Source organism: Amblyraja radiata, chromosome 1 (assembly GCF_010909765.2).
Source record: "Amblyraja radiata isolate CabotCenter1 chromosome 1, sAmbRad1.1.pri, whole genome shotgun sequence".
In the NCBI taxonomy this organism is placed as follows: Eukaryota; Metazoa; Chordata; class Chondrichthyes; order Rajiformes; family Rajidae; genus Amblyraja; species Amblyraja radiata.
The window spans coordinates 164,080,503-164,214,574 of NC_045956.1; the positions used below are offsets into that span (position 1 = coordinate 164,080,503).

Consider the following 134,072-nt stretch of genomic DNA (forward strand, 5'->3'; position numbering starts at 1 on the left):
TTCCATGGGGATGATTGGCACTTAGCAAGCATAGTAATGTGTATCTTTAATACGATGAAAAGAAAATGCCAAGTGATTAACATGAATGAAAGAGAAACTCGTACTAAGCATTTTACTATTTTAAATATATATTTTCGCCGAAGCAATTCTGGAAAAATATTTTCCATTTATAAACTTTGAACGACTATTATAAATAAGATTCAATATTTTGCAGCTCGATAAATTGTGTTTTTTCATTGAAAAAATATTATTTCTATTGCAGAGTATGTTTTGGCCTATATATAAAGCACATTATATTATTTTGGAAAGCAAACATTCCCCATTTGATTGAAAGTATCATAAAAATAATTTCCAGGGAGCATAAAATTAACGTGACACTTTTTTTTCAGGCAAATACACCAGAGTTGTAATTTATGTCGGGAAAAAAAAAAAAAATACATGCAATATTTTATGGATGTTGTTCAGACTACTCTACCACAGCGCCTCTTGCAAGCGGAAATCCACAGGTATAAAGGGGGGGATAATAAAGCACCAATTCTTTGCATTATCTCTGCTTTGTTGGTCCAAGTTATTGACCTGCAACAGCAGCAGCTCCCACGAGGTTCCATTGTTTATAATCTGGGGCTGGGACCAGGACTGCTCCATTCCTCGAAAGGGTGAGATGCAGAGTAGGGGCCTGGATGGATTCCCTCAGTTGTGATTTGTAAACTGCACAAGAGAAAATATTTCCATTTGAATCGAAGACAGTAAAGAGTGTGACGAAGCGAAGCTATTGAGCCGATGGTGTGTTGTGGAGTGGGCATCTTTTCCTGTTTCCTCCCCCCCCGGGCTGCTGGTCCGGTGGTGTTTCCCGAGGTTATAAAGCGGGCGTCGCGGCGCTGGTGGCTCACTCAGTTCTCCCGGCGCTTGGGAGGAGGACGGAGCTGTGAATGGGATCCCTGGGTCAGCTCGTACGTAGCTTACCTTTCTCATACCGATCAGAGTGTGTGCGTGCTAAATGTCACTGGCAAAAGGCAAACGCGGCACGGAATTGTGCTTTATTTTGTTTTGGGAAGAAAAGATGTGTGTGAGATTTTTGTATTTGACAACAATGTGGTGCGTTGGAGAAGGTGTTAGGGTTAAGGAGCAGCAGGTGACTATTCTTGGTGGGTCGGGTTGTTTTAATGTGGTGTTTGGGGAGGGGGGGGGGTGTGAGGGCCGGGGGGGGGGGCGCTGGGGGTTGTGGGAGTTGTAGTTTCACGGCTACTCGGCTCAACCCCGCCCGGCGATGCGAGGGGCTGAGAAAAACAACAACTCCCAGCGGCCCGTCACTCCGCCCACCTGCGCACCGTCGCCGGCCGGTCACCAGTTGCTCGCCCGACAAGGTGGTCTAGGGGCACGGGCTGGGTGGGTGTAACACTGACACAGGGCGAGAGAGGGTGGGTCAACAATGTACCTCGGTGACTGCCAATCACCCCCCCCCGGACACTCCTCCCACAGGACAAACACTATGACTGTATGCATGTAAATAGATTTATTTATTGAAATCATATTCTATGTCGCTCTTCCAGGGAGATGCTAACTGTATTTCGTTGTCTCTGTACTGTACACTGACAATGACAATTAAAGTTGAATCTGAATCTGAATCTGAGGGAAGTACACAGACCCAATCTAATCAGGACGTGCTGGGGGAAACAGCAGTTGGAAGTTGTGCTGACTTTGCTCCACGGTCCAGTCCATTCAGAAGGGTGCACAGTGTTGGAATTTTTTTAATTTAAGAAGGAACTGCAGATGCTGGTCCACACCGCAAGTAGACACAAAATGCTGGAATAACACAGCGGGGCATGTCTGAAGAAGGGCCTCGACCCGAAACCTCACCCATTCCTTCTCTCCACAGATGCTGCCTGTCCCGCTGAGTTACTCCAGCATTTTGTGTCCGCCTTCGTTGGAGGTTTATTATTATGAAGCCCTGAGACAGTTCAGCCTCAATACAATGTAATGCACAGCAAACAGCTCCAACTATGCAATACTCTCCTCCTCCCAGCGCCATACTTTAAAGACTCCAGAAAATACAGAGCGATTTATTTATTTCCCTTTACCTAGCTCTAAGTCTGAAGAAGGGTCTCGACCCTGAAGCATCCTTTTTTGCAGATATGCTGCCCAAACCGCTGAGTTACTCCAGCTTGTTGTGTCTATCTTCGGTTTAAACCAGCATCTGCAATTCCTTCGTACACATTTATTAGTGATTCCAGAGATGAGGGACATTGTCTAGACTGGCCTGTGTGGTTTGCTCTCCTTGCAAAGGGATCTTGTAAGAAGTAGTCAATTTCAAGAAGGGTATAGATGTCAGCATTGGCAGAGGGTCAAGAACCAAAGGACATGGAATGGAACTGATTAGCAGGAGAACCAAAAGTACCGTGAAAACTTTGGCCAGTGGGTGATAACTGAAATGTACTGCCGGCTGTAGTAATGAATGCAGATTCAATTGCAGTGTTCAATAACGAACTGGCTGGAAAGAAAGGATTTAAAGAGTTATGAGAGGAGAGGAGAATGAGGCAGCTGCATAGCTTTCACATAGTGCCATATAGATTTTGATGGGTTGAATCACTTCTTTTCATGTTGAAGCCAGTCTCTGATTCTGTGGATTGCAGAATTTTGGAAATAATGAATATACTATGTGGGGTGTGGGGGGGGGGGGGGCGATGGGTTGATAAGGAAATTGCCATGGAAGGAATGGAGGTTTAGATTTAATTTGATTGTTTTTTTCATGAAATAAAACACATTTATTTTATATCCTTCAATGAGTTGCTTGAGTAATTGGCTACTTTAAAATGCCCGGGGTGAGTAGATGAGTGGTGATGGCTGTCAATTTGTATGTGAAGAGAAGAAAAAGGATCAGCGAATGGTTTGTGTGACGAATTTTCTTGATGGTCGAAGTGGATTTAGTGAGTCTAAGACCCTTTCTATGCTGTGGAGCAGGCCTTTTCCACAGCATAGAAAAGGCTTTGCTTCCTGCTTCCCAAAGAGATTATCTCCAGTTCATCTGTTCTTTCCTCACAGCTACAAGGTTTGGGAAAACGTTTATAATTTGTCTTTGCTCCTATCCAGTGTAAACACGTCTTTCCCTTATTCCAGAATTGTATACAGAACCCAAGTTGTGGCCTAACTTGTGTTGAACATAGTTCTGCAGTCACATTCCCACAACTATATTCTGTACATTGGCTATTGGGGAAAAGCAACCTTTTGGCTTTTCTAATCAATTTGTTGACATGTTGACATAGGCAACGTGTCGGTCCTACTCCCTTTTAATACTATTAATATGTATTCCAAAAACTCCTCCATATAATCCAATATCCTTTAATGTACTTGGCTTTTACTCAATAAATATTGCATTTTAATTAACAATTTCCTTTGTTTAAGATAGTACAGGGTGGCCAAATGCATCTAGATTAATGTTCATTAATGTATACTTATTCGAACTAATTTAAAATGTTTTATTGCCTTTTATCTTTGCATGTTACATTTTCTATTTGTTAATAGGGGCTGAATTGTTGCTTTGCAGTTTAAAAAAAAAAAACATACATTTTCATCTGTATCTAGGTTTTTTGGATTTGGTTCCAAGATAAAATCTTCTACGATGCATGACGTGGCGAGAATGCAGTCACATACAGCCAACAGCATTAAACCCGTCTTGTTACTGAATAGTTTTAATTAAGGATATGCCGGGAGGTTGTAGTTAAGTCGTGCTGCATCCACCCATATGCAAAGTAGGTGTCAATCCGAAAAGAGAGCAATTGTGATTTATGACTTATTTGCATTCCATGATGTGCAATTTTGAGCTTGGGGAACTTTTAAAGCTTCAATTCTACTTGATAGCATTATGTGTAAGAGTTTTCAAAATATTTTTTAAGATCTATAACATTACTTGAATCTTTAACTTTGTGGTAAGGAGAAATTGAAGTGAGGAAGTTCTTCGGATCAGTCATTTTATCCTTTGCATAGATAAGAATCAGTTCTGTTGAGAGAACACTGCACTAACTCAATGTTTTTTGCAATGGAAATTCTGCTTGTTTAAATCAGTATCATTGCTTTGGGTAGTAAAATACAGGTGAAAAGTTGGGTGAAGCATTGACCAATGGAATTTAATTCCGAGTGTGAGGTGATGTATTTTAGGCAGTCAAATAGAGACTCTATGGCATATACAGTAAATGGCTGGGCTGTAGGGAGTGTTCATAAAGAAAACCTTGGGCTTCAAGTACATAGCCCTCTAATAGTGACATCACAACTTTTCTACATCGGCGATCGCTTAGCCCAACACCTCTGCTCAGTTCGCACTAACCAACCTGATCTCCCGGTGGCTCAGTACTTCAACTCCCCCTCCCATTCCGAATCCGACCTTTCTGTCCTGGGGCTCCTCCATTGCCAGAGTGAGGTCCTGCCCAAATTGGAGGAACATAGAAACATAGAAAATAGGTGCAGTAGTAGGCCATTCGGTCCTTCGAGCCTGCACCGCCATTCAATATGATCATGGCTGATCATCCAACTCAGTAACAGCACCTGATATTTCGCTTGGGTCGTGTACACCCCAGTGGTATGAACATTGACCACTAATTTCAGGTAGTCCTTACTTTCTCCCTCCTTCCCTTCCCACTTCCCAGCTCTCCCAAGCCTACTGTTTCCACCTCTTCCTTTCTTTCCCCCCCGACATCAGTCTGAAGAAGGGTCTCGACCCAAAACGTCGCCTATTCCTTCTCTCCATAGATGCTGCCTCACCTGCTGAGTTCCTCCAGCATTTTTGTCTCCGCACAGTTAGAGAGGGTGGGTGAAGAAGGTTTATGGCCTGCTTGTCCTGGTAGGTTGAGATATAGAATATAGTTAGAATATGTTGCCTCTTTATAAAACACTAATTAGTCAGCACTGGGAGTTTTATGCAAAGTTCTGATTGCCACAGTATATAGAAGGATGTGGCTGTGGCAGAATGCATCAGAGATTCACTGGGATGTTTAAGAAGGAACTGCAGATGCTGGAAAATCGAAGCTAGGCAAAAATGCTTGAGAAACTCAGCGGGTGAGGCAGCATCTATGGAGCGAAGGAAATAGGCAACGTTTCGGTTTGAAACCCTTCTTCAAACTAGGATGTTGCCTTTATTGGTGAACTTCAGTTTATGGGAGAGATAGCGTGCGCTATATTTGTTTTCCCAGGAGTGAAGAAGGCTGACAGATGTCCCGATAATGGTATATAGAATGATAAAAGATGGAGTCAGACTTTTGTACTCATGGTAGGGGCATCTGTAGATTGGTTATTTCCTATTAACCAATTGTAGTGCTTGTTAGTAGTTGTTCCGCATAATATGTGATTTATATTACCAAGATCTTGCTTACGTAATTCAGTCTGAGTAGCTGCTAGTTACTGTAATGTCCTGCAGACCAATGCTATAAGTGGACTTTAATAAATATGTTGTATCTTGACGTGTGTACGACTCGATCATTACATGGTGTCAGAAGTGGGATACGAACCCATGCCTCCATTTGGAGACCAGAAACACTATCTGGTTCTTGTCAACTCTTATTCAGGCTGGTTTGACATTGATCTACTCCAAACGCTATTTCTCCATCCATGGTTCCCCTGCATGCCTTCTATCCGACAACGGCAGTCAGTTCACCAGCTAGCTTTTCAAAAACTTTGCACAACGATGGGACTTTCGACATATCACCAGCAGCACTGAGTTTCCGCAGTCTAACGGACTCGCCGAACGAGCTGTCCGAAGCGTAAAACATCTAATGGAGTGTTCATACCTTGCTAAATCTGACATCTACCTGGACCTGCTCAATTTAAAGAACATTGCCAGGGATCCCATACTGGGTTGCCCAGCCCAACGACTGATGTCTCGTCAAACACGTGCTGCCCTGCCTGTACCCCAGCAGCTTCTGCAGCCACAGGTCCATTCTCCGCCCGCAGTCCAGAAACAACTACATTCAAGCGCGATGCACAAAGTTTTTTCGACAAGTTCAGTAAGCCATTTCAACCTCTCCAGTGGACAGGTTGTTTGCCTCCAGACCAACAAGGGCTATGGCCGTCTGGGTCACATCCACAGCCCTGCCAAAGAACCGCGCTCCTACCTGGTTAGCACCGACGGGGCCATTTACAGACGCAACCATCAACATCTTCCTGTGAAGGAACTGCGTCCTGCGACTGTATCCAGAGGTCTCGCGTTTTGTATACCCTCCCACTACCGGGCCGGCTGTTCCACTGCCAGAGACTGTGTCCCCTGCGGCCTCTCCACGGCGTTCAGCGCCCAGCTCGCTTACTTCACCTCCTCTACCTGACGGATCTCTGGTGCCGTCCCCGGTCACATCCCGTCACCTCCCCAGTCACTTTACCGGCGAAAGGAGGAGATGCGGGTTCGTACCGCACACGTGCCAGACGGGTCAGCAGGCCGCCCATTAGATACGGCGATTTTGTGTAACCATTTATACTTCCCCATATGCGTTATTAACGTTTCGGCTGCTGCCACCATGTTTCTACTTATCTATGTTTTATTTTGTTTCTACAAGGAAAGATGTAGATTGGTTATTTCCTGCTAACCAATTGTGGTGCTTGTTAGTAGTTGCTCCACCTAATATGTGATTTATATTACCAAGATCTTGCTTACGTGATTCAGTCTGAGTAGCTGCTAGTTACTGTAATGTCCTGCAGACTAATGCTATAAGTGGACCTTAATAAATATGTGTTGTATCTTGACGTGTGTATGACACAACTTGACTCATTAGTGGACTTCAGTTTATGGGAGAGATTGCGTATGCTATATTTGTTTTCCCAGGAGTGAAAAAGGCTGACGGGTGTCCCAATAATGGTATATAGAATGATAAAAGATGGAAATAGTCAGACTTTTTTACTCATAGTAGGGGCATCAAAAGAAAAGTGCATGGATTTAAGCTGAGAGGAAGGTACTTTAAAGGGGATTTGAGGGAAATACACATTGGTTGATATCTGGAACTTACTGCCAAAAATTGTTACTGAGTCAGTTACAACTACTTTTAAAAGTAATTGTAACTGCTTCAATTAAATAGATATGGCAGAGAAGGAACTGAGTCTAAAAAAGGTAAAAGTGCTTATGTGACACATCTCTGTAGCCATGTGGTAAGTATTTTTCTCCTGAGGAGATTGCACAAAATAATCAGATTTGATTAGTTTATTGTCATTTATATAAGGGTGCAAAGAAATTCCTTGTTTGTTGATTTAAGAAATCATGTTATAAGCAAATATGAGATAATGTCGTGAGCTCTATTAACGCAAAAAATATTTAGTTGGGACAAATGTTGGAAATATTGGGATGTTTAACATTGTTATCTTTGAGTACTGTTTTTACAGACCTCATTGTTTCATTGTTTTGTTTTCATGGACATAAAACAATTAAATGTTCTTCACTTGAAATGGGCTGATTCCCATTCTGAAATGAAAAGACATTTCATTTCATGAACACATAGTATTCTAAAATCTGTTTCCAGTGGTTCTGAAATTATCCCATTAAATTCATGTTTTGCCCTGCAAATCTTGGACTCTCCACAAAAAAATGATTGTTTCATTTACTCAGTAGAATACAAGTGGGCAGTAGCGGATATAATAGGAATTTACAGCATGAATACGAGCTGAAAAATGGATTTTCCTTGATATATCTATTATGGTGAAGTATGGGGGTATAAGAATAGAAAAATAAGAATGGGCATATGAATATAGGGGCATGTACACTGTGGGTGGCTTGATTGTAATCAATTGTCTTTCTGCTGACTGGTTAGCACGCAACAAAAGCTTTTCACTGTCCCTCGGTACATGTGACAAACTAAACTAAAGAAAAAGTAACTACGCAGCTGGTAGATTTGTATTGTAGTGACACTTATCACTGAACTGTATGCAAAAAAGAATGTCACTGTACTGAAGTAGAGGTGACAATAAATCACCATTGAACCATTGAAAGTATAATGTTACTGCACCTGAAATGAACATGCCTGATGTAAATTTGGTATCTAGATCCAGCAGGAAATTAAAAGTTTATTAATTTTACACAAAGCTGTCTTTTTTGTTTTGTAGTAGATGTTTAATTGAGGTGAAGTTTACCTAATTTTGCAGGTCATTTTAGGGGTTTACACCCATACCCTTGCATAGGAAATATCCTTCCCATTGAGATTAATGAAGAAAAATGTGTCACACTTCTAAATTCCTTGATCCATCCATTAATAGATGCACGGACTATAAATGCAATGCTGAATAAGTATTGGTTAGGATCTGCTGGCCTTTGGTTTTTGATTAGTTAGGGACTCAAAGGTTACGCGGGGAAGGTAGGAGAATGGGGTTGAGAGGGAAATAAATCAACCATGATTGAATACAGAGCAGACTTGAGGCGAATAGCCTAATTCTGCTCCTATATCTTATGGTTTAAGAAGTCAGTTTGGTCATTGCATGCGGCACATATGATCATTGTAAGTTATTAGTTTGAGCCTGGGAATGTTATATTCCTTTGCTAATATTTGAAGCAAGTTCTGGCAGGATCAGCAACTCCTAATCTTTTAAAATAAAATGTGTTTGCGGGTGTGTGCCTCGATCACCTAGCAACTAAAACTAATTAGAATCAATTTCAGTGGTTTGAGCCCATGGTTTAGGTCAAACCAAATCATTGAATGTTAAACTTTCATCATTCCCAAATGGATAATATTTGTAATAACATTTAGCACATTTCTCCGTCAGTGGCATTGTTAGAATGGTAAGTTGGATAGTTAACAGCTATGTAATTAAGATTGCTGTTGATTTTTAAAGGTGAGAACATTATAATATTAATAGCAAACTAATTCTATACAGTGGCCAAGGATGTGGTTTTTAGGCAATAAATATAGTTTTACTGTAAAGTCTTAGGCTGTTAATAGTCAACGAAAAATGTTACTGACATTTTTGAGCTCCATTAAAGAACTACAGTCAAGCACGAAGAATATCCTATTTAGGCTCCCATTAGACTGCATTTGAATCTTAAAAGCCTTCAGTCCAAATCCCTTCATGGCCTACCTTTGTAATCTACTTAAGTTTACAAGCCTTTAACATTTCTGTGGGGCTCCAAATTCTGGCCTTTTGTAGATTCCCATTTTTTAATCCCTACTTCCTGTGCAGGTCATACCTTAAATTCTGAAATTACCATCTTAATCCTAGAAGTTGCTAAATAACTACCTCAAGTTTCTGGCTATGTTTTAAGGCAGATATAGATTCTTGATTAGTACAGGTGTCAGGGGTTACGGGGAGAAGGCAGGAGAATGGGGTTATGAGGGAGAGATAGATCAGTCATGATTGAATGGCGGAATAGACTTGATGGGCTGAATGGCCAAATTCTGCTCCTATCACTTATGACCTGATGATATCTATGTGGCTTGGTGTTAACGTTGTTGACACCTAGGGATATTTTACTTAAAGGTATGTGTGAGTAATAGCTCATTACAACGGTGCTATAGACAATGGCCTGTTAGAGCTTTGAGCTTAACAATTCAAATGATTTGCTGAATATGAGGTATGTTGCTCTGGGACTGACTATCCATATTCTGGGGTATTTCTCATCGAGGCAAAAGTTATTTTTCTTGTTTTGTGGGCATTGGGCTCCAGTTTTCCCCTGGCTTTCTTTTGATGTTCTATTTCAGCAATCTGTTGCCAATCACTCTTGCCATTTACCCCAAATCATTTAGCATCAGCAGCTGAGATGTGTACAATTAGTTGATACTTAAACTGGCTGCAGTCTTTACGGGACCCGTTTAAGTGGCTTGCAGAGGTTCAATCTGTTGGTTGTACACATCCACCACAGATTTTCCAGCAACTAGTGGCGTGGTCCCTCAAATCCGGGCAAAATCCTCAACGGAAGTCCCCCTGAAATTGTGGCACCTAGGCCGGGTGAGGCAGACGATCTTGACCTCATCGGGACTTCCATGCAATCAGCGAGTCGAACATGCCCTCTGCGGCCGGATACGGCAGATTTGTTCCCCTAGTCGACTTCAACCCAGTGGGTTGAATTTGCTGCCTGCGCCCAGGGCTCTGGAACTCCAGTCTGACTCTAGTTAGCAGATCCGTTTCCAAAACTGTGACCACTGTTGGTCCAGCAAAACAGATAATCCAGAAAGGCTCTGGAACCAAGGGTACTGGAAAATTAGTGGTGGACCTCTATTTTGTTTCTGTGCATGTAGAATATTAAAAGCTTATTGCAAAAAAATGTTTAAATGGATGTGTAGGAAAGAACTGCAGATGCTGGTTTAAGTCGAAGATAGACACAAAATGCTGGAGTAACTCAGCGGGGACAGGCAGCATCTCTGGAGAGAAGGAATGGGTGACGTTTTGGGTCGAGACCCTTCTTCAGACTGATCATTTAAATGGATGTGGTTAGGTCAGTTTTTTAAAAATCTGACCTACAAAGTACTTTATCCATATGGTATGGATGCTAATCAAACCTACAAATTGCTGAAAATGATACAGAAGTGGCACGCATTTGGAGATCATTTTATGTGACAAAGGCGGAATTTTGCTAAATTAGTCTTTTCCTATCATTGAGGAAACTAGTGGAGAGTTGCATAGCTTTTCAGAGAACTGGTGATCTTGATAGAATCGAACGAGTATATCATGTGACAGATGTATTGATAAAAAATACGAGAGAGTAGGAGGCGGCAATAAGGCCTGTAGAGCCTGTTATGCCATTCAGTTCGATAGTGGCTGATATGATCTTGACCTTGATGCTTTCCAGCCCAATCTGTCTGATGCTCAACTTATTTATAGCTCCAAAATCTCTCTGTCAGCCTCAAATATACTTAATGATTCAAGCTCTTGACCTTACTATAGTTGAGAATTCCAAAGATTTGCATTCCTCAGAAGCAATTCCCCAACAATTTCCTGCCCAATCCATATAATGCTTAACTGAATTCCCCTTCACTTCTGTCTTAAGTAAGCAACTCCTCATCCTAAAACAGTCCCTTTGTTCTGGTTTATATTTCATCTCAGCATTTATCTCGTCAATTCCCCTCAGAAGCTTGTATGTTTCTGTAAGATCTACTCTAATAAACTCCAATAACTATTACCGTGGCTTGATAAAGGACAGCTCCTTTATTCCAGCTTTCATGAGTTGAACCTTCTAATGCAAGAATACCCTGTAAGATTGTTTGCATTGTGTCCTTACCAATGTTTTGTACAGCTCAGGCAAGACCAGACAGCACAGTGGCGTAATGGTAGAGTTGCTGCCTAACAGTGCCACAGACCCGGGTTTTATCCTGACTTCGGATGCTGTCTGTATGGAGTTTGTATGTTTTCCCTGTGACAGACCGTGTGGGTTTTCCCTGGATGCTTCCCACATTCCAAAGATGTGCAGGTTTGCAGGCTAATTGGCTTCTGTAAATTGCCTCCCGCATGTAGGATAGAAATAGTGTATGGCTGATTGTTGGTTGGTGCAAACTCATTTGGTTGAAGTGGTGAGAACTTCTTTAAAGTAGGCATACTTTGAGATTTCGCAGTGGAGAAGGGTCTCGACCCGAAACTTTGCCTATTTCCTTCGCTCCATAGATGCTGCCTCACTCGCTGAGTTTCTCCAGCATCTTTGTCTACCCTTGGGTTGAAGCATAGCTGCCAAGTAGTATGGATTTTACGTATGTTGTACGGAAATGCGATATGAATACGGAAATACGAATTAGCGTTGTTAAATAAGGATTAAAAAAAAAAGCGACCATGGATAATCGTTACAAGTCACCGCTGCACCGGCCATGAGACTAAAATGATTTGTTAACTACCACTGTTCGCACTTGTTAACCAGTAGTTAACACGTAGTTATACAATGTGTCACCAATACATCGATCCACATCCCTCAGTAAATGTAATTGTGTTTTGACCAAGTATTTATGATGTCGCGTTCCTTCGAATAAAATTCACGGGAGAATTTCTTAAAACTCAGTCATTGAGTGCTCCGGACCGCGAGCATGGGCTTCCTGGTGTGCAGGTAAAGTCATTCGCCCACGTTATTTTTAAAAGGAACTGCAGATGCTGGACCGATCAAAGGTAGACAAAAATGATGGAGAAACTCAATGGGTGAGGCAAAAATGCTGGAGAAACTCAGCGGGTGAGGCAAAAATGCTGGAGAAACTCAGCGGGTGAGACAATCTCACAAAATCTCATGGCAGCATTTAACCCGCTGAGTTTCTCCAGCATTTTTGCCTCTCTCCCCATCTCGTCTCTCTCTCACCCTCTTGCCTCGGCATGTTGAGGGGGAGCCCTGGCCCGGGGCGGCTCCTGGTCCGTTCCCTCCGCGGGTGCCGCCTGGCCCGCTAAGTTCCTTCAGCACTCTGTTTTTTGTTTGACTTTGGAGTTGAAGGTGGACATGGGAGGCTGGGGTGGCTCAGCGGGACAGGCGGCGGCTCCGGGTAGTGGGTGGCGTTCCGGGTCGAGACAGTCACAAGTACTCTCACCGATGTGAGTTCAGTTCAGTCTGAAGAAGGGTCTTCTCTCCAGAGTTGCTGCCTGTCCTGCTGAGTTACTCCAGCTTTTTGTCTATCTTCAATTTCAGTGTAATAAAAAAAAAAACAGAGTGCTGGAGGAACTCAGCGAACTAGACGGCATCTGTGGAGGGAATGAATAAGGAGTTGTTTCGGGCCAGGGTTCTTCTTCAATAGGAAGGAACTGCAGATCAGACATGATATTCTTCTGATATAAATCAGAATTTTTTTTTTTTTTCTTTCCTTTCCTATTTGTCAATTTTATGTGCCCGATTATTTGGTGGCCAATCAACCGCTGTCTCTCCGGGGGTTGTGTCCAATCACCGACCAGCTTCCCTTAAAATTCTCATCCAATCAACAAATCGATCTCCTCCCATCCAATCAGCCGTTGTCTCCAAGGGCATTGTGTCCAATCACATAATGCACTGGTCACTCGGCGGCCAATCAGACGCAGAGGGGAGTTGTGACCAATCACCGACCTGCTTCCTTCACTGAAGCAGACGATGGCTCAAGCCAACACACAGAGAGAGAGAGAGAGAGATGCAAGAAAGTAGCTATGACATATAAAACACAATAATCTGTATTACAAATACACAATAAACAAGTTATGCATTCTTGTTCATGGGTATGACCGCACATTGAAAAACCATTTCAGCAAAAAGGCGCTGCGTAAAAATACAGATTTCCTCAGCAAAATACTGATTTTCAGGTACCAGAATACTGAAATGCTCTGACAAAACTTGGCAGCTCTATTGAAGGGCTTATTTCTGCGTTGCCTCTAAACTAAACATCCTTTTGTACTCCTGCTTTGTCATAAAGGCCCATGCTCATTTGTGTTCCCAATTGTTGACTACATCTACATGCGATCTTGGTGTTTCCTACAGTACTTTGTTAACCTGCGTGGATGCTGCTAAAGTATTTTCTAAAGCTACATTTGCTGCAGCCACAAATCTTACAAAAAATTGTCAACAAATGTCGAAGCTATTTCTTTTACAAATAAACCGTGTAGCCAGTTGCAATTTTTTTCTGACTCAATTTATTCCCCTCAAATTTGAATCTTCACAAAAGGGTATTTAATCTACTACATTATGCCTGCATATCTCAGCAATTATTAATTTGATAATTACTACTTTCTATACTTATCTACTTTTTAAAATAGATAGATAGCCTTTATTGTCATTCAGACCGAAGTCTGAACGAAATTTCAGCAGTCATACATACAATACAATAAAAACAACAATAAACACATATTAACATCCACCACAGTGAGTGAGTCCACCCAGCATCTCCTCACTGTGATGGAGGCAAAAGTCTTAGGTCTGCAGTTTCTTTCCTCCTCTTCTCCCTCTGCGCTGAGGCGATACCCCCCGGGCGATGTTACAAATCAGTCCCGCGGCTCAAAACAGCGGCCCGGGGTGGTCGAAGCTGCCGCCCACCAGTCCTGCAGACGCAGCCGTTGGCCCGCGGCCGGACTCAGGCCACCACCGCCAGAACACCGTCCCAGCCACCCTCGCGTGAGTACCGTATCGTCTTCAGCCTCGGGTTGGGCCACCCCGACATGGGCGCCGAACCTCCCTCTGGCCGGGCCGCCCCGACTTGGGCGTCGCTTCTCCCTCTGGCCGGGCTGCCCCGACGGGCGTTGCTTCTCCCTCTGGCCGGGCCGCCCTCACGGGAGCGAGCTCAGGGCGAGTCCTGACGGGCTCTGCCTCCGGAGCCTTGAGGTCGCCAGCTCCATTAGGCCTCAGCGCAGACGGAGGCAGAGAAGGGGAATACGACAAAAAAGTCGTATTCCCCCGCAGGGAGAGACTGCAAACCCCGTTTCAACCCCCCCCCCCCAAAACACAAAACTAAGAACCAAAAACTAGACTAACCAAAACGAAATAAACAACACAAAAAACACAAACAAACGGGACTGCCGGTAAGCCGCTGCTGCCAGGGCAGCGCCGCCACTCCGAAATGATATGCATTGGAGAAATAAAGGCAACTGTGAGCGTCAACAACATTGCAAATGCTATTTTTATTCAGGGCTATGCTTTCACAAGAACAGGGCGAGTGGGCGTATTTTGTTAAACACTGAACAGAATGAGCTTGAGGGCAGTGGTACAACACTCAACACATTTAACGCCATGTGCACACATGAAACTGAAATTTCCTTTATATTTCCCTCTAAGCCAAGAGCAGGAGCATAAATTCTGCTTTGGTAACTTTTTTTAGTTTTCAATGGAAAATGTTAATTATCGTGGTGGGATGCTGCTGATCTGATGAAATTTGATAAGATTTTAATATGTACCATGTTTCTGGATCATCTGAATGGGACAGTTATTAAATATGGCCATGCAAGTCAAAAGAATAGAATGGCTGTCTCTTATAATAACTGCACTGAGTAAGTTGTTCCCCCTTTGCATTTAGCCAATTCCATGAGGACTACATCTCAGCAATTACTTGATAGTGATTACAGTCATAGTCATACAGCATGGAAACAGGCTCTTTGGCCCAACTCGTCCATAATAACCAAGATGGCTCAACTAAGCTGGTCCCATTTGCCTGCGTTAGGTCAATATCCCATTAAATCTGTCCAGTCCCGGTACTTCATTGTTTGGGATGATAACTGGTGTATGCTGGTAGGCTACCTGAAGAAAATGTACATGGTGCTGTTGTTCGACCAAGGGCCTTTGTGAAGGAAAATGTGTCACATTGCAAAGATGGACCCTGTAGCTTTTGTGTAATGGTACTGGACCATTAATACATTGCGTGTTCCAATTCAAGGATAGGGGTGGCATTGTATTCTGTAAATCTTCAGTGACTGGTTTATATGCGTGGGGATGAAAACCTGCTACTCCTATCTGACAAGATGTGTGTTATTTGATTTTAATTCCTTCATGGCACTTAAAGATATGCAATAAATGGGGCTGCTTCAAAGGAAGAACAAATGTTTGCATACTTTTTTTTGTCTGAGTTCTATGAATAAGACTTCCTGGACTGCAATGGACGTGCAATTGAATTAAAAAGTTCATTGGTATGCCATGGAAAGAAAATTATGTACCCTTGTGGCCAAGTAGTAGAGACTAGAAGATAACAGTCCTGTTAATTATTATTTGATTTAAAAAATACTATCTGTTTTGTGTTTTAAAACATTGCATAACATGTGCCAATTGTTGCTTCCCGCATGAAAATGTCAGGTACAGATGTTAAAACTGAAATATTTTGAAATAATTTTGTGCAATTTGCACAGGTATTGCTGCATAATATACTGAGGAAACTTAAATTCAAAGTTATTGTGAAAGTAGTTTTAAAGACTTTGGGGGAGCACCATGGCGCAGCAGTGGAGTTGCCTTACAGCAATAGAGATCTGGGTTTGATCCTGAGTACTGGTGCTGTCTGTATGGAGTTTGTATGTTCTCTCTGTGACCGTGTGGGCTTTCTCTGTGAGCTCGAAAGACGCACAGTTTTCTATGTTAATTGGTTTTGTTAAATTGTAAATTGTCTCGTGTGTAGGATGGGGACCTGTATACGAGGATCACTGGCCTTGTTTCTGCGCTGTATCTCTCTAAACTTTCTAAATACACAAATGACACAAAGCTGGGCGGCAGTGTGAACTGTGAAGAGGATGTTAGGAGGTTGCAGGGTGACCTGGACGGGTTGAGTGAGTGGGCAGATGCGTGGCAGATGCAGTATAATATAGATTAATATGAGGTTATCCACTTTGGTGGCAAAAACAAGGGGGCAGATTATTATCTCAATGGGGTTAGGTTAGGTAAGGGGGAGGTGCAGCGAGACCTGGGCGTCCTTGTACACCGATCACTGAAAGTTGTCTTACAGGTACAGCAGGCAGTGAAGAAAGCTAATGGAATGTTGGCCTTCATAACAAGAGGATTTCAGTATAGGAGTGGAGAGGTTCTTCTGCAGTTGTATAGGGCTCTGATGAGACCACATCTGGAGTATTGTGTACAGTTTTGGTCTCCTAATTTGAGGAAGGACATCCTTGTGATTGAAGCAGTGCAGCGTAGGTTCACGAGATTGATCCCTGGGATGGCGGGACTGTCGTATGAGGAAAGATTGAAAAGACTAGGCTTGTATTCATTGGAGTTTAGAAGGATGAGGGGGTATCTTATAGAAACATATAAAATTATAAAAGGACTGGACAAGCTAGATGTGGGAAAAATGTTCCCAATGTGGGGCGAGTCCAGAACCAGGGGCCACAGTCTTAGAATAAAGGGGAGGTCATTTAAGACTGAGGTGAGAAAAAAAGTTTTCACGCAGAGTTGTGAATTTATGGAATTCCCTGCCACAGAGGACAGTGGAGGCCAAGTCACTGGATGGATTTAAGAGAGTTAGATAGAGCTCTAGGGGCTAGTGAAGCCAATGGATATGGGGAGAAGGCAGGCACGGGTTATTGATAGGGGACGATCAGCCATGATCACAATGAATGGCAGTGCTGGCTCGAAGGGCCGAATGGCCTCCTGCACCTATTTTCTATAAATACTGTAGGGAAGCAGACTAATTCGGTAGTTCTGTCTCGCAGCTGCACGGACCCAGGTTTGATCCAGACCTTCGGTTCTGCCTTTGTTGAGTTTGAACGTTCATCCTATGACCATGAGTGAGGATAAGTTGCAGGGACACAGAGAAGTAAAGGAGAGTGAGAATGGAAATAGAGGGTTCTCTTGGAAACCCACATGAAGCCAATGAGCTGAATAGTCTGCAAGCCTCATGATATATATTTTTTCTTTCTAACTTTCTATTAAGAAATAGTGGCTTGGGAGCTTTATATTTATTTGAAAGGGTAGATAGGGATTCGGTCTAATGTCTAATCCATCAGAGTGATGACTTTTGCTCTCAAGTGGGGCTTGAAGTGACCGGTAACCCACTGGTTCAGGAATGACAGTGGTAGCATAAATCCATTGTTTTCTTAGCTGCACAGATGCAAATGGCTGCATTCATATTATCCTTCATGTAATTTAGTTCTTACTTGCTTAGACAGTTGCATCTTCCTGCTTGCATGTATGCCACTGTTTCCTGAACATACACTCTGGCCTCTGTTATTGGCTGTGACCAGTTAAACTTCCCTACTCTCCTCTCGTTTGTGCTCTCTGGAGTCATGTTTTTATTCCATTCTTCTCATTTTTCTTTTACTCCAGTTCATTGTCATCAGGCACAGAGTTTGTCAGTGGGTAATTGGCTGAATGTGTATGTTATCTACAATCTGCAGAATACTTTTAAAAACAGTGTTGATTAGCATTCCCAGCTTCAAATTCTCACTTCTGATACTCCACATCTCTCCCTTTCCATCCCTTTTCCTGAACCCTTCTCCTCCCGCACGGGATTACCAGTGACTTGATTGTATGGATTCAGAACTGGTTTACGGAGGGTTGTGGTGGAAAGATAAGAGATGAGTGGAGTGCCACGGGGATCTGTGCTGGGACCTCTGCTGATTGAGATATGAATTGGATGTAACTGGCTGGTTTGTTAGTAAGTTTGCAGATGACATCAAGATTGCTGGGGTGGTGGACTGTCAGGAAGGCTGTCAAACTATACAGCAGGATATCAGCTACAGAAATGGGTGGAGAAATGGCAGGTGAATTTTAATCTGAGCAAGTGTGAGGGTTGTCCTTTGTGAGGTCAAATGTAAGGGGGAAAATATACAATTAATGGCTTGATTCATGACAACATTAATGTACAGAGGGATCTTGGGGTCCAAGTCTAAAACTCCCTGGAAGTGGCAACGCAAGCAGATAGTGGTAAAGTAGGCATATGGTATATTTTCATATGTTGGGGCATTGAATATAAGAGTCAGGAAGTTATGATGCAGCTTTATATGTCTTTGTATGGGCTGCATTTGGAGTCATGCTTGCAGTTCTGGTTGCCCAATTACAGCAAGGATGTGGAGGATCTGCGAAGGTTGCAGAGGAGATTTCCCAGAATGATGCCTGGATGAGGGGGTATTAGCCACAGGGAGTGTTTGGACAAACTTGGTTTGTTTTCTCTGGAATGATGGAGGTTGAGGGGAGACGTGATAGAAGTACATACAATAATGAGAGGCATTGATAGGATAAACAGTCAGAATCTTTATCCCAGGTGGAAAAATCAAATACTAGAGGGCATAGCTTTAAGTTGAGAGGGGCAAAGTTTAAAGATGTTTGGGGCAAGTTATTTTACACAGACGGCGGTGAGTGCCTGGAATGCGCTGCCGGGAGTGGTGGTTGAGGCAGATATGATGGTGGCATTTAAGGGACTTTTGGATAGGTAAATGGATATGGAGGGATATGGATTCTGTGTAGGCAGAGAAGAGTTGGTCTTGGTATCATGCTTGGCACAGACATTGTGGGCCGATGGGCTTGTTCTTGTGCTGTACGGTTCTATATTCTTTAAATGATTGATGTTTTATTTGTATAGTTACTGGTATAGAAATTGCATTTTAACAATCTGAAGGTTATTGATCTCAAATTTTCACTGACTAAAATTTCTGTTCCCCAATGTTTGCTTAAATATTGAAGCATTAACAAAGACTGAAAGTGTTTAAGTTGTGACTGAGATGTGATCTGGGGAATAGTTTCCTTTTAAAACTGTTTGCGCTTGTCTTAGATGGTGGGTTGGAAAGTGTGGGTTCGAGCTCCACTTGAGTACACCATCCAAGCTGACAATCTGGTGTAGGAGTGGTGTTGATCCTCTCATAGAAAATTGAACAGTACAGCACAGGAAATGGCCCATCGGCCCACAATGTTCATGCTGAACATGATGTTGTTAAACTATTCTTATCTGCCTTGACTTAATCCATATCTGTTGCACTTCCAAAAGCTTCTTAAAAACCACTATTGCATTTCATTCCACTACCTCTGGCAATGCATCTCAAAAGCCCACCATACTGTGTAAAATAAAAAAAATTTGAAATAAAACCCTGCCTGGTACATCTCCATTACAATTTCTTCCTCCCACCTTACAGCTATGCCCTCTGCTGTTGAACATTGCCACCCGGGGGGGGGGAAAAGTTTTAACTGTCTGTATTGTCTGTGCCTTGTAGACGTCTATGAAAGAACAATATAAAATTATGAGAGGCATAGATAGTGCAGACACTTTCAAAATAGACTCTGAATTATGGCCCAGTTTTCCTGTTTGGTGAATAAGAAAGATGGAAGATTCTTTTAAAAATAAGAGTTATTGTACCCCAACATTCATGCGTCAATTAATCTAGAAATTGGAGATGCATTGATGATCATTTTCCAATGTTCTATAGATTCAGGATCAGTTCCTGTGGATTGGATGGTAGCTAATGTTATCCCACTTTTTAAGAAAGGCGGGAGCGAGAAAGCGGGGATTATAGACCAGTTAGTCTGACATCGGTGGTGGGGAAGATGCTGGAGTCAATTAAAAAGATGAAATAGCCGTACATTTGGATAGCAGTAACAGGATCGGTCTGCCTCAGCATGGATTTACGAAGGGGAGATCATGCTCGACTAATCTTCTGGAATTTTTTGAGGGTGTAACTAGGAAACTGGACAAGGGAGAGCCAGTGGATGTAGTGTACCTGGACTTTCAGAAAGTCAGAAAGGGTCCAACATAGGAGATTAGTGGGCAAAATTAGAGCACATGGTATTGGGGGTATGGTGCTGCCATGGATAGAAAATTGGTTGGCAGACAGGAAACAAAGAGTAGGGATTAATGGGTCCCTTACCGAATGGCAGGCAGTGACTAGTAGGGTACTGCAAGGCTGGGTGCTGGGACTGCAGCTATTTGCAATATACATTAATGATTTAGATGAAGGGATTAAAAGTTACATTAGTACATTTGCAGATGACAAAGCTGGGTGGCAGTGTGAACTGTGAAGAGGATGCCATAAGGGTGCAGGGTGGGTGAGTGGGATGATGCATGGCAGATGCAGTTTAATGTGGATAGATGTGAGATTATCCACTTTGATGGCACACGCAGGAAGGCAGATTATTATTTAAATGGAGTCAAGTTTGGAAAAGGGGAAGTACATTGGGATCTGTGGGTCCTTGTTCATCAGTCAATGAAAGTAAGCATGCAGGTACAGCAGGCAGTGAAGAAAGCAAATGGTATGTTGGCCTTCATAACAAGAGATAGACAGCGCTCTTAAAGCGGATTCAAGGGATATGGGGAGAAGGCAAGAACAGGATACTGATTGGTCATGATCACATTGAATGGCGGTGCTGCCTTGAGGGGCTGAATGGCCTACTTGTGCACCTATTGTCGATTGTTGCCAAATTTGTGAATTAGTCGAGTACATGTCAGTTTTCAATGCACATGCTTAAAAATAATTACGCGCAATTCTTGTACCATTTTGGGCATCCCAGAGGATTGGAAATATGATTGTAAAGGGATGCACTCTCGTAGCTGTTGACATATCTGGATAAATGCACAAGCTTGTTTGACTGAATAAAATAGTATCGGTAGTTGTATTACCAAGCAGAGCAAAGTGCACATTTTACTAAGGTGTTTGCCATCTGTGGCCATTAGGCAGCCTTGAATTACATTGTGTACATCAATAAGCTGCTTACAGTTCGTGCCTAGAGTAATATAAGAATGAGTACTCTAATGCAAGATTCTGGAGGTTAACCTCTGCCTGGAAACAATTTCCAAAAGAGAAACGCTAATCAGAAGGAAAAAAAATGTGCATGTAGTCAGCAAAAGCAGGAATGTGTTGAAATTGTAAATCTATCATAGTTTTGGATCATTTTTTAACTATCTAAATTCCATCCATTTGATTGAAGTTATTGGCAACATCATTCATTAAATGTAATGTAATTATATTTAATGTTTCCTGTTTAAATACTCAAGTTTGCACAAAGATGAAAAGTTTACTTGTAACATTAAAGTTAATTTTAATTTTAAGTAGACTACGCGGTACCCGTTGGGTCCCGTCCACTTAATGCGTGGTTGCTGTGTGTGGTGGGGGGGGGGGGGGTCCTGCGGCGTTTTAGCATCTTCAGTGAATCGTAAAATAGTTTTTATACAAACTTTTTTTGAGTGGTTTCAATTTTCATAATTGCATAGAGGTTGTCCGGCGAAAATATTTTGCTATTTGGGTTTTTTTCATTTGGGTATATTGTCCAAGATGGCGCCACGTGCGGCAGCCCCGCCAGCAGCTTGTGTGTTTCTTTCCACTTTTTGTTATTTTTAGTGTCCTAATGTATGTATTAGTGTCTCTCGGTATGTCTTATGCCGGGGGTGCTGGCGGGGGAATGGGGGAAACCGTTTCCAGTCACCTACCTCGGCGGCTTTTCTCCGTGTCGCATTTTTGTCCCCCCCCCTTGCGGCCTATCAACTGGATTGGTGTGGCCTTTCCGACTGGAGACCAGCCCCGAGCCTAGAGCTTCAACAGCAGGCGCAGCGTGGACTTCAATATCGCAGAGCTCCAGTGTTGGAGCTCCGACCACGCGGGCCTGCTCTAACATCATGGAGCTCGGACTGTGGAGCTTCTAGTCGTGGGTGCGGCATGGACGTCACCATCGTGAAGCTGCCTGCGACCTTCGCCGAGGATCACCTGACGAGGTGCCCCGACCGCTCGGGCAGTCCGTAGCAACGACTGCGGTGGTTTCAGGGACCCGACCACGAGTCCACAGGACGAGGAAGACTGAATGAACCCTTGTGCCTTCCATCACAGCGGGAAGTGCTGACCCCACTGTGGAGGATGTTTTATGTTTAATTTCTGTTGTGTATTGTGTTCTTTCTTTCTTGCTGGGAGAGGACTGCTCTTCTGACCAGCTTACTCTTGAGTAAAACTGCAAAATGCAGATGGCACCACTCAACCTCAGTTGGAGTGAAAGTCACTTAATGTAATGTAATGTAATATTGTGGGTACTATTTGGGTACATTGTGAGATTCAAGGACAAGTGGTAACTTGGTGGCATCTTGAATGAAAACTCTTTAATAAAAACAGAATTCTGAAAATACTCAAGTGAAGAAAGGTCATCAATATGAAACATTGGATTTGTTTCTTTTTCCACTGATAATGACTGATCTGAGTATTTCCAGCATTTCATGTTTGTTTTTCCAGACTTTTGTTAACCCAAATTGTGATTGTCAGAATTATTCTATAATTACTTTACTTCAGGTTGAGTAGAGGACATTACAAAAAGAGATTAGGAGAAAAAGATAAGTTGTTGAGAATTGAATCTGATATGGTTCCTGCTGTTTTTCACTTTAGCGTGAAGGTAAAATTATCAATAATTTCTCAATTTCCAATGAACAAAAGATGGTTTCAAGGGAACTAATGTCCCGCAGCTATATTTTATTAAAGGCAATAATAATTACAGTGATCTGTGGTTTTCCTTTTAAAAAAAAAAAAAGGAGTGAAGTAGTCTAATGGACCTTATTTTACTGCATAGTTCTATAAATTAGATCGGTTTCATTGTTTAAATAGCTGCCGGAGCATGGTTTTGATTCTAACGTGAGCAGTGAGTTTGACTTTAGGTAAACTATGCTAAAAATATTCAGTTGCATTTAAGATTTTTTTAAACAAATCGGTGTAATTTTCCATTATGTGACATATCCTGGCTAAATCTGGGAATTTTACAATAAAAAACCTTTGTCCATTCAGGCTGTTGCAGAGGATGCTTCAGAAGTTGGCTGAATAACCATTTGTTAATTTTTGTAATCTGTTGTTGACCGAGTGAAATTGATATAAAGGCGAGTCATGAGACACTTGCTTTCATAGCTGTAACTACGAGACTCAAACACACTTAAAGATCCAACACATCTTTATTAAACACTTACAGCATTAGATCTGCAGTACATTACATCTCCGAGCTGCTGCATCTACTGCCTGATGTAGGCGAGTTCTTAATATTATAAAGCATGTACTAGGCGGGGCTACTACTAACTAGCACTATGATTGGCTAGCATGCAATGGCCGATCTGCAATAGCCTTTCCATGTTTTTTTTTTAATTGAGCTATGCCAGGTCATTTCAAGCTCATTTTACCCTGATAGAATATTTTCCAACACTTCATCTCTTAGAAACAGAAAAATAGGTACACAAATGTGGATTTGCATGATTGGGATCCTTCACAACTGGTTGGATTTTCCCTGGGCTTTAAGATTAATCGATTTATAACTGAATAATCTTAAAACCCAGGGACAACTGAACTGAGCAAAATATCAGATAGGCAAACTATTTCAAAAGCAGGTTAGCCGAATATTTCACCCACCACTTATTTAATTAATTTAAAAAAACCTCTCTTGCCTCAAGTTTCTGCTCCTTTGTTAATGTCAATGTAACCATTGGAAACCTATCATTATCTAAAGCTTTGTTTGACTAGTTTTGCTTATTCCAGCTTTTGCCTTGTCCTCGCTTCCTTTTCAACCAAAATTAACCTATTGCTTTTACACTGCACTAGTTGCAAGGATAAATCAGAGACTCTAATCAGCAATTAAATCACCAATAGTTTTTAGTAACCAGATGCGTTGCTTGCCATTCAGATTCTCACTATAGATCTACCTTTAAGGTCAAGGTGACAATTATTGGAAATTATCTTGCTGTACTTTTGTATTCTTGGGTAGTCATGTCATCATGACTATTTGAGACTTTCACAGCTCAGCATGGACACCAGTGGTTGAAGAGATTCCTTTCAGTTCTTCACCAATTTTCTCCTCTGCTATTTCTGACTGTTTAATCTTCATCGATTAATTCAGATTTCTGTAGCATTTAGTTTTATACTTTGGACATTGCCATCTTAAATAAAAATGAGGTATCTCAAGTCTTCATTTTCAATCTGTAGTAGAGAAGGCAAACTTTGTCATATGCTCTTATTTGCATGGAAGAATCAGTGATGGAACTCAGCACAGTTAATGTTTCAATCGTGTTCATTGTGTTTTGTAAAATTTGTGTTAATTTCCAGCCAATCTGCCATTAGATTTCATAATTGATTTCCTTTCATCTGCCACTTCTATAGACATTCTTTATAAACTGCAAACCCTCATACTCTCCGAGGGAATTTAACTCCTTTATTCTCACTGGAGTTTACATTCCCAACTTATTCCCCCCAACAGGCAGAAACTAAAACTACTCTCAAGCTCTGTGCCGAACAACTGGCACCGGTCCACACAGACATTTTCAACCAGTCCTTGCAAACCTGTACTGTCCCTGCCTGCTTCAAAGTCTCCACTATTGTCCCTGTACCCAAAAAGGCAAGGATTACTGGTCTTAAAGACTACAGGCCTGTCGCTCTGACCTCTGTAGTCATGAAGACCTTTGAAAGGCTTGAGCTAGCTAAGTTGAAAAGTATCACAAACCCCCTGATGGACCCTCTGCAGTTTGCATATCGGACCAATAGGTCTGGATGACGCAGTCAACCTGGGCCTGCACTTCATCCTACAGCACCTAGAATGCCAGGGGACCTATGCAAGGATTTTGTTTGATTTTAGCTCTGCATTCAACACCATTGTGCCAGAGCGACTACACTCCAAACTCGCCCAGTTGACTGTGCCTGAACCCCTCTGTCAGTGGATCACCAGCTTCCAGACAGACAGGAAGCACATTTCGGATCCACAGATTCTCAGCATAGGAACACTGCAAAGCTGCGTACTCTTCCCTCTCCACTCTCTCTACACCAATGACTGCACCTCTACTGACACCTCAGTCAAGCTTCTCAAGTTTGCGGATGACACAACCCTGATTGGACTGATCCAGGAGGGGGAGAAATTAGCCTCCAGACAGGAAGTGACACAGCTGGTGTTTTATGTTTTATTATTAACTAGACTAAGTGGGACCCGTTGGGTCCCAGCATCACACAGGAGGGCTGGTCATCCAACGCAATATTCCACCTCTCCTCCAATTCTAATATTGGTGGCCAGTTGGGAGGGGGTGGGGGGGGCTTTCTGGAGTGCTAGTATGGGTGTTGTGGGCTGAAGGGACTGCTTTCCAGAGGGTTAGTATGCAAATTGTGCGCCAAATGGATTCTTGGGCTGGCGTCTCAGTCAATCAAGCATGTTGTGCTGGCAACTCACTCACTCACGGCTGGTGGGCTGGTAGTTGACTCACGGCTAATCCTTGAAATTCTATTTCAAGCAGGGTATAAGGCCACCAAATTCAAGTGCAGTTTCTTACCACTTTCTGGAGCGCTAGTATGAACCATTTTAGAACCAATAGACATTTTTTTTGCAAGTTGTAGAACCAATAGACATTTTTTGCAAGCTTTAAAACCAATAGAGACATTTTCTTGCAAGCTTTAGAACCAATAGAGACATTTTTTTGCAAGCTTTAGAACCAATAGAGACATTTTTTTTGCAAGCTTTAGAACCAATAGACATTTTTTTGCAAGCTTTAGAACCAATAGACATTTTTTTGTAAGCTTTAGAACCAATAGACATTTTTTTGCAAGCTTTAGAACCAATAGACATTTTTTTGCAAGCTTTAGAACCAATAGACATTTTTTGCAAGCTTTAGAACCAATAGACATTTTTTGCAAGCTTTAGAACCAATAGACACTTTTTGCAAGCTTTAGAACTAATAGACATTTTTTGAAAGCTTTAGAACGAATAGACATTGTTTTGCAAGCTTTAGAACCAATAGACACTTTTTTTGCAAGCTTTAGAACCAATAGACACTTTTTGCAAGCTTTAGAACCAATAGACATTTTTTTTGCAAGCTTTAGAACCAATAGACACATTCTGCAAGCATTTTAGAACCACTAAGGGCACTTACATTTGAGTAGACATGTGTTCAGTGTTATTCACAGCTCAGAGAAACGTGACCCTCTGCTTTCCTCCATCTTGAAGAGACTGTGTGGCACACCACTTCCTGGTTTTATAGTCCCTCCCCCTGCCGCCAGCGGGGGCAGGAGAGAGAATGGGGAATTTTGTAAAAACATTAATATCTCTGTCATTTTTAATCAACGGGAAAAATCCTCGGCACACATGTGGCGGAGGGGGGCTCTGAGCAAGGTGGCCAAAAATGACGTCCGTAGGTGGCGGCGTTCTCTCGGAAATCGCAGCACAGAAGGCCAAAACCGGTCAAGAACAGACTTAGTAATATAGATGTTTAATGTTTTATGTGTTATTCCCAACTGTCACTATGTCATGTTGTCACTTGCGTGTGGAGCACAAAGGTAAATTCCTTGTATGTGAATACTTGGCCAGTAAACTTATTCATCATTTATTCATTTGAAAGCAATAAAGTTTAATCTTGCTGACATTTGCTCGCCTTGAGCAGGATTTCATTGCAGAGGTTTGATCATTTTGGATGTTAAAAATGTGGACTCAATTAACTTAATTTTAGGACTGGCTGCAGCTGGCTAGGCTTGTGTTCATTGTCTGTTGTGAGTGGCCTTAGAGTGGGTTTGCTTGGTGATTTTAGAGCAGTTACGAATTGTGAATAAAATGGAATAGCATCTAGGCTGTACTAGGACAGCCAATTTTCTTTCCTAAGGACCATTATTGCACCATTTTGGTTTTTGCCCTCTTGTGATGGCATCCTGATCTGTGATTCCCGCTGTCTTAATTGTGAATTAAAAATTGTGATTTGAGGTACATTTTCTGGTTTTACTTTTGGAATTTGTATTACCCTTTGAGTAGCATATCCATTATATCCCAGTATGGATGCATGTGTTTGAAATGATTTGGTACTCATTTTCCTGACTAATTTTGTAGGCTTTATGTGCCATATTGATTGCGGCCCCTTTATTTTCTGTGCTATTAAGCCCTTCATCCTCAGTTCTCATTACATGGAGATTTCCATGAAGTCTATTTATTATATTTTGATGGGCTGCGTTCTCATGCTTTAGGATTTATTTTTCAAAGGTATTCTTGAATTTAAATGCAAGAAGATTATTCTTTATGGCACTGTGTACCTGTGGGTGCATATCATGAATATATGAAATTTAACTAACATTCCCATTATTCTAGCTATAGCACAAGCTGCTCACATAACGGGTATAATTTAATTTAAGTTTTATTCAGTGAGGTGCATTGCTGTACGGAGAGAAAATGTTCCACTATTGCCCAGTTTGTCCAAAATGTGACTGGATCATCAGCACAATAGCATGCAAGACTTTCACTTTTATCAAAATAGCCATGTATTTTTAAAATGCGAAAGCAAAATTGACCTGGTTATTGACATGGGTACTAAATCTAGACATGGCAAAGTTTCTCAACCTAGATGACCTTGCAAAGTCCTTCATAGTATCTGGACATTGGTAACTTTAAAAGCAGTTCTACAGAATAGTTGGTGAATGGCCTGATGTCCTATTTTCACTTCCTTAATGACCCAGAGCATGACTAAGAACGAGCATTCAACTGATTTCAGCCAGAAATGTTGAGTGGGATGACCCATCTTCCTCTTCAAATCCCCACCATCACAAAAGCGAGTATTTTAGTTCAATGCTTCAATTAATGGTACTTTATTGTCACATGTACCTAGGTACAGAGAAATTATTTTGCATCCAGTTCAATAAAAATAATAAAAAATAATTTCACTGTGCATTATTCCACGTGTTGGAAAGAAATAGCTGAGAGAATTGTGTAGAACATGACCGGGCAGCACATTTGACATTCCAGAATTAACAGTACCTTAAGCCAAGTGGTTCTAGCACTGTTATTAGATTGCCAACCAGCAGATGTGGTACATCTGTCTACAAAAGGCATGTCACATCCAGTCCACATAATTACCGTCTCTTTGTTAATGATTAGGTGTTGAAAAGTGTCATCAAGCGGCACTTAATCACCAATACTCATTGTATTTTTCCAGGGTAACTTGAATCTTGATCTCATTAAACTCATGGACCAAACATGGGTCATAAACCTGATCTTCAGAAGTGCGTGATAGTAACATTTGACTGAATAAGACATCAACAAACATTGCTAAAACAGAAAAAGTAGTTGGAGTCATTCCTTGCACAAAACAGGGATGTTTCTGTTTGTTAGAGATGCTCAATTAGTTTCCCTCTGACATATGATCAGAAGTGAGGTATGTTTGTCAACATAGCTCCTCTGCAAAACCCATCTGTGCTTGCATACAGCTAGGCCTGGGGTAGATACAGGACCAAATGAAATGGATCTCCTGAATGAGAGTTCATTGTCAGCAATGTATTTGTCTCTTATGGGTTTTGAGGAGTAGAAGCTTCCAGTGTATGTGTGGGGAAATATGTCTGACAACCATGTGATGAGCTAATTGAGGATCTGGGATGGTAGAGATTACTTTCACTGCTAAAGTATTTTGTGAACTAAGGTTTTGTTTTCAAGGTTACAACTTTGACAGCATCATTAGATGCAAGTGTAATTTTATTGTTTATTTTCCTACTTTGGTTGGAGCTATATGGGCATGTCTTAATAAAACCAATTCCAAGCAAATGTATTTAGATTAAAAATTTCCAATATTGTGCGTGCATCACTAATTGATGAGCAGTTATTTATTAATGAGGAATGAATAAAAGTTCCACTCGGTCATTTGATCAAGAAGAACACCAAATTAAATGTTGATAGTATTTAGTAAAATTTTAGTGAAGTTTCAACAATACTTTATTTGTATTGCTTTTCATTTAATTTTACTATGAATGCATTTGGCAACAAAACTTTTATATTCTTGTTGCATTTGTAATTTGACAGGTAATTGAATGTACTGAAGGTTATATTGGTTGGTGAAAGCTGCAGCTGCCATGGAGGCCTATGAATAAGAACAGGGATGCAGTGCGACAACCAGGGAGTGCATGGGGAATATTGACACAGTACATAAAAAGCCTCCAATGCTTGCCAGTGTGAGCAGTGGAAAAGAAACAACTACCATGGTAACACTAATCACAGAAAAGTTGCAGAACCAAAGCCTGCAGGATATGACGTGCCAAGCCTACGGCATTAATCTGGTAAGAGATTCACAAAGTTCCTCGGATAACTCTAGCTGTGATTCGTGCAATTTAACATATCCTTTGTGCTAATTCTGGTTGCTCTCTTCTTTCATGAGGGAAAGCTTGCTAAGTGACTGAATTATCAACTGTGTTGTATTAGTGCTTCCATTGCTGAATTTAACATCTCCCTTGAATAAGAGTCCAGATGGTCTGCTTGCTTTTTTATCATATTTCCATTTTGGAAGGGCAGACTATTGCTCTGGAATGATCCATCTAGTTGGGGATCAGAACTTTTGTCATTTGAGGTTTAGATTTTCATGTGGAGATATTTTATGAATGGTAACTTTACATTTTACACAGGTTGACAATGAAGCCTTAAGAGCTTAATGAATATGAAATGTTCATTGAAAAATGTAATAGATGCACAATCTTGATTTGGATAAGTTGGGGGGGGGGGGGAAAGGCTATTTTCTTACCCTTTTTGACAAAGAATTAAGGACAGCTTTTACGTATGGGGCAGGAATATTGGTGTGGGATTAGAATATGAGAACTTTTTGAATAACAGGTTGCAGGAATGAAGCAGGAAAAGGGTGGTTCCACTTGGGCTCCTGTGACATGACTTTGAGTAAATCACCGGGTGGCGTTGTCAACGATGGCAGTCTCACATACAGTCTGTCTTTTTGCCTTTTTTTGGTATTTTTAGTGTGTTTTATAATTAAAATGTATGTGTTTCTGTTCTCTGGTTTGTTTTATGTGGGGAGGGTGGCTGGGGTCATGGGAATTTTTTTTCAATCTCTTGCCTTGCCGGAGATGCAATATTTTTCCGGATCGTATTTCTGGTCGTTCTGTGGCCTAACATCATGGAGCTGACGGCCTTGCTCAAGACTGATTTTGAGCCCCACCATGAGGCCGTGGACTTGCCATTGGAGCCTGCAGTCGCTTGCCTGGGATTGACGCTCCAACCGCTGCCTGCGTATTTCAACATCGAGGAGCTTGCAGTCTCGGGTAGAAACTGATGTCGGGAAGCTCCAGGCCACAGGAGATTCGACGAGCCCCGACTTGGGTGTCCAATCGCCCAGCGCGGGGAACTGAGATCCCCCTGATGCGGGAGCTTGATCGCCCCAATGCGAAGGGCTCGACCGCCGGTTGCGGGATTCAAGATTCCCCGACAACGGAAGGTTCGAGTACCCCGACCGCGGGAGAACAAAGAAGGGAAGAAGATTAAACTTTATTTGCCTTCCATCCAGTGAGGGATGTGGGGGAGATGCTGTGGTGGATGTTCACGTAAAAAATATATATTTGGGTGTCTTGTTGCTCTTTATTGGTATGACTGTATGGCAATCTGAATTTCACTGTATCTTAATTGCTACATGTGACAATAAATTGAACCTTAAATCAAGCAGCCATTTTGATCTGCTCTGCTCCGCTATTCAATAACACCATGGTTGATCTTGTTCACATGTTTCCTATCTGATCCTCGCATCCCTTGATTGACTCTGTACCCACGATCATCAGTTTTAGTAGCTAAGCACATAAAGCCTTCTGGGGTAAAGCATCCAAAGATTTCACCGTTTCGCATAAATAAATTTCTCCTTGTCGCAATCTTTAACGCCCAACTTCTTCTCCCAAATCTTTCGTCTCGAGTCTTAGATTCACAACCAGTGGTAAAATAACCTTATTACTTGTGTTTTGACAAACAATATTTTGGAATGTTGGATCTTTCCAAATCCCATCATTTGCCTCCTGCGTCGATTTTGCATGTTCCCTCTATGATCCAGGTAATATGCGTGGCTTTGTAAGTTAATTGGCCATTGTAGATGTTGGATGGTGGCATGTGGGGGAGTTGACAGGAATGAAAGGAAGATGTGGTTAATTAAGTGGGTACCAGTGGTCAGTGTGCACTTGGGAGGGCTGAAGGGCCTGTCTCCATGCTGTCCAATCTGTCCAAAAGTCCAATCTGACTCTTTAAAATCCTGACTTTTAAATAATTGGCTTTGTATTGCCATTTAGTGTTTTGTAGCTTTCAAAGATTCTTAATTTGTTGTTAGGTCCTGTGCTTTATAAGCTTTTACCTATTTGCAAACATAATTTCATTCCACAGGAAGGAGGCAGTCTGTGCACTGCTTCTGTCAGTACCATTAAGTAAGAATCTGATCTATTTTTTCTCCGACCTGACAGAAATGCATACCTTTTGCTTAAACCGACTAAACTTGCCAGTCACAGAATTTGAGGCAAGACGTGAACCTGTAGCCATGCTGTGCCAGTTGATGCTTGTAAATGTTGTTTTTATGGGAGCTTGTAACTTTTAATCAGAAAAGTTTATCAGAGTGCTATCGTGAAGACTGGGAGTGGTAGGTTATTGACATTCTTATTTGCTGGATATACTGATAACTTTTAAAGAAGGTCAAAAATGTACCTTTGTTTTACTGCCTTTAAAAGGGTAGTATCCATGCCGAGATAATCATTTAATTAAAAAAAGGGAAGGTCTATTGATTGTCGAGTTAACATTTGACATCTTCACATGGGTAGTGCACAGGTAATCCACAAAAGGTTAAATAGTCACAGATATTTGATTACATTTCTTTAACTAAATTATTGACTTGAATTTAATGGTTTGCAGTGAATGAGTGGCATTTGTTGCTCATTGGGTTTACAGCTGCCCACAGACTTCTGGCAGGTTTTGAGTTAATAACTAAACAATAATGCAATTTAAGGAAATTCTATGTGAACCAAGCAAGGTGCATCTCTTTAACCATTCAAATTTACGAATCCTCTGACATTAGGATCCAAACCAGAAGTGAGGCAAAATAAATAATTGAAAGTAAAGTCACAGAAACCAAGAAAAAATAGTTTGAAAGAGATGTGTAAGATAAAAGTAATTAATTCTAGATTTAAAGATCCAGCAGTAATTAAATATACAAAAGAATAAACTACACACTGGAAAAGCTATTTTTCATTGCTAGGTCCATTTTGGTTGTAAACATGACTTGCCATCTGAATATTTTTAATTTGTGAATGGACTAGGCCTGACCATTTTTCTTTACCATTTAAGGATATCTAATGAGTAATGCACTTCATGTACTTTAATTAAAAAAGCCTAATTCTTAATTTGTGTTTAACTGTGCATGTGCTGAACACTTTATTCCACAATAACAGGATGTAGCTGATGATGTTCGTACCACAAAATCATGTTAAATTGGTAAACACAAAAAAGCTTGAGGAATGTGAAAGCATGTTTGTCACTTTGTTGCATTATATTAAGTTGAACAGGTACTTTGGATCTGTCTTCATTAGGGAAGTCACAAACAATCTCCCAGATGTACTAGTGGCTAGAGGACCTAGGGTGACGGAGGAACTGAAGGAAATTCACATTAGGCAGAAAATGGTGTTGGTAGACTAATGGGACTGAAGGCTGATAACTCCCCAGGGCCTGATGGTCTGCATCCCAGGGTACTGAAGGAAGTGGCTCTAGAAATGGTGGACGAATTGGTGTTCATTTTCCAATATTCTATAGATTCAGGATCAGTTACCATGGATTGGAGGATAGCTAATGTTATCCCACTTAATAAGAAATGCTGGAGAGAAAATACAGGGGATTATAGACCAGTTAGTGGCATCGGTGGTGGGAAAGATGCTGGAGTCAATTATAAAAGATGAAATAGTGGCACATTTGGATAGCAGTAACAGGATCGGTCCGATTCAGCATGGATTTATGAAGGGGAAATCATGCTTGGCTAATCTTCTGGAATTTTTTGAGGATGTAACTAGGAAAATGTACAAGGGAGAGCCAGTGGATGTAGTGTACCTGGACTTTCAGAAAGCCTTTGATAAGGTCCCACAGGACATTAGTGGGCAAAATTAGAGCATGTGGTATTGGGGGTAGGGTACTGACATGGATAGAAAATTGGTTGGCAGACACGAAACAGAGTGGGGATTAACGGGTCCCTTTCAGAATGGCAGGCAGTGACTTATGGGGTACTGCAAGGCTCGGTGCTGGGACAGCAGCTATTTACAATATACATTAATGATTTAATAATAATAATAATAATGGATGGGATTTATATAGCGCCTTTCTAATACTCAAGGCGCTTTACATCGCATTATTCATTCACTCCTCAGTCACACTCGGTGGTGGTAAGCTACTTCTGTAGCCACAGCTGCCCTGGGGCAGACTGATGGAAGCGTGGCTGCCATTCTGCGCCTACGGCCCCTCCGATCACCACCAATCACTCACACACATTCACACACATTCACACACAGGCAAAGGTGGGTGAAGTGTCTTGCCCAAGGACACAACTATGCACTCCAAGCGGGATTCGAACCGGCCACCTTCCGGTCGCCAGCCGAACACTTAGCCCATTGTGCCATCTGTCGTCCCAATTAGATGAAGGATTAAAAGTAACATTAGCAAATTTGCAGATGACAGAGCTGGGTGGCAGTGTGAACTGAGGAGGAAGCTATGAGGATGCAGGGTGACTTATTAGACAGGTTGGGTGAGTGTGCAGATGCATGGCAGATGCAGTTTAATGTGGATAAATGTGAGGAAGGCAGATTAACTGAATGGTGTCGGGTTGGGAAAAGGGGAAGTACAATGAGATCTAGGGGTCCTTGTTCATCAGTCACTGAAAGTAAGCACGCAGGTACAGCAGGCAGTGAAGACAGCTAATGGCATGTTGGCCTTCATAACAAGAGGAGTGGAGTATAGGAGCAAAAAGGTCCTTCTGCAGTTGTACAGGGCCCTAGTGAGACCACACCTGGAGTATTGTGTGCAGTTTTGGTCTCCAAATTTGAGGAAGGACATTCTTGCTATTGAGGGAGTGCAGCATGGTTAATTCCCGGGATGGCAGGACTGTCATATGCTGAGAGAATGGAGCGACTGGGCTAGTATACACTGGAAATTAGAAGGATGAGAGGGAATCTTATTGAAACATTTAAGATTATTAAGTGATTGGACACGCTAGAGGCAGGAAACGTGTTCCCAATGTTGGGGGAGTCCAGAACAAGGGGCCACAGTTTAAGTATAAGGGGTTGGCCATTTAGAACAGAAATGAGGAAAAACTTTTTCACCCAGAGAGTTGTGAATCTGGAATTCTCTGCCGCACAAGGCAGTGGAGGCCAATTCTCTGGATACTTTCAAGAGAGAGTTAGATAAAGCTCTTAAAGATAGCGGAGTCAAGGGGTATGGGGAGAAGGCAGGAATTGGTTTTATATTTAAGTTATATCTTTAGTACCACAATACTTTTGAATTGCATTGGCTTTTATGCAAGCAAACATTGCAAATGTTTAGCCTGTACTATTTTCTCTGTGACCCCCCCCCCTCCCCCCCCCCCCCAAATAGTGTCTATAACTATCTACACAAGGGCACTCTGTGGCGCAACGGTAGAGTTGCTGCCTTACAGTGCTAGAGACCCGGATTCGATCATGGCTACGAGTACTTGTCTGTATGGAGTTTGTATGTTCTCCCTATGTCCTGCGTCTGGGAGCTTCGGTTTGTTCCTACACTCCAAAGCCGTACAGGTTTGTAGGCTAATTGGCTTGGTATAATTGTAAATTGTCCCTAGTGTGTGTGTAGGTTGGTGTGCAGCGATTGCTAATCGGCACGGATGTGGTGGGCCAACGTGCACATTTTCTGAATGCTCCAATGCTGCTATCTCCAAAATAAACATATTTACGGTGTTGGGGATAAAAATTCCATTCTCAGTCCTTAAGCTAACGTGATGGTATTTGTGGGCTATTTTATTTTACTAGCTAATTGCATTGTGCTCTGTGGAAAAGATGTGCTTTTATTATGAACCAAACTATCAAGTGAAACATACAAGGTTTGTCTGTGGGCTCTCTGTTTATCAGTTTTGAGTGTATATGTGCAGAATTGCCTCCTCAGCTTGATCTGCAGTGGCTTTTGAACCTATAGCCTTTTGATTTAACATGTTCCATTGAATGTAAGTGTGTATAGCTTTTTTTTTGGTGGTACATGTAGATTGAACAAGGACTAATTCCTGTCATTAATCTCAAGGGAAGCTGCTTTGACCATGCCTAATCTGGAGGAATGACTGCATAATGAGTATAGGATTGTAAATGTCAAATGATCAGATGAATATATCGTTATAATTTTGATCTTTGGAGTAAAGGCGTTGCAGGGCAGAATATTGTATTGTTCACACACCAATGAATATTGGTGGAATATGGCATTTGCCTATGGGATTGGGTCTTGTTGATATTGAAAAAGAGTACATCATACTGTACAGAAGAACATTGCAACATTATCATGTTGTCTGTTGTAATTTGGAATCCCAATGTCTAATTATCACACAGCAAGACCCCATGAGTGCCCCCCTCCCCACCCTTCTCATCCAACCAACCTTCTCCCGTCTCCCCCACTGAAAGAAGTTGTCCTCGTCACCCAGTTTCTTTCCCCTCCACCATCCCGCTGATACTACATTTCACTTCTCACCTTCCTTTCTTATTAGATTCTACAATTTATACCCTTTTGCCTTCTCCACCTATCACCTCCAGTCTTAATTGGTATATCCACACTTCTCTCCCCCGCCTGACTTCTCTCCCACCTGTATTATCCCCTCCCAATCTGGATCCACCTATCACTTGCCAACTCTTGACCCACCCTTTCTTTCCCCCCCCCCCCCTAGCCACTTTCTACAAGTTATCTCTCCTCTAATAGATCAGTCTGAAAGGTCCTGATCTGAAACGTCATCTATTTCCCTCCACAGATGCTGACTGACCAGCTGAGCTCATCCCACCCTTTGTTTCTTTTGCCCACAAGGTATTGACCAGATAATCTGTATGATCACTTCAATGTACTGTCCAAAATGTCAAAGATGTTATGAATATCACTTGGTTTTGCTTCAAATTGCAAATCATACTGACTTGTCAACATAATCATGGTTGCATCACCTCTTTGTCACACCTTCATGGGGATACTGTCCACACTTAGAGTAGTTGAAGATATTGGTGTAACGTAATCACATTGGTGATTAAAAAAAAAAAGTACTTTTTTTTGTCTGTTAATCGGTAGTTTGCTGATCCTCTGCCCTTGCTAAGATCTATCCTCAATCTTGTGCCCTTATCTTGGGCAGTAATCTTTATATTCCACTTGTCAATTGACCTTTTGAATTGCATATTTCCACTATTGATTCCCTTCTATTTGCCCCGGCCATTCCACTTTCTGAATTTGTCAAACTTGATTTCCTTTCCATACAATCATTTAGAGATGGTATGCATTTATAATTTTCTGAATGCTCCACTGCTGCTATATATTAATAATGGATTCCAGTAATTAAATATGTCTGGTTCACTAGCCTAGATTATCTCCCTCCCTCCTTATCAAATAAGGCTTTTATTTTTGTAGTTCCACTGGGATATTTTCAAAATGTTGGGAATTTTGAAAGGTCATGACCAATATCGAGTAAGTCTGCAGTTACTTTGAAACTTTTCAATGGAGCTAATCAGATTCATCCTTTGTCAAATTAATTTTTCTCTTGAGTAAATTGTTTTAAGCTCCAGTTGCTCTTTATACCCTGATTTTCTGCAATTGATGGGAAAATGCTTTTAGATCAATACAAATTGTTTCTTCATAGTTTCTGCTAATTCTCTACACCCCATTATTAATTTTAAAGTTTCATCCCTTGTACGATTAATGTTTGGCTTCCCACTTCCTTGCTAGTCATTAAATGTCTTCCTCCTTTATCTCCTAGCAGTTTTCTCTCATCTATTACTCCCTATGTGGCAACCTTTGCAGCTGCAGAACTTTTCCCACTCTCCTGCCTGCTACTCGCCTTTTCTTCATGTGGTAGTTATGGATGCTTTATCCTTCAGGGGGAGATCTTATTCGTAGGATATATTGTTGATAAGAACAATGAAATATATCAAATGCAGGCACTGATTAACTCCTGTCTCACTTTTTAATCTATTTTCCTTGTCCAATTTATCCAATTCTGACTGATTTTTTTAAATTCCCCATATTTAAGTATAAGACTAATATCAGCCTCAAGCTGAATGTGAAATTCATGTTATGATCAGTCTTCCCCATTGGATCCTTTACCACAAGATCATTAAACCTATCTTTTTTACGAGCCAACAGATAAGTAAATAAGTTAATCAGTTCTCGGAACAGAATTGGGTCATTCGGCCCGTCAAGTCTACTGATTTGTCTATTGACAATTAGAAAACGATCCATCCAGAGTTGTAGTAATTTAGAATATCCTTCCGCAGATAGAAGATGATGATCAAATGTTGATGATAGAAACGATATACAATAGACAATAGCAGCAGGAGTAGGCCATTCGGCCCTTGGAGCCAGCACCGACATTCAATGTGATCATGGCTGATCATCCACAATTAGAACCCCGTTCCTGCCTTCTCCCCATATCCCTTGACTCCCCCCTATCTTTAAGAACTCTGCCTAGCTCTCTTGAAAGCATCCAGAGAGCCGGCCTCCACCGCCCTCTGTGGCAGAGAATTCCACAGACTCACACCTCGGTGTGAAAAAGTTTTTCCTCATCTCCGTTCTAAATAGCTGACCCCTTGTTCTTAAACTGTGGCCCCTTGTTCTAATAGGCAAAGATATCAGAGGATGTGGGGAGGGAACAAGTTGCTTTGTGAAGTTATATCACAGGTCAACCACAATTAAAAAAGCTGAATGCCTATTCTCTCTAGGCACAGTAATAAAAACATTTTTTTGCCATTTACAAGCTAAATGAGAATAGGCATTCAGTCTGAAGAAGGGTTTCGGCCCGAAACGTCGCCTATTTCCTTCGCTCCATAGATGCTGCTGCACCCGCTGAGTTTCTCCAGCATTTTTGTGTACCTTCAGCTTTTTTAATTGTGTTTTTAAATTGGAATGAGAAAGGACAAGGCAAATGAGTGTACATTCTTGCAGTCATGATTAGAGAATACTGGCAATATATTGGCATCTGTGAATTATGTCTTTTATGAAGCAAGAAGCTGAATTTAAGAAATCTAGAGTACTTTTCAGATGGGGGTAGGTGCTGAGCACTTTCTGAAGTGTTAATTCAGTTGACTGCATCATTTCTATGTGGTAATTTACTGCAAATGCAGACTGAAATGTAGTGCATGTGAACAGGGTGGAAATTAGAAGTTTGGCTTTTAGGGTTTTGACACTTTGAGGTTGCCACACAACCATCGCCTTGACTGAAGTAGACAGATAATGTGTTGTTGGGTTGTGGAAATTGAGGGTGTTCAGAAGATTGAGCACTTGTGAAAAGTTTGCTTGCTTTTCTTTAAAAGCAGATAGCGATATTAATGCGACCATAGAGATTCAGTTGACTTTTCAAAATATTTTCTTCCTCAATATTGGAATTCTCCCAAAGCATTTTTGACAGTGGTCCATTGATTTGTTGATGTGAAAGCCATCTTGGCTGGTGTCGTTAAATTTCTAAGATGTTGAATTTGGCCAGAGGGCGCGTTCATTTGCTGGCACCGTTTTTATTTAATGGTGAGTTTGAGGAGCTGAATCTATTGAATCACCTTTCACCCTTTTTGATTAAAGAGGAAAACTATTCCATGAACAAGGTGACAACTTCCAAATATTGCTGTATAAACCAGTTTTCCTTGTCTACCCATGCCTCCAGCTTGCTTTTCAAGGTTTCGGGTCTTTTTAGATTTTGTCAAATTTCTGTTCTCTATGTCGATGTTTTAATCTGTTTCCAGAAAAATGCCCTAAAGAAGGTTGGCAATTGCTCCTTGTATAACAAATCGTTTCTCTTTTGTTTACATTGCATTCTTTTATTTTGCACATCTAGAGTCAAGGTTAGAGTTGCTTCCCTAAAGCTGGCAGCTAGGTTTTTGAAAGGACCATTAATTTAAAAAAAGCTGTTTCCATTGCTTTAGGCTCCATATGCCTAATATGCTTCAATCCCTTTACTTAAACTCATTCAATTATAAATCACACAGTAAGGACTGATAAACAGCTGCCAGATAAAATTACGCTTTTTAGCTGGTCTACTTTCTCAAGCTTATTTCAATGTTTTATTTTCCAAAGGGAATTTGGCATTAATTTTGATTTGGCACCCAAAATATTTAAAATCTCATAGCACATTCTTGTTTAGACTCCACCACAAATAAAATATATAATCTTCCATAACTATCTGCACCAGAGTAAAGTATACTATACTTTTAGTAAGATAATTAGTATGGGTGTTGGGGTTATGGGGAAAAGGCAGGAGAACAGGGTTAGGTGGGAGAGATAGATCAGCCATGATTGAATGGTGGAGAAGACTTGATGGGCCGAATGGCCTTCCTGCTCCAATCACCGATGAACTCATGACTTATAATGAGACTTAATGTCCACTGTTACTTGCGTATATTGGCTGTGACTTGTAATAAGCAAACCCATCTTTCGAGAAGAACATCCAGGTTTCATTCTGCACAAGTGGCAAATTCATCTTTAAAATTACTTTCCCCAGCAACAAATGTAAAAACATCTGAGGATTTTACTGGCACTCAAAACTTAAATATTAGTCCAAGAAATACTGGGCTTGCTGAGAATTTACAGTATATTGTTAAATCTCTTGAAGCTTGTAAAATACTCTTGTGGAGGTTGACTATTTTCAACTATTAAGGTTGAATTGAAGAGTTTAGCTGGACATCAATTCTACTTTTAAAGAAACTAATTTTCCCTTTTGTAATATCGCTGGTTATTGATCCCCCCCCCCCCCCCCCCTAAACTATTGGACTATCTGGAGCAAGGCAAATCTTGAGCTTTACAAAACTAGGTTTTTCCACCTCGTGGCAATGCAATTAGCATCTGTCATAAACAATTTTCTTTTGACACCTGCCATTCTGCTTCGGGTTGGTTTTTGACTGTAGTTTTAACTGTAGCTCTGTAGGGAATTACAAGAAATCATATGTTTAATTGCATGCCATTCAATTAAGTGTTTAGGTACTGACACTTAAATTAATTAATTAGAAGTTACTACCTGTGGCAAAGTTGGTTATTTAGAGCAGTCACCGATTCAGGCAAACAGATATTTCTGAGCTTCTGGAAGATTTTGGTGTATTTTGTTGTATTCCTGCAAACACTCACCTCATGTTATTGACAATCAGAGATTTTAAATAGTATAACTACTGTTCAGTAATTGTAACCAGAATTGTTCAGATGCCTTCTCCCACATTTGCAGAATATTAAACCTCAATTTAAGGTCCTACTTTTAAGTTTCATTACATTTGTCTTGGAGTTCAAATGAAGCAGTTGACCTAAAGCATTGGCTGTCTCCCTCTCTGCACATAACTGATTTTTTCCATGATTTGCTGCCTTTATTTCTAATGATACTCTGCCAACAGTATTTTGGTGTTGTCATCTAGGTTCTTTCCTAACGTGGGTCCAGGAACCATGTGTTAAGAATCATGTGTTTTGAATTTTGCACAACCAAAATTTAGATTTTTTGAAAATTCACAGTATTCCAGACTTTGTTTTATCTCCCACTGCTTTTATTCTGTATTGAAATAACCAAGACTGTGGCCAACAATGTAGAGGAGTGATCGGTCTGTAATCCTTGCTGTTTATTATTATAATATTACAACTTTGTAAATGTAGAAGGTATGATTATTAAGTTTGCAGATTTCACAAAATTGGTGGTGTTATTGATCTTGGGATCTGGGGATAGTGTTCAGCTACAGAGTGATATTTATTTATTTAGCGAATGCAAAGTCCTTTAGCCAAGCAGTTGCCTCTTGATCTGCTGTATGAAGGGTGACAAGTCCTCCTTTGAGTCTTTGTTGAGGGCATGCTTCAATGATGTGTTGCATTGTTTGCTGCTCTCCACAAGCACACCATGGGGTTGGACTGCTGCCCCATTTGTGAAGGCTGGCCAAGCAGGGGCCATGTCCAGTCCTGAATCTATTCAGCGTCGTCCACTGCTTCCTTGGGAGATTGGTGCCAGGGACCGGTAGGGTGGGGTCTGACACCAGATGTTTATTTGGGACGTCCTTGGACTCCCATTCCCTTTTCCAAGCTGATTGGATGGTGAAATCAGCTGGTGGTGGGTTCTTCCAAATTGGTCGTCTAGATGGAAGTCGAGCAGTGGGTGGGTTGAAGATGTCCATGTGAATTGGCAGGTGAGGGGAGTTTTTGGTCTTTTGGAGCATCCTTTGAGTGAGGACTACTCGCCGGATGTGTGGAGGGGCTATGTTGGATAGGACAGGGAGCCAGGGGAGTGGTGTTGAGCGGATTGTTCCTGTGATGATCCTCATTGTTGAGTTCAATTGGGTATCCACATGGTGTGTGTGGGATGACCTGGACCAAACAGGGGCACAATAATCGGCTGAAGAAAATGCAAGGGCTAGTGCTGAAATGCGCAGTGTGGGGGCTGCTGCCCCCCACTTTGAGCCAGCAAGCTTACTGAGGAGATTGTTTCTGGACTTCACCTTAGCTGCTGTTCTTTTAAGATGTTCCTTGAAGGATAGGGTCCTGTCAAGGGTCACTCCGAGGTAGGTTGGAGTGGGGGCATACTTCAGTTTGGTCCTGCTCAGATAGATGTTTGGTTCTCTTGTGGCTTCTGCATTATGGAGGTGGAACACACTAGAGACCGTTTTTGCTGGGCTTGGTTTTAGGCGCCAGGTTTTGCAGAGTGATATTGATCAGCTGCTAAGTTGTTGAGCAGGTCATTATCAGATGGAATGTAATCCTGATAAGTGTGATGTGATGATATTTGATGAGGTCAAATATAGGTTGGGTATATATCATGAATGGTAGGGCCCAAAGGCATATTGAAGTACAGAATCCATGTGTACAAGTCCAAAGATCCCTGAAGGTTGCAACATGGATATGGTGATGAGGATGCAACATGGACTGGTTGCCTTCATTATCTAGGGCATAAAGTGCCTGTCCCACTCCTCTGCACCCTATCCAATGGAGTAGAGGAGGCTGAGAGGTGACCTGATGGGGGTATATAGAATTATGAGAGGTAACGTTAATGTTGATGGTAAGGAATGCTTCAAGGCAGAGATGTCTTGAGACCAGAGAGGCTTAATGAGTGAGCTTTGGAGGGAAACTGTGGAAGAGACGATTGATGTCTGGAGCACTGCCTGAGAAGACGGCACTCTCAAAACATAAGCATCTGGATGAGCATTTGAATTACCAAAGCATGAAGACTATGGACCAAGAAGTGGTAAATTAAATGATTATAGATAAACACTTCATGGACACGATGGACTGGAGGATTTGTTTTCATGCACTGCGTTTGTTTCGATGCAATGTGACTGACTGGAATTAAGTGTTCTCAGGGTGTAATGTATAGTGCACTCCTACTGTCTTTCTTGCAGTTCCTCTTGGTTGAACCCAGAGACTTTTGATTCTTGATTGTCCTTGCTTTTATACCCTATGTATCTATAGAGAAACCCCAGAATTATGCTTGGCTTATTAACCACTTTTTAACCTGCCCTGCCACTTTCAATGATTTGTCCACACGTAATTCCAGGTCACTTTGCTCTTGCACCTCTTCGAGAATGTACCTTTAATTATACGTTGCCTTTCATTCTTCCTATCAAGACACTAACCTTTACATTTATCTACGTTAAACCATCTACCATGAGCCATCCCATTCCACCAGCTTGACAATATCCTGTATGCGTTCAAGGAATGTGGGCGATGCAGGCTGAGCCATCATTTAATTGCAGATCATGGTTGCCCATGAAAAGATGGTGTGAGCTGCTACCTTGAACTGCTGCAGCCCTGGAGGTGTGGATTCACCCACAGTGCTGTAATGCCCCTGTCCCACTTTGGGAAACCTGAACGGAAACCTCTGGAGACTTTGCGCCCCACCCAAGGTTTCCGTGCGGCTCCTGGAGGTTGCAGGTGGTTGCCAGAGGTTGCAGGTAGTGGAAGCAGGTAGGAAGACTGACAAAAACCTACGGGAACCTCTGGGAACCGCACGGAAACCTTGGGTGGGGCACAAAGTCTCCAGAGGTTTCCGTTCAGGTTTCCTAAGTGGAACAGGGGCATAAGGGAAGGAGTTCCAGGATTTAGTCCCAGCAGCACCGAAGGAATATTTCCAAGTCGGGATGCTGTGTGTGATTTGGAGGGTAACTTCCAATGGTCGTGTTCCTGTACTTTTGTTACCCATGTCTATCTAGCTGGTAGAGGGACTTGGATTTGGAAGGTGCTGTCTGAGGAGCCTTGGTGAGTTCTTGCAGTGCATCCGTGTAGATCGTACAAAATGGTGACAGTTGTGGAGTGAGAGATTGGTTGTGGATGGGGCACCTCTTGAGCGTGCTGAGTTTTGTTGAGCTACTTGATTGTTGTTGAAGCTTTACTCATCCAGGCAACGGGAGAGTATTCCATCACCTGACTTGAGCTGTGTCGATGGTGGACAGGCTTATTGGTTTAGTTTAGTGATACCGAGTGGAAACAGGCCCATTCACTAGTTCTATCCTACACACTAGGGACAATTTACAGAAACCAATTAACCTGCATGTCTTTGGAACGTGGGAGCAAACCTGAACATCCGGAGAAAACCCTCATGGTCACAGGGAAAGCTTGGAATCTCCATGCCGATGGCACCCGTAGTCAGGATCAAACTTGGGTTTCTGACACTGCAAGGCAATAACTACCAGTTATAAATTGCACAATGTCTTGCTTCTGATCTGCTCTTTTAGTACATAGCCTGTGCAGCTCTGTTTTTGGTCAGTGGTAACCTAGGATATTGATGTAATGCCGTTTAATTTCTCTTGGGTATTGTTATTGTCTGGCATTTATGTGATGTGCCTGTTACTACCTATCAGCATCTTGCTGCATTAAATGTGGACTGTTTCATTACCTGAGGAGTCGCAAATGATGCTGAACATTATTCAATCATCAGTTACCATCCCCACAATCAAACAAGGTCATTGTTGAAGGCTGAGCCTAGGACACTACCCTGTGCAACTTCTGCAAAATTATCTTGGTCCTGAGATGATTTGACCTCCAGCCACCACAACCAATGTCATTTATTCTAGATATGATTCCAGGAGAGTTTTCCTTTCTGATTCCAATTAGCTAGAGTTTTAGCCAGGGCTTCTTGATGCCCATCTCAATTAAATGCTGCCTTTATGTCAAGGTCAGTTTCCTCCACCTCTGAAGTTCAGCTCTGGGCCAATGAGGTCAGGAGCGAAGTGTCTTTGACACCCATATTGAGCTTCTGTGAGCATGTTGCAAAGCAAGTGCCACTTGATAGCAGTATTGATTAGCACTTCCATTACATCGCTGCTGCAATTCATCACCATCCTTCCTGACAGTTGAGAACATTTTGAAGTCTTGCGTCATTTGCAAATGTCGACATTGTTGCTTGCACTCCCAAGTCTCAGTCATTAATAGATTTTTTTTTTAAGTGATCCCAATACTGGTCTCCAGGAAAGGCCACCATTCACCTTTCTCCATTTTCTAAAGCAGTGCTTCACAATAACACTGTTGTCTTTAATCAGCCATTTTTGTATTCATGCTATCAATGTCCCTTTGTGACAAATACTTCAGCTTTGCTGATAAGCCTAGATGTTGAAACAAAGAAGGGTCTCAACTCAAACCATCGCCCATTCTTTGTCTCCAGAGATGCTGCTTGTCCCGCTGAGATGTGCCAGCATTTTGTGTCTACAGTGTAAACCAGCATCTGCAGTTCTTTCCTATGCAAAGATCTGGTTTATGAAAGAAAAAAGACACAAAGTGCTGGAGTAACTCAGCGGATCGGGCAGCATCTCTAGAGAAATGGGATAGGTGACGTTTTAATTAATTACAGTTTTAGCCAGGGCCTGAAACGTCACTTATCCACGTTCTTCAGGGATGCTGTTGAGTTACTCCAGCACTTGTTTTTTGCTGATAAGCCTATTGCTTGTCACCTTCTGAAAAGCTTTCTGCTAGTCTATGTGCACCATGTTTTGGGCATCACTCTCATCCTTTCTATTCTTTGGCTCATCAAAACATGTAAATCAGTTATTTTATGCAGTACTACAATAAAAACAGTTGTGTGGATACAAATTCATAGCTGATGTACTGAAATATTGCTTTTGGCACAACTGACTGAATTAATTCTGCCCATTTTTCTTTGAACTGAGTCAAATGCTCAGTGAGTCCACTGCTCCACCTCTATTCTTTACAGATTTTATGTACTTCATTTTGGCAGAGAAGTAGACTGGGTGATTTGCAGATTTTGTTGTGTTGGTGCTTAGCTTGTGCTTGCAGGCTGCAATAAAAATCCTATTTATTGTGTAAATGAGCGCTATTGAAGTTTTTAAGGAAGCTGATAAATGTATGCATTTAGAACTCCAGGATCTCATGCATTTGGATGGTCTGCATTATTAGCAGTATTGCACATTGATGCTTAATCACAAGACATATCTGTGCAAGAGGATAATGCTTAGCAATGTTTTTAGTTTAGTGTAGCGATTAGGCATAGAAACTGGCCCTTCGGCCCACCAATTTCATGCTGACCATCGGTCACCCATACACTAGTCCCACACAGTAGGGGCAATTTACAGAAGGCAATTAACCTACAAACCTGCGCGTTTTTGGAATGTCGGGGAAACCCACGCAATCATGGGGTGACGTACAAGTTCTTCACAGCTGGCACCCGTAGTCAGGATTGAACCCGGGTCTCTGGCGCTGTGAGGGAGAAGCTCCATTGCTGTGCCACCGTCTGCTTTTGTTTCTGTTTTAAAGATATGAAGAATATATTTTGATAACCACGATGGTTTGCTAGCTTCATATAATTTAGGTTCAGCTTGGTTTATACTTGGGGTAAGCTTGGCATGATTATGTGAAATGGGTCAAAGGTTCATTTTGTGAGTGCAATTGGATATATGCATGTTTCTGATGATCTAGACTCTTTAAAAGAGATGGTATCAATTAATGTTAAAATATTTTTGTAATGTTCTTTAGGTATTGCTATATCTTCAACAATGTTCTTAAATATTACAGAATGTTACAGAATATTGCAGAATTTGTTGTTAACCTTCAAGAAGTATACATGGATTTTTCTGTATTAGTTGAACAACTGATTATTAAACACTTGATATGCTCTTCCACCTAGGGCAGGTGAATGTTTCCTCACTAAAATGATCATTTAGTTTAGAGATACAGCCCGGAAACAGGCCCTTGGGCCCCACTGAGGCTTTGCCGAACATCGATTGCCGCATATTAACACTACCCTACACACACTAGGGACAATTTACATTTATAACAAGCTAATTAACCTACAAACTTGTACGTCATTGGAGTGTGGGAGGAATCTGAAGATCCGAACCGAAGGTATAACAGGCAGTGAAGAAAGCTAATGGCATGTTGGCCTTCATAACGAGCGGATTTGAGTACAGGAGCAAAGAGGTCCTTCTGCAGTTATACAGGGCCCTGGTGAGACCTCACCTGGAGTATTGTGCGCAGTTTCGATCTCTTAATTTGAGGAAGGATATTCTTGCTATTGAGGGAGTGCAGCGTAGGTTCACGAGGTTAATTTTCTGGGATTATCATATGATGGAACGACTGAGCTTGTATTCACTGGAATTTAAAAGGATGAGCGGGAATCTTATAGAAACATATAGAATTATTAAGGGATTGGGCAAGCTAGATGCAGGAAACGTGTACCTGATGTTAGGAGAGTCCAGAACCAGGGCCACAGTTTAAGAATAAGGGGTAGGCCATTTAGAACTGAAATGAGGAAAAACATTTTCACCCAGAGTTGTGAATTTGTGGAATTATCTGCTTCCGAAGGCAGTGGAGGCCGATTCACTAGATGCATTCAAAAGAGTTAGATCTCTTAGGACTAGCGGAATCAAGGGATATGGGGAGAAGGCAGGAATGGAGCACTGATCGTGGATGATCAGCCATGACCACATTGAATGGCGGTGCTGGCTCGAAGGGCCGAATAGCCTACTTCTGCACCTATTTTCAATGTTTCAATCTTGGCGAGAACCCACGCAGGTCACGGGGAGAACGTGCAAACTTCGTATAGGCAAGCACCTGTAGTCATAATGGAACCCGGGACCTGGGCTCTGGTGCTGTAAGGCAGCTACTATACCGCTGCCCACAGTGCCATCCTAAGTTTTTTGCCGTAACCTTTGTGAGTCAGAGTGCTGTTCAGATTGAGTTTACTGAGGTTTCTTAAGTTTTGTGTAGTATACATATGTCCAAAAAGAGCATTTTAAAAGGCCTTGGCCTTGTGGCAAACAAGAAATTATAAAGCTAATACTTCTTGGCCCAAATCTCCCATTGAATGTATAACCATTATAATTGCTGATTCCACCATCTTTATTTCTGCAGTGTTCAATTGTTTATCTCTTTGGTTCCTTTCAGCACTCAACTGACAAACTGAATGAAAGTGGCAGCTTGTTTCCATATGAAATTGATGGTGAGTTTTTCTTTCATTTTTCTCCCCAGTAAAATGTTAGTGTAAAAAGAAGTATTGCAGAATTCTTACAGCTTTTTAGCAACTGCTGCTTCAGTGAGAAGTACCAGCACAAGAAACAGTGGGATTTTGATCAATTGGATAAGTGGGCCAGCGAAAGGCAAAAGGAATTTAACTCAGATGTGTAAGATGGGAATGCATTGTGGGAAGTCAATCCATGGGCAAGAGGTTCACAGTGAACAGTAGGGCTTATGGATTATTGTAGAGCAGAAGGATCTCTGGAGAATGATTCCCTGAAAGTGGTGTAACAGGTATGGAGTGAAGAAAGCTTTTGGTATGAAGATGCTGGCAGACACTCCATACACAATGCTGGAGTAACTCAGCGGGACAGGCAACATCTCTGCATAGAAGAATGGGTGACGTTTCGGGTTGAGACCAGTCTGAAGAAAGGTCCCACCCCAAATCGTCGCCCATTCCTTCTGTCCAGAGATGCTGCCTTCCCGCTGAGTTACACCAGCTTTTTCAGTGTCTTCAGTGTAAACCAGCATCTGCAGTTCTTTCCCACAAAGCTTTTGGTGCGCTGGCTTTCATGAGCATCAGATTGTGTAGAATGGCCAGGTAAATGCAACCTGCCTGCACAAAAGAGATTTGAGGTAGTTTTCCAAATGCTGGAAGAAGTTACTAGACTGTTAATCAAGAGGCATGATATGATGGTCTATGATTGTGACCAGAAATCTCACTGGGAGTCTCTGGGAAGTTTAAACTTTATTAAGTTATTTGAAATTTAAAGGCAGGCATTAATAATGCTGGCCATTTAATTAATGGATTGTTTCGTTTAAAAACGAACCTGGTTAATTATCTTTCAATGGAACAAACCTCTTTGGTATGTAGAGGAAGGAACTGCAGTTGCTGTTTACACTGAAAAGATACTCAAAATACTGGAGTAATTCAGCGGGTCAGGCAGCATCTCTGGGTAGAAGGAATGGGTGATGTTTCGGGTTGAGATCCTTCAGTCTTCTTAGGTAGTCTATGTAAATAAATACTCTCAGCAATGTGGCTGACTTGAAAGGTCTGCAAACTACTCAAAGGTAAAGTGGACAGGCAATAGTTGCCCACAATACACAAGAGAAAAAAACATCTATATTGTGTCATGGAACTTGTGTCAGCCGCTGCTACTTTCTCCCGCTATTGCAATGCACAAGTCTTGGCAAGCTTTTTCCATGTCTTGAGAATAATTTTTTTAACTGTGACCTTGTTAGTTAGCGGAAGTCACGAACCACTTGCAAGAATGGTGAAGTGCTTATTGTGAAAATAACTAATTTAACTTTGCAAGTGCTGATGTAATTTTTTTGCAATCTGGGCTTTCAGCCTTTGAGTGCCAGCCAGTGAAAAGCCACCTTGCAGCTTTTTAATCAACAGTGGAGGAAAGACAGATGGGCAAGATTTAAGAAAAAGGAGGGACAAAAGAGTTTATCTTGAAAGAGCGAAATGAAAGCCAATCTAAAAATCGGGGTAACTTAGTGTTAGGCAAGTAAAAGTGAAGAATAAATCTTTTTTCAAAATAATTACTACTAACATGGTTTCTATTAAAATGTTTCTAGTTACATTTTACTTGGTGGGAAACTAATGCAGTTAATTGGCTCAGGATAATGGGAAATTCCTTGGATGCTTCGCTAATTTAAAATTGTGGATAAATGGTGCATTGGGCCAAATATTGCCCAGTGACAGTAATGTACAGTAATACCATACTAAAGAAAAGTGTATTAATTATTACCACCTCTGTGAAATCCTGAGCCTAGTATTCTCTCCTTAAATTAATGTTGATGTTTCATCATAAAATGTGCTCAGCTTGGATTTACTTGCTATCCAAAATTATGTGCACATTATTTTGGGTTGAGCGGAAAAGTAAAGTGTAAACTTTTCCATCTGCTCAAATTGGGATAATTAACACTTTGCTTGAATTTGATTGAAGGTTTACCGTAATTCCAAAAGGTAACGGATCACTGAACCAGTTTTACATAGCCCAATCTTTACGTTTGTGACCAATTTTTTAAAGTGCACTTCATCCTTGCCTTTCTCAAAGTGGATAATAATTCAGGGAAAAGAAGAATAGGCCAGTTGCCATATTATCCGTAGCATTCTTGTAGTGCTTCAGTGCCTTTATTTTTCTGTGACATTTAAATTATAATGTGAAACTTGAAATGTGACCATCTTAATCCAGAAAGAAAATGTATTTCATCTAGTATGGTTAAAATGTGTACAATACACTATTGGCATGTGCTGGCCAAGGATGTACAGTGTGCACGACTAATTGAAACAAGATGCTTCGTCCCCTTTTTTTGCCACATCCTAATTAAGATAAAAAAAATAAAGGTTGACTGATCAGATGGCCTTGTTGATTTAGTTTTATTGGTTAATGATATTCCAGAATAAGGTGCCATTGGACCATGTGTTGTATGTATGAATAATCATGGATGTATCCATTGTCCCTTGCAAATTGTTCATGCAGAGCCATGAGAAATTATTAACCATGTTTTCCCTTTTCTCTAACAGAAGGAAGTCCATGGGCAGTAGTTAATAGGACTTGTCCGATTAAAGCTGAAACAAACCGTAATGTGGCTTTTCCTTTTTCAACGTGCCTAGCTGACCACGTTGGGTTACAATGGCAGATCGGCATGAATAAAACCTCTGTCTCTGGCTGGATCAGTGAGCTGAATCTCAATGAGAACGCGAGTGTTCCCTTGGCCCCTCCCACAAAACGGCATTGTAGGTCTCTCTCGGAGCCTGATGAATTGTCCCGATGCCGATCCCCATGGAAACCCTGTAGTTCCAGGGTCTGGACTCCTGTGTCGAAACGTCGGTGCAACAGTGGTGGCAGCGCAACTTTGCAACGCTGCAACAGCCATGGAAGTGCCACGCTGCAACGAAGCACAAGCATCAATATGCTCCAGCATACCAGTAAACACACGCTTTCTCTCAACAACAGTATATTTAATATCACCAGCTTCAATACTTCACCAGTACCAAGGCCCTCCTCTGCCAGCAGCGGTTTTGTAGACAGCAGCGAGGGAAGCACATCAAGTGTTCGTTGGAACTCTACAGGACCCTTTGATTTTAACCCAAGGCGGCGGCTGTCACTTTCGCAGGAGCACATTACAGAGACGGCAAATCTCTTGCCTTCAGCGAGCAGCTCGCCCACCTCCACGCCAGAGTTGAGCCGCCGGCAGGGATTGCTGCGATGCCGCTCCCAGCCTTGCGTGCTGAATGAAAGGAAATGTGGGCTCAAACGCAGGCGGGAGGAAGATGTCAGGTGGACACGGCCCTCTTTAGATTTCCTAAAGATGACCAGAGTAAGTAGGGGAATGTATTTTTTCCAATAATACTGCTAAATGCTAACATCATAGTTAACATTTCGGCTGAAATGGTGTATCAATAGTTTATTTGCCAGAACTATGCAAGGTGTAGTAAATTAGCATTTTAAACGAAACCGTTCCGAGTTCCAGCTTTGCTTGTCAAAGGTGCATTTTAGCTCTCTAGTCTAATTAAAATACTTTATATAATCTGCACTTATTTTTCTAGGGTCTGGCCATCAACATTCAGTTTGAAATGATATTGGAAAGTTTTTTGTTCAGCTTCATGCCCTGGTCCTCTGGCCCGAGTTTTATAAGTGTTATAAAGCTTTGATGGAGGGATGTTTTATGATGCAGTTATGTACAAACTCGCAATTATGCAACAATGATGTTGACTGTAAGTGCTAATTAAGGCTATCAGCTATGTCGAAAAAGAAAATCATCACTGGGTTTGAGGCAGCTATGACAAGCATGGTGAGCTGAATGTCAAGTCTTATTTGCCACAAATTTGTAGGCATTCTTTGTTCCAGTCATTCGCCTGTCTAGGAGTTGTCAGTATGCAATTTGCAAAATCTTTCTGGTAAACAGAGTGTGAAATGTGCAGCCATTCAATGGATAAAATGCTCAGCTACACAGCGGATCTCTCCTGAATCTCCATGTGTTACTTGCTAAACACCATACCACACTATTTGAGCCAGTGGTGCATGGGACCTGAAACCAGGCATCTTTCGGTGTGGTATCGAGGCAAGATGTTCTTGTCTGCGGGAATAGTTCGATCTTAAATCATGCACCATAATGAAGCTGTCATCTGTAGAGGTCATTGGTAGCCTGATCCACATAAGGCCTCAGAGGAGTTTAGAACAAAGCACCTTTCAAATAAATTTAAAAACATGGAAGAGATATCAGATTTTCTCAAGTTGGTTTTCTCTCTCAATTTTGTGCGCAAGTTGGGAAGCCATTTTGTTGGCAGTACCAGTAGATGATTCAGAGTTTGCTGGTCTCAAGCCTGTCCTCATTGTTTAATATGCTTCTTCATCAGCAGATGATAGGAAGCATTTAGTAAAAGTGGAATGTAAGTTCTCCTTCCTGCTCCCTGAATTAATTTAAACTGTTTTATACCCATATTTTCCCTTGGTACTTTGTTCCTGTCCTGGTTAGGTTTTTTTGCTCTTCTTGCCTTCACATCTTTGATACAACATCCTACTTGTAGCTGCTGAGCTGCCTCAAATGTAGCTATTCCAAGTTTAGGCTGGGCTGCTTACTGTCACTTAGTACCCAAAGGGAAAAAGAAGTGGATGAATATGGCAATGGGATTTGCTGAAACATGATAGGAAGGATATGGAGAATAAATATGGTAGTTTAGCCTAGCTCAAGCACTTGTACTCTGAAACTACCATCTATGGAAATTGATATTTCAAGTTATTAACAATGTAGAGATGTTCTGACTCGCCACTCATCTGCTTTGTCAATATTAAGATCCACTCTGCAAATTGCTTGGCAGCCTGGGTCAAAAATAGATGGAGGAATTGGATTTCCAAACTCAGAACTACTCAGAACCACAACTGGCCACACTAAACCAAACCAAACTAAGATGTTGCTAACGGCAATTGTCACCAGGCAGTGTTTTTGCCGTTGCGTGATACTGAGTTCCAGTAAACCTCAAATTATTGAGATTAAGGAGGTAAACTTGGTGTTTCAAGTTGCAATGCGTATCTGGAAATAACTGCAGTTGTTAGTCCAGATTAGTACTGAATGGTGGCCCTGAGGCAGCATTCCAGACCCAGTCCTCCATATGCATGTGGTGGAAGTAGAGATATTTCGGCTAGGCTTAGGCTATTCTCCAGCAAAATGAAAGTTGACCATCTCGCCTCAACTGAATGAAACCTCGTGTAGGTTTAATCATTTTGGGATTGTCATTGACCAGCACTCAATTTGTGTGCAAGAACCATGCAACTATTCATAGGCTGAGGGATCATGCAGCATGCAATTTACACAAATCCCCTTCCTCTATCTGCAGAACACAAGTTATAGGCACAGAAAATAACATTTTAACACTTGTGTCAGAAGGAAGTACTTGTATTTGTCAGGATGGGAAAAGCTGCAGTAACACTCGAGGCTCAACATTGTGGAGGGCAAAGCCGACAGCATAATTGAATCTGTCCTTTTCCACTACGACATGGGCAGACATGTAGTTAAGTCTCTGCCAAATGTGCACTGTCAAAGACAGGAATCCTTGTCACTTGCCGATTGGACACCATTCTGGTCCCAAAACTACATCCAATAAAACGGAGGTTCAGGGCACCAATATATTTTGTAGGAATGGGTAATAAATGTCAGGATTGCCTATGATTCCAATATGCAGTATTCTTTTTCACTGCCATTCAGTACTGCATTTAAATCCACTGAAATGAGTACTTGACTGGTAAATAGAAATTGAAGTTGTAAACTAAATCATTTCTGTGGCTCAGGTCCATTTTACCCTTTATTGCTCAAGTTATGCCATACCTCGCTTCTCGCATCACGAGATGGACTATGCAGCTTCCTTCGGCAAGGTTGCGGTTGGAAGGGACTGTTTCCTAATTAACTCATCATGTGACCATCCTAACGAGCTCCTGCTCCCTGGACCTGGAATATCTAAGTGGTGGCGTTTTAACTACCTGCCACTGGAATTTACTTGGCCATCCTTGCAGCAGTCTACATCCCACCACATGCTGATGATAATCTTACACACAATAAACTACATTTAGCCTTGAAATGAAGTACCGCAAGGCCTTGTTCATCATAGCTGAGGACTTCGATTAGATACATCTCAAGACTACCCAAGACTCATGTGCTACCCAAATACTATCAGCACCTCACCTGTCCTTCCAAAGTGCAAACACCCTTGACCACTACTACACAACCATCAAAGACGCCTACTGCTCCATCCACCAACCACACTTTAGAAGCTGACCATCGAGCTGTGCTTCTATGTTCTGCTTGCAAGCAGAAACTGAAGCGGGATGATCCGATACAGAAAGTTATACAGTGCTGGTGGGAGGAAACGTATGAGGTCTTTTTTGACAGCGTTGGGTCGATGGACTGGTCCAAATGTGTAATCCATTGCCAATATAGACCTCATCAGCAAATGTGTAGCGTGTATGCCAAAGGCTACAATAGTGTCTCCAACCAGAAACCATGGATGAACCTCGAAGTCTGTAGTGTTCAAGTCAAATGATCCGCAATGGTAGATCAGTGTGAAGAAGGGTCTCGACCCGAAACATTGCCTATTTCCTTCGCTCCATGGATGCTGCCTCACCTGCTGAGTTTTTCCATCATTTTTGTTTACCCCAATGGTAGAAGGTATCTTTATTTATGACCTCTGCAAAACCATCAAGGATGCCAAGAGATAATTCGTAACCATGCTAGGGTCATGAGATAACTGTATGGGCACCTGACCATTGTGCTAAAACTTGTATGCTGTAACGTGCTACAAAGTGTAGTCACACAGTATTTCTGCCAACATGTCTATTCCTGATGACCGTGATATATTCTATGGTTGCCTTTAACAGAAACATAGAAAATAGGTGTAGGAGTAGGCCATTCTGCCCTTCGAGCCTGCACCGCCATTCGATATGATCATGGCAGATCATCCAACTCAGTATCCCATCCCTGCCTTCTCTCCATACCCCCTGATCCCTTTAGCCACAAGGGCCACATCTAACTCCCTCTTAAATATAGCCAATGAACTGGCCTCAACTACCTTCTGTGGCAGAGAATTCCACAGATTCACCACTCTCTGTGTAAAAATTGATTTTCTCATCTCGGTCCTAAAAGACTTCCCTCTTATCCTTAAACTGTGACCCCCTAGTCCTGGACTTCCCCAACATCGGGAATAACCATCCTGCATCTAGCCTGTCCAACCCCTTAAGAATTTTGTAAAAGATTATAAAAAAGATTTACATGGAAGTTAGTGGATGTGAAAGGTTTGAGTGAAAAGGAGTGGCTGGATAAGCTGTCTTTTTACCCTGGACTGTAGCAGTGATGTCCTTATAGGGGTTTATAAAATCATGAGGTGCATAGATAAATTGAATAGCCACAGTATTTTAGAAACATAGAAATTAGGTGCAGGAGTAGGCCATTCGGCCCTTCGAGCCTGCACCGCCATTCAATATGATCATGGCTGATCATCCAACTCAGTATCCCGTACCTGCCTTCTCTCCATACCCTCTGATCCCCTTAGCCACAAGGGCCACATCTAACTCCCTCTTAAATATAGCCAATGAACTGGCCTCGACTACCCAGGATAATAAGAGTCTAGAACTAGAGGGCATTGTTTAAAGGTGAGTGGAGTAAGATTGAAAAGGGACTTGGGGGTAATTTTTTCCAGAGGGTGGTGTGTGCATGAGTTGAGCTGCCATATGAAGTAGAAGAGGTGGGTACAAATGCACCATTGAAATAACTTGGACAGGTATTGATAGGAAAGGTTTGGATTGGGTTGGGCGGCGTTGGGTTGGATTGGGTTGGGTTGGAGTGGGTGGGCGGCGCGACCGATGTCGCAGCGGCCTCTGCAGTCTGTCTGTGTATTTTTTTTTTTTTGTCCTGTTGAGGGTTTAGTTTGTAATGGGTTTTTAAATGTGTATGTGTGGGGGGTGGGGGGTGGGTGGGGGAAACTTTTAAATCTCTTCCCTGCATGGAGACCCGACCTTTTCCCTGTCGGGTCTCCGTTGCCGTTGGGGCCTAGCGCCGTGGAGCGGCCTCCAACCGGAGCGACCTGGGGGCTCAAGTCACGGAGCCTGTGGAGCTGTGGAGCTGTGGACCTACCTCCGTGGAGCTGTGGAGCTGTGGACCTACCTCCGTGGAGCTGTGGAGCTGTGGAGCCTGTGGAGCTGTGGACCTACGGACCTACCTCCGTGGAGCTAGCCAGCTTCGGAGCGTGGAGAGCTGCGGGGGCGAGCTGCTGCGACCCGACTCTGGTGGATGGTGACACCGGGAGCTCGCGGGTCCCCGGTGGGAGACTGCTTTGCGGGGCACCGGCAACGGCGACTTCTCCCGCCCGAATTGCGGGGTTGAGAGTGACCTGGAGGGGGGCCTTACAACGCCCGGTGCGGCTGTAAATTGCCGAGGACTTGCTAGCGCCCGCCGGGGGCTCCAACATCAAGACCCGGGGCAGGGCCCTACATCGCCTGGCGTGGCTTTGAGTGGCCGCGGACTTGCTAACGCCCGCCGGGGGCTTTGACCTCGACTTCGGGAGAGGAATGGAGAGCAGGGGAGAGACAAGTTTTGCCTTCCATCGCAGTGAGGAGGAGACTCACTGTGATGGATGTTTATGTTAATTGAATTGTGTTGGTGTGTGTCTTGGTTCTTTTTTTGTATGGCTGCAGAAACCAAATTTCATTTGAACCTCATGTGAGGTTCAAATGACAAATAAAAGGTATTGTATTGTATTGTAAGTGTTATAAGTATTAGGCATGTGCAAGATGCAAGTCTGAAGAAGGGTCGCAACCCGAAACGTCACCCAATCCTCTCCAGAGATGCTGCCTGTCCCGCTGAGTTACTTCAGCATTTTGTGTCTATATGTGTAAATGGGACAAGTTTGATTGAGCAACTTGGTTGGAGTGGATGATCAGCTCTTGCTCTAAGAGATCAGATGGAGACCCCAGTTTGATCTTATCTGAAATGAGGCTGTTTTGACAGCTTGTAGTACTCCTTAAGTAATGCAGTGAATAGACAATAGGTGCAGGAGTAGGCCATTCGGCCCTTCGAGCCAGCACCACCATTCAATGTGATCATGGCTGATCATCCACAATCAGTACCACGTTCCTGTCTTCTCCCCATATCCCCTGACCGCTATTTTTAAGAGCCCTATCTAGCTCTCGCTTGAAAGCATCCAGAGAAATTGCCTCCACCGCCCTCTGAGACAGAGAATTCCACAGACTCACCACTCTCTGTGAGAAAAAGTGTTTCCTCGTCTCCATTCTAAATGGCTTACTGTGGCCCCTGGTTCTGAACTCCCCCAATATCGGGAACATGTTTCCTGCCTCTAGCGTGTCCAAGCCCTTAACAATCTTATATGTTTCAATGAGATATCCTCTCATACTTCTAAACTCCAGAGTGTACAAGCCCAGCTGCTCCATTCTCTCAGCATATGACAGTTCCGCCATCCCGGGAATTAACCTTGTAAACCTACGCTGCACTCCCTCAATAGCAAGAATGTCTTTCCTCAAATTAGGGGACCAAAACTGCACACAATACTCCAGGTGTGGACTCACTAAGGATCTGCACAACTGCAGAAGGACCTCTTTGCTCCTATATTCGATTCCTCTTGTTATAAAGACCAGCATGCCATTCGCTTTCTTCACTGCCTGCTGTACCTGCATGTTTACTTTCATAGACTGATGTACAAGGACCCCCAGATCCCGTTGTACTTCCACTTTTCCTAATTTGACGCCATTTAGATAGTAATCTGCCTTCCTGTTTTTGTTACCAAAGTGGATAACCTCACATTTATCCGCATTAAACTTCATCTGCCATGCATCTGCCCACTCCCCCAACCTGTCCAAGTCACCCTGCACTCTCATAGCATCCTCCTCACATTTCACACTGCCACCCAGCTTTGTGTCATCTGCAAATTTGCTAATGTTACTTTGAATCCCTTCATCCAAATCATCGATATGTATTGTAAATAGCTGCGGTCCCAGCACCGAGCCTTGCGGTACCCCACTGGTCACTGCCTGCCATTCTGAAAGGGACCCGTTAATCCCTACTCTTTGTTTCCTGTCTGCCAACCACTTCCCTATCCATGTCAGCACTCTACCCCCAATACCATGTGCCCTAATTTTGCCCACTAATCTCCTATGTGGGAACTTATCAAATGCTTCCTGAAAGTCCAGGTACACAACATCCACTGGCTCTCCCTTGTCCATTTTCCTTGTTACATCTTCAAAAAATTCCAGAAGATTAGTCAAGCATGATTTCCCCTTCGTAAATCCATGCTGACTCGGACCGATCCTGTTACTGCTATCCAAATGTTCGGCTATCATCTTTTATAATTGACTCATAATTGGCTATCTCATCTTTTATAATTAGAAGTGACAGCTAAGGGGATGGGACTCGGCTCCCTGGATTAAGACTTGAGTCCACATGCTTCTGACTTGGTGGGTGCCTCCAGATAAACCACTGTAATGTTCTTTTGGTCTTTTGATTCCAATGTAACAGGATGTAATTGAAGCATTTTTTCACTGGAAAATGCATGTTATGATGGAGCTTGTGTGGAATGCCTGTTTCACAAGCCTTGTGTCAGGCATGTGCATGATGCAGCCTGACCTTAGGAGTTCATTGTGTAATTAGAGCCATGCTGTAGACTGAGGGAAGACAGAGCCCACTGGTTTATTCAAGGACCTCACAAGCTGAGCTAGCAGTTAGTTGCCCATCCCTAATTGCACTTGAAGGTGGTAAGCTGTTGTCTTGAACAGTACTTGGAGGTGTGGGTATTCCAGATTCAGATTCAAATTTATTGTCATTGTGCAGTGTACAGTACAGAGACAACGGAATGCAGTTAGCATCTCCCTAGAAGAGCGACATAGAATATGATCAATAAGTAAATATATTTATGTGCATACAGTCATAGTAGTGCAATTTTTTTCCTGGTGGTACCTCCCTATCCGCAATGCGGATAGGGAGGCAGCTCCAGGATTTTGTCCCAATGGCGGGTGAAGGAATAAAGATAGATTTCCAGGTCAGGTCTGCATGGAGGGCATCTTGGATAGTGGTGTTCCCAGGCTCTTGCTGCCCTTGTACTACTAGTTGGTCAAGGCTAAGAGTTTGGAAGGCACCGAGAGACTTGGTGTGTAGTATAAGGTGTGTAGTATAAGCTGCTACACCACACACTGGTGGTGGAGTAAGTTTATGCGTGTGGACAGGATGCATATCATGCAGGATGTTATTTTTCTTGAGTGTTGAAGTTACATTAATTAGGGCAGATGCAAATATTCCATTACACCAGGACTTCAGCCTTGGAGACAGGCAGGCTTTGGGTAGTTGGGCATTGAGTTCAGGTTCAGGAACAGCTTCTACCCTACAGCCATCAGGCTACTAAACACTACAACCTCATAGGAGCTCTGAACTACAATAGACTTACTATTGCACTATTATTGTTTGTTTTTTGAATATGTGTGTATATATAGATATAAGGATATATAGATATATGAGTATGTGTGTGTGTGTATATATACACACAACTTTTTTTCTCTCTTTATCATATTATTTACAGTGTACTATGTTTACATATTCTGTTGTGCTACAGCAAGTAAGAATTTCAATGTTCTCTCTGGGACATATGACAATAAAACACTCTTGACTCGAGTTAATCACTACAGGAATCCTAGTCTCTGGCCTGCCTGCTCTGGCAGCTGCATTGTATGTATGGCTGCTCCAGTTCAGCTTCTGGTCAATGGTAATCCCCTGGATATTGTTAATGGGGAATTTCGTGATGGTAATGTCATTGAATGTCACAGGCAATGGTTGGATTTTTTGTTTGTTGGATATTCATTGCCTGGCACTTGTGCGACATGAGTATTGCTTGCCCCCGATCAGCCCAGGCCTGGATATATTCCAGGTTTTGTGCTTTTGAATGCGGACTGCTTCATTATCTGAGGAATCACATGCTCATGAATAATGTGCAAACATCAATGAACGTTGTACTTCTGACCATACGATTGCAGGAAGATTATTGATAAAGTAGCTGAAAATGGTCGGGTCTGGGACACTACTAAGGAACTCTTTCAGGGATGTTCTGTGAGTGAAATGATTGAACTCCAAACACGTCAACCATCCTTTTATGCTCAATGTGATTCCAACTGGCAGAGGGTTTCCCCTGATTTCCCATTGACTTCAGATTAACTCGGGCTCCTTGACGCCATACCTCAATTAATTTGCCTTTGTCGACGGCAGTTGCTCTCACTTCACTTCTGGAGTTCAACTCTTTAGTCCATGTTTGGACCAAAGCTGTAATGAGGCAAAGAGCCGAGGGACTTTGGTGGTACCTGAAGTGAGCTGCTTTGAGCATGTTGTTCCTAAGCAAGTGCTACTTGATAGCATCATCAATGATCCCTTCAATCAATTTAATCAAAAGTGGGTTGGGGTGCTCAACATGTGGGGTGGTAATTGGCTTGGTTGCATTTGTCCCCTTTCATCGGGATAGGAAGTACTGGGGGGCAATTTTCCATGTTGTTAGTTAGATGCCAAAGTTGTACCAATACTGAAGCAGTTTGGCCCAGATTATGGCAATTTCTGGAATGCTATTGTCAGAATGTTGTCGGGGCCCCATAGCCTTTTCTTGACAACTTGGAATGAATCAATTCGGCTGAAGACCACCATCCGTCATGCTGGACATCTGGAGGAGGCCAAGATGATCCTCTCGGCACCTTTGGCTGAAGATTCTTGCAAATACTTCGACTTTTCCCTTTTGCACTGATGTGAAAATCATTGTGAACTCAGTGCACAGACATTGATCAGCTGACTTGCCTGTCTTGAATGCTGGATGCTTTGAATGTTGCTGAATGTATGCACGTGACCTGCGATGCTTCATTGCACTCATGACATTGTGAATCGAGAGACATGAGGTTGAGGGGAATTGCTTGTTAGTAAGTACAAAATGACTGGCTCTTCTAAATGTGTTGCTGATTTGAGTTGTGGCTAAGATTCCAGTCAAAGATTACTCTAATGTATGTTGTGGTGAGGGATGTATCTGCCTCAAGCTGTGGACATTCAAAACATGAACTGTCTAATATAAGCTGTCAGTAACGTGTTTAGCTTCCAGCTCTCTCGTGCTGATGTAGGACTTGACAACGTTGTAAGTGGATATGGTGCAATACTTTGACAGATGATGGAGAGAAAGGCAAAGAATTTGTGTTTTCTTTAAAAATTATGCTTGGTAAACGTGCAATCCTATCACACAACTACTTTCACGATGTTTCAAATACAAACAATGGCATTGCAACACCAAGCACACAACCCCTTAGTTCATGTACAAGTCAATAGAGGTTTAATCAACTCTTTAATATGCCTGAAAATCAATTAAAAAAAATAGAAAATCTTTAGTGACTCACCACTCTTCAGCAAGATGCAAAAGCATAATAAATTGTGTGAAATAACTGGCATTCTTAATATACACTACATTAATAATTGACTTTCAGAGTGATGAACAATATTTGGTAATATATTGATAAATCTGACATTGTCGGGGCAAAATGCAACTGATGCAGACTGACCTTGTTTTGAGACTTGTTGCGTGTTACATTTGGTGTGCTTTGAAACCATGTATTGAACCCTGGTTAGTTTTCTCGCATAACTGTGGTTGAGAAATAAGGGTCGTGCTGAGTTAGAAATGTTCAGATTTTATTGCACATGTTAGTTGTCCAAAACGTTTTAGGCTGCTAGATCTATTGCAAATCTGTTACACGCAGGCCACAGACCAGCCACAGACAAATGAAAATGCACTCCAGGTTCATTTGCACTGCCAGTTTCTTCCCAGCTGTCATCAGGCAACTGAACCATCCTACCACAACTAGAGAGCAGTCCTGAACTACTATCTACCTCATTGGAAACCCTTGGACTATCTTTGATCGGACTTTACTGGCTTCGTCTTGCACTAAACATTATTTATGTTATCTGTACACTGTAAATGCCTCAATTGTAATCGTGCATTGTCTTTCCACTCACTGACTGGTTAGTACGTGCACCTCCTGCACCTATTTTCTATGTGAGAAAAGCTTTTCACTACCTCTGTACAGGTGACAATAAACTAAACTAAACATTGCGTTCACAAGGACTTTGCACCCTGTCAACTTAATGAATTAAAACAGCTGGTAGGTGGTTGAGGTTCTATTGTATGTAGGTTATACCCTATTCATTTCAGTGAACAAGCTACTGACTGAAATGGCAACCTTGTAATAGCCATGATGCAGAGTGGTGAAGCCTATATTTTAATCTGTCGGGTTTTATGTACGCTTTACATTTGCCAAATTTTAGATTGAGCAAGTGATATTTGCATCCGTTTTTAAAGTAGTAAACTGAAATGAATTGTGTGCATAATTGGTCCATTGTCACTTATTTAAGAGTGTATTTTCATTAATCCCTTTTAGAAATCCAAGAATATCATATTGCCACTGGATAACCGTTGCAGTATGTGTTTCAGGAACCATGCAATTTTTACTGGACATTTATTTCAACAGTATGATGTATATGAAGCCAGTGATAGCAATAAAAAAATGAGGAATTTCTGTTTCAGCCCACTAAATGCCAAAATAAATAATTTAAATATCCTGATCTTCCTTTTATTGCCATACTTGAGTTACTGTCAGTCTTACCTCATCTCTTATTCTTTGGTACAGTTGTTTGGTGCAGGAGGCTGAGAACGCATCCTTGCAGACAACCGTGTTGAGGATTATTGTAGACGAAGATTTGTCACTGATCTGTTGGTCAGGTAGTCGAGGATTCAGCTGCGGAGGGGAGTGCTGACTCCAAGTTTGGAGGTGAGCTTGGTTTGGTTAATGGTATTGAAAGCAGAGTCAGAACCAATGAATAGGGGTCTCGGTCTGTGACTGGGGATGGTGGAGGGTCTGAGTCTACGAATAGGGTTCTGAGGAAGATTTTTGCAATATCGCATGTTCCTGCTCACAATATCTCAAGTTCCTGTTCCTGTTCAATTCACACTGTTTTGCCAGAGGTAAATAGGCAGAGTCAGCAGAAAGATTTGAATTGATTGTTGTTTTGTGACATGGTGCATGTTGTCAATGACTGTTCGCATGTTGGCGTATCACTGACTATTAAGTAGCCAGTGGAAAGTTGCTGACTATTCGTGGAGATACACGTGGCCTTGGAGGATGACTTCAAGTAGTTCTGAACCATCTTGGTGTAGAAGGCAGGTACCCAGATTGAACATAGAATAGTGCAACACAGGAACATGCCCTTTCAACCTTGATGTGTGTGCTGAACGAGATACGAAGTTAAACTAACCCTATCTACCTACACATGATCCATATCCCATCATAATCTGTATGTTCATGTGTCTATCTAAATTTCTCTTAAATATTACTATTGTATCTGCTTCCAGCATCCTCCATGGCAGTGGATTCCAGGCACCTACCACTTCCAGTTTAAAACATGCCTTGTTAAATCTTTAAACATCTCCCCTCTCACCGTAAAGATATGTCCTCTTGTTTTTTACCTTTTCACCGTCAATGGGACAAAGACTCTATACCTTGTCCAAGCTTCTCATTCTATCTCAGCCTCCAAAATTCCAGAAAAAACAACCCCAAATTTGTCTAACCTCTCCTGCTCGCTAATACCCTCTAATCCTTAGTGAATACTGATGAGATTAATTTAGTTAGTACCTTGCTCACAACCTCTAGTTCTAGACATAAATCCCCTCCTTTGTCCTTGACTGGTTCTATCATCTTCCTAGCTACACACATGTTTTAAAATGCATATAAATTGCCTTTGGATTTTCCTTACTCCTGCTTACAAAGGACATTTCATGGCACCCTTTAGGCCTTCCTGATTCCTGACTTTATATTCCTTCAGGGCTCTGTCTGATTTCAGGTCCCTAAACCCTGCATAAGCTTCCTTTTTCTTTTTGACTTATTAGATGTGCAGGCAGCAGAATTGCAAGTTTGGATGATGAATGTTGTCTTTCTGAAGTAGCTTTCAAATTCCTTCAGCTATAGTTCACCGCTGTGTATTAGCTAGCGTGACAGCAGTCTGTGAGGTTCCACTGCAGCATTTAGATACTGAAAGCTGCAGCTTGTATACAATGAAAATTGAAACATTGGGCACCAGAGGCGGCTTCTTTGCGCTTAAATGTTGATTGCAACTTCTGCAATAAAAAGGGTGAGATCTATCTGCAAATAAAAACCTATACTATTTGTGCCAGAATTTTTCTAGCTTAAGGATAAATGCATGCCACTCAATCCACCAAGCATTTACATTATGCATGCCAGTCGGACTCCATTTGTAGCCTGGCTCATCAATGTTGAATTGTCTGCAGCTGAACTTGTGTCCAGTCTCATTCACAGATAATCTGACTTTGTAATAATAGCCACCACCATCTCTTGCATGAAGCTGAGGAGATGCAGATGGATTTGTCAAAACCCAGTTCTTCCTCTTTCTAGTTTCCTCCTGCTGCCTCAGTTTCTGTCACTATCCCGCAAGAGGGAATGGTGCATGTCATGGACTGCTGTGCAGTTGGTTTGCAATGTCATTATCATGGTTGAGCACCCAACAATGTTTTGAAGCCGAGATGTCGACGTAAGTCTTACTGCTGTGCTAAGCATATGGAGGTTGCAGTGGGAACCTATACAAATGTGTGAATTGATTGCTGTTGGGCTAATTGACCAGTGAAGGTAGTGAAGTGGTTTTGGGAAAAAGTTTTTCAAGATTCATTAATTGACCTCGATAATATGTGCAAGTTCAATGAACTTCCTGCTATCATTGAGCTTGAGACCAAACATCGACTACTTTCTGTTCCCCATGGTCTTCGAGAATATGTCTGGAAAGTCTCCTACATCACCAAGGGCCTTCCTTATTTCTCCCGAGCTTCTGAAAAACTGGGACCCCATTCACTCCCAAAGGAGATTATTTTGGTACAGAGTCATTTGTTACATTGCCAGCTTTGGTATCTTTCATTCCTCGTCTCAAATGGATGCTGAATTGTTACAGAGCTTGAGTTAGTTTGAGCTGCAACCATTGCTTGTGTAATTAAAAGATTTTAAAACATTAGTTTGCCTTGTTGTTGCTGAGCATTTTAAATGAGCACATTTGATTACAGCAATTTTGTATTGTGGCAATATGCCAAGACCCTTGCTGTTCTACTTGAATTTGATGATGTATATATTTATGTCTTAGAACATGATACTAAAGTATTAAAACAGGCCCTTCAGCCCACCATATCTGTGCCAACCATATTTCCAATCTAATGAATCCCATCTGTTTGCATGCTCCTCCCTAGGGACAGCCAAATGGTGCAGCGGTAGGGCTACTGCCTTACAGAGCACCAGACCTGGTTCGATCACGACTAAGGGTGCTGTCTGTTTGGAGTTTGAACATTCGCTCCATGACTACATAGATTTCTCTGGGTGCTCTGATTTTTCACCTATAGTCCAAAGGCATGCAGGTTTGTAGGCTTGTATATTGCCAAGTGTGTAGGATGCACAACTTGTTCGAACATGGAACTGGAGTACTGCCATTGTATACTTTTTCATTTGAACTCTCAAAATGCATCACCCTCACATTTGCCTGGATTAAACTCCATCTGCCTTTCCGCTATACTAATTTTCAACTGATCTCTATCCTGCTGTGTCCTTTGACAACCTTCCTCACTATCTGCCAACTCAAACAATGTTTGTCTCTGCATGCTCACTATTCTCTCCAAACTCTACTGGCCACAGACAATCAGAATAACACCCATCTATTACTTCCCTCTAAATAATTTACCAATTTAATGTGAGCCTCATGTGATTTAATCTCCTGGGCCAGCCTACCATGAGGAATTTTGTTGAATGCTTTACTAAAATCCATGTGGACCACATCCTCTGCTACTTCATCAGTCACCTTTAGGATCTCGTATAGGATGTCACTCACTTCCTGTAGCTCTATGTATTAATTCCTATCTTTGTTAATAAATAGACCTCACCTTTCCCCTAGCTATCCTATTTTAATACATTTATAAAAGTCCTTTGGGATTCTCCTTTATACTACTTGTCAAGGATATTTCAAGGCCCTTTTTGTCCTTCAAATTCCTTTAAGTTCTTTCCTGCTCTGTTCCTCAATGACCTGGCGCCAACCTGTAGGGGGTATGGCTGCCTAGCCAGCAGCTGTCTGTTTTTCATTTCTTTTTTCTTATTTTTAGTTAGTTTAGTGTTTTGTTTTTAAGGAGTTCTAGCTTTTTTATTGTGGGGGAGGGGGGGGGGGGGAAGGGTGAAACTAATTTTCAGGGTCCCTACCTGGTCAGAGATGCATCTTTTCTCCGGGCTGCACTTTCGACCCGTCCTCGCGGCCTACCAGCGGGCCTGGAGCGGCATTTCCTGAGGGGACCGCCCGGAGCCTCGGCATCGGCGGCGGCAGCATCGGCGGCGGCTGCGGAGTGAGGGGAGTGAGGAGTGAGGGAACCGCCCGGAGCCTCGGCATCGGCGGCGGCGGCGGAGCTGCGGGTCTGAGGACGGCGGTGCAGCGCTGGAGCGCCATTGCAGGGCGGGCGGTGCCTTGCCTGGGTCGCCGCGCTGGAACTCCGGTGAGCTGGGACCGGCGTTAAAAACATCGCGGAGCTGTGGGCGGCGGCGCTGAACTTTACATCGGGAGCCTGGGATCTCGCGACGAGATCGCCAGTTGAGCTCCATTCGGCGCGGCCTTGTCGGCTCCGGAAGCCACGGTCTCGAGTAACGAGGCGGCCGTTCCAGAGTTCCCATGCCGCTGAGTGGATTCTCCCGACGCCGGAACATCATCACCCGGCGAGGACGGCCTGGAACATCGGGCCTCCGTAGAGGCAACTGTGGAGGCCTCAATAGGACTTTGTGCCTTCCCCCATAATGGGAACCATTGTGGGGGATGTTTTTATGTTAAAGCTATTTATTATTGTTATGTTTGTATTCTTTTTTATGTGCTGCATTGACAAAAAGAATTTCACTACATCTAGGTGTATGTGACAATAAATCAACCTTTGACCTTTGATCTTGTAAGATTTCAGCTTCCTAAACCTGATACATACATCCTTTTCCTTTTTGACTATGCTTACAATATCTCCTGTCATCCAAGGTTCCTGAACCTTGCCATCATTATCTTTCATTCTCCCAGTAGTATGTTGCTCCTAAACTCTAATCAACTGACGTTTAAAAGACCCACATGCCAGATGTAGATTTAACCCCCCCCTTCCCCACACTGCTCTCCCCAGTTCTTGTGTAATGCCGTTGTAACTGGCCGCCTTCAACAGGATGTGCATGTTCCTCATCTCACAGCTGTTTTCCTGCAACAAGCCATTAGTATCATGCCAAGGTGGCCTTGTAGTCATCCGTAAAATTCATAAAGCGGTTTATCAGACATAGTGTGTATGAACAAAATCTGGTTTGAACCCCAATTGTGATGTTATATTAATGTTCTGAATGCTATCTTACTGTATGGCAGAAATCTAGTTTAGTTTGATAGTTCGTTGGTGGAAAGGTTGAGAGTAATAGTTGGACGTTTGTGGCCAGTACTACAGGAGATAATAATTGATGAGTCTTTTTAAAGGTTAAAGTGTTGGTTTTAAAGAATCAGCTGTTTTCACTTCCTGCGGTGGTTGGCATCTGCTGGCAACGTTTAAGCCAGGTGACCTTTTTATATTTTGGAATCGAGCCATGGATGTAGATGGACATTTTAGCTGCATAAGGACATTAAAGCCTTATCTTGACTGTATTCCCGAGTGGAAATCTTCAGGCAGTGATCACTGTGGGTGCAAAAGCAGGAACAACAGGAAGTTCAGTTGATATTTTGGCAACCTTACGGCAAAAGATACTACATCTAATAGTAACACTCAGCACTTTGGCTGAATTTTGTAACTGAATGCAGATTGGGAGCCTTAAAACTGCTTTGCATATATTCAGTAGTAGGTTTTCTTTTGAGTTGTTGCCTTCGAATGCTGGATTCCTATTAACATTTACTGATCTGCTATTTATCAACATTTATTGCTTCGAATGGTTTGATACCCTCCTGATATCAGAGAAGATGAGCTAATACTAGATCTCAAAATGTCAGTTCTGAAAACCAGTGTGGCATGTTTTAGTTATTTGTATCCCCAAAAACTTACATTTTAAATTTCAATAATCCATTCTGTACCTTCCCTTAAGCAAGCACTGGAGGCAAATCGATTTAAAATTTAAAGTTTTCCACTTAAACTTCAGTTGGAGAATTTGTTTTTCTCCCAGTGCAAGCCATGATGAGAACTGGTTTCCAAATAAAAGTTGACCCGAATGAAGTAAGGGAAGGGGGAAGTTAGAAAACAAACTTGCAAAGTTACTTGTGGAAAGGTGCAAGTTAGTGAGAATAGACTTTGAGGTAGCTTTCTGAGCTGCTTGATCCTCTGGCAAAAGCAGAAAGGTTGGGTGCTAATAATGTATTTGGTTAATTCTAGAATTGCACAGTCAGACACTGATGGCAATTGTAATTACTAATGGTTTGTGACACCTGTCGGCTTGGATCAAATACAAAGTCATGGTTATATATTTTGGTTTCTACAAACTGAAAACCATTGTTGAGATTGCACAACACGACAATTGCAAATTGCTGTTTCCCATTGTTGCAGCAACTGAATTAAAAATTGGTGCATATGTCTCAACTTTACAAGTCTGTGGTTGCAGCACATTCGCCGCAATGTGTTTTTCCTATTCATAAAGTATTTGTTGCAATTTTTACACTAATTTACTAAGTATTATGCATTTTGTTGCTTTCAGACGTCTATTTAATATTGTACAGGTTGTTGTCTGCCAGGAACTTTAATCTCCCAAACCCTTATTACTTTCAAACTACAGTGCCCTCCATAATGATTGGGACAGACCCATTTATTTATTTGCCTCTGTACTCAATTTGAGATTTGTAATAGGAAAAAAATCACATCTGGGTAAAGTGCACCTTGTCAGATTTTAATGAAGGCCATTTTTATACATTTAGGTTTCACTGTGTAGAAATTGCAGCTGTGTTTATACATAGTCGTCGTCCCCCCCCCATTTTCAGGGCACCGTAATGTTTGGGACACAGGTATTTGTAATTGCTCAGGTGTGTTTAATTGCCTCCTTACTGCAGGTATAAGAGAGCTCTCAGCACCCAGTCTTTCCTCCAGTCTTTCCATCACCATTGGAAACTTTTATTGCTGTTTATCAACATGAGGATAAGTTGTGCCAATGAAAGTCAAAGAAGCCATTATGAGACTGAGAAACTAGAATAAAACTGTTAGAGACATCAGCCAAACCTTAGACTTACCAAAATCAACTGTTTGGACAACCTTAGGCTTATCAAAATCAACTTACTAATCGCAAAGGCACTGGCAGGCCAAGGAAGACCTCCACAGCTGATGACAGAAGAATTCTCTCTATAATAAAGAAAAATCCCCGAACACCTGCCCGACAGATCAGAAACACTCTTCAGGAATCAAGGTGTGGATTTGTCAATGACCACTGTCCGCAGAGGACTTCATGAACAGAAATACAGAGGCTGCACTGCAAGATGCAAACTACTGGTTAGCCACAAAAATAGGATGGCCAGGTTACAGTTTGCCAAGAAGTACTTAAAAGAGCAACCACAGTTCTGGAAAAAGGTCTTGTGGACAGATGAGATGACGATTTACTTGTATCAGAGTGATGGCAAGAGCAAAGTATGGAGGAGAGAAGGAACTGGCCAAGATCCAAAGCATACCACCTCATCTGAAACACAGTGGTGGGGGTGTTATGGCCGAGGCATGTATGGCTGCTGAAGGTACTGGCTCACTTATCTTCATTGATGATACAACTGCTGATGGTAGTAGTATAATGGAATTCTGAAGTGTATGGACACATCCTATCTGCTCAAGTTCAAACAAATGCCTCAAAACTCATTGGCGGGCGGTTCATTCTGCAGCAACCAATGATCCCAAACATACTGCTAAAGCAACAAATGAGTTTTTCCAAAGCTAAAAAATGGTCAATTCTTGAGTGGCCAAGTCAATCACTCAATCTGAACCCAATTGAGCATGCCTTTTATATGCTGAAGAGAAAACTGAAGGGGGCTAGCCCCCAAAACAAGCATAAGCTAAAAATGGCTGCAATACCGTCCTGGCAGAGCATCACCAGAGAAGGCACCCAGCAACTGGTGATGTCCATGAATCGCAGACTTCAAGCAGTCATTGCATGCAAAGGATATGCAACAAAATACTAAACATGACTAGTTTCATTTACATGACATTGCTGTGGCCCAAACATTATGGTGTCCTGAAATGGGGGGTCTATGTATCATCAATGCTGTAATTTCTACATGGTGAAACCAAAATGTATAAAAATGGCCTTTATTAATATCTGACAATGTGCACTTTAACCACGTGTGATTTTTTCCATTACTAATCTCATATAGTGGAGTGCAGAGGCAAATAAATAAATGATAGGTCTTTGTCCCAAACATTATGGAGGGCACTGTATATCCTAATTGCAGCAGATAATATTCACTGTTCTTATTGACCTATATCATTGCTTGTTTTTTCCTCTTATTGCACACTGGCATTAAAACACTTGTTTCCTATGCAACCGCTTATTTTTCTAACCAGGTCTGGTTGGATAACAGCACAGCTCAGAGTTATTACATGTTGAAGGGTCTGACCTTCACAGTGATAGCATTTCAAATAAATCGCAAACAGCTACAATTACAAGGTGGGCAGCACATTCTATCTATCTGAATAGATTATGCAGCAGAGTCACAGAGTCATACAGTTTGGAAACAGACTGCTCATCCCAACTTGCCCATGCCAGTAATTTGGAATGAATGGTCTTGAGACATGTCTCTTTTAAAAACAAATATTGTGGCCTTCCATAAATGACAAGAACCTGCACCAGGCAGTTTCCTCTTGTAAATATTTCAGGATTATTTTGCCAGTGTGTCCAGAGTTTCAATTCACTCTTAACAAGAGCAGCATTATTGTCTTTGCGTACATATGTGCATTATGACCTTACTGCAGGTTGATGTGCCTTTGGTAAAGTTAATGACAGCTTTATCTTTATAAGGGTCCTCAGTTATCACAAACCATCAGTTGCTGATAGTACTGCTGAGCTTTCATCTCTGCTAAGTATTACTACCAAATGCCAATTCAAATTGCAAGAACAGCTCCTGTTTTCTGTTTTCCCAATTGCATTATGGCATTGATATTTCAGCATCTCCCACTTATCTTTCCCTCCATCCCCCAAAGAAAAGTTGGAATGCTTCACTACTGCTTGATACCTTCACAGTGATGTGTAGATAGTTTTGAAAATAGGTTTGAAGTTATATATTTTTTTTTCCCCCATGCTTTTCTAAAATTGCTCTGATATTGGTGCCAGTGCTTCTGATTTTCAAGTACCCAAGGTTTTATGTTTGGATTTTTAGGGGAGAGGTATAACGCACAATTCTCTTCACAGGCCAGCAATAATTTGGATAGTGAATCAAAGCTGTTTTTAGAAACATAGAAAATAGGTGCGGGAGTGGGCCATTTGGCCCTTCGAGCCAGCACTGCCATTCAATTTGATCCCTTGATTCCGTTAGCCCTAAGAGCTATATCCAACTCTCTCTTGAAAACATCCAGTGAATTGGCTTCCACTGCCTTCTGTGGCAGAGTTCCACTTCCAACATTTTCCATTGTTATCCTGCTGTGAGATCAATTAGTGAACAACTGTTGCTAGACAGCCAGAATATTTCTTGACCAGCCGAACATGGAAAGGGTAAAAATGAGACACACGTCGTTTGTTTTCTTTGATTTTGTATATTACCCTCATATTAAATTCTACCTTTCAGGGATTGTTTTTTTCCAAAATGGCAGAAGCTTTGTGAACATAACCAATTATTCATGATGTTTAGATTTTATAATAGTTTTGCAGAAGCATGACATTACATTCCAACAACTGATAATGCAAAATCATTCCTGTCATTTGTTCAAATAAGTATGTGTTGAGATTGTCCATTGCTACATCAATTTCTAATTTAAAGATTAAGCTTGACATTAAAGGTAATTGTTTAGTGCAAATGATATTTTGAAGTAAAAGTTCCATGCTGACAGGCCACTCTCTGAACATAGATGATCTTCAGTGAACATGATGTTTTGGGTCTCTGCAGCAATGTGCTGCAACTGTGCTGCTCAAGGTCACACAGTTGACCACATTGAATGGCTGTCCGTTGCTTTTTTGAGTGAAGCCTTATTGACATTTTATCAGTGTTGGATCTGGGTCTCTCTTATCTCTGATACACAAATGTAATGACACCTCACTTCATTGTTGTGGGATAGAAAGCATTCAAAGTTAAGATGTGTATGTGGCATCTTCAGACCATACATTTGTTAGGCTTGTTTACCATTCGTGGTCTTTCTTGCATGTTTCCGATATTTTGTAGAGCAATGATGTCTTAATATTCATCTAAACGGTTGGAAATTAAGTTAATATCTTAACTAAAGGCCAACATGTCTGTCCCAGCAGTTTTTTTTGTGCTCTGAAATTCTATGTTCTTAAATTATATGCTTAATTTCCAGAAAGGGTACTATCGAGGAGTGGAAGGTGAAAAATGTGACTGCTATTATGACTGCTAGTTTCCCACACCATGCCTGCCCTTTAATTTTAATATTCTTGACATGGACAGTTGATTTTGGGTCTTGTAGCTGGCTGTGCGTGACTAGCAGTAACTTATTTTTGCGTAGTGCTTCTAAAGTGGGAGAAGTCCAATGATGCTTGACAGAATAATAACATAAATTGGCATGGCATAAATAAGAATACTGTCATTAGAATCAAACACTTTTAGTCAGAGTTAAATTTTAAAAGGATTTTCTAGAAATTTTAAACAGCCAAAGGTTTTATAGTTCTTAGTTTTAGAGATACAGCATGGAAACATGGCCAACCTAGTCCATGCCGACCATTGATCACCCATTCATAAAAGTTCTACCTTATCCCACTTTCTCATCCATCCCTGCACGTTAGGGGCAATTTTTACAGAGGACAATTAACCTACAAAGCCACTCGTCTTTGGGAAGTGGGAAGAAAGCTGGAGCACCTGGAGGAATTCCAGGCAATCACAGAGAGAACGTGCAAACTCTACACAGACTGCACCAGAGGTCAGGATTGAAATAGAGTCTATGGCACCATGAGGCAGCAGCTCTGCCAACTGCACAACTGTTGATCAATAACGATCGTGGCACCTGATGAAGCAAATTATATAGGCAGCAGCAAACAACGCTGATATTTACAACCCAAAGTTGGAGAATGTTTTCTTTATGCATTGACATAAAATCAAAATAGTATTGGATAAGGATGACTGTCTCAAAGTAGTCAGATGGTAATAGAAAGGCCTACAAATATGGTTATGTTTTTTATCCATTTTTATAAAATGAGAAGGTCTGGCATTGGGAATATATATGCCTGGCCTTTTTTCTAGCCTTTTTTCTAAGTATACATTTCCACAATTAACAATCTATCTATGCAAAACCAGTAAATGACTGTCTATGTCAGATATTTAATGCTGTTTCCACAGATCAAGAGACTCCAGAGATTCAGATAATGCATGTAGAATTGCTGGGTGCATTCTGGCACATCTGCAAGTTTATCAAGGCAAATTCTACAGAATTGTATTAAAGAACCCGCATAACCTCAATATTGCCTCATTATTGTTTTTCGCTTTAATTGCTCTAAGCTGGCTGTTGTTTTAACTTCTGTTTTGCTCACTGTAAAAGCTCCAATACTCTCAATAACTCTCATGCTTAGGTTTTCCATTGAACTGGCCACGTGTAAATTGAGGGAACAAAATCTTGGCCAATTTCACCGTAGATAATTACGCATGTGTTGTATTGCATAAGTCTTCATAAAATGTCAGAATGCATTCCGTATTTGTACATTATCCAGTTCCCAGCAGCTGTTAGACAATTCTGAATTTCCTGATGACATATCTGTTGCTTCATAATGCGAGGCAATAAAAAAACATTTGGCAGTTTTCAAGAACATTTCAGTTTTTCATTTGGAGAAGATGGTGAATAGTTCTACCATGCATAGTATGCTTTGCACGCTGTCAGCTTTGACCTCGTGAAGGAAGGTGTGATGCTGCATATACCTGTACTAGTTACCTTCAGCCAAAACTTGGACGTGCAAACTTATAAATTTGCCAAATTCCTCTCGAGCCCCTAGATGGCACATGATATTAATAATTTATCATGCATCATACATTCACTGACTTGTTTCAAAAATATAACAGTCCACAGTTACTCTTTGGACTAAGAGTTGTTCATTAAACAGTGTAGATTGAAGTAGTTTATCATTCATCTTTGATATATACTGAGTTTGTAAGGGCAGTCATGGGATACTATTTCCGAAATAATTTATGGGCAAGGGAAAATAAGTGTGGGTAAGGTGTTAGTTTAGGTTGGGATAATGGAATCCTCTTGTTAAATCGCCCAATGAACCTCCCTTTTGCACGAGCGCTAATCAGAGATTAACCCAATACTTGATCCACATATTTGGCTGCATACATTGAATTGAAACCCCGATTAAATGGATGGATAAGTTGTCCTGTATGACACAGGCTTGGCAATTAACCAGACCGCACAGCCTGAGTTTCATTCAAACAGATTTGGCAGATGTCATTGCAGCAGCTTCCTGCTGAAGTAAACGGCTTTGAGTTTGCTTCGGGAATCAAGCAGAGATGGTGTTGAAACCAGTGTAAATGGACTTTTTAGATTGCAGAACTAGATTCAGCAGCACTTCAGGACTTAAGCTTTAGATATTCTGCCTTGAAACATCATATTACCAATATCTTGTAAAATGGAAAGTCAAGTTTTACACAAAGGGTGGTGGGTGTATGGAACGAGCTGACGAGCAACGAGTGGGTGTATGGAACAAGGTACAGAAAAGGGACCAAAAATGAGAGGACTGGGAGTGTATTGGAGAGGGGAATATGAGGTGAAGATTGTGGGATCAATAAGCCTGCTTATCCATGTAACTGTCCAGATGTCTTTTAAATGTTGAAATACTCGCTTCCTCTACCCCCTCTGGCAGCTTATTCCCTATACCCACCACACCCTTTGTGGAAAAGGTTGCACCTCAGATTCCTATTAAATTTTTCCCTTTCAGCTTAAAACTGTCTTCTGGTTCTTGGTTCCCCTACACTGTGTGCATTCGCCCTCTCTATTCCCTTCATGGTTTTGTACAGCGTCCTGCGCCTCCTGTGCTCCAGGGAATAAAGTCCAAGCCTGTCCAACCTGTGATTTCATTTTTGGGGAATAATGTACCTGTACTTCTAGATCGCTTTGCTCTAGAATACTCCCCAGAATCTTACCATTCATTGTGAAGATTCTGTCCTGGTTTGACCTCAAAATGCAACACCTCGCATTTATCTGCCATAAACACTATTAGCCATTACTCAGCCCACAGCTGAACAAGAATCTGTTGTAGTGTTAGATAACCATCTTCACTATCTGATGCCATCCATTGTAGAGTGATCTGCAAACTTACTAATCATGCCTTGTACATTCTCATCCGAAACGTTGATATAAACCACAAACACATTCAGCCCTGCAGCGAGCACTGAGTCACACATCGCGTCATAGGCCTTCCGTCCAAAAAACACTCTTCTACCACTCTGTTTCCTTCCATGAAGCCCATTCTGTATCCAGTTAGCTAGCTCTCCCTGGTTCCCATGCCATCAAGAGCAGTCTACCATGTGGAACCTCATCAAAGGCCTTGGTAAACTCCATATGGACAACATCTACAGCCTTGCCCTTGCTACCCTTTTTAGTTATCCCTTCAATCAAATTTGTAAGAGAAAATCTCCCCTGTAGAAAACAATGCTGTCTATCCTTAATCAGCCCATGTCTATGGAAATGTGTATATCCCTCAGAATCCTCTCCAATAACTTATTTACCACAGATGTTAGGCTAACTGGTTTGCAGCTTTCAAGCTTTTCCTCGCAAGGAAAAGGAAACCAAATTAAGGGTATCTAAAACCATTTTAACAATGCACTTTTAAGCTATAAACAAAACAAAAATACAATGTGTGATCTTAAAGCCCCTCTCATAACTGGAGCGAGGCAGCAAATAGCAATGTCCTTTATCATCCTTTTGTCCTTTCTTCATATCTTTCCTGAAAGTGTTACTGCATGGCTCATGAGCCTGTCATTCTTATGTTTTAATTTCAAAACGAAAGTTATTACCTTATCATATCAATCCACAAGTGATTATTTTCCTTCGTATGGGCCTCTCCCATCCTCTTTCCCGCCCTCAATAATACATTGTAGTGGATTTATTTAAACCCTGACCAGCTGTCTGTTTAGCATTTTTAAAGGGCAGGCAACATTAGATTGTATGTGGAAGCTGAACATCAATCATGCAGCCGTGTGTTTAAGCTAATGTGAACATTGCAGTATTCAATCAGTATCGGCTTAATTTTGGCAAGCGCTCATTTGTATGTTATAGGCTTTCATTAGTGCTAGTTTGGTATGTAATGATAAATAGATAGGCAATACTAATGACAAATTTGCCAAGGATGCAGAATCAAACTGCCATTAATAGAGAGGGTGGGGTGTTCATTAATAGAATTTATTTTATCTTGTTCACCCTAGAGTTCCAGGTGGGAATAAGGCTTCCTCTTTGGCTGAGTTAGTCATCACAGTTCTCTGTAATACCTATTGCCAGTAGAAACTAAATCTTTGTAGACTGTTGAGATTAAAAAATTTGGTTTATATACCTTACCACCTCCATCCAGCGTGCTGTCAGGAATTTGAGTTTCCATATCTGTATGGTTAGGATGAATAAATATGCAATGCTTTCTCCTTGGGCTCCTCAGAATGCTCCTTTATCCAGCCCCCAATGTATTATGGGTGTGTGCATTCCTTGGTGACTGGTGAGACAGTTTTCACAGTAAGCCCCTCAAAGACTTTTCCTGTTCAAGACGTTCCAGTGTTTTTCAAGTGCTTTTTACAAAGGGTTCTTCCTCTTCATCCCATACTTGGTCAGGAGTCCTCATGTGACTTTATCATTAAGTTTGATTATAAAAGTTGGGAAGTTATATTGCAGCTGTACAAAATGTTGGTTAGGCTATATTTGGAGTTTTGCATACAGTTCTGGTCATTGCATTACAGGAGGAATGCGGAGGCTTTAGAGAGGTTCACCACATTGCCTCGATTGGAAATATTACCTGGAAGGAGAGGTTAGACAAACTTGGGATTGTTTTCTCTGGAGCGATAGAGGCTGATGGAGGAATTTAAAGGCTGTGGGGAAAAAAAATAAGATGGTGTTGAGTCTATGGCTGGATAACCCCTATTAGGCTTGCCTGAGTACCAACTTTTTATTAATTTGTTTTGTAAATGCAGTAAAATATGGTTTTGTAACCATGTCAATATTGTTTGCATCATTGGTAATGATCAGATGAACGAACCTTTGGTATTGGTATTCATTTATTATTGTCACATGTACCGCGATACAGTGAAACTTTGTTTTGTGTGCTATCCAGAGAAATCATACCATAGATGAATACAGTCAAACCATACGCAAATACAAGCAGTGAAAAAATAAAAATGAATAGTGCAGAAGAAGGTGTATCAGCCACAGAGAAAGTGCAGATAAATAAAAACAAAATGGCCACACAAGCTAGGTTGGGAGATTGGGACTTGTATTCAATTCAATAGTCTAATAATAGCATGAAGAAGCTATTCGTAAATATGATGCTATGTGCTTTCAAGCTTTTGTATCTCATGCCTGATGGTAGAGGGGAAACGAGGTAATAACTGGGATGTAAGTCAGTCTGAAGAAGGGTTTCGGCCCGAAACGTTGCCTATTTCCTTCGCTCCATAGATGCTGCTGCACCCGCTGAGTTTCTCCAGCATTTTTGTGTACCTTGTCCTTGATTATGTTGGCTGCTTTCCCTAGGTAGCATGGTGTAGATAAGATGAGTGGGAGAAGAGGCATGGACTGAGCTGGGTCCACAACTGCATTTTCTTGCTGTTTAGTGCAGCGCAATTGCCAAACCAAGTTACGGTGCATTGGAATCGGATGCAAATTGTAAAATATCCAGTTTAATTTAATGTGCAGTGAACATCTGCAAATCAGTTTCTTTTTGCATTAATGCCTTTGTGTTTGGCTTGTGCAATGTGTTTAATTCTCTAGAATGTAACCGTTTTAGTATTTCAATTACCTAAATTTTTTAAAATGCCATCCTTTCAATTCAAAAAGCATAGCAACTTTAATGTGGTGTAATATCTGTGTAATAATTATATGGTGAACAATCCTTGGAGTAGAATTATGATCCACTACCTATGCGTGGCAAAGTAAAATATGTCTTATTCTGAATATTACTTAGTACATAGAACATAGAATGGTACAGCACAAGAACCCACAAAGTCTGTCGAACATGACGCCAAGATAATCGCTTATCTACCTGCATATAACCCATATTCCTCCATTCCCTGCATTTCCAGGTGCCTATACAAATCTTTTGAATGCCACTAACATATCTGCATCAACCACCACCCCCGGCATTGCGTTCCAGGCACTCATGACCCTCTGTGTAAAAAAGAAACACATCTCCATTAAATTCCACTCCTCTCACCTTAAAATAGCCCCACAATTTGATCTTCCCATCCTGAGTAAAAGATTCTGTCCACCCTATCTATGCCTCCCACAATTTTATACTCTTCTATTAGGTTTCCCCGTAACCTCTGACATTCCAGAGAAAACAATCAAAGTCTGTCTAACCTTGTAGCTAATACACCCTAATCCATGCATCATTGTGGTAAACCACCTCTGCACCCTTTCCAAAGTTTCCATCTTTCCAGTAATGGGGCTACCAGAACTGCACATAATACACCAGATCTATCTGTACATCATGCTGTTAAGGGTCATGCCATTAATTATGCTCATAGGTCATACTATTAATGAGAAGTATTTTACTTCACCAAAATTTCTATTCAGCATTGTTAAGGGAGCAGAAATAATTCTGTAGTGCAATTTGCAGTGCAATACCACAGCATTGCATCTAATCTTCCTGTAGTTGCAGCATGGTACAGTGAAAGATGTAGGAGTGTGATTTTTGCAAGTAAGCACCACAGCTGAGTATCAGACTGCACTCAGCAGCAGTCTGGCCTACCACAACGGATGGTTTACCTATGAGAACAAACGAGTAACAGCGGTGAATAGAAATTACAGTTGACCACTAGCGTCTGTTAAATTGCTTGTATATGCTGTTGACTAAACTGTTGGTTGAACTTTTGGTTATGTAATTAAAAACAGCCTTTTGTATACTGGATAGAAGTATATTTGTTAATAATAATCTATGCTATTAACTTGCTTTATATACATCTTTACATTGCACCTGAAGTATCCAATTGTTTTGAACTTCATTTTACCAGAATTCAGACCAACTTCTATTCATAGTGACATTCATATCCTCATTTCCAAATTCCTTAATTGATTCTGTAGCAATCGAGTTTCTGCACATGCCACAGCCAAAAGGTACACATGACATCCATGTGACTGTGACGAAGGTCAATTAGCCTTCATTGTTCTTTTTGATTCATATGCTCTGTAACCATTTCCAGCCCACCATCTCTCCAAGTTACTTCCCCTTCTGCAATCCTGTCAGCTTGATTATTCCCAATTTTAAACACGTTACCTTTGGTGGCTGACTTCTATTACCAAGCACTTAAACCAATTTATCAATCAATTCTCCACCTTTATAACTCTTCTCCTTTAGGCGCTCCTTGGAATCTACCTCTTTGGCCTCGCTTTTGATCATCAACTCTTAACATATTGTAGCTCGTTGTCAAGCTAAATTTGATATTGCTCCCTTCAAACTTGCATGGATCTTTTTTGTTTATAAAAGGGCTGTGTGAATCTAAACTCTCGTCTGCTTTTATCATTTCCAGATGTGTAGGAGTTTATGGGATGTTATAAACTTTTAACTTCAGCCCAAATTTACCATTAGAATACTTCCATTTATTTAATAGCAAAGCCGCCTTTCTAAAGAAACACTAACAACAGTTACTTTAAACATGCAGTTTACAGCAAGTTTATCTAATTCCAAATCTATTCTACTAATAAAGATGCTAAGTGCCGGAGATACTCAGCAGGTCAGGCAGCATCTTGGAGCACATGGACAGGTGACGTTTTGTGTCGGCTGACCCGTTGAGTTACTCCAGCATTTTGTCCTTTTTTTGTAAACCAGCATCTGCAGTTCCTTAATTCTCTCTTCACTACGAATGTTGGGCAGTATTTTTTTCAGACTGAATATTGATTTAAAAAAAAAAATCCATTTAATTCTATTAATTGCTGATTTTAGTAAATGCACCTATTCGTCCTGACAGAATGCCAATGCATTTTAGAAGGGAAGGCAGACAAGAAAAGTTGCATCTTTTAGGTCTCTAACCTTGGATGATTTCACTTGGGGCAAATCAATGTCATCCACAGTTTGTTTCAGCATTTCTTTTCTTGGGGTTTTATGGGAGGGGTTGCATATTGCTATAAGGAATGCTGGCAGAGGAGAAAATCTCTCTATGCTTGTTTTTATTTTTAAGTACGCCAGCTTGAAGTCCGTTGTGTGGCTATTAAACGACATCTGCATCCATTTAGTTGTGATATGCTTCATTCTCTTATAGCATGCTGGGCCTTGCAATTGAGATGCATTTCAAGCCATAACAATTATAGTGACAGTGAGAGGGCATCACAAGGATACAAGTATTCAGAGTTAAAATATTAAGACAAAAACTCTGCATGACAATTGTTGCGATCAACATTGTTTAATTGAAATTATAACAAGATACCTTTATGTATATATCAGTTTTAACATCACTTTTTGGTGCACTCCAAAGCACTCACAGTGCCCTCCATAATGTTTGGGACAAATCCCATCATTTATTTATTTTTCTCTGTACTACACAATTTGAGATATGTAATAGAAAAAATCATTGGCTGATGACAAACGAATTCTCTCTATAATAAAGAAAAATCCCCAAGCACCTGTCTGACAGATCAGAAACACTCTTCAGGAGTCATGTGTGGATTTGTCAATGACCACTGTCTGCAGAAGACTTCATGAACAGAAATACAGAGGCTACATTGCAAGATGCAAACCACTGATTAGCCGCAAAAATAGGATGGCCAGGTTACAGTTTGCCAAGAAGTACTTAAAAGATCAGCCACAGTTCTGGAAAATGGTCTTGTGGACAGATGAGACAAAGATTAACTTATATCGAAGTGGTGGCATGAGCGAAGTATGGAAGAGAGAAGGAACTGTCCAAGATCCAAAGCATACCACCTCATCTGTGAATCACAGTGGTGGGGGTGTTATGGCCTGGGCATGTATGGGTGATGAAGGTACTGGCTCACTTATCTTCATTGGTGATACAAATGCTGATGGTAGTAGCATAATAAATTCTGAAGTATATCGAGGCATCCTATCTGCTCAAGTTCAAACAAAAGTCTCAAAACTCATTGGCCGGTGGTTCATTCTACAGCAAGACAATGATCCCAAACATACTGCTAAAGAAACCAAGGAGTTTTTCAAAGCTAAAAAATTGTAAATTCTTGAGTGGCCAAGTCAATCAACCTATCTGAGCCCAATTGAGCATGCCTTTTATTTGCTGAAGAGAAAACTAAAGGGGACTAGCCCCCAAAACAAACATAAGCTAAAGATGGCTGTAAACAGGCCTGACATAGCATCACCAGAAAAGACACCCAGCAACTGTTGATATCCATGAATTGCAGACTTCAAGCAGTCATTGCATGCAAAGGATATGCAACAAAATACTAAACATGAATACTTTCATTTACATTACATTGTTGTGTCTCAAACATTATGGTGCCCTGAAATGGGGGGACTATGGATAAACACTGCTCTAATTTCTACATGGTGAAACCAAAATGTATCTTCTTGCGTATGGCGTGCACAGCCTAAAGTTGTAAGATAACTTGTTCTGTTTGATCTTCCGTTTGTGCGCGCCAGGTTGATTGCATTCGTTGAAACATGGTGGATCACGTGAAGGTTGCAATCTCCCACCCCACCAAAATGTATACAAATGACCTTTATTAAAATCTGACAATGTGCACTTTAACCACATGTGATGATTTCTATTACAAATCTCATTGTGGAGTACAGAGGCAAATAAATAAACGATGGGTCTTTGTCCCAAACATTATGGAGGGCACTGTAAGGAATGGGCAGGAAGGAACTGCAGATGCTAGTTTACACCAAAGAAAGACACAGAATGCTGGAGTAACTCAGTCGGACAGGCATCATCTTCTGGAGAAAAGGAACCGGTGACATTTTGGGTCAAGACACTTTTTTTAGACCTTCGTCAGACTCAACGCAGGGAGTAAACATAAACATAGAAAATAGGTGCAGGAGTAGGTCATTCGGCCCTTCGAGCCTGCACCGCCATTCAATATGATCATGGCTGATCATCCAACTCAGTATCCTGTACCTGCCTTCTCTCCATACCCCCTGATCCCTTTAGCCACAAGGGCCACATCTAACTCCCTCTTAAATATAGCCAATGAACTGTGGCAGAGAGTTCCAGAGATTCACCACTCTGTGTGAAAAATGTTTTTCTCATCTCGGTCCTAAAGGATTTCCCCTTTATCCTTAAACTGTGACCTCTTGTCCTGGACTTCCCCAATATCGGGAACAATCTTCCTGCATCTAGCCTGTCCAACCCCTTAAGAATTTTGTAAGTTTCTATAAGATCCCCCCTCAATCTTCTAAATTCTAGCGAGTGCAAGCCAAGTCTGGTCTGGTGCAGTGGAATCAGTCTGGTGAACCTTCTCTGTACTCCCTCTATGACAAGAATGTCTTTCCTCAGATTTGGAGACCAAAAATGTATGCAATACTCCAGGTGTGGTCTCACCAAGACCCTGTACAACTGCAGTAGAACCTCCCTGCTCCTATACTCAAATCCTTTTGCTATGAATGCTAACATACCATTCGCTTTCTTCACTGCCTGCTGCACCTGCATGCCTACTTTCAATGACTGGTGTACCATAACATACAGGTCTTGTTGCATCTCCCCTTTTCCTAATCGGCCACCATTTCGACAATAGTCTACTTTCCTGTTTTTGCCACCAAAGTGGATAACCTCACATTTATCCATTTAAAGTTAGGTGAAATATAGTACATTTAAAGTTATGTGAAATATAGGAAACACTGCAGTCAATAAGCATACAGCCAGTTCTCTCAAACAAAAATGTGAGCGTGACCAAATAGTTTGGTTTCAGTAACGTTAATTGAAGGATTAATACTGATCTAATTTAAAAGAAAATGATATGGGATCTCTGGTTTGCCAGACTGAGGAGGGAGACTTGGTTAACCTCATCGACAGGCAGCACTTTCAACAGTGCAATGACCATTCATTCATTTGGACAATCTTGGCATCAATTCTCAAAACTGGAGTGGGACTTGAATGCACAACTCTGATTTAGATAACAAATGCCACTAAGTTACTGCTGACATTGATAATACCAGGGCGATAGACATTTCAGTTGTTAAAACAGTTTAATAAAATGTTATTTGTCAATTTTCCACCCCAAATCATTGATATTAGCTGGGGCCCAAGTACTCATTGCCTGTGGTGCTATCTGCCGTATGGGGAAAAATACCTGTTTATTCCTGTTATCTGTCTCTTGGCTCTCAACTAGTTTTTAATCCCATTCCAGTATATTAACAAATCTTATGTGCGTTAGTGTTATACACTAACCATGGGCCTTATCTAAAGTTTTCTGAATGTGGAAATGCATCACATCTATTCCAGAAATCAAAATACCTTGATTAAATATTTATAAGCAAAATACTGAGTGCTAACAATCTGAAACAATAACAAAAAATACAAACACTAAGCAGGTCAAACAGCATTCAAGAATGGTTAGTTTTTCAGATCAATGAAATTTCAATAAATTGCTTGGTGATTGACAGAATTACATGTATTGAACTGTCCATGTTAGAAGTCAATAGCACTGCATAATTGATTACTTTTTTACATAACCAAACCTGTGTTGAGGAGAGTATCTTGTCCACTCAACCAGTGGCTAAAGATTTGAATCTCTTAAAATGTCTCTCTACACTGCTCCCTTGCTTATTGTGTTCAAAAAAACCTGTAGCAAATATAATAATTGCACACTACTAATAGTTTAATTTTATCTGACTATTTTTGAACTCTTGTCACAATTCTAAGTTTGGAAAGTAAATACATAGATGCTGAAATAGCAATTTGGTGTGGGGTTTAAGTCTGTTATTTAAATATCACTTTAGATTTCAGAAGGTAATTGTGAAGAGCTGTTAGCAATCAAGTTATCAGTCATCTATTTAGATGTATATTGTTGCTTTGCGTTCGTTTTGCATTGACCTTTGACTTCATGGCACAGATCCAGGGGTGAGTTTCCACTGGAACTATTCGCTGTAGTGGAAAGTTTTAATATTTATTCTTCTTGGTTTGCATTCAAATTGTACAGCTGTCGTTTTAACCAAACCCTTCTCTTTGCAATGTTGTGGCTTTTGTTTCAGGATCTTGCATTTCACATCATTGTGGTTTCAAAGTTCAGCTTGATATTGGCTCAGCAAAACCTTTGCTAAGCAAAACTAGAAAAGCCTGTGCTGAAGTCGTGAAGAAACTAAGTTCACAGGCAGCTTTTTCAAATTTAAATCTTTGTTTGGGATGTTTGTGCTGTTTTTGTGGGCTTTTATACAGAATGGCTTTCCTTCAAACCAAATTAATGCCAAACCTTTGAAGGTTACAGTGTAATATTTCAAAGCCCAACAAAGGTGAATTAATACCAGTCCAGTGCAGGCTGTGGAATTTTGATGTTTTGCATTTTAAAAGGTGAATACCAATGGAGCCTCCTCCAGTGTCAGTGTTGGCAGGTTCACACAGCCCACAGTTCATTGTTATAACCCCTGGAGTGCTAAGAATGAGCCCAGCTGGGTTAATTGAGTGCAAGGCCAGACACTGGATTGGTTGCGAAGAATTATGGCTGCAAAGCTGGGCTGGGAATGAAATAGAAAGCAACGACTGACCTACATCCTGCTCTTTTGAAAGCAACACCAAGCAGCTCTAACATGGTGAGGCCAACAAGTGAAGCAGCTGGCATGAGACCTCCAAGAGACACGCGGGGGGGGGGGGGGTCAATCAAAGCAAAGTGAACTTTGTAAATAGTGTTGTTTTACTATATTTTCTCGTCACAAGTTGAATATATCTTAATGAAAGTGATTCCATGCGGTATTTTGGAGGATATTTTTGTAAGAATGCAAAAGCTACCCTGTCATTTTTATTCATCAGCTTGCTTACTTTATGATAAGGGGCAGTTTTATTGTAACAGCCAACGACACAACTGACTGAAATGCTGGAAGAAGTATATCGTCATTGAGCAAGTATTGAGAAAAAGGTTTATGTAGCTACCTCTGGTGTTAGTCATCGGCCTTTTAACGTACTACGAAGGCACTCTTAGAAGTCCGTGCTGAATTCAGGCGAGGTGATTTATGAAGTACACTGACTAAGAAATGTGTTCTAGGATTTCAGAAAGGTCTATAAAAAGATTTTACAGCCTGTGAACATCTATTGAGGAACTGGAGAGAGAGACTGTATTATAGTACACAGTTGCTTAGAGTTGCCATAGCTGAACTATCAACTATCTCCCCCTCTGGTCCTTGCAAATAAAACTAGCTTTACATCTGTTTAACATCCAAATGTATTTTAAGATGATCAAACGGTTAACCTCTTTTTACATTGTTTTAAAAAGAAAGTTTGCCGACTAATAAAACTATTTCTCCAGAAGACTGGAAAAGTAAAAGCGATGCGATTGGTTTAATTGTATTTTTCATGCCAATTGTGTTCCTTTGCTTATGAATTTATAGAATATTTCAGATATGAACTTTGTGGGTGGTTTTGGTGCCTTCCCCGTTTCCTTTAAATTTCTTCCAGTCCAATAAACTAAACTAAGCCCTTAAATTTCTTCCAGTATAGGATATGTCAACATATGGCTGGTGTGATGGTTTCTGCGTGACAGATCTTATCAGGACTGATTGTGGTGCAGTAAACTTGACCACCTATCTCGGTTTAAAGCTCTATTTTTACAAGCACTATTTAGTGTTGCCAAATCTTTTATACAGCAGTTAACTTTGCTAGTCCTGGTTTGCCATTGTTAATGCAAGTCAGTACCAGCATATTCTGGCTCACTCTGCTGAAACTGTGAAGCAAAACAGGCCACTATGAATGTACATACAGTTCAGTATTAACCGTTGAATGGCAACTGAACGCTGATGGCAGTGAGGAACCGACAGATCCACCTTAACAGCATAATTTTACCGAAAATTCTTCAAAATTATCAAGTTGCATTTTGAGCAGAATAATAACCATTTTGCACCAGTACAGAAACATAATTGTTCAATTAACTATTTAAAATCAATCCCATGACTTCAACATGACTGAAGCTTCAGGACTGTACTTGCCATGTTTACATTTCCAAAATGCCTGACATAGCCAATATCTTTTGATAAGATTTCTGAGCCTAAATTTGGGAACAGTTTCTACCTCACTGTTACCAGACTATTGAATAGTTCTCCCATAAGCTAGTTCCGATCTCTCAACCTACCTCATTGTGGGGCTTGCACTTTTTAATAATCTGTACTTTCTCTGCTTTATAATACTATAACAGGATATTCTGCACTCTGGTATTTTTCTCTTTGCACCACTTGTACTTGTGTATGTGCACATAGGTTTCCATTTTTCAGGATTTGCGAACTTGCAAGTACCATTAACTTCATGTAAGTGACTGCAGATGCAATTAATGTTGATTGCATATGTTAGTTATTTTAATACTTCACTGTTTTGACCAAGACATCCCGACATACCTTTCAGCAAAACTGTTATAGCATAAGAGTTGTGTTCACCCCACTCATCCTTAGGCTGACAACCAACTCTTTCGTCATGCTAACTTTAAGGGTCTAAGTAGGTGTCTGACTGTATGACACAAACTTATTCATCTCGTTCCTGCTCATTGTTGTAAAACTGATGTCAACGGCAAACTTAAAGGTCAAGCTACAGTTGTACTTGACATAGTCATGGATGTACAAGGAGCGGAGTAAGGGACTGATCACATGACCCTGAAGGGCACCAGTGCTCAGTCAGGATGGAGGAAATGTGACCAATTCTAACTCGGTCTGCCAGTCAAGAAGTCCAGAAGCCAGTTAGCAGATGGATGTCCCAAGCCAAGGTCCAAAGGTTTAGGGATGAGCTTATTCGGTATCATTAGGTTGTTCGCTGCTCTCACTCAATTTCACTTTCCATCCCATGGCCATAATCAGACAAACGATTTGATTTGATTTGATTTAATTTATTGTCATTGTCTTCAATAAAGATACAACAAAATTATTTCCCCTCACATCACACATAAATAAATAAATAAATAAATAAATAGACAGACAGATAACATTTTAAATTAAAATAAATAAATAAATAAATAAATAAAATTAAAAAGACACAGAACACAGTTGTCCACAACACAAACATCGCCACAGCAGCACCAAAGTTCCCCACTGAGGGAAGGAACCGAAGTCCAGTCAACCTCCTCGCCGATGTTCCCCAATGTTCACCTGTCGGGGCCTCCCGAACACCCCATAGTCGCCATTACGGGTGGCCCGATGTTCAGGCCCTCTCGCCGGGAACGTCTCGTCGGCCACCTTCCACCGGAGTCCGCGGCTCCTGATGTCCACGGGCTGCGCTGGGCGGAGATTCATGCTGGCTACCCCCGGCAAAGGGTCCCAGGACTCCGCGATGTTAAAGTCAGCGCCGCCCGCGTCAGGAGCTCCGCACCCACAGCTCCGCGATGTTGGAGCAGCGGCCCAGCACTCCAGAGCTCCACGCGGCGATCCCCGGAAGGCCTCGCCCCCGCTCCGCGATGTTTCCAGTGCCTCGCCGCCGTTGCTGAAGCTCTGGTCCAGTCCCAGCAGGAAAGGCAACGCCAATCCAGCTGGTAGGCCGCGAGGGGGGGGGGGGTGGCGAGGACGCGACTCGGATAATAGCCGCATCCTCGCCAGGAAGCGACTGAAGTTGGTTTCCCCCTTACCCTACCCGCTTCCCCCCACATAAAATACCGAAAAAAAACAAAAAAAATTTAAAAAACACACTCTAAACATAACAAAATAAATAAAGACAGCCAGACCGTGAGCGGAGGTAGCTAGCAACAGCGCCACCGGATGTCCAAACGTGCTTCTCCCTCTTGTACTTGTGCTTAGGGACTGCAGTAGGAATGTGGGACAGGAATTGTTGGGGGTAAACCTTGGACATGTTTAAACATTTGAGTACTAACATAAAAAAAAACAGGCACTTCATTTAGAATTGACCACCATTTTGGTGTACTATATATTGTATTGCATTCATTTTCCTGTAGTTTTCTTTTACTTATACTTGTTTTACTATTTTTGCGATCCAACTCTAACTTAAAAGATATTGTTTGACCTTAAGTTTATTCACAAGTTCACACGTTATAGGAGTAGAATTAGGCCGTTCAGCCCATCAAGTCTACTCCGCCATTCAGACATCATGGCTGATGTCTGCCTCCTAATCCCATTTTCCTGCCTGCTACCCATAACCCTTGACAACTGTTCTAATTAAGAATTTCTGCCTTAAAAAATATCCACTGACTTGGCCTCCACAGCCCTCTGTGGCAATAAGTTCCACAGATTAACTACCAGATGACTAAAGAAGTTCCACCTCGCCTCCTTTCTAAAATACCGCCCTTTAATTCTGAGGCTATAACTTCTGGTCCTAGACTCTCCCACCAGTGGAAACATCCTTACCACATCCACTCTATCTATGCCTTTCATTATTCTGTAAGTTTCAATGTGTTCCCCCATCAACCTTCATAAGTCCAGTGAGTAGAGGCCCAGTGCTGTCAAACGCTCATATGCTAACCCAATAATTCCTGGAATCATTCTTGTAAACATCCTCTGGACCCTCTCTAGAGCCATAACACCCTTACCCAGATATGGGACCCAAATTTGCTCAGTTATCATTATTAATTTTTCTCTGATAACTTGTATTTTCCACATCCAATTCATAATTACCTGCGTCACCTAGATAAGTATATTCAAAGATTTTGAAAACTTAAGACTGGTTTGGAAGTTTTTGTGAGTTGTACAATTACTCTCTTAACCAAACAATGAATCTTATTCCCACTAACAAGCTGGTATGCTCCTTATACTGTGGGAGTCGGCTTCTGTTTGCAGATTTGCTTTGCTGCTATACTACAATGTGAGATTTGTGCTTTAGTTGAGGAAACTGATTTGTGATGTTTTCTATTCTATCCTTTCATAATTGATTCTGAGATTAAATCTACAGGGAAAGTTTCCTCTTGTCAGTTCGGTCGCCGTTTTCGGTAACCGGAGGATCTTATAAGGAGCTTTTCTGTGAGATAATTTATCTAATAAATTACTGGAATCAGATACAATGATTCTGGTATAAATATATTTAATTATGAGATTGTTTATACATTATGGAGATTGAGCAGGAACTATGTGACTGAGGAGCAGCCTTTGTGTGTTTGTTTACTGCACCTACAATGTAAATTTTTATGCTTTTGTTTCTACTTTTTATGCAAATATGCACATGGGGCTAGATGATGGTAAAATCTGTGAAGATGAACTTCAAGTGGATAGCTCTACAGTTCTGGAGATTATCACCTGTATATGTTTCATTAAAAAGTTAACAATGATGTCTAATAATCATAAAAATAAATTATGGGACAACGGACTACAGTTAAATATCAGAAAATATCCTTGTGGGATTGAACATAAATGGAAGAAGGAGTAGGCTATTTCAGCCTCTGTACGCTCATGGCTGATCTTATATTTATGTGTCTCGTTGTTGCACGAACCCCTATCCTTTATGTGAAAATCTTTCGATCTATCTTGAATATACTTCAACTGTTGCACAATGTACACAACTGTAAATCGATGTGTTGAAGATAATGATATTGACCCTTGATACTGAAGCATTATAGTATAAAGAGAAATTATATAGTTTTAACTCCTAGCTATACTCCCAATGTCAAATGTGTTGATTTATCTTTAAATGAGTATGCTGTGCAGTGGAGCAGTTTTAATTTAAAAGAAAATCTCTTAATAGGCAATAACATATTGCAACTGAGATCCTTGGTAGTGCGGTGAGGTGCAGTGTTCTTAAATCCTAGGGCCATTTGAAAATCTCGCCGAAGGAAGTTTTGTCCCCGGTCTTTATTGGAATATGCAATCCATTACCCAAAACCGGAGCGTCTTTTGCTGAGTGAGCATCTTGCTGCGTGCGGAAGCCTCTCAGGTGTGAAACGCGTCACGCTGCCGAGCGGTGGGGGCGAGAAGAGTTAATTTGGTGGCTCTCGGGGCCGGGCTCTCGGATGGCAGCTGCATCTCCTCACATTGCCGTTGTCTGCTGAGGGAAGAGAAAGGCTGGCAGCAGCTGCTTCCACTTTGCATTTCCCTCTCTGTAATTTAGTTTGGTCTAACAGAGTGAACTTGTTACAAAATATCATTAGGTTTAATGAGCTTGAGACTTGGCAAGCGGCTCCTGGATAAAGCTGCCAGCAATGATTATTTTCAGCTGGCTTATTGCAGTTAATGAGCATTTCTGAGTCAGTGTTACCTTCCTGCAAATCGCCGATTTATTGTCCACCTTTTAAAAAAAAAAAAACGAAGTAGATTTGGATAGCGATGGATCTAATTCAAAAGCTGAAATATCGCAAGGAACATATTGATTCAGTTGTTTAGAATTGTCAGTAAAAGGGCCACAAGTAAAAAGATTCTCGTGAACTTGTCGAGTGAATCAATTGAGAGCATATACCAAGAGGAAAACTACTGGGATAGTCATCTAACTAGGAAATCAGCTAATTGGGAGAGCACACTCCGAGCTTGAATTGTACTTTATTGTCACATGTACCTACTTTTTGTATGCAACTCAGTAAAATCTTGCTATACCAGAGGACAATCACACCCAAGTACAAGAATGTAAGAATAGTAGATTATATTGAGGCAGTACACGAGTATTGGCCATTTAGTACCAATTCTGTTGAGTTAATATGTATAAGTTGTACAACCTAGCATAATAGGTTGTACAATGGAATTGATGGCTGAGCAGAGGGATCTAGGAATGCAAGTAAATAATTCCCTGAAGGTGGTGTCGCAGGTAGATAGGGTGATGAAGGTTCTTGGCACGCAGGCCTTCAACACTTGGGAATTGAGTATGGAGGTTGGGATGTTATGTTACTATTGTACAAGATGTTGGTGAGGCTGCACTTTAATAAAGTATTCAGTTTTGATCACCCTGTTATTAGACGCCGCTAAGCTGGAAAGAGCACAGACAAGATTTTACGAGGATGTCGCCTGGACTCGAGGGCTTCAGCAAGGGGGAGAGATTGGCAGGCTAGAATTTATTCCTTGGCGTGCGGGAAGCTGAAAGTTGCTCTTTAGAGGTGTATAAAATCATGAGGGGAATTGATAGGGTGATTGCACATAGTCTTTGTCACAGGGTAAAAGTATCAAGAACGGGATGGCATACTTTTCAGATGAAAGGGGAAAGATTTAAAAGGAACCGAAGGAGTGACTTTTTCCACACAGGGTGAAAGTTTTTGGAACTTGTCACTGTACCTCAGTAAAGCTTTTGACTGTGCCTCAGTACACATAATAATAAACCAAACTAAACGATCTGCCAGAGGAGGTAGTTGAGGCAAATATAATAATAACATTTAAAACCTATGTATGGTTGTGCAATGGAGTTAATAGCAGAACAGTGGAATCTCGGAGCACAACGACATTGTTTCCCGCAGGTAGATAGGGTAGTGAAGAAGACTTGGCACACTGGCCTTCTTTAAGTCAGGAGTTGAATATGAAATTGGGACATTATCCTACAGCTGTACAAGACAATGGTGAGGCCGCATTTAAGTAAGTATTGACTTTTGACAGGAACATGGATAGGAAAGGTTCATAGGATTTGGGCCTAATGGGACATCTTGATCTGCATAGACAAGTTGTGTCAAAGGGGTTGTTTCCATCTTGTGTGACTCAAATTCTATGGCATTCAACAATGGGTGGATTAGGATAAAGCAGATATCTTAAGCAGGAAAATATCAGCTTATTCATATCATTGTAATTTATAAATTATTCACCCATAATCTTTTTGATTATGATCTTAAGAGTTCTGGAATGGAGGGCTTTACTTATAGAGATTATTATATAGGTTGGATTGATTCTCACTGGAATGTAGGAGACAGAGGTGATATTATTGAGGGGTATATAAGATTCATAGGGGTCCTGGTTGACGGACAGACTGTAGGGCTCGTTACTGTGCTCTTGTTTCGATTATTCTGGTTGATAAAAGAATGGAATATGGTCTTTCTGAACATGTGCTGTGTTTAACCATATCATTTTCTCAATGCTAGTAAGTGATTGAATTACTTTTGGAAAAATATGTCACTTCTTGTGCACAGATGTCCAAAGTCCACATATATTTTGCAGTTGTCTCCTTGTGAAGACTGATTTAGCAATGGTACGATTTACCTTCTGATCCATGTCTCATGAATCCATCCTAAGCTGCAGTCTGCACTCAACTCATAAATTCACTGTAAATGTGTGAGTTAAACATTTATTTAACAGGTCCAATTATTGATGGTTGGAGTGATCTACCTTGACGCCCCAAAATCATTGGGGTTAATACTAGATGTTGTTATTTATTGGGCATTAGGTTTATTGGGTTCAACTGGGTTCAGTCAATGTGAGTACCACGGCACGAGGATAATACCTGATTAAATGATGCCACAATAAAAGACCATTAATTTTGTTTTGTTTTAGCTTCTAAAATAAAACTAAATTCAAGTACTTACTATTTGTTTGGCATTCTACCAATTAGTCAGCGATGCCGCATTTACTTTGGGAATTCGATGAGCACTGTTATATCAACAAATAATGTGAGCATTTCGTTCAAGCCACATTCCATATTTGCAAACTCATTTTTCTTCAATGAGGTAGAGTAGAGGTATTTAAAATGTATTTCAAACACTACTCGCTTATTCACCTCAACTGGAATACAATATCTGGTTTTAATACTTGTGATAATTGCCGTGAACCACTGGCCTTTTTAAAACATTTAATCCAATTGTCAACTTGAATGTGAAATCTGACCAAGGAGTGAGAGCCAAAATAACATTCTCTCACCCGTCTTGTATGGCATGACAGTCATGCTGGTAGACACAAAGCAGATCTAACTATTGCAATCATTCTTGATGTTGGGGGGTTGGTCAACTCTGGTCAGTGAAGAGGGCAGAAGGGCATGCTGAGAGCACCACTATGCACAATTAGAATAAGGTGCCATGCTAAATGAAGCTGAAGCACAGGACTGCATGCAGAATAGATAGCAAAAACGGATGGTAATAGACCAGGTCAAAGCTCGGCCGTTGTGAAAGGTGCTTGACAAGTAACTAGCTAACAAGAAGAGTTTAGTTTAGTTTATTGTCACATGTGCTGAGATACAATGAAAAGCTTGTGTTGTGTGCCAGGCAGCGGAAAGAAAATACATTATTACAATCGAGCCATTCAGTTTACAGATACATGATGACGTGTACAGATCCAGTGGAGGTGAATATAACTCCAAGAATATTCCCATCTTAATTAACCAACTCGTCAAGCATCTCCAGCTCCATTTGTGGCAGTGACTGAAGGTCCTATTGTCCCCATCAGCCACCTCAGGACTGCATAAAAATGAAACAGACGCAAGTCATTTTCAATCCTGGCGGATGAGAATGTAGAAAATCACTCTGTTCAGTCCTGTTCAGAAAAAAGCTGGGGAAAATCCAATCTGGCCAATTACAACTCTGTCATTGTACCCTCAAATACCAGCAAGCTGATAGAAATCATTGAGGATGATTATGAAGTGGAAAGTACTCTTTATTAATCGACTCGCCAATGCCCAGTTTGTATATTGTCACAGTGGTGCAACTGGTGGAGCTGCTGCCTCACAGCGCCAGAGACGTGGGTTTATTATCAACTGGGTTCTGTGCTGTCTTTGTGGAGTTTGCATGTTCTCCCTGTGGCCATGTAAGTTTATCCTGGGTGCTCTTGTTTCCTCCTGCATCCCAAAGATGTGCAGGTTTGTAATTTAATTGGCCCCTTTTAATTGCCAAAGTGTACAGGGAGTGGGTGAGAAAGTAGCGTGACAAAGGGCTGGTGTTGATGGGTGATCGATGGGCGGTGGGGGCCGAAGGGCTTGTTTCCATGCTGAAACTTGCCTGGACTCGGCTGTACATCTCATCACAACCTTGGCTAAAACATCGATTAGATTTTGGAGCTAAATTGAGAACTACTGCCACTGACGTCAGGGAAATATTTGATGGACATGTCGTCAAGAAACCACAGTTAAATTGAACTCTTAAGCAAGAAGAGCCTATTAAGATGGGAATGTCCTTTCAACCACTGTCTCCCCTGCCTTCCCCCCTTAGCGTGTCCCATCATCATCCACGCTCAGATGTGGCTGCCAGCAGTGCTTTGATCTGATCTGTTGGTTTTGGGATCACTCAACAGTGTTTTTGTGGTTACAGTTGTATCTCGCACTAAGTTAGCGATGCTTCGTGGAGATCAAACCTCCCAGCCGCACAACGGGAACCTCTCCAGTTATCTATCTTGGCTCAACCATCTTGGCAGCCTTGACTGCTTCACTTCACCTTCCATCAAAAAGTCTAAACTAGCTCTAAATGTTGTAAGTAGTCCAAATATTGTGTAATCAGTGAATGTTCACTTCTAATTGCAAGTCTTCAGCAAGTGAACAGCCCGTGTGCAGCAAGATCTGGACAGTAATCATTCATGATCTAGTAAGTAATAGGCAATGACCATCTCAATTCTATACATTCAGTCGCATGACTATTACTGTCATGCTGGGGATACCGATGGACCGGACACTCAAATGGTCCAGCCACATAGAAAAACGAATTGCAAGAGCACGTTAGATACTGGGCATTCTATGGTGAGTAAATCGTAGAATTACATGGCATGGAAACAGACCATTTGGCCCAATAATCACCAACCCCATATTAACACCATTGCCCAATACTCGGTACATAATTGTATTTACCCCCCCCCCCTCCCCCCCGATCTTAAATTACTCAAATGTTCATCTAGACATGTGTATGTTTTCAGCGATTCGGCTTCACCCACCCTCAGGCAGTGCATTCCAGGTACCGTATTTCCCGGCTAAGAAGACGCACCCCCATTTTGAGTTGCTAAGTTTTGAAAAAAGGCTGGCGGGACAGGATCCAGGGTTTGGTTCAAGGAGGCAATGATGACCAGGGAGCCTCCATCTTCGCCTGTCCCACAATGCGCTGTGCGGTTCAGGTCTGAGGGACGTGGTCTTCCTGGTTCAGGGAGATCACACAACTGGGAGAGAGAGGGAGAGAGAGAGCCCGGGACGGAGCAGCCAGCCAGCCCTGTAGCGACCCACCAACCACCATCTCCACCGGTTGGGCCTGTGTCGAAGGACACCGTGGCTGGCTGGCCGCCAGAAGGAACTGAGGTGGCGGCCAGTGGCAGCCACCCGAGCTACTGAGTGAGTGAGTTGCTGGCATGATCCCCGACCCCCTCCTTCTCAACGCTCCTGCCCTCCCTGCAACTTTACGGCTGGACACCCAACCAAGTTTGTTACTTTGTGCAGCCCAGGCCGTGCTGACCCGGGCCAGACTCCCCACACGCTGTGGAAAGGAACTCTTTCTCTCCCCCCCCCCTCACCCCCCCAGCGGCGCTGCCCGTGGAGCAGTCACTACGAGAGTGGCATTGCTCGGCCAACTCCACTCCAGCGGACGGCCACTGTCCCTGCTGCCCCGGCAGAAAGCTGCTCTGTCTTCCCGCCCAGCGGCCTGGACCTGAGTTCTGGTAGAATGTCACCATCAGCAAAGTGGACCTAGCCACCCAGCCAGAGAATGTAAATCAGCTGCCAGTAATGGGGGATAGACTTGGCTATCCCTCAGTACAGCAACATCGTTCTTGATGTTGCTCTACTGAGGGATAGCCAAGTCCATCTTTCTTGGCTAATAACCTAACCTTCGGCCTCCAAGACGCAGGTACATTTTCGGGCCTTATTTTAGGGCAAAATATAGCGTATTCGATGCTGGGAATTACGGTACTTGCAACTCTCTAAATCTCTTCCCCTTACCTTAAACACATATCCTCTACTTTTATCCACCTCTATTAGGAAAGGTGTCCTTACATCTCCACTGTTTACACTGTTTCCATAATGTTTGGAACAAAGACCCTTCATTTATTTATTTGCCTCTGTACTCCACAATTGGAGATTTGGAATAGAACAAAAATCACATGTGGTTGAAGTGCACATTGTCAGATTTTATTAAAGGATATTTTTATATATTTTGGTTTCACCATGAAGAAATTACAGCTGTGTTTATACATAGTCTCCCCCTCCCCTCCCATTTCAGGGCACCATAATGTTTGGGACACATGGCTTCACAGGTGTTTGTAATTGCTCAGGTGTGTTTAATTGCCTCCTTAATGCAGGTATAAGAGAGCTCTCAGCATCTAGTCTTTCCTTCAATCTTTCCATCACCTTTGGAAACTCTTATTGCTGTTTATCAACATGAGGACCAAGATTGTGCCAATGAAAGTCAAAGACGCCATTATGAGACTGAGAAACAAGAATAAAACTGTTAGAGACACCAGCCAAACCCTAGGCTTACCAAAATCAACTGTTTAGAACATCATTAAGAAGAAAGAGTACTGATGAGCTTACTATTCGCAAAGGGCCTGGCAGGCCAAGGAAAGCCTCTACAGCTGATGACAGAATAATTCTCTCTATAATAAAGGGAAAAAAACCCAAACACCTGTCTGACAGATAAGAAACACTCTTCAGGTGTGGATTTGTCAATGACCACTGTCCGCAGAAGACTTCATGAACAGAAATGCAGAGGCTACACTGCAAAATGCAAACCACTGGTTAGCCGCAAAAATGGGATGCCCGAGTTAGTTTGCCAAGAAGTACTTAAAAGAGCAGCCACAGTTCTGGAAAAAGGTCTTGTGGACAGATGAGATGAAGATTAACACATCAGAGTGATGGCAAGAGCAAAGTATGGAGGAGAGAATGAACTGCCCAAGATCCAAAGCATACCACCTCATCTGTGAAACACGATGGTGGGGGTGTTATGACCTGGGCATGTATGGCTGCTGAAGGTACTGGCTCACTTATCTTCATTGATGATACAACTGCTGATTGTAGTAGCATAATGAATTCTGAAGTGTATAGACACATCCTATCTGCTCACGTTCAAACAAATGCTTCAAAACTCATTGGTCAGCGGTTCATTCTACAGCAAGACAATGATCCAAAACACACTGCTAAAGTAACAAAGGTGTTTTTCAAAGCTAAAAAATGGTAAATTCTTGAGTGGCCAAGTCAATCACCTCATCTGAACCCAATTGAGCATGCCTTTTATATGCTGAAGAGGAAACGGAATGGGACTAGCCCCCAAAACAAGCATAAGCTAAAGATGACTGCAATACAGGCCTGGCAGACCATCATCAGAGAAGACACCCAGCAACTGGTGTTGTCCATGAATCGCAGACTTCAAGCAGTCATTGCATGCAAAGATGCAACTAAATACTAAACATGACTACTTTCATTTACATGACATTGCTGTGTCCCAAGCATTATTATGGTGCCCTGAAATGAGGGGGGGGGGGGGGGGGGTCTATGTATAAACACTGCTGTAATTTCTACATGGTGAAACCAAAATGTGTAAAAATGGTCTTTATTAAAATCTGACAATGTGCACTTTAACCACATGCGATTTTTTTTTTTTCCTATTACAAATATCAAATTGTGGAGTACAGAGGCAGATAAATAAATGATGAGTCTTTGTCCCAAACATTATGGAGGACACTGTATACCTCTCAATTTTATGTAATGTCCCCTCTTAACCGCCTTTTCTTTAGGGAGAACAAATCTAGTTTCTCCAGCCTCTCCTCATAACAGAACTGCTCCATCCCAGGCAACATCCTGATAAATATCCTCTGCATCCTCTCTAGTGCACTCACATCCTTCCAATACCATTGCTTTCCACAGTACAGTGTCTGAAATCTGACCGTTTTATAAAGTTGGAGCATATCCTCCCCCCCACCCCCCCCCCCCAAATTAGTGTCTTGTTTACTAACAACCCAAACGCAAATAGCTCTACAGCATCCAGGTCCCAGCAGCCTTCTTGACTCCAACTCTTCTGCCATCTTATACATTTCAAGTCCACCATGACAACACTGTGTGCCATCTGCAAAATGTGCTGCAGTTGCTCGCCTTAGTTGCTTAGTCTGTGACCTTTACCACTAAAAAGGGCAATTGCAGCAAGTGATTAGGAACACTTCATTTCCCACCACAGTGGTTCCCCCTTCAATCCACTCGTCTCTCTGACTTAGATATATATTACTGTTCCTTGGTTACCTTCTGGTGGGCAGTTAAGGGTGAGCGTTAGCTGTGGTTTTCACAATAAACCTCGTGTCCAATAAAATGAATTTGACAAAATCAATATTAAAGCATCATTCAGGACGATTAAGCTGATTGTTAAATGGTTATGATTGATGCTACAAGGTGCTTTCCACACTGATGATGGCAGCAGTGTTTTAATATATTTCATTTTCAATTTTCAACACTGCGATTCAAGCTATTTAATTGTAACAAAAATAGCAATTCCTTTTAGCTATGACATTGTGTTTAAAACATTTTTAAGAGCTAGGAAATAATTTTTTTCTAAATAAGGATATTTGGTTAATAAAAATTATTTTTAACCAGATGGTATTAATTATGTGAGTTTGGTGATGACATTTATATATTTTTAATAAGTATAAGGCAAACATTATTTTCCCCTGCAGGCTCAGATGTGGGGGTTGGAGAACAGAAGTCTACTGGGCCTTTGATTCAGGCTTCATTTCCTTTTACTTGTAATTTTGTGACCGTAACAACAAATGTAATAAATTATTTTTCATCCAAATTTGGCATTTAAATGTGAATCATAAGCTATTAATGGATAGGTATTAATTGGATAGGTAAATAGGTATTAATTGGATAGGTATATGGATGGGAAAGGAATGGAGGGTTATGGTCTGAGTGCAGGTAGATGGGACATGGGGAAAATAAGTGTTCGGCACGGACTTGTAGGGCCGAGATGGCCTGTTTCCATGCTGTAATTGTTATATGGTTATATTAATAGTTGTAATAAATTGCCACAAAAGTCGCCATTAGCTGATTATCTGATCTCTATATGTCCACTTGAAAAAGACTTGGCTTTATACTATTATAACTCCAAAATCTTTGCTACTTGCTAAGTATTTTGCAAGTGCAGTCACTGTGCTCCCACAAACACCAATAACTGCAGTGGTCAAAAATACTGTTTTTTATAATGTTGAGCGAGGCCTATAAATACAGTTTCATAAAGGTTCAGCAAAAACGTCTGCAGCTGTACCAAAATGTTTATTTATAAATTCCATGATGCCTAACTGTATGCTTTGCCTACTGGTTTCTCAAAATGTCTGGCCCCTTTCATGTATCTGTACGAGCCCCTAGACCCCTTTGTGTCCTGCACATTGTTTAGAACTGTCCCTTTAATTATTGCCTCTTTACATCCCATCTGCCAAAGATCATTGCCTCACATTTCTCTGTACTAAATTACATTTTCCTATCGTACCTTATCTACATCCTGTAGCAGTAGATATCATTTTGGCGTTTGCTACATCCCTTGTGTGTCATCAGATTTGGAAATGCTAGTGTATTTTAATCTCCATGTATAAATGTATAAAATTAGTGATTCTCTTGCTGATCCATGGGGACCATTTTCCAGCTTGAAAAATAACTATTTACTGTCACTTTTTTTCCCTTCCCTTAAGCCATTTTTTTTACCTAAAGTGGTGAATGCTCCTATCAGGTGATGTGAGCAATTTGCTAAAAAAAAAGTTCATTTGTTAACAACAAAGGTAAATCGGTGGTGATGTGAGCGAGAATAATTTGCACAGCTACAGGGAAACAGGGACCTGTGAGATAGCTCGATTGGAAGCTTGTATTCACCCAAGGCCTCCTGTATCCTGAGTATACTGGTGATTCTGAAAATCAGAATATTTACTGAATTTCATATGAGAGATTCTGGAGTAACACAATGTGTGTGTGTTGTGGTGTGCTTAATTTCCTGTGTCGATCCATGTGTTTAGGTTTGAAAACTGGCCTTGTGCCAAAATAAAGCCTGTTCATTCAGAGAAAACATTAATTGAACGCGAGGATTTTTTTTTTCTGAATGGAATTGAATGCTGTGACTACAGGCAAAAACCCTGCTTTACAATGGAACTAATGCGTGAGTTCTAGCCAAGCTAAACTAAAGATGGATGTTGGCCTTTTCTTCCCGAGCAATGCATGAACAATCCGTTGCTTTTACCCATTGTTCCCAAGAAGAGCATCCATTTAAAGTTCAAATTCCAGCAGACTTGAGAAGAAGGAAGGCAATAGTCGGGCCCAGGAGATGATAATCAATTGTCAAGACTGAGCTGCAAACAAACCAATGCTTTATCCTGTGACAGCACATAACAGGATGGTGTACTTAGTTATGAATAGAGGCTGGGGGAATTTGTTGTAATGAAAGAGCAGTGCTAAGGTGGTGGGCGCTGAGAGCATCTGGCGTTTTGCTGTTTTCACATCACCATGGGGATCACGAAGTGAAATTAGGCCTGAAGTGAGCTTTAATGAAGTAACCTTCTGTATTCATAGTCTCCCCTTGGTTTTTGACAATGGGTTGGCTAAAGGATGGCCATAACAAGGCCTTGGAGAGAAATCTGTAACACCCTTTTTTTTATATTTAAAAAGATATTCTGTAATATTCACACTTATTGGGATGAATTTGGTTTCTCCTCCCCCACTTTTCCAGGCTGACGCCAGGTTAAACAATTACGAGTCGTCTTCATACTAAAACATAATCACACATGTATTTCAATATCTTTGTCCAGTCTTTAATTAAAATTACTAACGGAGTCCAGTCTTATGCCATCGATGTTACCATTGTCTCCTACTTTCAGGTTCTGGGAAAAATGACTTCAACTTTCCAGCCTAGCTTCATCATTGTACTAAAAAAAAAAAACAGCCTTTTATCTAATCCTTGAATTTGGATCTGTAAAGAAAAGATGGTGGACTAGGATTAAAGTACCAATTATCTCTGAAGGATGAGGTGCAGAGGCATTCTGAATATAAGCGATGAATGGCCTAAGAGGCAGGCAGGCACCACTGAATTCATTGTTTTCTATTGTTTTTTTTAAATATAGCATGATAGTTGAAATAGATTTAAGCGGCAGTAAATAGTTATCTTGAATTTTTTTTAGCACTTCCAAAATGTATTATTTTCAACCATAAAAGAGACAAAGGGCCACGAGTGAAGCAAATGTATGGATGACATTAATCAGTCTTGAAATAGGGACTGATGGATAAAATATAGGCCATCGTTCAAGTTGTTACAAGATTTTGTGGAAGGGTTATTGAACTGTGACCTGGATTTTTGCTCTTGCAATGTTTGGGGGTACATAGCATTGGAAATCACGATCCCATGAAGTTTATGGCAGCTTCTCAATTATGTGCGTCCATAGTTAAAGATGGTAATAGTTGTAAGAATTCCCTGTACCTAAACAGGATACGCTGGTTTTAGCCTCACCCAACATAATCTTCAGAAATCAATGAATCTTCAGAATGCGGTTAGCTGATATAAATCAGGTTTTCATAAACTGTTCACACTGCACCTGTAAGTATTGTATTGAGATGTAAGTAAGATTTAGGGGCATAAAGTCATATTAAGTCATAATTACTACCTTCACTGGCACTATAATGTCCTCCATTTCAAAAGATTTTACTTTTTAATTTATTATAAGCCACAGTCTGACCTCGTGCAATCCGGTCTTTATATCCCGCGCTATAAAATGTCTGTCAAATGTCCTTTACTAGCTGGTCTGTGGTCTGAGAGACTTTCTTGATATGGTTGACTGCACTCCAGTTGCAAGAGGCTTTTGTGGAAATAACCGCAACAAATAATTTGGAAGGGGAAGCCCATGTCACCAAAGCGACTAGAATTTCTGTGGGAAGCTTTCTCAGTGGTACAAGGCAAGGTTACTTTGCCACTAACTTAATTCCAGGCAATCAGTGGAGTTACTTTCCCACTTTTTTTTGTGGAACCAGCATTTGCAGTTGCTTGTATCCAAGATTTTAATAATGTCTATTTGTATTCATTGAAAGCCAAACCCAGTTTATTGGTTTGTTTGCTCCTGGTTAAATGGAAGAAAGATGGTGTGGTTTCATTGAGGTGAAGGCCAGATTTGGGAGGGGAGGTTCTGTAGATCAACTGCATTGATGTTTGACCATTAAAATTATGATGTAAAAAGACAAAGTGCTGGAGTAACTCAGTGGGTCAGGCGGCATCTCAGTACAGGGATCCCAAACCGAAAATCCACCTATCCATATTCTCCAGAGTGGCTGCCTGACCCGCTGAGTTACTCCATCACTTTGTCTTTTTGTAAACCAGCATCTGCCGTTCTCTGTATTCAAAATTATAATAATGGCTGTTTGTATTAATTGAAAGCCATCTGCAGTTTTATGGCATTTTATTTTTTAAATATTCTGCCTATGGTCGGGCTAACAGCAGACATTCGTAAAAAACAAAAAACTAAATGGTCACCACAGCTCATCCCTGATGGCCTTTTGGCGGCATCAGGGCTGGAACCTGCCTCCCACTCATTCACCATTGTTCCTGATTTTCATGGTGTTGTCAAACCTGCTGATCCCATCATTGAATGTGCTTCAAAAGACAGAACGTCCATTCCCTTCTGCGCTAAAAAGTTCCTTACAATTTACAGATGAGCTACCAGTAATATTTCAAACTTGTGTGGGATAAATCTACCTCATTGGTGACCCCGGGACTATCATTTATCCGACTTTGCTGGCTTTACCTTGCACCAAACGTTATTCCCTCATGTATCTATACACTGTAATTGGATTGATTGTAATCATGTGTTATCTTTCCGCTGACTGGTTAGCATGCAACAAACGTTTTTCACTGTACCTCGTTACATGTGACAATAAACTAAACTGATTGTATGAAAATGGCTGACAGTGAAATGGAATGAACGTATTTCCTGTCTGACTGTTAAAATGTTCAGGTCCACTTTTGCTGAAATGCTCATTAGAACTCACTGCTGGATGTGCACTTTTATAGCTGCTGTTAAATCAAAGATTACTCATTAATTATAAAGTGATTGCAGTTTGTAGATAAATGCAGTTTAACCACAATGACTCTTTAGCAAAGTTAAATCCAATTCCTGCTTGCTCAGATTATTCATGCAAGATATTGTCACAACTTGATATTTTGCTATTTACACAGTGATGCAGCCGGTAGAGCTGCTGCTTCACAGCGCCAGAGACCCGGGCCCGATATTTACCTTGTGTGCTGTGTGTCTAGAGTTTGCACATTCTCCAGGTGCTCCGGTTTCCTCCCACAACGCAAAGGCGTGCAGTTTGTTGGTACACAAAAAAGCTGGAGAAACTCAGCGGGTGCAGCAGCATCTATGGAGCGAAGTAAATAGGCAACGTTTCGGGCTGAAACCTTTCTTCAGACCAGTTTAATTGGCCTCTGTAAATTGACTACTGAAGAAAGGTTTTGACCTGAAACGTCACCCATTCCTTCTATCCAGAGATGGTGCCTGTCCCACTGAGTTACTCCATGTATTGTGTATCTTTTGTGAATTGACCCTTGTGTGGGGAGTGGGTGCAAATGCAGAATAACGGAACTCGTGAACGGCTGATCAATGGCCAGCGTGAACTTGTGTGGCCCCGTTTCCCTGCTGTATCTCTAAACTAAACATGGTAAAAGAAAGGCATTCAATTTCCTAAAATGATTATTACTGTTGAATTTCAGCCTCTGTGTTAATTATCAGTTTACCAGTAAGTTTTTACTCATTGCAGCATTCTGCATTGTAATCTGCAATATAAGGTGCTTCGCTTTCAAAAATAATTAAAATGGAATTCCATTTGTTCATTGACGAGTTTAACCTTATTGATGACCTGCTTAGGTCCTATGAGGCCCTCTGAGTGAAATATTGGAGTTTACATTATCTTTAAGTTCAGCTTCTTAATCACTGCAAAACATTTCAGCATCATATCTAAGCCAGCAAGCAGTTGGTTAAGAAGTGCCAGATTAATTCTGTTGTGTTGCTCTTTTTCACCCTAGCTCCTAATGTTGTGCCATTTTGTTTTCACGCTATTCCCTTAGAGCATGTGAGAAATAATTTCAGGGGTTAATGACGTAACATTTTATATAAAATGCCTGGCTCAGTTTGTGGCCTCAGTGGTTATTTGGAATTAGTGACCCTCTGTCATGGACTTCTAACTGGAGTCAATGTTTCCCCGTTAAATATATTTATACTCTAACTAGGAAAGGTCTAAAGAAGGGTTTCGGCCCGAAACGTCGCCCATTTCCTTCGCTCCATAGATGCTGCTGCACCCGCTGAGTTTCTCCAGCAATTTTGTGTACCTTCGATCTTCCAGCATCTGCAGTTCCTTCTTGAACACATCTCTAAATCTGATTCTGACTAGTTTATTGTCATACGTCAGGGTGAAATGAATTTCCTTGTTTGCAAGGAATTGGAAGTTAACCACCTGTACAGCAGCTATGATTAGAATAGGATTTTGTTCATCATCATCAAATGGCGGATGTGCAGGAGTGGGGCGCCATTGTGTATGGCTGCTCCTCCTGCAGTCCATCTTCTCACCCTTTTTAGTGTTTAAAAAACTTTTATTTTGGAGGTCTAGTCTTTTTATGGGGGGGAGGTGTGGGGAAGGGGGAAACTATATTTTCTCAGTCCTACCTGGTCGGAGATGCGACTTTCCTCCGAGTCGCATTTTCGCCCTCTTCGTGTGACCTGCCAGCGGGACTGGAGCGGCGTTTCTTGCCGGGACCGGCCGGGACTGCAGCTTCGGCGGCGGCGGCACAACGCTGAGGCACCGTCATGGACCGGGCGATGCCTTGCCCGCGTCGCCGTATGGGGCTCCGGAGGTCTGAAGACCGCCGACGGGAACATTGCGGAGCTGTGGCTGCGGGCGTCCAGCCCCGGGCGGCGCTGATTTCAAACACCTCGGGGCCTGGGATCTCTCGCTGGACTTCGGGAGCCATGGTCTCCAGGGATGAAACGGCCGTTCCAGATATTCCAATGCCGCTGAAGAGTGTTCTCCCGACGTTCTCCCGAGTGTTCTCCATCATCCGGAGAGAGGGCCTATGACATCGGGCCACCATTGTAGCGACTGCGGAGGCTTCAAATAGGCCCCGACCATGGGGTGATCTAAGAGGAGGGGGACTGGACTTTTTAGTGCTTTCCCTCACAGTGGAAAGTGTTGATTCTGCTGTGGGGGGGACGTTCATGTTAAATTCTATAGTGTGTTGTGGCTTTTTTCCTTTTTTTCTTTTATTTGGATGTATGGTAATCTGATTTCTTCTCTGTAAAACACTTTGGCTTCAACGTAATTTGATTTAAAAGTGTTGTATAAATAAAAATTACTTACTTACCTTGCATTCTTAGTGGCAACTCAAATTTCACTACACCAGAAATGGTGTATGTGACAATAAATGTCCTTTGTCCTTTGTACTCTAATAATAATAATAATACATTTTATTTATGGGCGCCTTTCAAGAGTCTCAAGGACACCTTACAAAAATTTAGCAGGTAGATGAAAAACATGTAAGGGGAATGAAATAAATAGTAGAGACATGACTAGTACACAAAGTAAAGATAATTCAAAACACAATATGAGGCAATTAATGCACAGATGAAAAGGGAGGGGGACGTGGGGCTAAGGATAGGCAGAGGTAAAGAGATGGGTCTTGAGGCGGGACTGGAAGATGGTGAGGGACACGGAATTGCGGATCAGTTGGGGGAGGGAGTTCCAGAGTCTGGGAGCTGCCCTGGAGAAGGCTCTGTCCCCATAACTGTGGAGGTTGGACTTGTGGATGGAGAGGAGACCGGCTGATGTGGATCTGAGGGACCGTGAGGGTTGGTAGGGGGAGAGGAGGTTAGTGAGACATGGGGGGGCCAGATGGAGGAGGGCTTTGTAGGTGAGGATCAGGATTTTGTAGGTGATCCGGTGGGAGATGGGAAGCCAGTGAAGTTGTTTGAGGACTGGAGTGATGTGATGCCAGGATTCTGTCTTTCTGATTGTTTGCATTGGTTTATTATAGTCACAAATACGGAGATATAATAAATAACTTTGTAGGAAGGAACTGCAGATGCTGGTTTAAACCGAAGATAGCAGGACAAGCAATAGACAATAGACAATAGGTGCAGGAGTAGGCCATTTGGTCCTTCGAGCCAGCACCGCCATTCAATGTGATCATGGCTGATCATCCCCAATCAGTACCCCGTTCCTGCCTTCTCCCCATATCCCCTGACTCCGCTATTTTTAAGAGCCCTATCTAGCTCTCTCTTGGAAGCATCCAGAGAACCTGCCTCCACCGCCCTCTGAGGCAGGGAATTCCACAGACTCACCACTCTCTGAGAAAAGGTGTTTCCTCGTCTCCATTCTAAATGGCTTACTGTTTATTCTTAAACTGTGGCCCCTGGTTCTTGGCTCCCCCAACATCGGGAACACATTTCCTGCCTCTAGCGTGTTCAAGCCCTTAACAATCTTATGTTTCAATGAGATACCCTCTCATCCTTCTAAACTCCAGAGTGTACAAGCCCAGCTGCTCCATTCTCTCAGCATATGACTGTCCCGCCATCCTCAAATTAGGGGACCAAAACTGCACACAATACTCCAGGTGTGGTCTCACTAGGGCTCTGTACAACTGCAGAAGGACCTCTTTGCTCATATATTCGATTCCTCTTGTTATAAAGGCCAACATGCTATTCGCTTTCTTCACTGCGTGCTGTACCTGCATGCTTACTTTCATAGACTGATGTACAAGGACCCCCAGATCCCGTTGTACTTCCCCTTTTCCCAACTTGACGCTATTTAGATAGTAATCTCCTTCCTGTTTTTGCTACCAAAGTGGATAACCTCACATTTATCCGCATTATACTGCATCTGCCAGGCCAGGCAGCATCTCTGGGGGGAAGGAATGGGTGACGTTTCGGGTTGAGACCCTTCTTCAGACTGGAAGTCACGGGAAAGGGAAACGAGAGATATATTTGGTTGTTTGTCTTTTGCACAAAAGTCCGCGAGCATTGCCACTTTCATTTCACTGCACATCTCGTATGTGTATGTGACAAATAAACTTGACTTGACTTGACTAAACGATATGTAAATAACTTTGTTTTGTATGCTGTCCAGGCAAATTATAGATAGATAGATAGATATAATTTATTGCCACACAACCAGGGTTGGTGGAAATTTGGGTTGTCAGCAGCAGTACAATAATAAAGAACACACAATAAAACTGTAACACAAACATCCACCACAGCATTCATCACTGTGGTGGAAGGCACAAAAATTTGGCCAGTCCTCCTCCATTTCCCCCCCGTGTACAGGACCAGAGTCCAGTCAGTCCAGGATCGGCTCTTCCTCACCGGAGACCGCGGCTTTAGATTGTTGTAGGCCGCAGGCTGGCGGTCGAGATTTAAAGTCCCCGCCGCGGCCAGACGCACCGTAGACTGCAGGGCCGGCGGTCGAAGCTCCCCTCCAGGGGTGATGGTAAATCCATGCCGGACCCGCGGTAGAAGTTGGCCGCGGGCCAGCAGTGATGACTTCTTCTTCCCCCGGGTCCCCCACGAGGGATCCCGGGCTGTAGACGCCGCACCAGCTGGAGCTCTGCAGACCGCGGCTTCAGCCTGCGACTTCAGGCTGCCGGCAGCCCCGGGCCAGCGAAACGGAGCGCTCCCCTCCAGCGAGGGCTCACCCGCTCCACATCGAGAGTCCACGCAGCGCCCGCCGCTGAAGCCCCGGGCACGTCTCCGGGAAAGGCCGCGTCGATCCTTGATGTTAGGCCACGGGGGAGGCGACCTGGAAAAAGTCGCCTCTCCATGGAGGAGGCGACCGAAGCGGTTTCCCCCTTACCCCCCCCACACCGCCCCCCACACAAAACACACGAAGAAACATTAAATACATACTTTAAAACATACTAAAAAATAAAAAAAGCTGGAAAAACTGACGCGCTGCTGACATGGCTGCACACAGAGGAGCGCCCCCTACATGTATACCATACATGAGTGTAGTCATATATTGTTCAGACACTTCCTGATCCTTCATCGCATCGTTGTTTATCTGGCAGACAACAGTGGTATCATCATTGATCTTAAAGATTGAGTTAGCATTGCCTTTGGCCCCACAGTTATGGGTGGACGGGAAGTAGAACAGGGGACTGAGCACATAATCCTGAAGGACACCAGTCTTAAGAGTCAGGGTGGAGGAAATCCTGTGACCATTTCTAATCAATTGAGCTCTGTTCGTCAAAAAGACCAGAAACCAGATGGATCCCCCAGGTTCCAAGAGTTTGGAGGTTAGCTTATTCTATATAATCGTGTTGAAGGCTGAGTGGTAGTCAATGAATAGCAACTTGGGTGTCGCCATTGATAAGATGATCTCAAACTAAATGTGGTGCAAGGGTGGTGGCTTCCTCCAAATTTGTACTCAAATTGCAAGGAGTCTAGATAGTGTAGGAGATTGTCTCACTTGCAGGCAATTAGTGAATTTAAAAAAACATTTCTTTATGGCCGATGTTAGAACTACTGGATAGTCATTGAGGCGGGTCATTTAAATCATTTCATTATCCAATGCTGTGTAAGCAATGGTCACAGCATCTACAATGTCAAATGGTTTATGTGCAAGGTATCATTCTATTGAATCAATTTTGGCTATAATGTACTTTTTACCTCTGAAAAGAGGTTTTCAGGGTGTTATGGAGTTCTCTTTGTGGTTTAATGTCTGCTTTTTTAAAAATCAATTTTAACTTCACTTGTAGATTTAATGTAAAGGAAATGGCCTGTTCAATGTTTTCCATTGTTATGGGTTCCATTTGTAATTGTAATTAATTTATTAACCAAGTATGTAAAAATATACAAAGAATTTGATTTGCCATACTGTCATACCAAAAAAGCCACAAGACACACATCTACATAAAAATTAACATAAACATCCACCACAGCGCACTGTGATGGAAGGCAATAACAAATTATCTTCTATCCTACTTTTCTCCCACGGTCGAGGCAGTTGTACCTTCCGCAGTTGGGATAATCAAAGCTCCCGCGATCGGGGCGGTCGAAGCTCCCACGGTTGAAGCTCCCGAAGTTGATCCCTAACCAAGGGACCGCGAGCTCCACGATGTTAAGTCCGCAGGCTCGCAGTTTCTAGCTCCCAAAGCCAATCCCCAACAAAGGCACCGCAAGGTCCACAATGTTAGGCTGAAGTGCGGATGGAGATACGATACGGAAAAAGTTGTATCTCCATCAAGGAAAGAGATTTTTAAAAGTTTCCCCCACCCCCCACATAATACAACACTAAAGATAAACACTAAAACATATATTTAACAACAGACTAAAAACAACAAAATAAGAAATGGACGAGTCGGACTGTTGGCGAGGCTGCCATCATACGGCACCATGTGGTTCTTTCCAGTTTAGCACAACACTGCTGTGCTAAAGGAAGATATTGATGACTCCAGCTTGTTTATCAATAGCGAGAAATACATTGGAAGCCGTAAAATAGGATTGAGTCATTTAATTTTCCTTATCTCAATTTGATCAGTTTCAAATTTATTGTCAGATTAAATCTACAAAGTAGTGAAAAATATTTGTAACTGAAGTACTTTTCAAACACCTGCAAACATTCATTCTTGGCCAATCTTTTTGGGTTGATATGGAAAACATCACTTTTTGAGTCAGTTAACATAATGCAGTGGGTTGATTTCCTTCACACTATTGTGCAAGTATTACCTTATTGGTAATTTTGTGAAATGTGTGGTTCTGGGTTTTCACTGTCTCCTTTCATGCAAAGCCAGGCGCGTGCCATGAGTAATTACTCAGGGTAGGCAGTCAGTCATAGAAACATAGAAACATAGAAAATAGGTGCCGGAGTAGGCCATTCGGCCCTTCGGCCATTCAATATGGTCATGGCTGATCATCCAACTCAGTATCCTGTACCTTCCTTCTCTCCATACCCCCTGATCCCTTTAGCCACAAGGGCCACATCTAACTCCCTCTTAAATATAGCCAATGAACTGGCCTCAACTACCCTCTGTGACAGTGAATTCCAGAGATTCACCACTCTCTGTGTGAAAAATGTTTTTCTCATCTCTGTCCTAAAAGATCCTTATGCCCTTATCCTTAAACTGTGACCCCTTGTTCTGGACTTCCCCAACATCGGGAACAATCTTCCTGCATCGTAAAGTCGGCTTTAAAAAAATCTTAAATTGCGCATGCGCAGATTGTTCTCTCCGTAAGTTGTCAGTCGACTTTCATAAAGTCTTCAAAAGTCAAATCTTTTAATAAAGTACCGTATTTCCTGGCACTTGGTCCCTTGATCGTGCTGTCGGAATTTAAGGATTTGCGGGAAGTGGCTGACATGAGTGAGGCCGGCGAGCGGCAGGAGTGAGGTTTTCAGACGAAGAGCACTTCCAGAGGTGAGCGGGGGCCGGCAGAAGGAGCTGAGGTGGCAGCCGCTCGCAGTCATCCAAGCTGTCCGGTCCTGGCGGCCGCTCATAGGCACCCGAGCTACTTCCCCCCCCCCCCGGCCACAATGTGGTGGCTCCGCGCCCGGAGCGTCGCGGCAAGTGAGTTGCTGGCATTATCCCCGACCCCCTCCTTCTCCCCTCCCCAGCGGCGCTGTCCTTTTACAGCCGCTTCCCATCAGCTGCCAGCAATGAGGGGTAGTCTTGGCTATCCCTCAGTACAACAACACCGTTCTTGATGTTGCTGTCCTGAGGGATAGCCAAGTCTACCTTTCTTGGCTAACAACCTTCCAACTTCGGCTTCTAAGACACATGTAAATTTTCGTGCCTTATTTTTGGGTAAAAAAATAGCGTCTTCATTGCCGGGAAATACGGTATTTAAAAACATATAGCACCAAGAAATCTACTTACCACATTATTTGTACACGGACTCCATTCTTCTCTTTGTTTCTTAAGATATTCTTAAGATAATGGCAATCCATGTTTGAAAAACCGGCCAAGAAACTTGTGCTGTGCTGGGAACAATCTGCCTGAATCTGGAGGTATGCATTTTTAAATTTCTGTGCCTTCCCTCGCCCATTCTGCAAGAAAATATGTGCCTCCAGCTTCAGGAACAGTTTCTTCCCAGCTGTTAATTAGACAACAAGGCTGTTGCCAAGACTAGAGGGTGTGAGCTATAGGGAGAGGTTGAGTAGGCTGGGTCTCTATTCCTTGGAGCGCAGGAGGATGAGGGGTGATCTTATAGAGGTGTATAAAATCATGAGAGGAATAGATCGGGTAGATGCACAGTCTCTTGCCCAGAGTAGGGAAATCAAGGACCAGCGGGCATAGGTTCAAGGTGAAGGGGGAAAGATTTAATACGAATCCGAGGGGTAACTTTTTCACCCAAAGGGTAGTGGGTGGAACGACCTGGAAGAGGAATGAGTTGATGCTTGGGACTATTCATAACGTTCAAGAAACAGACAGGTACATGGATAGGACAGATTTGGAGGGATATGGACCAAGCGCAGGCAGGTAGAACTAGTGTAGCTGGGACATGTTGGCCAGTGTGGGCAAGTTGGGCCTGTTTCCACACACAATCAATCTATGACACTAACCGATCAGTGCTCTCATTAGCTCGAGTGTAGTCCTGACGTATCTACCTCATTGGAGATCTTAGATTTATCTTTAATCTGGCTTTATGTTGCACTAAATGCATCCTTTATCTGTACACTGTGGATGTTGTTTATATACTTTTTTTTAACTAGAGAGCATGCAAACAATATCTTTTCACCGTACCTTGGTACACGTGATAATAATAAATTAAACTAGACAGAGATGCTACCCAACCTGCTGAATACCCCAGCAGTTAGCCTTTTTTTGTTTTGACCAGCAACTGCTGTACGTTGTTCCTAATTTTGACTGCCCAACTGCAAAATCTCCACTTTGAAGAAGTTCTCCTCTTTCCGAATTGAGTTTACTTGTCTGACTACAATGCAGGTCATGAAAATGTTCCCATGTATAAATTCCAGGCTGCAGTTCATTCGTGGCAAGTTCCCATTACAGAGGAACTATGAAAATATTAACTTTTTTTGTTTCCTTTTCAAGCATACAGTATGTAAAGGCACAGACAAAAGATAAATCTCTTTGTTAGTCAAATAGCTTTAGATTTTGAACTTTTATTGCCTATTAAATGTTAATCTGTGTGATCAAAGACTCATTGCGTCTCTCCTTGGATAATCTTGCCCTTTCACCATATTGTACCTTTTGTCTTCAGAGAACTTTATGTAGTTTATTAACGCAAACTGTCTTTTATTTTAGACATTAAAGAACTCGAAAAGCCTCTGCTCTCTCGACTACGAAGAAGATGACGATGACGAAGATGATCACCATATGAAGACTATTGTCTCTTCACCATGTGACTCAAATGACCTTTTAATGAATATCATCACTCCAGGCACCAGCCCAGTGAAAGAGCATGACTCTGTCAGGCATCATGTCCCAGGGGGCAGAGATGTTTGCCACCCAAGAAATTTTGGGAAAGAAGTCCCTGTGAGTGAGAGTGAGGAAGATACAAGCGATTGTGAAAGCACTGAAGAAGGAATATTTCCGCTGGACTATGGCGATCTGGATCTAGAACAAATAGAAAACAACTAAGTGCAGCAGCTAGATCAGATTGGTTGTTTTTATACTTTTTTTTTGTTGTAGTAGAGAATTACTTTACATAACTCGTGTCCATTTAAAAAAAAAAAATCTATTGGTTATTCTGGGCTGCTTGAAGGTTTTTTGTATAAAGCGGCAGTAGTCCATTTTGTGCACAGGAGATGGTAGTGTTCAGTAACTTTATCCGAAATGCACAAAGTTACTGGTTGTGAAGGGTTTTAGAAACCTTTTGGAGGAAGACATTTTCTATAAATCCTGCTTTGACGATATTTTGCAATCTGTAGTTTTTGAAATGGTGGGAAAAGCTGACCTCTACAATGATTTTTTTTTAAAGGGCATTCTACATTAAATTACACAGATTTAACCACAGTGGTGTTGGTGCAGGAATAGTGCTGCTTTTTTTGGGGGGTGGGGGGGTGGGGTGGGGGTTCGGGAAAGATGTCGGTGTTCCAACAAATCAAATTGATGTTGTACTTTTTAAAAGAAAAGTAATGACTTAGATAAACTTAAAATGGCCAAATAGACACAATGGACATCTCCAATAACGTCACAGGAATGCATTTGAGCTTTGGAAAGAGACTGTGATTGCCTGTTGTGATCAATTTCCCAGAAGTCAGAAACCTCAGCAATACTAGAAGGAAGACTTATAGTCTTTAAATGAAATAAAATGGATTTTTGCTTTGCATTTCCTCCTGCAGTGTGCATTCTTTATTTCCCGGCATTACTATTTATTGACCTCTACAGTTTTTTTTTTAATCACCATGTGCAGAAATTTTCTTCACAGGAAAAAATATTTGAGGCTGATTTCCTTTTAAGTAAGTTGTCGGAATTTCATCAAATTAATTTATAAGTATTGAGTTTAATGTGTCTTTTGAACCAAGAGTTGTGATCAGTCTCGGGACTTGCTGAAAATATGAAAGCACTATACAACCCATTGACAAACAGACCATTGAGATAGCTAGATGGTATTTATTTTAACTAGATCAAATTAAGGGGAATGAATGATTTCTATTAAAGGGAAGGAATGATACTGAATTTTTTTAAGTAGATTTTTGGCATGTGGTGAACAGTTTTGAGCTGAAGGTTAATGTTGTTAGTATCTTTGTCTTTGAAGTGAAAGTTGAAGCCACACTCCTAGTCTTGGACACACAGCCTTGATAGTTTTGTAGAATTCTTTGCTTTATTTGCTTTCTTTTTTGCTATCTTTTTGAAAGTGGTATAAAAACCTTGCACAGCGAGGTGGAAGCAACAGAGACACTTTGGTATTCTCTGAAGAACAGTGGAGTCAATTCAGTGGATCGAAGTGGAGTCAATGAAGAAGGGTCTTGACCCGAAACGTTAACTATTCCTTTTATCCAGAGATGCTGCTTGTCCCACTGAGCTACTCCAGCATTTTGTCTATCTTCAATCCAGATAATATCCATTGGCCTACAGGAGATAGACACAAAAGGCTGGAGTAACTCAACGGGACAGGCTGCATATCTGGAGAGAAGGAATGGGTGACGTTTCGTGTCGAACGCCTTCATTGATGCCACTCCAATCCACTGGACAATATCACCCATTCCTTCTCTCCAGAGATGCTGCCTGTCCCGCTGAGTTACTCCAACATTCTGTGTCTATCTTCGATTTAAACCAACATCTGCAGTACTCTCCTACACATTTGGCCTACAGGAGATGCTTGTTAACTGATGTTTTTCCATTGTTGCCGGTATGACTTTGCTAAATGCTGTTGGTGGTCAGCATATTCCCCACATTACAATGATACCTGACCACAATAGCACTTGCAAATAAAATAATTAAATGTGCAGGAATGTTATTGAAGATTGTAGACAGGCTGGTATTTGGCTATTGTAAATTATCCTTCGTTTGGATGAGAGGTGGAGCCTGGCCCCATAGCAGAAGAGTCCACGTCGCGGGGCTGGAAACTGGAAGTATCCTGAGCTAAAAATTCTGCTGCCACCACCATCTATTGCAACAAGTGATGGCTCCCACTGTTATCGCCAGAAGCTTGCGTCCGTTTCAGGACGGACGATGACAGCGATGTCAACATTTGAAACGTGGAAGATGGACACGAAAGAAGACGGGGTAGAGCCTGATGGGGGTTGGTGGGAATGTGGGGGGTATAAAGATAAGGCTGTTGTGGGAATAATAAACTGGGATTAATGCAATGTGTGATAGATGTCTGGTATGCACTTGTCTGGATAGACTGTTCTTGTGCTGTATAATTCATGTTTATGTCCTAGGAGCATAATTAGGCTATTCTATGACTCATTTTAATAGGCATTTTAAAGCATTTCACTGTACCTCGGTACACGTGACAATAAACTAAACTAGCCATTTATTAAGAGGTGCTTATGTGAAACAATTGGAATATACTCTAGTCATACATTCTGAATGATAGTAGTTGAAGACTCTGACCAGAGATATGGGAAGAGTCGAAGTTTGCAGAAGAGCTTAGCATCGTGGCTTCATTGAAATGGGGGATAAAGTTGAGGATGAAATTTCAATTCAGAATAGGGAAGATTAGAAAGGACAGTGAAAATATGGCAAAGGGATCATATTGGGAGAAAGATGAAGACGGAAAAATGTATGTTTCGAAAGGTCCAGAGTACTAGAATTCAAGTTATCAAATTTGGAAATCTCTGATATCTGAAAGGAAAGGAAGAAAAACAAAAGTAAATATACTTCAGTCTGGTGAAGTGAGAGGTTCTTTTGAAAGTGAAAATTAATAGGATGCTGAGAATTGTAGAGGAACAGTATCCTCTACACTGAAGGTATCAAAGTTAACGAAGCATTCAGTATGCTTTATTGCATTGCTTGAGGTGCAAGGAAAGGAAGGTAGACAAAAATGCTGGAGAAACTCAGCGGGTGACGCAGCATCTATGGAGCGAAGGAATAGGTCAAGTTTTGGGTCGAGACCCTTCTTCAGAAAGGATAGTGGGTGATGCTGAAACTGAGTGAAAGATGAGAGAACTGAGTGACTCTCAGCTTTAGTACACCTCATGTTATGTTACAGGAAGGATAGTATCCGATAGAACATTGTTCCCAGGAGAGGAAAGGCTGATTAGACAGGGAGTGTATTTAGAATAGTGGAGGCTGGGAATTGAATTGAGATATTTAGAGCCTCATGATTGCAACGATGGATTAATTTCCCTTCAGAGTGGTGAATAATAAGTGAATATAGATTTAATGTAATGTGAGGGGAGTTGGAAAATAGTCATCCAAATTGCTGGAGGAGGTGGGAAGCTTTGTCATTAAAGATGTCCTTGCATTTGATGTACCTCATCATATAGGGTCCTAGTGAGAGACGGAGTTCGAATGACTGAGCGGTTCTTGGTTTGGCAAGGGGACAATGGGCAAAAGGCTGTCACCCACACTTCAATTTCTGCAATCAGTGCCTGAATGCAAAACACTGACCTGGACCGTTGAAAGCAGATCATCAGTGGTGCGTTGAAAAGAGATAATTACATAAGAGGTTGGAGTCGGAAGATCAGACCAAGTGTCAAGTGTGGCCTGGAGTAAGATAAAGATAAAATGAACAATTGGAAAGGAACAGGAGAAAAATATTTAAAATTCCAGGCAATAGTCGAACCACAGGAGGAGTGAGATAGTCAAGGTTATTTGACGTTGACGTTACTTATTTTAGGTTATTTGTTGATATTATTGACAGTTGCGTTAGTTTTTTAAAAAACCTTTGTTCTTTTGGGTAATTAGTTAGACTGCGGTTACTTGTATGTTACTTGCATGCATCATTTGTAATGGATTTGCAAAATGATGATGAAGGCCTAGGTAACATTGTAACAAGCCTTTGGGTAGAATGCAGAAGATGGAGCGATACGGAGCTAATGCAGGCAGAAGGGATTAATTTAAATGGACATAATCGGCACAGATGTAGGCTGAATGTTCTAATTCACAAACGCTGCACACAATGAATGTGCCCATTTAGCCTAAGGTGAACAGTGATCACATATTTCAGATTGTGTATCTTTGCTTTAGCTTCATCATTTGATGGGAGTTTAGCGGGTGCGCGAGGGAGCCTGGCATGAAGGCGAGGAGCCAGGCAAATTCTGTAGAGGCTTTAATGAGCACAGCACACTACTCTCCGCTTCAGTGAGAGACTGAAGACTGGTCTCACGCCAAAAATCTCTGCTCTTATCTTCGTAGCTGGAAGCCGCCCCCAGACCTGTCCATCAAGTGCCGAGGGGGATGAACCGGGGAGTGGCCGACTCCCCAGGAACCCCCCCCAGTAGGAATAAATTTTCCTTTTGACATAATGTGCATCCTTCAACTCCTCAATGTTACAGAATTCCACATGGAAAAGTTTCCAAACAACATACTGCCAAAGTCACTGAATGCACTCAAAAACTTTAATATTCCAGATTCATCATACTAAAATGTAATTTGAATTGAATCGGGATTTCTAACCTCATGAATTGAATCAAGATTTCTAACCTATGGAGCAGCAAAATGATCGCGGACAACAGTGGTTGCTTATACTTTTAATGGCAATGTACCTCAATTAATATACCTCAAGCCTCAATTAATTTGGTTGAAAATTGTCAACTGGAGCAATTCTGAGTAAATGGTGGCCTATATTTAAATATGAGCAATGGAAAATAGATATCAGTGAACACCCAGTTTAGCATAGCATCTCTGGGCTCCAGGAAGAACAGTCTCATGTGTGTCTTGGAAGAAAACACGAGAGAGCAGAGGGGTCATGTCATGCTATGTCCTTTCAACACTGAGTAAATATGCCGTTGGCATGGAGGATGGCAAAGGATAGGCTATGAACTAGTAAAATCTATATCAGTGCAATTAAATTATGCATTATAGATTGAGCGGCCATTGCGTTCATTTGAAGTATCAATGTTTGTTCAGTATTATTTTACAACATCAGTTATACGGACATAAAATATTTAGTCTGTGCATAACTCTCAAATCTGGTTTGAGGATGCCAATAACTACAACTGCTTGGAACATCATTCCTTAAGGTCATAGAGTCACAGAGAGATACAGGGTTGGAACAGGCCCTTCAGCCAACCAATTCTGAGCTGATCAACCTAATGTCTACATTAATCCTGCATTAATTCTATTTATTCATTGTTCTTCTGCAATTGTATAGGGCTCGGGTAAGACTACATTTGGAGCATTGTGTACAGTTTTGGTCTCCTAATTTGAGGAAGGACATCCTTGTGATTGAGGCAGTGCAGCGTAGGTTCACGAGATTGATCCCTGGGATGGCGGGACTGTCATATGAGGAAAGATTGAAAAGACTAGGCTTGTATTCACTGGCGTTTAGAAGGATGAGGGGGATCTTATAGAAACATACAATTATACAAGGACTGGACAAGCTAGATGCAGGAAAAATGTTCCCAATGTGGGGTGAGTCCAGAACCAGGGGCCAAGTCTTAGAATAAAGGGGAGGCCACTTAAGACTGAGGTGAGAAAAAACTTTTTCTCCCAGAGAGTTGTGAATTTATGGAGTTCCCTGCCACAGAGGGCAGTGGACGCCAAATCACTGGATGGATTTAAGAGAGAGTTAGATAGAGCTCTGAGGGCTAGTGGAATCAAGGGATATGGGGAGAGGGGAGGCACGGGTTATTGATTGGGGACGATTAGCCATGATCACGATGAATGGTGGTGCTGGCTCGAAGAGCCGAATGGCCTCCTCCTGCACCTATTTTCTATGTTTCTAGAAGACCAAATTTATGAGGTAAAAAGTATTTGCAGATAATAATAAAATCGATGGTGTGCTAGACTGAAAGAAGGTTGTATAGATTTGCACCAGGATCGAGATCAACTAGAAAGTGTGCAAAGAAATGGTAGATGGAATTAAACCCAGACAAATATGGTCTAATTTGAGAAGTGAAGTTAGGGTAGTACTTGGATAATAAATGACTGGTCCCTGAGGAGGATTGTAGCATAGTGAGACCGAGGATGCAAACACAGTTTCTTGAAAGTGGCAACACAGGTAGAAACAATAATGACAAAGGCGTGTGGCATTTTTGCCTTCGTCAGACGGGGCATTGAGTACAGGAGTTGGGACATCATGATAAAGTGGTGTAGGACATTGCTGTGATCGTACCTGGAATATTGTGTACAGTTTTGGACACCATACTTTTGGACAGATGTGATTCATCCAGAGCTCAAAATGTTTACAAGAATGTAGCTGGGACTGCAGGCCTTGAATCATTGGGGAGATACTAAATAGGATGAGACTGGTTTCCCCCGGAGAATAGGAGACTGAGGAGTGCCCTTAAAATGTAATCAAATCAAGAGGTACATCGATAAGGTGGACGGTCACAGTCTTTTTCCCAGTGTAGGGGAGTCTTAAACATGAGGACACAGGCTTAAGGTGAGTGGGGAAAGATATAAAGAGGACCTGAGGCAACTTTTCCAGTGGTAGGTATATGAAACGGGCTGTCAGAAAACAGGCAAATAAAATTACAACGTTGAAAAGATATTTGTCAGTTTTGTGGATGGGAAAGGTTAAGAGGGAAATGGGCCAAATGCAGGTAAATTGAACACGGTCACAAAGCCAACTTGGTCGGCGTGGACAATTTGTGCTGAAGGGCCTCTTTCCATATATGAAGATGATTAAAGAAACTCTTGCTCAGATAAAGCTTTAAGGTAATATGCTCCTTCCTATCTATAATGGTGCTTTCCACAGTGCACCAGTTTTCGTTCATTGTGAACAAGACTCTTGGTGCTAATGTGCTGTAGGAGATATATAATTCAATTCTTGAATAATGCAAACAGGTCAACGTTCATCAGTTTGCATTGCCACAGATGACTTTATGCCTCTATAGTCATGGTTTCTTTCCTTACTACCCTTAGTAACACATCATATCTAATAAATGCATTTATATGACAGTTGGCAGACTGTTCATTGGTTTTCTGAATCGGGTGATGGCCATTTAATAATAAGGGGAAACATCATACCTCATTTCATATTTCAGTTATGCTGAAGATTATGCACTCCAGAACTAACCTTGGTTGGAGCCTTATTGTTTCTGTATGATTACAACAGAGAAAATAGCCCACATTTATCTTACACACAAAATTGGGACCATTCCAATCTGACTTTTAACTCTTCTACAATCAGCCCTCAACCAAGTAAATGATAGAAGTTGTTTGTCACTCTCCAGTTACTTGCTCACCTCAATAGCTTGTCAGAAGTACTGTGGCTATGATTTCTGATGACTGGATTATCATCGAGTTGGATTTCTTGAGCAAATAAATCTGTTCATACATGTGTTCAGAAACGTAATCGCCAGTTGGGCAAAGGCTAAGGTGGCATTCATACCATACACATGCCTTGGGATGGTCATCTTTACTGTCTTAACCAACTGCTCTTAAAATGCAAGGTATCTCCAATTCCCTCTTTTGACATCCTTGTGGGTCACCGTTAACAAGAAACTTAACAGCACAGACCATAGACAGATAGATTTTTGATTGGTGTATGTATCAGAGGTTATGGGGAGAAGGCAGGAGAATGGGGTTAGGAGGGAGAGATAGATCAGCCATGATTGAATGGCGGAGTAGACTTAATGGGTCGAATGGTCTAATTTTACTCCTGTCACTTATGACCTGATGAAATAACACTGTGGCGACAAGAATTAATCACAGGTTGATTTCCATCTGGCACGTGACTCATTACTTGAAACCCAAAAGTTAATATGTTCTAGGAGCAGAATTAGGGCATTCAACACATCGTCTACACTACCATTCAATCATGACTGATCTATCATTCCCTCTCAACCCCATTCTCTGGCCTTGTCCCCATAATCCCTGACACAGAAGGTTTTCATAGAAACATAGAAAATAGGTGCAGGAGTAGGCCATTCGGCCCCGAGCCTGCACCACCATTCAATATGATCATGGCTGATCATCCAACTCAGTATCCTGTACCTGCCCTCTCTCCATACCCCCTGATCCCTTTAGATTATATTAGATATAGCCAATGACTGACCTCAACTACATTCTGTGGCAGAGAATTCCAGAGATTCACCACTCTCTGTGTAAAAAATGTTTTTCTCAGCTCAGTCCAAAAAGATTTCCCCTTTATCCTTAAACTGTGACCCCTTGTTCTGGACTTCCCCAACATCGGGAACAATCTTCCTGCATCTAGCCTGTCCAACCCCTTAAGAATTTTGTAAGTTTCTATAAGATCCCCCCTCAATCTTCTAAATTCTAGCGAGTACAAGTCTATCCAGTCTTCATATGAAAGTCCTGACATCCCAGGAATCAGTCTGGTGAACCTTCTCTGTACTCCCTCTATGGCAAGAATGTCCTTCCTCAGATTTGGAGACCAAAACTGCGCAATACTCCAGGTGTAGTCTCACCAAGACCCTGTACAACTGCAGTAGAACCTGCAGTAGAACCTCCCTGCTCCTATACTCAAATCCTTTTGCTATGAATGCTAACATACCATTGGCTTTCTTCACTGCCTGCTGCACCTGCATGCCTACTTTCAAGGACTGGTGTACCATGACACCCAGGTCTCGTTGCATCTCCCCTTTTCCTAATCGGCCATCATTCCGATAATAGTCTACTTTCCTGTTTTTGCCACCAAAGTGGATAACCTCACATTTATCCACATTATACTGCATCTGCCATGCATTTGCCCAATACACTGGTGTACATTGGTGACACAAAAGTAGAGATGGTCAACGGCTTCAGGTTCTTCGGAATAAATATCACCAGCGATTTGTCTTGGACCAGCCACATCGAAGCAATGGCCAAGAAAGCACACCAACGCCTTTACTTTGATGCCTCAGAGAGTTAGGCATGTCCCTAACAACTCTCACCAACTTCTACAGATGTGTCATAGAAAACAATTTATCAGGATGCATTACAGCATGGTTTGGGAACAACTTTGTCCCAGACCGCAAGGAATTGGAGAGAGTTGTAGACATAGCCTAGACCAAGGGTTCCCAACCTGGGCTAAATTTCACCTACCCAGGGGTAAATTTGTTGAATCTGGATTTGTACATATTTTTTCTGATTGACTGACTGTTTGGTTCTGGTATACTGGCATCTGTTCATCATTAGTTGTTCATAAATAAGTGAAATTAGATTGTTATGTGCTATTAAAGTTGCCATGGGTAAATGGGACGAAAAAGGTTGGGAACTCCTAGCCTAGACCATCACACAATAGGACTCCATCTACACTTCATGCAGTTTTGGCAAGGCCATCAGCATAACCACAGACCAGTCTCACCCTGGTCACTTCCTCTTCTCCCCTCTACCATCAGGAAAAAGGTACAGAAGTTTGAAAACGCACACTTGATTCAGGGACAGTTTATTCCCAGCTGTTATCAGGCAACTGAACCGTCTTCTCACCAGCTAGAGTGCGATTCTGACCTCCCATCTACCTCAATGGAGACCTTTGAACTAACTTTAATTGGACTTTATCTTGCACTAAATGTTATACCCTTTATCTGTATCTGTACACAGTGGATGGCTTGCAATCATGTAGTCTTTTCTTTGACTTGATAGTATGCAATGGAAAGCTTTTTACTGTACCTCGGTACATGTGCCAAATCAGAAACTAAACGGAACCAGATTAGACTTGCAGCAGCTGCTCAGCAACACCACCACCTGTAGGTTCCCCCACCAATTTGCACACCATCCTGACTTGGAAGTGCATTGCCGTTCTTCACTGTCAGTTTTGCTTAGTTTAGAGATACAGTGCGGAAGCAGGTCCTTCGGCCCACTGAGTCCGTGCCGACCAGTGATCCCCGCACACTTACACTGTGCTACACACACTAGGGGTAATTTACAATTATATTAACCAATTAACTTACAAACCTGTACATCATTTGAGTGTGGGAGGAAACTGGAGTTCCCGGGGAAATCCCACACAGGTCAAGGGGAGAACATACAAACTCCGTCGAGACAAGCACCCGTAGTCAGGATCGAACCCGGGTCTCGGGCACTGTAAAGCAGCAACTCTACCGCTGCTCTACTGTGCTAGCCAGTTGGCCTAATTCCTAGAATTGCCCTCCCAAGCAGCGCCGTGAGAGTATCTTCACCAGAAACTCTGGTGGTTTATGATGGGAAATAGATGCCAGACTCGCCAATATCACCCATGTCCCAGAAAATAAATACATATGTAAGATTTTCCATGTTAGCAACTGAGTTTATCATTTGATGGATTTAAACGTTTCTTCATTTCCTTTTTGACAGAAATGAAAGTAAAAAGAAAAAAAAGTAGAAAGGCAGTTTGAATTGCAGTTAGTAGCTTGGAGAGATGAGTCATCCTCCAATTCAGAATTCTAGACAGCTCCTACACAGTTTGCACCAAGCACTGGCACAATGATCGGTGTGCGTCCACATTAGAGGGAAGGCAGGGGGCATTTCACAAGTGATGCTGTTTGGTTTATCATGCAAGATGCTTCTCAAAAGGTGGACAGGGACTGTAGCATGATTGAAAATTAGGAATCGTTTGCGAGAACTGATCTTAACTCTATGGCACACCATTGTATAGAGAAGGCTCAATTTTACATTGTGTCGCATGAGCATTCAAAGTAAGATAAATTGCTTATTTTTCCTAATTGCTATCATGGAACCTGAGAACATAAGTACGTCTGCTTGCCCATTATCTGTTATTTGCACTTTCCTATCAGTTTATTTATTCATGTGTCTATATATTTATATTATGGTATATGGACACAATGATCTGTTTTGTAGTAAATGCCTACTATGTTCTGTGTGCTGAAGCAAAGCAAGAATTTCATTGTCCTATCAGGGACACATGACAATAAACTCACTTGAACTTGAACTTGAACGAATAGACATAGCTTCCCAAACCAATCAAAACGTTATATTTTTGGAAAACACCAAGTGCTGGAGTAAAAGAGACTCTATCCCCTACTCCCAATTCCTCCGTCTACACCGCATCTGCACCCAGGATAAGGTGTTCCATACCAGGGCATCGGAACAGGGGTTCCCCTCTTCCATTATAGATGAGGCTCTCACTAGGGTCTTCTCGATATCCCGCAGCTCCCGCTCTTACTCCCCCCCCCCCCTATTAGTAACAAGGACAGAGTCCCCCTTGTCCTCACCATTCATCCCATCCTCCGTCATATACAGCATATAATCCTCCAACATTTTCGCCACCTCCAACGGGATCCCACTACTGGCCACATGTTCCCATCTCCACTCCTTTCTGCTTTCTGCAGAGACCACACCCTCTAACTCCCTGGTCGACTCGTCCCTTCCCACCCAAACCACCCCTTCCCCAGATACATTCCCCTGCAACCACAGGAGATGCAACACCTGTCCCTTTACCTCCTTCCATCCAAGCCCCTAAACAGTCTTTCCAGGTGAGACAGAGGTTCACTTGCACCTCCTCCAACCTAATCTGCTGTATCCAGGCGTCAACTTCTCTATATCGGCGAGACCAAGCGCAGGCTCGGCAATTGTTTCGCTGAACACCTCCGCTCAGTCCGTCTTAACCTATCTGATCTCCTGGTGGCCCAGCACTTCCCCTCTCATTCCCAATCTGACCTTTCTGTCTTGGGCCTCCTTCATTGTCAGAGTGAGGCCCAGCGCAATTGGAGGAACAGCACCTCATATTTCACTTGGTTAGTTTACACCCCAGCGGTATGAACATTGACTTCTCTAATGTCAAGTAGCCCTTGCTTTCTCTCTGCTTCCCCTTCCCAGTTCTTACTGTCTCCGCCTACATTCTATCTTTGTCCGCCCCCTCCCCTGACATCAGTCTGGAGAAGGGTCTCAACTCGAAACGTCGCCCATTCCTTCTCTCCTTTGATGCCGCCTCACCTGCTGAGTTACTCCAGCATTTTGTTTCTACTAGTAACTCAGTGGGTCAGGGAGCATCCCTGAAAAACGTGGGTAGGTGACATTTCGGGTGGGGTCCCTTCTTTACATTTCAAGTTGTTTGCTTTGCTACCATTCCTGGGGATTGACAGGTAAGTTCTACTTTGAATCTCTTCCAATCGGCACGGTCGTGCAGTGGTAGTATTGTTGCCTTACAGCACCAGAGACCCAGATTTGATCCTGACTATGGGTGCTGCCTGTACCGAGCTTGTACGATTTTCCTTTGACAGCTTTAAGCAGAGGTACAATGTACTGGAGATGTGCAGGGCAACTTTCTATACACAAAGGGTGGTCAGTGCCTGAAATGTGAGGCGATGGTGGCAGATACCATAGTAGCATTTAAGAGGCTTTTATTTAGGCTCATGGATATGTCGGGAATGGAAGGATGTGGATCATGTGTAGACAGAGAAGAACCTGACATCATGTTTGGCACTGAATTTGTGGGCGAAAGAGCCTCTTCCTGTGTTGTACTGTTCTATATTGTTTCTAGGTCTGGCAGAGAGCATAAGAAGAATGGCTACGTTCGGCCATAAGCTCACAGATGGCCTGGCCTTTGGCCTCAACTTTACTGCATGGCCTTGTAGCCATAATCTTCAAATTATTCAATCTCCAAAACCCATTAAATCTTTTTTTTTTAAACTGAAGATGTCTGAAATTGCTGGACACATTCAATGCTCATACATCATCTGTGAAAAGAGAAAAAAATAATCATTTCAGTTCCTGGACTCTTCTTGGGAAGTGGGAAAGGGAGAAAACAAGTTAGTTTTCAGCATCAGGCAAGCTGGGGTGAGAATGTGTAGAACACTACTCCAGGAGCACGATTTTACCGATGTACTCCGCAGCTGCCCTTGCTCACCAGTCCCTTTACAATAACACTCAACCTTCCATTTGCTTTCCTAATTACTCGAGCAAGCTTATCTCAGCTGGAGCAGCCAAGCAAGGACACTTATTATTGACATCTGCTCTCCTGAGCTGCAGCGGGGTAAAGTCCACTAACTGCCCTGTACCTGCTGGATGTTGGCTGGGCATGAATGCCAGGGGAAGGCAATGTCAGACCCCTGCCGAGACACCACAGTAGCCAAACGGTACCTCCACACCAACTGTGCCCTACAAACAGCATTGTTGCCCGCTACTGGAGCTTGGTGTAAACGTGGCACTGTTGGGATTACGATCAGCTCACTGGCAAAGCTTCACGCTGGTGTTATGGGTCATTTGGCTGTCAGAGAAGCACCTGATCTTCCTCAGCTTGGCAGTATCTATAAACGGGTGGTTCAACCACGCCGACGTTGTTAGTTTCCAACAGTGAGTCAGCCCTGCTATATTCAAAGAAGATGGTCATAAACACCAATGAAATCATACTTTACTTCTGTTTACTTTTTATTCTTCCCCAAGTGTTACTGACATTTTCTCACTGCATTACTAAGGAATAAAAACACAATAGATTTCAACTTGTGTTTATCATCTGAAGAATAAAGGGACTATTTGTTTAACAATGTGCTTATTTATTTTAGTTTATTTTAGAGCTACAGAACGGAGACATGCCCTTCGGCCCACCGAGTTCACGTCGACCAGCGAGCCCCGCGCACTAACACTATCTTACGCACACTAGGACCAATGTATAATTTTACCAAAGCCAATTAACCTACAAACCTGTACGTCTTTGGAGTGTAGGATGAAACCAAACCTCACGGAGGCACCACTGTTTTTGCCCTTATATTATAGAAACATAGAAAATAGGGTGCAGAAGTTGGCCATTCGGCCCTTCGAGCCTGCACCGCCATTCAATATGATCATGGCTGATCATCCAACTCAGTATCCTGTACCTGCCTTCTCTCCATACCCCCTGATCCCTTTAGCCACAAGGGCCACATCTAACTCCCTCTTAAATATAGCCAATGAACTAGCCTCAACTACCTTCTGTGGCAGAGAATTCCACAGATTCTGTGTAAAAAATGTTTTTCTCATTTCTGTCCTTAAAGATTTCCCCCTTATCCTTAAACTGTGACCCCTGTTCTGGACTTCCCCAACATCGGGAACAATCTTCCTGCATCTAGCCTGTCCAACCCCTTAATAATTTTGTAAATTTCTATAAGATCCCCCCTCAATCTTTCTATAATTTTGTAAATTTCTATAAGATCCCCCCTCAAGACGAGTACAAGCCGAGTCTGTCCAGTCTTTCTTCATATGAAAGTCCTGACATCCCAGGAATCAGTCTGGTGAACCTTCTCTGCACTCCCTCTATGGCAAGAATGTCTTTCCTCGGATTAGGAGACCAAAACTGTACGCAATACTCCAGGTGTGGTCTCACCAAGACCCTGTACAACTGCAGTAGAACATCCCTGCTCCTATACTCAACATGGCTGATCATTCAAATTCAGTACCCCATTCCTGCTTTCTCCCCATATCCCCTTTTTTTTCCTTTATTTATATAGCACATTTTTAGTCAACTTGCATTGACCCCAAAGTGCTTCACATAATTACATCCACACACACAGGCAAAGGTGGGTGAAGTGGCTTGCCCAAGGACACACACAGGCAAAGGTGGGTGAAGTGTCTTGCCCAAGGACACAACGACAGTATGCACTCCAAGCGGGATTCGAACCGGCTACCTTCCGGTTGCCAGCCGAACACTTAGCCCATTGTGCCATCTGTCGTCCCTGATTCCATTAGCCCTAAGAGCTATATCTAACTCTCTCTTGAATACATCGGACAGTTACATGCATAGGGAGGCGGGGAGGCGGGGGTTGAAGGAGAGGGGATGGGGTTTGGAGGGCTGTGCACACGACGCAGGTGAGTGAAACTAACTCTGGTAATTTGATGGGCTTGGACAATTGGGCCGACAGGCCTGTTTCTATGCTGCATGGCTCCTTGACTCTACGGACAAGCTCTAGGCTCTGAGTTTTGATTGCATTGGCACATGGTCTGGCTGCAAGGAGTTAAAAGCTGTAGTTATTTCAGTGTGCAGAAGAATTTCATCTCAGCTCGTCACTAACATCTTTGTGTGATTACAGCCCACTGACTTCTATCCTTCCCCCTCAAATTTTTTTTTAGAAATGATACTAGCTGCAGCGTGTAATTGGGAAATCACCAGGAAGAAATGATCAAATGACTCACTTGAAGGGAGGGGGGGGGATGAGATGGATTTTGTTTTACGAGGTTTTTCTGAATCTCAGATGACATTCTCATTCTCAAGACTTATCTTAGTATTGGGGTTAAATTCTAAATGCGGACTGCCTTCTTATCACTGGTTGTTTACCCAAGTCAACAAAGCATCTGTGAGTGGGCATGGCACAATCCATTCTGACAGCTCTGGAATTTCATCCGCAGAATCCCACATCACCAGTGTCACTGTTCCTACTGACATTCACAATTCTTGCTTAGGCTTTACTTTAGACTAGAGATGCAGTGGGGAAATAGGCCCTGCGGCCTACTGAATCCACGCCGACCAGCAATCACCCTGTACACTAGGACTATTCTACACACTAGGGGCAATTTACAGTTTTAAAGAATCCAATTAACCTACAAAACCGTACGTCTTTGGAGTGTCCGAGGAAACCGGAGCACCTGGAGAAACCCCCCGCGGTCACAGGGAGAACGTACAAACTCCGTACAGACAGCACCCGTGGTCAGGACCGAACCCGGGTCTCTGGTGTTGTTAGACAACAACTCTATTGCTGCACCACCGTGCCGCTTACTCAAGGCCAAATTGCTGGTTCTGCTGGATTGCTGAGAGGAGTGTGTTATCTTATAGCCTAGCACTCAGTGATCATGAGCAAGGAAACTAGAGGATCAATGAGTTAAGTATGGCTACATGTCACAAAGGTACTTTATTTGGCATCCATGTCTGGCACCCTGGCTGTGATCAATGGCCAGTGTTCTTGAGGATGCCATCTCTCTGGCTCTTCACACTGTCCTGACTCACAGGGCACGTACGTGAGGATGCTCTTCATTGACTATAGCTCTGCATTCAATACGGTCATCCCCACCAAGCTCACCACCAAACTCCACCAGCTAGGCCTCAGCTCGCCGATATGCGATTGGATCCTGAACTTTCTGACGGAGCGACCGCAGGCAGTGAGACTGGGCCCGCACCTGTCCTCCACTATCACCCTGAGCACCGGCACACCACAGGGCTGTGTACTAAGCCCCATGCTCTACTCCCTCTTCACTCACGACTGTGTTCCTGCATTCGACACCAACACCATCGTGAAGTTTGCAGACGACACAACAGTGATTGGGCTGATAACCAACGGTGATGAAACAAAATACAGGGCGGAGGTGCAGAACCTGGCGGACTGGTGCACACGTAACAACTTGTCACTAAACACCTCCAAGACCAAGGAGCTGATTATTGACTCCAGGTGGTCCCATAATGGAGAATACGCCCCAATCTCCATTTACGGGGAAAGTGTGGAGAGAGTGTCCAGCTTTAAGTTTCTGGGCACTCACATTTCAGAGGACCTCACATGGTCCACCAACACCGCTGCGCTGGTCAAGAAGGCACAGCAACGACTGTTCTTCCTGAGGACATTAAAAAAGACTGGTCTGCCCCAACAGCTGCTGACAACGTTCTACCGCTGCACCACAGAGAGTATATTAACGTATGGCATCTCTGTGTGGTATCTCAGCTGCACGGAGGCGGAGAGGAGAGCTCTTCAGTGTAACCTGATCATCTGAAGAAGGTTCCCAACTTGAAACGTCACCTATCCATGTTCTTCAGAGATGCTGCTTGACCCACTGACTCACTACAGCCTTTTAGTGTCTATCCCAGTAACCGTGACTGAACTGAATTCACAAAGACACAACTTCCCCGTCCACCTGGCCAATTATAAGTTATGGTAATTTCCAAGTGACTAACGATAATGAAGCTACTTGTTGTCCACTGGTAATGATGTACCGAACAGTGAAAGGCTTGGATATAGTGGATGCAGAGAGGATGTTTCCACTATTGGGAGAGTCTAGGACTAGAGGTCATAGCCTCAGAATTAAGCCTCAGATGTTCCTTTAGGAAGGAGATGAGAAGGAATTTCTTTAGTCAGATGGTGGAATTCTTTGCTGTGGAGGCCAAGTCAATGGATATTTTTAAATCAGAGATAGATAGATCCTTGATTAGTACAGGTGTCAGGGGATATGGGGAGAAGGCAAGAGAATGGGGCTAGGCTTTATCAGCCATGATTGAATGGTGGAGTAGACTTGATGGGCTGAATGGCCTAATTCTTCTCCTATTACTTATGACCTAATCTGCACCTGAAACTTTTGATGCAATGGTTTCCTGCATTGAACTCTGCATAATAATAACTTAGCAGTGGGTTCCCTCTTGGCTCAGCTGATATGGTTGCGTGTACTGAGGTACGGATATACCACACATAAATAATCGCCAAGCCTGCACTTGGTCTCACCGATGTAGAGAAGTTGACTCCTGGAACAGCTGATGCAGTAGATGAGGTTGGAGGAGGTGCAGGTGTACCCCTGCCTCACCTGGAAAGACTGCTTGCGTCCTTAACGTCTCTACATCGGCGAGACCAAGCCTACTATCTCCGCCTCTTCCTTTCTTTTTCCCGCCCCCCCCCCTCGACATCAGTCTGAAGAAGGGTCTGGACCCGAAACGTCACCCATTCCATCTCTCGAGAGATGCTGCCTGTCCCACTGAGTTACTCCAGCATTTGTGTCTATCTGCATTTGCTGTACCTTCCTACACAGTGTGTAATTTGGCAATGTCTTTGATGCAATGAATTGGTGCTTTTGTTTTTGATGTAAAGGTCATGGTGGTGGGAGGTACAGTACTGTCAGAAAAATCTTTATGACTTGCGTACAGATATGCAGACATATTATTTTGATCACAACTTTGATAAAAGTTGACAGACACAAAGGGCTGGAGTATCTCTGTCAGGCAACATCTCTGGAGAAAAAGTGACGCTTTGGGTCGGGACCCTGCTTCAGGTAAAAGTTGTGTCCCTTTTGGTTTGATAGTGGCTGCTGCCTTAGTAGCGAGTAGGACAAAAACAAACTTAACAGTTCCCAGCAAATACAGAGAAAAAAAACAAGAACGTTTCAACAGAAAATCTTGACCTTTCAACAAAGTGTTTATTAATAGAGGTGCCATAATTCCCAATGATCAATTGAGGAACATTTTGCATTGGATGCTCTAAGAATTATTACCCCATTGTTAGGTTTTGATGTCGATACCTGATCCTCAAAAAATAACCTAATTTTGCCTAACCTTCTGGATTTCAGCAAAGTAATGTTTTACTGTGGTTGGCTAACAGAATACTTTGAAGGAATTTAGTTTGGTTTAGATTTGTTTAGAGATCCAACGCAGAAACAGGCTCTTTGGCCCACCATGTCTGCACCGACCAGCGGTCCCCATACACTGCACTGTCCTACACACGAGGTCCAATTCATAATTTGACCAAGGAAATTAGCCTGCAAACTTGTTCATCTGGGAGTGTAGGAGGAAACCAGAAATCCCAGGGATAACCCACGCAGGTCACGAGGAGAATATACAAATTCCGTACAGACAGCACCTGTAGTCAAGATCGAACCCGGGTCCCTGGAGGTGTAAGCCAACAACTTTATCTCTGTGCCACCAAGCCGCCCAAATTTATTGAAGCTGGAAATTTGCGGAGAATACTGAATATATTCGGCAGGCCAAGCAGCACCTATGGAGGAGGAAGCTCAGATTTAATATTTCAGATCAATGACCTTCCATTAGAACTGGGAGAAGTTAGACATGTGACACATGCTAAGTTGCAGGGAAATGAAGAAGGGGCAGCAGGAGCAAGAAGACCTGTCATAGGACGGAGATCAGGAGAGATCCACTGTTGCAAGTGATAATAATAATAATAATAATAATACATTTTATTTTTGGGCGCCTTTCAGACATCTCAAGGACACCTTACATAGATTAACAGGAATATAAACATATAATCAGGGTAAAATAAATAATAAAGACATCACAGAGACACAAACTAAAAACAGAATTCAGTCCAAAAACAGAAAATCAAAAACACAATGTGAAGAGAGAGCAGCGGCAGCCAAAGCGCGCCAGCGTCCACTCTTCATCCACGGCAGCCATCTTGGACAAAGACTAACAGGATTACGTAGAGACAGAAAATCATCCCCCCACAATGGTTACCACTGTGGGGGTAGGCACAATGTCCAGTCCCCAACCCGAAGTTCACCCAAAGTCAGGCCTGCCACCGCAGTTGCCTCTACGGAGGCCCGATGTTGCTGGCCGTTCTCACCGGGTGGTCTTGCCCCGGCGTCGGGAGAGTCCTCTCAGCGGCTGGGCCACCTGGAACAGCCGCTTCCAAGCTGGAGACAGCGGCTTCCGAAGCCGACAAGGCCGCGCCGGTTTGGAGCTCCCAGGCTCCCGATGTTGAAATCGGCCCTGCCCGCTCCGCTCCGCAGACCCGCAGCTCGGAGGTGTTGCTGTCGGCGGTCCAGCTCACCGCAGCTCCAGCGCGTCGCTCCAGCGCGGCGACCCAGGCAAGGCATCGCCCGCTCCACGATAGCGCTCCAGCGCTGTGCCGCCACCGAGGCCGAGGTGCTGGGCAGTCCCCGCCAGGAAACGGCGCTCCACGCCCGCTGGTAGGCCGCGAGGACGGGTCGACGGGCAGCCCGGAGAAAAAGCTGCCTCACCGACCAGGTAGGGACCTAGAAATAAAATTGCCCCCTACCCCCCACATTAAAAAGTCAATTTCTCCAAACGGACGAGACAGGACTAACTAAAAAACTTTTTAAAAAGCGAGTTTAACGGACGGCTGCTGGTTAGCAGCTGTTCCTCCAAGATGGCTCCTCCTCCTCGAAGTGATGGTCCAGGATGAAAGAAGATGATCCATTATTGTCCAGAGGAAGTATATGTAGGAGGCGAGAAATGAAATCTGAAGTAACAGTAGAGGAAAATGACAAAAATGAATAGTGGAAGATAGACGCTGGTTTAAACCGATGATAGATACAAAATGCTGGAGTAACTCAGCGGGACAGCCAACATCTCCGGAGGGAAGGAAACATCAGCCATTCCTTCTCTCCAGAGATGCCTGCCCATCCCGCTGAGTTACTCCAGCATTTTATATCTATCATCGGTTTAAACCAACGTCCGCAGTTCCTTCCTACACAAAATGAATAGTGGAAATGTGGGCTCAATGTTAATCCATCTGAAATTGTTAAATGTGAGTTGAATCCTGATTCTGCTCATATTCTTGTTCTGTTCTTTTCCAAACAGATTAATAACATAAAGCTAAATGTTACCTGTCTGAATGTTTCTTAAATGTTGTGATAGTCACAGCCTCAACTACCTCCTCCAACAGCTCGTTCCATACGCCCACCACCCTTTGTGTGGAAAAGTTACCCCTCAGGATTCTCCTGAATCTTTATGGTTTCCAAACATTATACTTGATTTAGACTAATCAACTTTGCTTTTGTTGGCATGAAATTGAATGTTGTTTCTGAACCAAATCTATGCCGATCCCTTGGCATCTGATGAGTCTTGTTTCACTCGGAACTGATCAAAGCAACACATGGATTGGGTGAGAAACAGAGCAGAAATCGTAAACTTGGGAAGTGAAGAAATTGAGAACCAAAAATAAACAAGCTGACAAGTTTATCAGCAGCTCATTTTAGCAAGCGGCATGGCAAGGGCAGATTAAGCGAGAGCTTATTTGGCACAGTTAGCGGCACAGTGGCGCAGCTGGTAGAGCTGCTGCCTCACAGCGCCACAGATCCCGGTTCGATCCTGATCTCAGGTGCTATCTGTTCGTTCTCCCTGTGACCACATGGGTTTTCCCCCCGGGTGCTCCGGTTTCCTCCCGCATCCCAAAGACGTGTGTGTGTTTGCAAGTTATTGGCCTCAGCAAATTGACTCCTATTGGGTAGGGAGTAGATGGGAAAGTGGGATAACATAGAACCAGGGTGAACGGGTGATCAATGGTCAGGGTGGTCTAGGTGGGCTGAAGGGCCTCTTTCCATGCTGTACCTCTAAAATTAAAAACTAAATTGAGGAAAGGTAGGTCCAGTGAAGGAGAAAGGGCGGAACAGTGGTCCAGCGGGGGAGTTGCTGCCTTACAGCAGCAGAGTGTCAGGTTCGATCCTGACTATGGGTGCTGTCTGTACAGAGTTTGTGTGTTCTGCCTGTGATCACATGCGTTTGTCTGGGTGCTGTGATTTCCTCCCACATTCCCAAGACGTACAGGTTTGTCGGCTAATTGGCTTTGGTAGAAATTATAAATAGTCCCCAGCGTGCAGGATTGTATAAATATGCCGGGGCAATCACTGGTCAGCAGGCCGAAGGGCCTGTTTCCACGCTCTATCTCTAAAGCCTAACGTAAATTCTAAGCATGAGTTGTGAATTTGTTAAATATTAAGGATTTTTTGAAAGAATAGAAATCTTGCATTATCACATTTTTTGTTTCTTTTCAGATGTCTCAAAGCACTTTGACCTAATTAAGCACCATTGAAGTGTGGTCATTATTTTACTGTCGGAAAAATGATAGCCAATGTGGGCACTTCAATGTGATTCTGACCAGATAACCTGCTTTTTTTAATGTTGATTCAGGGCTAATTATTGCCCTTCACCCTCTTGCTCCAAGTTATGGGTTCTTTTACATTCGCCTGAGATAGCTTCTCCGTTCAGCCTCTCATTCAAAGCATAGCCCCACTGGACTGGGGATGCTGGGTTTGCTCTCGTTAGAAGATGAAGAGAAGGTGCTCAAC

At 42.2% G+C, this 134,072-nt stretch overlaps 1 protein-coding gene across 4 annotated transcripts; it reads left to right on the forward strand.

The window, feature by feature from the left end:
- The first annotated feature begins 893 nt into the window (after positions 1 to 893).
- On the forward strand, positions 894 to 113,199 carry fam53a (family with sequence similarity 53 member A). Of its 4 annotated transcripts, none has more exons than XM_033034670.1 (5): positions 894 to 950; positions 29,027 to 29,280; positions 47,552 to 47,606; positions 50,157 to 50,953; positions 112,173 to 113,199. In XM_033034670.1, the coding sequence occupies exons 2-5, from the start codon at positions 29,128 to 29,130 to the stop codon at positions 112,506 to 112,508; spliced, it is 1,341 nt and encodes a 446-aa protein (XP_032890561.1). In that variant the 5' UTR covers positions 894 to 950; positions 29,027 to 29,127; the 3' UTR covers positions 112,509 to 113,199. The 4 variants fall into 4 exon arrangements, with proteins under 4 accessions (XP_032890561.1, XP_032890586.1, XP_032890568.1 ...); XM_033034677.1 differs by lacking the exon at positions 894 to 950 and adding an exon at positions 967 to 1,145; XM_033034686.1 differs by lacking the exon at positions 894 to 950 and adding an exon at positions 967 to 1,132.
- The last annotated feature ends 20,873 nt before the right edge of the window (positions 113,200 to 134,072 follow it).

Coding starts and splice junctions, on each gene's coding strand:
- fam53a (XM_033034670.1), top strand. CDS start 29,128: ATGGGGAATATTGACACAGTACATAAAAAGCCTCCAATGCTTGCCAGT. Junction 29,281..47,551: donor AAGCCTACGGCATTAATCTG/GTAAGAGATTCA, acceptor GGTTCCTTTCAG/CACTCAACTGACAAACTGAA. Junction 50,954..112,172: donor ATTTCCTAAAGATGACCAGA/GTAAGTAGGGGA, acceptor CTTTTATTTTAG/ACATTAAAGAACTCGAAAAG.